Source organism: Panicum virgatum, chromosome 2N, assembly GCF_016808335.1.
Source record: "Panicum virgatum strain AP13 chromosome 2N, P.virgatum_v5, whole genome shotgun sequence".
NCBI classification, from domain to species: Eukaryota; Viridiplantae; Streptophyta; class Magnoliopsida; order Poales; family Poaceae; genus Panicum; species Panicum virgatum.
In genome coordinates, this window is record NC_053146.1 from 41,598,652 (window position 1) to 41,707,321 (window position 108,670).

At 46.4% G+C, this 108,670-nt stretch overlaps 9 protein-coding genes across 15 annotated transcripts; 5 read left to right on the forward strand and 4 right to left on the reverse strand.

Annotated features, from left to right (window-relative positions):
* Nucleotides 1-21,675: 21,675 nt before the first annotated feature.
* On the forward strand, nt 21,676-24,884 carry LOC120660517 (ASC1-like protein 1). The gene is made up of 6 exons (XM_039939068.1): nt 21,676-22,160; nt 23,264-23,490; nt 23,582-23,737; nt 23,839-24,024; nt 24,171-24,355; nt 24,450-24,884. The coding sequence occupies exons 1-6, from the start codon at nt 22,005-22,007 to the stop codon at nt 24,479-24,481; spliced, it is 942 nt and encodes a 313-aa protein (XP_039795002.1). The 5' UTR covers nt 21,676-22,004; the 3' UTR covers nt 24,482-24,884.
* A 1,191-nt stretch (nt 24,885-26,075) lies between these two features.
* LOC120662637 (60S ribosomal protein L13-2-like) lies at nt 26,076-30,552 on the forward strand. Its single transcript, XM_039941743.1, has 5 exons — nt 26,076-26,081; nt 26,430-26,544; nt 29,531-29,664; nt 30,067-30,225; nt 30,328-30,552. The coding sequence occupies exons 1-5, from the start codon at nt 26,076-26,078 to the stop codon at nt 30,550-30,552; spliced, it is 639 nt and encodes a 212-aa protein (XP_039797677.1).
* A 7,962-nt stretch (nt 30,553-38,514) lies between these two features.
* On the forward strand, nt 38,515-40,789 carry LOC120660518 (60S ribosomal protein L13-2-like). The gene is made up of 5 exons (XM_039939069.1): nt 38,515-38,553; nt 38,685-38,818; nt 39,601-39,734; nt 40,131-40,289; nt 40,378-40,789. Exons 2-5 carry the CDS (start codon nt 38,710-38,712, stop codon nt 40,600-40,602), a joined length of 627 nt encoding a protein of 208 aa, XP_039795003.1. The 5' UTR covers nt 38,515-38,553; nt 38,685-38,709; the 3' UTR covers nt 40,603-40,789.
* A 4,361-nt stretch (nt 40,790-45,150) lies between these two features.
* On the reverse strand, nt 45,151-48,785 carry LOC120660519 (probable serine/threonine-protein kinase DDB_G0291350). The gene is made up of 6 exons (XM_039939070.1): nt 48,475-48,785; nt 48,046-48,188; nt 47,379-47,519; nt 46,688-46,873; nt 46,198-46,322; nt 45,151-45,620 (listed from the first exon to the last, which is right to left on the reverse strand). Exons 1-6 carry the CDS (start codon nt 48,668-48,670, stop codon nt 45,395-45,397), a joined length of 1,017 nt encoding a protein of 338 aa, XP_039795004.1. The 5' UTR covers nt 48,671-48,785; the 3' UTR covers nt 45,151-45,394.
* Nucleotides 48,786-52,054: 3,269 nt separating this feature from the next.
* LOC120660521 (26S proteasome non-ATPase regulatory subunit 12 homolog A-like) lies at nt 52,055-57,347 on the forward strand. The gene is made up of 11 exons (XM_039939071.1): nt 52,055-52,217; nt 52,403-52,600; nt 54,960-55,067; nt 55,157-55,261; nt 55,381-55,437; nt 55,518-55,711; nt 55,935-56,034; nt 56,108-56,220; nt 56,314-56,464; nt 56,544-56,621; nt 56,782-57,347. The coding sequence occupies exons 1-11, from the start codon at nt 52,215-52,217 to the stop codon at nt 56,998-57,000; spliced, it is 1,326 nt and encodes a 441-aa protein (XP_039795005.1). The 5' UTR covers nt 52,055-52,214; the 3' UTR covers nt 57,001-57,347.
* Nucleotides 57,348-58,725: 1,378 nt separating this feature from the next.
* On the reverse strand, nt 58,726-62,305 carry LOC120660522 (probable serine/threonine-protein kinase DDB_G0291350). Of its 2 annotated transcripts, none has more exons than XM_039939073.1 (6): nt 61,915-62,305; nt 61,499-61,641; nt 61,002-61,133; nt 60,313-60,498; nt 59,824-59,948; nt 58,726-59,199 (listed from the first exon to the last, which is right to left on the reverse strand). In XM_039939073.1, exons 1-6 carry the CDS (start codon nt 62,114-62,116, stop codon nt 58,974-58,976), a joined length of 1,014 nt encoding a protein of 337 aa, XP_039795007.1. In that variant the 5' UTR covers nt 62,117-62,305; the 3' UTR covers nt 58,726-58,973. The 2 variants fall into 2 exon arrangements, with proteins under 2 accessions (XP_039795007.1, XP_039795006.1); XM_039939072.1 differs by having other exon boundaries at nt 61,002-61,142.
* Nucleotides 62,306-75,299: 12,994 nt separating this feature from the next.
* Nucleotides 75,300-77,814, reverse strand: LOC120660523 (putative F-box protein At2g02030). 3 transcript variants are annotated; one of them, XM_039939077.1, is made up of 3 exons: nt 77,311-77,814; nt 75,998-77,202; nt 75,300-75,363 (listed from the first exon to the last, which is right to left on the reverse strand). In XM_039939077.1, the coding sequence occupies exon 2, from the start codon at nt 77,134-77,136 to the stop codon at nt 76,027-76,029; it is 1,110 nt and encodes a 369-aa protein (XP_039795011.1). In that variant the 5' UTR covers nt 77,137-77,202; nt 77,311-77,814; the 3' UTR covers nt 75,300-75,363; nt 75,998-76,026. The 3 variants fall into 3 exon arrangements, with proteins under 3 accessions (XP_039795011.1, XP_039795009.1, XP_039795010.1); XM_039939075.1 differs by lacking the exon at nt 75,300-75,363 and having other exon boundaries at nt 75,650-77,202; nt 77,311-77,493; nt 77,653-77,814; XM_039939076.1 differs by lacking the exon at nt 75,300-75,363 and having other exon boundaries at nt 75,650-77,202; nt 77,311-77,493; nt 77,649-77,813.
* A 5,938-nt stretch (nt 77,815-83,752) lies between these two features.
* Nucleotides 83,753-87,224, reverse strand: LOC120660524 (mitochondrial pyruvate carrier 1-like). 4 transcript variants are annotated; one of them, XR_005669633.1, is made up of 5 exons: nt 86,825-87,068; nt 86,599-86,725; nt 84,445-84,499; nt 84,148-84,349; nt 83,753-84,056 (listed from the first exon to the last, which is right to left on the reverse strand). XR_005669633.1 is itself a non-coding variant. In XM_039939079.1 (5 exons), exons 2-5 carry the CDS (start codon nt 86,692-86,694, stop codon nt 84,020-84,022), a joined length of 324 nt encoding a protein of 107 aa, XP_039795013.1. In that variant the 5' UTR covers nt 86,695-86,725; nt 87,093-87,224; the 3' UTR covers nt 83,753-84,019. The 4 variants fall into 4 exon arrangements, 3 of the variants coding, with proteins under 3 accessions (XP_039795013.1, XP_039795012.1, XP_039795014.1); XM_039939079.1 differs by lacking the exon at nt 86,825-87,068 and adding an exon at nt 87,093-87,224 and having other exon boundaries at nt 84,214-84,349; XM_039939078.1 differs by having other exon boundaries at nt 84,214-84,349; nt 86,825-87,108.
* Nucleotides 87,225-99,169: 11,945 nt separating this feature from the next.
* On the forward strand, nt 99,170-99,556 carry LOC120662638 (uncharacterized protein K02A2.6-like). Its single transcript, XM_039941744.1, has one exon. It carries the CDS (start codon nt 99,170-99,172, stop codon nt 99,554-99,556), a length of 387 nt encoding a protein of 128 aa, XP_039797678.1.
* Nucleotides 99,557-108,670: the final 9,114 nt, after the last annotated feature.

Genomic DNA, 108,670 nt, shown 5'->3' on the forward strand with positions numbered 1-108,670 from the left:
CTCGCCTTCTTCGCAGCATCCTTATCAGGGGCGGAGGCAGAAAGTTGATTTTTTCATTATTAGGGAGGGCCAACCATACAAATTTATATAAAAATTTAATCAAAATTTAAATTTCTAATGTAAATTTGGGGACCATGGGGCCAGGCCCCTCTCCGCCCCTGATCCTTATGGGCACGCTCCTCCTGGTCGCGCGCTCAGCTGCCTCCTCCGCGACCCTCTCACAGGCCCGCGTATGGTCATAGCCTATTCATGGGGATAGTTGCTCCGTGGAGCGAACCTGCAACTATCCACCGACCCGTCCAGTCCATGTGCTGGAATACACTAGATTAGGAGCTCCAATGGATCGTGTGGTTCGACCGACCTAAGCATGAAAGCGGGCTTGCAGGATCGTGCTAGCACTTTGTACGACCCGCCGCATCCTGCTGACTTAGCTTTGGCTATATTGCCTGCGGAGGAACATCCAAACATTAAACCAAGAGATCATCAGGGCCCTACACCAGAAGAAAAATGTTGATATCAACACAGAGGATAACAATGTGAATGATCATAAGCCAATATTTAGTTCATCTCCAACAGCAAGTGCTAATCTTGATGATGAACCAATTTTTACTGAGGATTTCTATGATCCAAACGGAATTAGGCTTTTAGAGGATCAAACGAGCAACTTTACAATGACCAGAATGGTAATTTCTTAGCTTGTGTTGAGATGATTGGAGAATTTGATTTGGTAATGCAAGACCACCTTAGACATATTGGAAATAATGACATCCATTATCATTATCTCAGTCATAAAATTCAGAATGAGTTGATTTCTCTTTTGGCTTCTAAGATTATGAGTTCAATCATAGAGATTGTTAAAGAAGACAAATATTTTTATGTTATTCTTGATTGTGCCCCAGATGTCAGTCATCAAGAACAAATGAGTTTATTGGTTCGATGTGTTAATATGTCTACAGGCAAAAGTGAGGAGTATTTTTTGGGTTTCTTGAAGGTAGATGACACATCTGGTAAGGGGCTTTTCGATTCAATGGTCAATTCCATTAAGTTCTTTGGTCTCAATGTTGATGAAATCAGGGGTCAAAGTTATGATAATGGCTCCAACATAAAAGGACCACATAAGGGAGTGCAAAGATGATTGCTTGATATAAATCTAAGAGCTCTGTACATGCCATGTGCTTGCCATAGTCTTAATTTGACTCTTTGTGATATGGCTAAATCTTGTGGTAAGCTATTTCATTTTCTGGAATTGTTCAACGGATATATGTACTATTTTCCAGTTCTACCAAGAGATGGAATGTTTTGCTTGGCTTTGTTGAAAGTTTAACTGTGAAATCATTATGCAATACTCGTTGGGAGAGTCGGATCAAAAGTGTCAAAGCAATTAGATTTCAAGCACCTCAGCTAAGGTCTGCTTTGCTTCACTTGGGTAAAGATAAGGATGTTGAATCAAAGGATAGGAGTGATGCAAAAAATTTATTTTATGTGCTTGGTACTTTTGAGTTCATACTTGGTATGGTTATTTGGCATGACATTTTATTCATGGTGAACAGTGTAAGCAAGAAGTTGCAGTCACCATCCATGTGCATTGATGCTACCTTACAACACATAGAAGGTACATTGAATTTCTTTACAAACTATAGAAATGAAGGTTTTGCTTCTAGTTTTGTCACTGCCAAAGAGATTGCATCAGAAATGGGGTGTGCATCCATCCAATAAAGCAACGTTCTTCTAGAAAGAAACAATATGATGAAACTGATTGTGAGGAAGCAAACCTAGAAGCTGAGAAAGCTTTTGAAGTCAATTACTTTTTAATTATGGTTGATATGGCAATTAGGTCACTGGAATCTAGATTTGAAGAACTTCAATCATTTAAAAGTATATTTGGGTTTTTGATGAGTACAACTAACTTGAAGTCATTGGATAGTATTAAGCTAAGAGAGTGTTGCACTATCTTAGCAAGCACTTTCTCTGCTGATGGTTCATCTGATGTTGATTTAAATGATCTTATTTCAGAGTTACATGTTCTTCAGCTGACTTTAACAGATAAACCAATGACTGCCATGGAGATTTTTGAGTATGTTAGAGAAGTGGATTGCTATCCTAATGTTTCTACTTCTTATCGGATCTTATTTACTGTGTCAGTCACTGTAGCATCAGCTGAAAGAATATTTTCAAAGTTAAAGCTATTGAGGAATTATATGAGGTCTACAATGTCTCAAGAAAGGTTAAATGGTTTGGCAATTTTATATATCGAGAAGAAATTATTGGATGAAACCAATATTGATACTATGGTCACCGACTTTGCATCCAAAAATGTTAGAAGAGATTTTTTAGGTAATATATATGGATTGCTTGATATTAATGTTTTGTGATACTATTTATTCATATATTCTTTATTTATTTACTTAATTATTTATTATTGAAGGGCCTCTGGTATAAATCTCGCCCCAAGCTTGACCGCCACTTGGCCTGCTACGATGCTCCGTCTTCCAATGCCACATGACGGCGCCATCGTCAAGCAGGCGTTCATGGTCACACTTTGGGGCCTCAACCGCGGAGTGCCGCCGGCGGAGGTCGCCTTGGCGGCCATCTGCCACCTCGACATCGCCGGCTGGAACCCGGAGCACCCGGCCTTCGAGGTTCTGCGCACCAAGCCCGGTGGTGCGCCCACTACTACAGAATAGGCCTTTGTTCCAGGCCATTTGTCCCGGTAGCCTTTGGGCCCGGGACAATAGGTGGCTTTTGTCCCGGGTCCAATGGCTAGCCGGGCCAGCGAGGGGGACAGGGGCCTTTTGTCCCGGTTGGAGCCACCAACCGGGATAAAAGGCCACCCTTTTGTCCTGGTTGGTGCCTCCAACCGGGACAAAAGGCCTTGGCCCCCTTATCCCCTTCCCTCTCCCCCCGCCCGAGCCATTCAGCTCACTTGTTTCTTGCTGTTCTTGGCTCGGGAGAGAGGAGTTCTTACTCATTTCTACACCACATTTGTGAAGATCTTTGATTCCCCGTCCATCCATCGGCGCTAAAGGTTTGGGGCTTGTTTTTCTCTTCTTCCTTGGCTTGTATAGCTCATTTCATGCTTTAGAAATAGAAAAAATGTGTAGCTAGCTCATTTCTTGGACATTTAGCTAGATTGCATATGTAAGTGTGATTTTCTTTTAGATTTAGATGAGTATGTGGATAGTAGAAATTTTTAGAATGAGTGTTGACACTTCATGTGATGTACATGTATATATGACCATATTGTGGATAGTTGATTTTTGTATTCATGAATGAATTAATGAAATGAGTATATTAGAATTTTTTGTATTATGAATGTATTATTTTGACACTCTAGTGATGTATTTATTCAGGCTCACATTGAAACCATCTAGAAGCTAAAAAAATCTTTATTTTGAAACAAGTATACGTCGTTAATCTCCATCCAACGGTGATGGCACTACCTTTCGGGGATATACGATGCGCTATAAGGACGTCGCGAATCGGTTGGTCGCATCACCAGCACTTCCGATTGATAAGACAACATTTGACGCAGTCAGCATGGCCGTTGTTGTACTGAGAGCATATCAACGAGCACGCTGCCTGTGCCAAGTGCTGTGCCTATTAATCGTAAATGTTGGTGCTGCGACTGCCCGATTGGTGACATCCTTGTACCGCACCGTGTCCCCCCGAAAGGCAGTGTCATCACCGCAGGGTTGAGGTTACTGACATATACATTTTCAGAAATAAATGTTTATTTTTCTTCTAGAGGGTTTCTAGATATTGAAAAGAGTGTACTCCTGGAACTAAAGAGTGTCAAAGTAGTTAGAAGTTATAGAGATTTCTTTCAATTAATTAGAGATTTCTTGAGGATTAATGATACATTTTGTCTTTTTTATATGATTTCATTGTTATTTGCAAGAGTTATTAATCTGATCATTGTAATTATAATAGTAAATAATTTTTGAATTGTAATGGTAAGAATTTATAATTTTGTGGAAAATAAAGGTATTTTCAGTAAAATATGGCTTCAGCAGCTGGAGGGAGTGGCGCCGGTGGGGGTGATCATTGTCCTTCTGGAGAGAAGGGCACAACTCGAGTAGGTCGTTGGTCCAAAAAACCTAGTACTTTTCATAGGGCAGTGCTCCGTTATTTGGAAAAAGAATATAGAGAATGCATGGCAAGGGCGCGAGGAACCTCCGTTTGATCTTGAGGATTTATTGCGGCGTTACGGTTCGTCACCACCAAACTCGGAGGTTTCAGCTCCGCCATCTTCTTCTGCGCCAGTAAGAAATCCGTTAGAGCATTCTGCATTCCAACGCAAGGACGGTTGAAAACCTATGTGTTGTTGTCCGAATTTTTACGTTTCATGTATAGTACTCCTTTGTTAAGTTCTGTAATGGATTAAGTACTCCTTTTAATTAATCAAGATGTATGATGGATATTGCATATCTTTTAATTATTCATGTTATGTTACATTTAGTATAATTTAGGTTTGATATATTTTATTTATTCGATACGTATAAAGAATTCAAATCGATTTATTTAAAATGCAGATGGACCGGCAATGGATGTACAATGCTGACCGACGTTCGAAAGAATTCATTGATGGCCTACATTATTTTTTGTATGTGGCTGAGGCAAACAAGCAGAATGGTTTTATGTGCTGCCCGTGTGTTCATTGCAACAATAACAAGGATTACTCATCTTCAAGAATCCTACACAGCCACATTTTCGCAAATGGTTTCATGGAGAAGTATGTTTGTTGGACGAAGCACGGAGAACAGGGGGTTACCATGGAAGATAACGAAGAAGAAGATTTTGACGACCACTTTCCCGGGAATGCTGGAATCGGTGCATTCGATGACGATATTCCCATTGAAGAGCCCGAAGTAGATGTAGCAGAAAATGATCCCAGCGACGATCTGGGGCAGGCATTGCACAATGTGTAGGCAGACTGTGAGAGTGAAACGGAGAGGTTGAAGTTCCAGAAGTTGTTAGAGGACCACCATAAGTTGTTATACCCAGATTGTCAAAATGGATTGAAGAAACTTGGCACCACCTTGGAGTTGCTGCAATGGAAGGCGACAAATGGTGTATCCGACAAGGAATTTGGTGAATTACTCAAACTTGTTAAAAAAATGCTTCCTAAGGACAACGAATTGCCTGCCACAACGTATGATGCTAAACAACTTGTTTGCCCTTTAGGATTGGAAGTGCAAAAGATACATGCATGCCCCAACGACTGCATCCTCTACCGAGGCGAGTACGAGAATTTGGATGCATGTCCCGTATGCAGTGCATTGCGTTACAAGATTATTAAAGATGATCCTAGAGATGTCGAGGGGGAGCCTCCCCGGAAGAGAGTTCCTGCGAAGGTCATGTGGTATTCGCCTATAATACCACGTTTGAAGTGTCTGTTTAGAAATAAAGATAATGCTAAGTTGATGCGATGGCACAAAGAGGAATGCAAGAAAGACTCGATGTTGAGACACCCCGCTGATGGGTCGCAGTGGAGAAAAATAGATAGAACGTACCCTGAATTTGATTTGGATGCGAGAAACATAAGGTTCGGTTTGAGTACGGATGGCATGAATCCTTTTGATGAGATGAGCAGTGGTCATAGCACTTGGTCTGTGACTCTTTTTATGTATAATCTTCCACCATGGCTCTGCATGAAACGAAAGTTCATCATGGTGCCAGTGCTTATCCCGAGTCCAAAGCAGCCCGGAAATGACATTGATGTGTACCTAAGACCATTGGTCGAAGAAATCTTATTGCTCTGGGGCGATGAAGGTGTATGGATGTGGGATGAATACAAACAGGAAAACTTCAACCTACGAGCATTGCTGTTCGTAACGATCAATGACTGGCCTGCTCTTAGTAACCTGTCAGGACATTCGAACAAGGGATACAAAGCATGCACACACTGTTTAGATGATACCGATAATATATGGTTGACTCACTGTAAGAAGGTTGTATACATGGGTCATCGTCGGTTTCTTCCCATCAGGCATGCGGTACGAAAGAAGGGCAAGCATTTCAAAGGCCAAGCGGACCACCGAACAAAACCGATGCACCGTAGTGGTAAAGACGTCTTCAACATGGCAAAAGATCTAGAAGTTATTTTTGGAAAGGGATCAGGTAGCCAACATGTTCCGAACGAAAACAGAATGGCGCCCATGTGGAAGAAGAAATCTATATTTTGGGAGCTACTATATTGGGAAGTCTTAGATGTTCGTCATGCAATTGATGTGATGCACCTCATGAAGAATTTTTGCGTCAACCTGATAGCATTCTTGGGAGTGTACGGAAAGACAAAAGATATAGTAGAAGCACGTCAAGAATTGCAATGTATGGAAGAACGAGATGTCTTACATCCACAACAGTGAGATAATGGACGACAATACTTAAGTCCTGCCAGCTATACTCTTAGCAAGGAAGAGAAAGAAACCATGTTTGACTGCTTGAGCAGTATAAAGGTTCCATCTGGATACTCATCCAATATAAAAGGAATCTTAAATTTGGCAGATAAGAAATTTACAAATCTCAAGTTCCATGACTGCCATGTGCTTATGACCGAACTTCTTCCGGTTGTGCTGCGGGGGATTCTGCCTGATAACGTCCGGTTAACCATTGTGAAGATATGTTCCTTCCTCAACGCAGTTTCTCAGAAGATAATTGACCCGGAGAATTTGATAAAGCTGCAAAACGATGTGGTGCAATGCCTTGTTGGCTTTGAGCTGATATTTCCACCATCTTTCTTCAACATCATGACACATCTTCTAGTGCACCTTGTCAAAGAGATTGATATCCTCGGACCAGTATTTCTACACAACATGTTCCCATTCGAAAGGTTCATGGGGGTACTCAAGAAATGTGTTCGTAATCGAGCTCATCCAGAAGGAAGCATCGCCAGTGACTACGGAACTGAAGAGGTCATTGACTTTTGTGTTGACTTTATTGATGACCTTAAACCAATTGGAGTCCCTGAATCGTGATATGAGGGGAGACTAACTGGAAATGGTACATTAGGAAAGAAATCTTATGTCTGCACAGATGATTTCTCATTCAAGAAAGCACATTATACGGTTCTTCAACAATCATCCTTGGTTGACCCATATACCGAGGAACACAAGAAAATTCTGCTCTCCAATTTCCCGGAAAAGTCTAAGGCATGGATTACACGTGAGCACATGAACACTTTTTGCAGCTGGTTGCGGAAGCATCTAATGCATAACATGGATATAAGTGAACAACTGTTCTTATTGGCTAGGGGACCATCTTGGAATATCTTAACATACCAAGGGTACGAGATAAATAGAAAAACATTTTATACGATAGCCCAAGATAAAAAGAGTACCAACCAAAACAGCGGTGTTCGTATGGATGCCACGGACAATAATGGAAAAAAGGACGCATATTACGGCTACATTGAAGAGATATGAGAGCTGGATTACGGTCCCAATTTCAAGGTGCCTCTATTTTGTTGCCAATGGGTTAACCTATCTGGAGGAGGGGTAACAAAAGATAAGTATGGGATGACAATAGTTGATCTCAACAATCTTGGGTATAGAGACGAGCCATTTGTCCTAGCCCAGGATGTCGCTCAGGTTTTCTACATTAAGGACATGTCCAGCAAGCCAAAGAAGGGGATAAACAAGCAAAAGGATGAGCCTAAGCGACACATAGTTCTATAAGGAAAGTGAAACATCATTGGAGTGGAGGACAAGACAGACTTGTCAGAAAAATATAATAATTTTGTTGTCATTCCACCTTTCGAAGTAAATGCTGATCCATGCATCCTGCTAGCTAATGATGATGCTCCATACTTGCGCCGTGATCATAATCAAGGTACATTTGTGAAGAGAAATTATGTTACCGCTAATCCTTCATGTACTTGAATCATTTTATATTATTATATACAAACGTAATCGCAATTCGAATACTTTTATTATATATGTATTGTACAATTATACTTTATGTGTTATATATATTATTTTTTATATTTTTCACTTAATTACCAGACTCAATTATAATTTTCATTCAATAATGAATTAATCAACTAATTTTATTTATTTCATGAAATTACATTCACATTAACACACTATACTCTCTAACTAACACACACAATCTCACTAACACACACTATATCTCAAACTCACACACTACTCATTAATATCATGAAATTGCTTAATTTTATCTAAAATTCACTTTTTAAACGTTAATATCGTGATAGAATCCACTTTCTGTCGAAAAGCAACAGTTTGAAAAAATTTGTTCACCTAATATATTTTTGCATGGTCAAAATAACAAATATGATTTCAAAAAAGTTAGATATTTCATTGACCCAATCACTTGAATGAAAATTAATTATTTTTGTTGCATGTATCAAGTTTATATAGAGATAAGAAATTTTGTTCCATAATTTTTGGAATCATAATTTTATTAACTAAATTAACAAATGAAAGCCAATTTTAAAAGAGAAGTAAAAAGAAACAAAAACAAACATAAGATTTGGCGGGACCAAGGGAAAACGGGTCCCTTTTGTCCCGGGTGGTAGATCCACCCGGGACTAAAGGTGGGCCGCGGGCTGGGAATTTTCCCGGCCCGCCCAAAATCATCTTTTGTCCCGAGTGAAGCCACCACCCGGGACAAAAGGCCCCCACCCTATATATCTCCCATTCCTCCACCTTCCTCCAGCACTTGGCCAGTTCTTGATCTCCGCCTCGCTCGTGCCGCCGCCGTCCCCTACACCCACCGCCTCCTGCTCGCCGCCGTTGTTGTCTCGGAGCGCCGCCGTCCCCCGCCACCAGAGGACGCGCCGACCGAGCTCCGCCGCCGCACTGCGCCGCCAGTCCCGAGGTCCGCCATCCCCGAGCGCCGCCCTGAGCTCCGCCATCCCCGAGCGCCGCCCAGAGCTCCGCCTCCCCACAGCGCCGTCGTCCCCGATCTCCGCCGCCCCGAGCCCCCACCCCGAGCGCCGACATCGTCCCTCCTCCCCGCTCGCGCCTGTCGTCAATCGCCGCGCCGCTTGCGCCGTCGTCGTCCTCGACCTCCGCCTCGCCCGTGCACCGCCCCGAGCTCATCGTCCCGACCTCGCCCCGAGCTGCATTAGGTGAAAACGGCACCGACCGTGGGTCGTTGCCGCCCCGGCCCCCAAACCCTAAATTTTGTGCAAATTTTAGTGAATTAGGTGTTAATTTTATTTATAATATATTAAGTAGAATTCAATTATTAGAATTAGGTGCAAAATGTTGTGCAAATATTATTAGAATTCAATTTTGGATATATTATTAGAATTCAATTATAGATATATTAGTAGAATTCAATTATGGAAATATTATTAGAATTCAATTTTGAATATATTATTAGAATTTAATTATGGAAATATTATTAGAATTCAATTTTGGATATATTATTAGAATTCAATTTTGGATATATTATTAGCGACAAATTATGGATATATTATTAGAGAGAATTTAGAGAGAAATAGAGAAGGAAATATAGAATTAGAGAGAATTTCTATTATGATGTATTCATTATTTAATTATGTCATTCAAAGACTTTAATTTATCATGTATTTATTATTTTTTTATGTCATTCAAAGAGTTCAATTTATCATGTATTTATTATTTAATTATGTCATTCAAATATTTTAATGTATTATGTATTTATTATTTAATTATGTCATTTATATTACTTCTCGAGCTCGCAAACTGGCGTTAACACACAAACATTTCCGATAGTTTTCGATCGTTTCCGATCCCGACCGAATCGTTTCCGATAGTTTCCGATCGTTACCGATCCCGACCGAATCGTTTCCGATAGTTTTCGATCGTTACCGATCCCGACCGAATCATTTCCGATAGTTTCCGATTGTTACCGATACCGACTGAATCATTTCCGATCGTTACCGATACCGACCGAATCGTTTCCGATCGTTACCGATTTAAATATGTGGATTATTTAGAGAATTTTTTAAGGGTTTTATTTGTATTCATATTTTAGTTACGATGGACCCGCGACACACAGACGCGGAAGACAGACAGTTCCTGTTGAATATGATTAGCGAAGGTCAAGGAGATGTCGCTGAACAAGCTGATGATGGCAGCAATACCGACATATATTTGAATATGTCCGGTGATGGAATTGAGCCACCATCTATTCAGGATGACGCTGCTGCTGAACAAAGTGCTAATGTACATATCACAACTATACTTATTTGTAGTGACAATCATATTTTCATCTGAATCTATATGAATACTATGAATGTTTTTTTATAGCCATCTGGATCGTCGTCGCAGCAGGATAAGATGAAGCGAGGCCCAACAAAAAAACTGGAAGGGCAGTTCATTATAACGGAAGTTGGTCCATATAGCGAACCGATCGCTCCAAAAGCTGCCGCCAAAAAATTCATAAGACAATCCGGATGTATTGTCAGGGACCACATCCCGATCAGCTTCAGGCTCTGGAAAGCTTCCAATCCAAGCGAGGAACGGGATGCGGTACCCGAAAGAGAAAAAGAATGGTGCTGGCGGGAGCTTAAGAAAAACTTCACGGTTCCAGCTGAATCCGAAGAGATATGCAAGCGCTGGATCCTAAGTAAGATGGCCGAACAGCTGCAATCATTCAAGAAAATTTTGACGAAGAAATATATCAAGACCGGGACCACACCCGTATTTACCGGCGAGCTCGAAAAGCTCAGGGGTCACTGGGATGCATTTGTGGAATAAAAGTCTTCAGAGCTTGGGCTTCAGAAGGTGCAGAAGGCCAAAGACAACGCCTCGAAGAAAGTGTACCATCACACTCTAGGCCAAGGAGGCTACAAGCTTGCAATACCCAAATGGGAGAAGATGGAGCAGGATCTGTTTGACAGAGGCATCCAACATGCGACCATGAACTGGCCTAAAAGGTCAAGGACCTAGTTTTATGGTCACGGGGGAAGCTTGGACCCATTGACTAGTGACTGCATCTATGGGCCAAACATCTAGCGAGTAGCCCAGAGACTACAGGAGGCCATACAAGCAGCGGCCGAGGGAATATTCCAGCCGGATAGAGAGAGGGATGAGCTGACTTACGCCCTTGGGAATCCAGAGCATCCGGGCCGCACAAGAGGCAAAGGCGTGGTTCCGTGGAAGTATGGGTTCAGGGATTACATTGAATCATATAGAAGCCGGCAAAGAAGAAAGAATGATGAGCGGGAGCACTTGCGAAGGCTAGAGGAACGGCTCATGTCACACGATCAAAGACTGGAGGAAGAGGTTCAACGCCAAGTGGCCATAGCAATGAGCCAGCAACAACAAGCGCAAACGGTGCCTCCAGAGCCTAATGTCGCAGCCGATCATCTGTCTCAGCGGAAAAGCAGCTGCGCTTCCATAGACGTCGCCGTCGCCGAGCCAACGGGGATCCAGGCCGCAGTTGAAGCGACGGCCCCGCAGCGATTTCCAGTGGATGAGATCACCCAGCGAACACCTTGTGACCAGCAGACTGCCGTTAAGAACTTAATGTTCACTGTTACGTACGGTACCGCCATGCCAACCCAACCAGGCGACGTGTACCACGGGCAGCAAATTTCGCCAGGATACACAAGAGTTTGCGTGGAGCAGGTGTGCCAGGGTTGGGAGATGCTCGAGTTTGATATTCCTGGAGGCGATAGGGAGAGGACACTAGCAGAAGCCATTCATGCCTACATCCTATGGGATAAGCGCTACATTGTCCTAAAGTCGGATGATCAAACACCAAGACCGGCATCTCAGCATGCCTCTCCAAGGCCGGCATCTCCGCAAAACTCCCCAAGGGCAGCACTGTCTCAGGAAGGTTCACCGGCACATTCTCCATCACCATCATCTCATGCGCCGATGAATACTCAAGCGTCACCGTCGCCTCCATGGTCACCCCCTTCGCCGCCGGCAAAGAAGATAGCTGCACCGGCTAAGGAGCCTCCAAAGAAGAAGGAAAAGGAGAAGAAAACCAAGGAGGCTCCTATAAAACCCTGGGACATGAGCCTTGAAGAATGCGATCGGGTAACTCAAGAAAGAGTTAAAGAGCACTTCAAGCCGAAGCCGGAGCCCGAGAAAGTGATAAATCCGATAGATTTGAAATTTTTTAAGGGAATGTGCGAAGCAAATAAGAGAAAATTCATTCCGAGAGACCCCCCTTCAGACTACGAATGCACAATTATCAAAACTACTGAGAAAAAGAAGAGACAATCAAAGTCGTCGTCGTCCGACGTTCCATAGCTCGGAGCCCAAAAGAAACAATCAATAGAGCCTCTCGTAGTGGGACAGACGACGCAAGAACAAGACTTTGTTACATTTTTGAAAGAATCAAACCTGACGGCGGCTCAGATTGCAGGGGGAGAAGATATTCCAAAGGCCGATGTGGTCGTCAAATGGACGTATGAGATCGGCAAAACTCTTGTACCCCCCGAAGTAGTGTCCGTGCTTCCAACGCAAATGTATAAGCTGCACCAGCACTACATGCGTGTGATGGCCGATTGCATCTTCATGCAGGGCGCAAAGATTAAAGATGATGATTTCTTACGGGGGGGAGGCCATTATATGGATAAACTGGGAAGAAATTTACCAACTATTCCATCAGGAGGCCCTCGACATCTCTATGGTCGGTTTGTGGGTTCTGTAAGTATTTTACTCTCCTTACGTATTGTTTTGCATGATCTCAACATACTGATCCCTTGATTTATTCGGTATCATGTAGAATGGAGATACAAACTTGCAGGAGGAAGGGATACTCTCACCTCGGCTTCATCAACCCAATTACTTGTAATTGGAGGATTCTACGCGACACTGCCGATGAGCTATACCAAAACTTGTTCAAGTACATAAGCGTTCATCACAACAAGCAAATGATATTGTTTCCTTACAACTTTGCGTGAGTGATTCCTTTCGTCTAACTCTTTCTATTCTGTAATCGAATTGTTTAAATCTTAACTATCAATAACTGCCTCCGTATAATCTTGCAGTGAACACTGGGTCCTAATTGTCATAATTCCCGAGAAGAGCCTACTCGTGGTTATGGACTCATTGAGGAGACCTCCAGAACAATACGAAAATCTTCTTAACATGATGAAAAAGTAATTCTACCACTACTCCGTCGATGACCGATAATTTGAATCACTTTGTTACTTAACTATAATTGTTCTAATCATGCACAGGATTTGGAAAGAATTCGCTAAAAATCATCCAGGCAAATTTGACAAGGAATTGAAGATCAAGACAGATTTTGCGGTACGCACTTGGATGATTTGTTGCACGATTCATTAGTTTTATTATATATTCAGGTAAATACCTGATAATTTCTTCTCTCTTAAAGTGTATGAGACAGAAACAAGGCACTGTATTATGCGCATACTATGTATGCGAGAACATCCATGGTCTGGTAAGTCCTCCAAAGAGCTGGATAGATTGGGAGGAGGAAGTAAGTAAAAAACTTGTTAATATTTGAACTCGTATTTTAATTAGTCGAAATTAATTATTCCCTTTTTCCATAGGTCGCGGAGATGCGCGATAAACTCATACCGGAGGAAAAGATTATGGCGATTCAAGAACAATTGTCCGGATTTATTGTTGAGCAAGTCCTCGATCCAAAAGGCGAATTCTACTATGATGGACTATCTAATATTGACAATCGCAGCAAATATGATAATATACGCGTATATATGTAATTAAGAACGAATATACCTATGTAAATATATATGTGTGTATGTATTAAATTTCTATTTATGAGTATGTATGTATTATATATATAAGCACTCCAATAATATATATGTGTGTATATATATATATATTTATATAATATTGGTCCTAGACATTTTCATATGTAAAGGAATTCACATGTATAGATATTTGTATATATATATATAAGTGAATTAATTTATATATGAAAACTATCTAGGACAAATATTATATAAGTAACTATATATATATATATTAGTGGAAATCATACACACTAAATTTCAATACATAAGTTTAGTTGAAATGCAAAAGTATAATTGAAATAGAAAAAGAATTGAGAAAAGAAAAACAGGAAAAAAAAGACCTTTTGTCCCGGTTGGTAGGTAGCCTTTTGTCCCGGTTGCCAGACCCGGGACAAAAATACCCCCTTTTGTCCTGGCCTGGCGTTCCCGGTTGGGAAACCGGGACAACAAAAGTTTCCCAACTCAGACAAATTAGCTTTTCTGTAGCTGGCCGGTGTGCCACTTCATGCCGTACGCCCACCTGTTGTTTGGGGAGAAGAAGGCAGCGCAACCATAAAACCTGCTGGGGATACACAGCGACCACCGTAACCGATAGCAATACACCATCGACGTCGTCTACTCTTGAAACGATCGATCGATACTCGGGTGGGTCCCTCTAGCAGGTTTGGTTTGATAACAATAAGGTGGCAAGCTAGCTAGCTAGCTTTGCTCTGGTGTGTTTGCAAATCCAGTTTTGTTTGTGTGTTGTTGTACTACGTGTTGTGGTGAGCCAATCATGTATTCGTGTCCTACATATGAACCTGTTTGAAGATATATTGTGCCTTATCGTCTTTCGAATCCATCTACAGTCGATTTCATTTGTTAGCATTGGCGGCTTCTCCGGCCAGCCGGCCACCCCCGAGCCCTTGCTTTTTCCTCTTAACAATTTGAACCATGGCTTCCGTCATACCATGGCCCTGGGCTTTTATGCCTTCGAATAACATAACAGGAAAGTGTTAACTGAAACCTGCAATGCATACTGTTCCACAGATGCATTGCACATCGAGCTAGAATTACTGAACCTGATGGAGTGGTGATGTTGCATGCCAATCTCTCGACTCAAGCAGAAATACAAATCTGTCAACCCAAATATTTTGCAAGTTTTATGGTCAAATTTCTCTGAAAGTAAAGTTCTCGATCGGTGTTAATCCAACATGGTGTAGAGAAAAGCAAATAATAAGCAACAAGTTATTTATTTATTTGAGAATATGTGGACGTTTGAATGCCTAAGAATACACTGTTTAGCCGAACATTAATTTAGCACGTCGGCATCAAGACCATAGCAGAACAGCGATCAGCAAGACAGGAACCAGGATTTCGCAAAGCCGTAGTCCCACGTTCCATGTCGTAAACATAGAGTGCTTTGTCATTGGGCATGCAGTAGTAGATTTTCTATATTTGTCCCCTCTCAAGCCGTAATCCCCTCTCAAGCGGAAAAAACTGGCGTCAGCCCAGTAAGGTTGAAAACGGACGGGAAAAATCCCGTTTCCGTCCGTCCGTTTTTTTATATTTGTCCCGTATTTTGGCTTATACGGAAACGGGACGGAAAAGTCCGGGAAACAGGATGGGTGCATCCGTGGGCGGGACGGAAAACGAGAGAAGAGGTATCCCATCCGTATTTGCGGGATCCCGTTTTTCAACCAGGATATTTCGTTTTTTATCCTGTTTTTAACAAATACGGAATAGGCCCAATCAATGAAGCCCGCAGATTATTTCTCCAGATCAGTCCAACAACATGACATATAAAGTCAGCCACTTCACTCTCCAACCCTAATTTCTCCAAATCCCCAAATCCCTGGCAGCAGGCAGCAGGCAGCAGCCGCCGGCCCGCCCCGTCGCGTGCGGCGCCTCCTTCGCCGCGGCCTGCAGCCTGCCCCGACCTGCGCCACCGGCCGCCCATGCCTGCGCCGCTGGCCGGCCCGGCCTGTGCCGCCGGCCAGCCCCTGCGGACTTGCCTGCGCTGCCGCCGGCTGCGTGTGCTCAGTCGCGGCCTGATCTGCGGGCATCTGTGCAAGAGCCAAGGAGGATTAAAGACTAGCAGTAGCAATAAAAGGTAGCTAATTTGTTGATTCTTTGACAGGATCTAAGAGGAAAGCTTGTGAAGGTGTTGCTACTGTTGGGCCTCATGTTGTGTCACCGGCATCTTCTTCTGTGCCAAGTGAGGAACCAAATAAAGTGGTTATCAGAGTAGCACTCGGACAGAACAAGGTGGTGGACAGACTCAGTTTGGACGTGTGGTCTCTCCATCTGTGTGTTGACTCAAATATATTGGGAGTTGGGACGGATTGTTGTTGCTTAATACTTATAATCTTCTTTTGCACTTGTGTCGTTGTATATTCATGTGTATGTCCCGGTTAAAGTTCCGGTTCTCGTCCTATTTCCGTAGTATTCCCACCCATATTTGTCCGTTTCCGTGATCCCATATATCCCGCTCCCGTTTCCGGCTATTCCGGTCCTGCTCCCGTTCCCGGTCAAAAAATATGGCAACGGAAATGGGAGAGGGGTTTTCCCGCCCGTACCCTGGGTGCGCCCCTCCTGTTGATTTGCGCCACGTGTCCCGGGAGTCCATCAGACGAGTCAGCTCACGTCACTCGTTGTTTAGCCGTCCTCTCCTTGTTTTCCCAGCCGGCTCGTTTTTTCCCGTGCGGACTCGATGGCTCGGTTTCGCGTCCTAGTACTGCTTGACAGTACGCAGCCGCCATCGCTTCCATCGTTCGCGACGAATCAACTCCCAGGCGGAAGGGCAGAAAGGCGGCCATGACAGAAGTGCAGCGCGGAGAACCCTAACCCAACGACGATGGAGGTCAACGAGATGATGGCCACGACAATGGCCACACCCACGACGACGGCCACGCCCACGGTGACATCGCCGCTGCCAGGGCGGTAGTCGACACGGCGAAACCCTACCCGGCGCCATCGTTGGACCCTTGTTGGATCGCAGCCACACTGCTCCGTTCCACGATGACGACCATGCCCACCGCCACACTGCTCCATCGCAATCGGTCATCAGGTAACTGATCCTCACTTCTCCTTGCTTAATTATGATCATCGGTCCTGTTTCTTAGTAGACCTCGTGATCGCTTCCTCACATCTTTGAATGATGCTGTCGGTGGTGATCGTGGAGAAGAGTAACAACAAATAACACATGTTGGATTAGTGGAGAATGAACTACATAATGAGGTAAAAAAATAAAACTAACAAAAATTAACAGACTATATATTTTTTCTTTTCATGATAATAGACCTTTAATTTACAATTCATATGTACAGGGTACATAAATCTAGACGACATTTGATCACACCTAAAGCTGAAATGACTTTTGAATCTGACAAAGAAGCTTATGAGATGTACAACACCTATGCTGGAAAGGTTGGGTTGCTAGTCATGCTATCGCATAACCCCAATGGGATTTGGAAAACACTCATGATATAAGTGGGGAGTGCCTGTGCCACAGATTTAATGAGCACTTCTTTAGCCCCTAAAGACATATTTTTCTCCATGTAATCTCTTGCTCAGTCTTTCTTCTAGAGATTGAAATCTATCCTTTTTCATTCTACCAGATGGTGTGGGGAGCCCCGAATATTTTGGCTCGAAAGAGGACAGTTCAACTCCCAGAATATATTTGACCTGGTTCTGAGCGTCCTCGACTCCCTTCTTATTAAACATTATCAAACATTTGGACGGGTTCAGCAACTGACCCGTGCATCTCGCATGTGTGCCCAGGATTTCCTTCACAAGTAGTGCCTGTTCAGGATCAGCCTTGAAAAAGAGCAAAGTATCATCAGCGAAGAGGAGGTGGGAGATTCCCGGCACCCTCCTGCATATTTTCAGCTATAACAGGGTATTGTCCTGCACTTTCCTGTGAATCGACTGCGACAGACCATCAATTATAAATAAAAATAGGTATGGCGATAAAGGATCACCTTGGGGTAGACCACATGTCGGGGAAAAGGACGGCGACGCCGACCCATTGAAGTGAACTGAATATCGTACATATGTCACACAAACCATGACATGTTGTACCCGGTCACTATGAAAGCCCAACTTCAGAAGAACATTGTTCAAGAAATCCCAGTCGACTCGGTCATATGCCTTAGATAGATCCAGTTTATATGCACAGAAATTACCACGATCATCTCTGCTAGAATTGATGGTGTGAATGCATTCAAAGACGATGAGGGCATTGTCTGTGATCATTCTCCCAGGGATGATGGCGCTCTGATTAGGCGAGATAATATCATCCAACAAAGGCCGAAGTCTATTAACCAAGAATTTAGAGACCACTTTATAAATAACATTGCACAGACTTATAGGCCGAAAGTCCTTTAAATGCTTAGGGAACTGGACCTTGGGGATGAGGACAATGCATGTGTCATTGACCCTGTCAGGCAAGACTCCCGTTTCAAAGAAATAAATTCTGCACAGCTGGATAATGTTTGCCTTCATGAGCCCCCAGTTTCTTTGGAAGAAACGTGTCGGGAAGCCATCCGGCCCTGGAGCTTTAAAAGGTCCAATCTGAAACAAGACATTACTGATTTCTTCCTCGCTATACGGTTTGCATAGGTCTCGGTTCATCTCCTGTGTGATTTTTGCATCAAACAAATTGGTTAGATCATCAGGGTTTATAGACGTATCATCAGGCACACCGCCGCCGCTACCTGCTTCCTCCACCGCCCTGTCGAGGCGCACCACCACCACCGCTGTCCTTGCTCGGGTAGATCTGCCGCCGACGGTGGCGATCTCAACTTGTCCAGACCGCCTAGAAGAAAGGAGGAAGCGGCGAGTGGCGGTGGCACCAACATGAAGATGAGGAGCAGGCAGCAGATGAGGAAGATAGGATTTTCTATTTTAATTTCAATTTTCATTAGGAACTTGAAAAGAAAAATTGGGTCGGGGCTAAAATATGGGAGTTCTTGTTGGACTTGGATGTATTATTTGGAAGCTGTAAGATCGGGGCTAGGCCCCAAAGTCTATATAAGGCCTGTGATTTGGGGGTTATTACTGGAGATGCTCTTAGCACTCTATTAGCAATCATACCCCTGCTGAAGTTTTTTAAGTTGTTTTGGCTAAAGTTTTAACCCACCGTAGTGATAAAGTTTAGCACTTGAGGTTGAGGGCATTGGCACTTGGATCCAAACATCCCTTTAATTTAGTTTTGATCTATTTCAAACTTTTGTTTTTCAACTTTGGTCAATTTATAGAAAAGATACCAACATTTATAACATCAAATTGGTATAAGTTAAATCCACTATCAAATGTGTATCCATAGTGTATTTATTTGATATCGTCGAAATTCACGTATCTCTTATAATATATTATTTGACTTAGAACAAAACTAGACTAACAAGTAATTTGAAGCGGATAAAGTACTAGACAATAAAACATATTATGCAGAGGTCGGGAGGATGATTATATCAGAATTACACAATCATCACGACCAACATAGTAAGGCAATAAAAACACAACACAAATACACGACGCATAGCTCGCTGAATTCATTAAGGACATATATGACTGTGGCAGCGGTCTCGCTGCAGCCTGCATAGCTTTGTCATCTTGTTTCGGAAGAGATCATAAAAATTATAAACTTAATAGCAAGATAATCTATTTTTATTAAAAGATTTATTAGATAATCGAAAATAGAGGATCTTATACACCTCTGGACCTGCACGACACACCCATGTCAAACATCTAGCCTATAAAGTTTTTTTTTAACAATCTAGCCTATAAAGTTGTGGATGTTTTTGGTGAAGGTGGTAGAAGTTATAGGAAGCAATATGAAGTACAGAGACCTTGCAACGAGCACAATGCTTCCGTTGCACCGCTTTGGCGTCTGTCAAGCCATCATGACATGCTTGTCGTGCACTAAGAATGGGAAATGATCTTAAAATTTAAATAATCTCTAAATTTAAAAGGGCTGAACTCTAATTTTATATATTTTTAAACTAAAAACTAGAGTCATGATCCATTACCACCTCTACTAGGACTGTGTGACCACACAGGGTCCTCAAATTTGAAGGACCCTGAAGTATGGAGTACATCTTATGTGTAGCAATATAAGAGGCTTCACTTTCATTAATTTGCAGCCCAATTTATAACCAAACGAGGTCCAAATTGTACCCAGAAGTCACACATCTTATTCCCAAATTTACTTTTGAAGCATTGAATTTACTGGATACAAGAGGCAGCTCTTACAAGACATGGAAATTCTGATATTGCTGCTAGTGAACTGTATGTGGGGTTGAGGTTCCTTCAAGATTTCATTCCTAAAGATTTCATTCCTTCAAGATTTCTAGATTATAGCATTTGAGTGCGACATGTATCCTATTTATATGTATTACATTATATGTATATCATATATGTTCTAATATTACTTATAACTATTGTTAAATTTTCCTAGGCTACTACTCCCTCCTTCCCTGTTTATAAGGCATACACGTATATCAAGATTCAAACCTTGTCATCTTTGACCAATAATTTGACTATTAAATTTTTATTTTTATAATGCAAATTTCATATGATTGGATTCATAATCAAATATATTTTACAATGATTATAAGTTTATAATCAAAAGTGATATAATATATGATAAATAAATGGTCAAAGTGTTGTTTAGAAGACCGTGTCATATTCCACCATGCCTTATAAACGGGGAAGGAGGGAGTAGGATCCAATCTTAATATTTCGCACTAGACCCCCAGTTTGGCCGATCTTAATATTTGGCACTGGACTCCTGATTTGGCTGCAACACCCTAGCAGGGTGTCCTTGGGTTCGTGCGGGCTGTGCGACCGAACAGGGCTCCCAAAATTGAAGGACCCTAAAAAATAAAGTATACCTTATGTATGGTAATATAAAAGGTTTCAGTTTCTTTAATTTGCAACTCAATCCGTAGCAAAAAAAAAAAAGAGACTCAAATTACATCTAGAAGTCAAAAAATATATTTCCGATTGTCGATCGCCCAACACCCAAGCTTTCCGCTCGGCGGCTGCGGCGACGCTCGACTCCCGAAGGCAAGACCGACATTCTTTTTAAAAAAAAGGCAAGACCTTCCCCACCTCATCTCCTGTCGTGTACTAACAATCGTGCCTCGCGGAGACAGGTGGCCGCGGTGTCGACTCGCTGACGCTGATCGCAAGACACGAGTCGTGAGATGACCACGGATCACGAGCACTTCTAGATCACCACGACACTTGTCAGCCTAGATAGATGCTGATACCACTAGAACCACTAAGATCCATTTTAATATTTTGCATTGGGCCTGGGCCTCCTGTTTGATCAGGACGTCCCTGGGACAACCCGGCAGCGCTGTAGCTACAGTGTTATGTGAGAGTGCCGAACAGGCCGAATCTCGAACGCCAATCTAGCCCAAACGGCCTAACGTGAGTCCGTGGTACGAGTGCATGACTTGTACTTTTATATATATTTCAAATTTATCATGTTTCTAGAGTTGACATATAAAAAGTCATTCGTGTAAAATGAAACTGTATAGATTTTCAGATAAAAATTTTGTTTCTAAGCTGTTGTTTTGCCGTTCCGGATTTCTAATCTGTGTAGTTCTTAAATTGTATAGGAAGTGTACTCCCAGTTTTGCTTGCAGTTTTTAAATTATTACTCACAGAAAGTTTTGTAAGCTGCTCTACTACTCACTACTACTTTTTCCGTATGTAAAAAGAATAAAATTATAAAATCCGATCAAGCTAGTTTGAATTTGATCAAATTTATAATAAATATAGTATGAGTTTTACATCTTCAAATAAATTTATTATAAAATATATTTATAACTGATGTAGTTGTACTTATTTTATGTCATGAACGATGTTACTTTTATATTATTTTAGTTAAATTTTAAACTGTATGGTTTATTGAAAAGTGAGAAATGCGTCTTTTTATGGAGAAATGCGCGCAGATCTTATCTCGCGCAGTCCCATCCCATGTCCCATCGAGATCCTCCTCCCATTTCTTGCGTTGTTTGCCGCCCCCACAGAAAAAGGCGCCAGTTCGTCCGCTTCCGTTGCTTGTTCTCACTTCTCAGCACCGTGAGGTCGACCTCCCCGTTCCCTCCTCCACTTCCAAATCTCACCTCCATCCAGCTCATAGTCGCTCGCGTTGACTCGCCTCTACCTCCAATCAGCGGCTGCTTGGATCGGCTTAGGGACGCCGGCGGGCCGTGCCGGCGCCGAATCTCGCGCCCATTTCGCGTTCCTGTTGGTTGCCGGAGTGGTTTGGATCCGAGGACTGGTCTCGAATTCTTGGATCTCCTCCCCCTCGATGGCGGCGCTCGTGGAGCTGTTCCTGGGCTCCACGTCGGCGCCGGTGGACTGGGAGGCGGAGGCCTACCCGACCTATGGGGACTTCGCCGTGCTCCCCTTGCTCGTCGCCTTCTTCCCCGCCGTCCGGTTCCTCCTCGACCGACTCGTCTTCGAGGTAATCAGCTGCTTGGTGCAGGTTTCTTGGATCCGAAATGCCCGTGCTAAGTTACGCCATTTCAATGTCCCGGGTCGTGGTCCGAAATGGAACGGCGTTCGATTTCGTTTCGATTGGTAGTCTGGCGATTCTGGAGCTGGTCATTGTTCAGTCGGATTCAACCAGATCATAAAAGCAGTTTCCTTTTGCATTCATTTTCTGCAATCGTGTAGGTCTTGACATTTTTTAGATAAAGGAAGAATCCCGGCCTTGAAAGGTCTTGACATGCAACAACCATCATACCAAATTCTCGATGAATGAATTAGTACGTAGAAACTGTAAACTACATCATGGTCCATCTTTTGATATAGTTGGTGCTGTGTGTTTGGGAAAGGTTTGCGTACAACGTTTTAGTCCTGTTCTACTTGCCTTTGTTTGGTTGGTTGTAACGAGGCCTGTTTTTAGATGCCATTTACATCTTCTTTTCCTTAAGGTTACACGCCTAAGCACTTTAGAGAAAAAAAATGTCTAAGCCATCTTTATTCTGTTAGTCTAGAGTCTACACATCATGTTTGTACTTTTTTAGAAACTTTTTGGTTACTGGTTATAGCTAACCAAATGCAGGGTGACTAAAGTAGTTGGCTTGCAAGTGGCAATGGATCTATTGTCTGGTGTTAAATGTTAGTATACAATGTAATTTACACAAAAAAAAAGAAAATAAAACAGAAAGGAACAGTAGAACGATCTTTGACTTATCAGAATGATAGTTACCATAAAACAATCTTTGACTAGTTTTGCATGCCAAAGACTTCACAGCAAACGGATTTTGTTATACAGGGTATCTAAGCATCCCCTTAATTTTACATTATTTACTGCAAAATCAATGTTATTGTCGTGGTAAATAAGAACAAAACCGAATTAATTTCTGCCCTTATGTACTTGTCTTGTTTGTTGTCATACATGTGTCACATTTATTGCGATATCAGATTGCAACCATACAATCTGAGCAAAATGATTTCAAATTAGGTAGATGCAATCATGACTACATGGTGGTGTGCAATACCTGTGTTATGCCAGTATTTCCTTGCATGAAGATTTCTTAGTCCTTCTCATAATATCTGCAGATATTAGCACGAAGACTTATATTTGGAAAGGGATATGACAAGCTTTCTGAAACAGATGATAGTCGAAAGAAAATCAATAAATTTAAGGAATCAGCGTGGAAGTTTATTTATTTTCTTTCTGGAGAGGTGCTTTCGTTATCTGTAACATACAATGAGCCATGGTTTAAGAACACCAGATACTTTTGGGTAGGGCCTGGTGATCAGATCTGGCCTGATCAAAAGATGAAGTAAGTAGAAAACAGGCCTTTTCTTCCTCTGTCCAATTTTGTTTTTGCCCAACAAGATCCATGCTTCAACATTGAATTTTCCCTCTTCCAGATTGAAGCTCAAAGCTGTCTACATGTATGCTGCTGGATTTTACACATATTCAATCTTTGCTCTTCTGTTCTGGGAAACAAGACGTTCAGATTTTGGAGTTTCAATGTCTCACCATGTAGCAACTGTTGTTCTGATTGTTCTATCCTATATTTTCAGGTATGTTTCTAGAAGTTTTCATAGGGGTGTGTGACTGCCATTCTGTTACAAACTGACGCCAGCATCATGACCTATGTGTTGTTATTGTGCCTATTAAACAGATTTGCTCGTGTCGGCTCTGTTGTTTTAGCCCTTCATGATGCAAGCGATATATTCCTGGAGATTGGGAAGATGGCCAAGTACAGTAGCTGCGAGTGGCTAGCTGTTGTGGCATTTCTTCTTTTTGTTGCATCGTGGATACTTCTTCGCCTCATTATTTTCCCTTTTTGGATTCTAAGAAGCACAAGGTAAACAACAACTCAGCTTTTAGGTTCTCTGGCATGTAGTGCTACATCTGTCGTTCATCAGTGTACTTTAAAGAAGCATTAATCCACAAAAATCGCTGTAGCATATTTTGTTTATTAATGGTCTGATCTCATATCTGTTTTCCCAGCTATGAAGTCCTGCTGACCCTGGACAAGAATAAGCATCGATTTTACGGCCCCATATACTACTATGTTTTCAATTGTCTTCTGTTCTCACTCCTAGTTCTTCACATATATTGGTGGATACTAATATGGCGGATGCTAGTTAAACAAATTCAATCAAAAGGACGTGTTGGTGATGATGTTCGATCCGGTCAGTGATCTTTCTCTCCTTTTCCTTCACGGTTAGATCTCTCTTCGGCAGCATCTTCTTATCGATTTACTAAAAAGAACTTAATCTTGCACAGATTCTGAAGGCGAAGATGAGCATGAAGATTAACTTTTTAGGTTGAATGCTTAACTGAAGAACTATGTCTGGTGTTCCCTGCTGCATGGCACACCATCTGAAAGCCGTTTTCCCCCCTTTTACAGAAGACATGCAGATATTAGATCTCATTAGACAATCATTCTTTCAGCATCAAAGATGGAAACCTTCGTCTGTGAATTTCCACTGAAACCACCTGCACACTCATGTCCTTGTATGAAAGAAAAGTGCTTTGTGTTTTTCAGTCGATCGATCAGCATTTGTAAAAGATACAGAATAATCTCCTGTTCATTCATTTTGTAACTATACAGTTGATTTTGATTTCAAATCATGTAATTTGCTTGTGATGGAGGTACTGGGAAGAACTTGCCAAGAAGAATGTAAGTATGTCACGCTATTCACTCTTGTTTCTGCACTATTCTGTTTTGCTGCCACAATTGTCCACACAAATATATTATTATTCCTTGCTCCACACTTTTCTTATTTAGACCAAGTTTATAAAAATGCACTAACATCTACAACAACAAATTAGTTTTATTAAACCAGCAAAAAAAAATATTTTCACATGGTGCATTTATTTTGTATTGTAAAGATCAATATTATTATTTTATAAACTAGATCATTTTGATTTAGGACAAAGCAAAAATGTCACACGTATGGCAACAAAGCGTTTAATTATTTTTTCTCTAAAAAAACTAGAGAACCTGACATATTTGTCCATAGTCATAGGCTTTTGGTGCTATTACATATATCATATAGCAACTTTTGATGTTAAACTGACATTACATGATAACTGAGTAAAACATAAACATTATATCGATGTCGATAACAATATGAAAGTTCTACAAGGAATCAATATTGCGCATATCCAAGAATCCAATAATGTCAAGCATTGACCCATTTTCTTACACCATATTCATTTCATGTAACAAAGAAATAAGACAAATGGAGACTACAAGCTTTAGGACAAGTATTTTGTGAAGAGCTTGTCAACGTGAAGTACATCACCAATGTGATGGCTCATTGCAGGTTGAGGCTGAAGCATCCTGATAACAAACTGGCCACGTTCATTAGGATAAGGAGGGTTAGGTCCTGCTAGCCACTTCAACTGCCCATTGACAATGGCAAGTTGCAGACTTCGTTTCAGATTCACCAAGAGCATCCTCGAATAGTGAAACATTAAAACAAAGAGTCAATGTTATATCAGCCATTTATCAAGCGCTTAAAGCTTTATTTCATTTGTGGACATGCTATATGAATTATCTGAGTCTGTTTACTGCATAACAAGTTCAGCAAAATGGTCACGTTAACTTAAGCAGAGAATCTAGCTACTGCAAAATGTTAGAAGTGTTCATTTGCGCACAGAAACATAATTAGACTTAAAAACGTATCTTGTAAAACTTCAACCACACAAAGGGTATCGCAAAGGTACATGATAAATTGTTGTCCAGAAGTGTTCATTTTCACTTTTTGATCGGATAGTCATTCTTCCAGTACTAAATTGAACATGTTTATTAGTGTTCCTGAAAAAAAATGAAAGCCAAATAGGATGCTAGGAACCTGAAGAAGTGGCACGAGGAGGAGAAGAGGCCCAGAACCGAACGGGGCCATGGGGGTATCTTCATCATCCAACCGTATATGGGCCTTCCAAATATTTTCTTTCTCGTGTCCAAGGAGGCCCGTTAGGCCCACTGTGGCCCATCATTCCTGTGCTAGTCGAGGTTAGATCTCAGCCGTCTACCCAACCCTATAGCCCAAAACCCTCCCTCCCCCCGCAGTCTCTTCTGCCGTCATCGCGTCTCCTCGCTAGGTACGATCGATCGCTCGCTCGCCGCCGCCGCCCTCCTACCCCTACGTTCTGTGGTGCTGAGAATCAGTGCTCGTGCGGATCTTGCTGCGCCGGCGGCTACTTGTTCTTAGATCGGTTGTTGCGTTGATTTGCAGGTAGGTAGGAGAGGAATAGGGCGAAAAGGTGAAGCACAACAACGTTATCCCCAATGGGCACTTCAAGAAGCACTGGCAGAACTATGTCAAGACATGGTTCAATCGGCCCGCTCGCAAGCAGAGGCGCCGCATCGGTGAGCTCATCTCTTCTCCCCTCCGTTTTAAACTCCAATTTGTCACGTTTTGAGTCCCCCCCCCCCCTTTGCTGTCGTGAGAACTGAATCGAAGTCTTATCGGGGTCCCGTGTCATGTATGCAATCTATGCGATCAACTGATGATAAGCTATGCTCTAGATGCAGTTCAGAAGTAGTGGTCTAGCAATAAATAGTTCGTCTTGTCCTTGTACAATGCAATAGTCTCATTGTAATTGATAGACAATCTGTGCTACCTTTATTTGTTTGCAATTTATTACATTTGGTCTTGTATTGGTTGGTAAAGGTACAGTTAAAAGATACAGTTTGGTATGCATATTGACGCACTAGAAATCCTTGAATGTGTAGTTTGTCATCTTGAAAACAGTAGCAACCAGTTAGCTGTTCCTTGCCCCTACATAACTAATGCACCCCGCAGCAAGGTGGGTCATAGCTACTTATTTGTGTTTCTATGTTATGTCTGTTATGTTAAATAATTAATTAGTTTGTTAGTTCAGGCATATATCTAGCACCAATCATGATGCTGTGAGATTTCTAGTACACTGATTATGTGATTATGCGATTTGTAGTACACCGATTTACTTACAACAACAACAACATAGTATTTTTTCTCAAGCAAGTTGGGGTAGGCTAGAGATGAAACTCAAAAGAAATAAAGATCATGGTTCAGGCACATTGATAGCCAGTCTCCAAGCGCTCCTATCCAAAGCTATCTCTTTAGAGATATTCCAATTCTTAAGATCTCTCTTAACCGACTCATCCCAAGTCAGTTTAGGTCTACCTCTACCCCTTTTTACATTATCGACCCGCTCAAGAACCCCACTATGCACCGGCGCCTCAGGAGGCCTCCGTTGGACATGTCCAAACCATCTCAGCTGATGTTGGGTAAGTTTCTCCTCAATTGGTGCCACCTCGACCCTATCCCGAATAGCTTCGTTTCGGACTCTATCCCTCTTTGTGTGCCCGCAAAACCACCGCAACATCCGCATCTCTGCTACACTCAGTTGCTGGACATGTCGAGTTTTTGTAGGCCAACATTCAGCATCGTATAACATCGCCAGGCGAATTGCTGTCCTATAGAACTTGCCTTTTAGCTTTTGTGGCACCCTTTTGTCACAAAGGATGCTAGAAGCTTGACGCCATTTCAACCAGACAGCTAAAATTCTATGCTTAACATCTTCATCAATATCGCCATCCTTTTGTAGCACCGATCCTAAATACCGAAAAGTATCCTTCTGGCCCACCACTTGCCCATTTAGACTAACGTCTCCCCCCTCATGCGTAGTCGCGCTGAAATCACACATCATGTACTCGGTCTTGGTCCTACTAAGTCTAAACCCTTTCGACTCTAACGTGCGTCTTCACAGCTCTAACTTCCTATTAACCCCTGTCCTACTCTCGTCAACTAGCACCACATCATCAGCAAAGAGCATACACCAAGGGATCTCACCTTGTATATCCCTTGTGATCTCATCCAGCACTAAAGCAAATAAATAAGGGCTCAAGTCAGTGGTGTCGCCATCACATGTCCGGACAAACATCGTCGCATCCTTGTATATATCCTTGATGAGGGTAATGTACTTAGTTGGGACTTTGTGCTTCTCCAAGGCCCACCACATGACATTTCTCGGTACTTTGTCATATGCCTTCTCGAGGTCAATAAAGACCATGTGCAAGTCTTTCTTCTGCTCCCTATATCTCTCCATCAATTGTCGTATTAAGAAAATCGCCTCCATGGTTGACCTTCCAGGCATGAACCCAAACTGGTTTTGGGTCACACTTGTCACTCTTCTTAGGCGATGCTCGATAACCCTCTCTCAGAGCTTCATCGTATGGCTCATCAGCTTAATCTCACGGTAATTACAACTTTGAACATCGCCCTTGTTTTTGAAGATAGGTACTAATATATTTCTCCTCCATTTTTCCGACACCTTGTTTGACCGAAAAATGAGGTTAAAAAGCTTAGTCAACCATACTATTGCTCTGTCACCTAGGCATCTCCACACCTCAATGAGGATACCATCAGGGCCAATCGCTTTACCTCCCTTCATCCTCTTCAAAGCCTCCCCGATCTCTACTTCCTGAATTCTCCTCACAAAGCGTCTGTTGGTATCGTCAAAAGAGTCATCTAACTCAAGGGTAGGGCCCTTACTGTCCCCATTAAACAACTTGTCGAAGTACTCTCTCCATCTATCCCTGATCTCCTCATCCTTCACTAGCAGTCGATCTGTCCCATCCTTGATGCATTTGATTTGGTTGATGTCCCTTATCTTCCGCTCGCGGATCCTAGCCATCCTATAAATGTCCTTCTCCCCTTCTTTCGTGCCTAGCCGATGATACAGGTCATCATACGTCTTACCCTTTGCTACACTCACAGCTCGCTTTGCAACCCTCTTCGCTAATTTATAGCCCTCGATGTTGGCTGCACTCTTGTCAAGGTAGAGGCGCTTGAAACACTCCTCCTTAATAGCCCTTTGCACCTCGTCGTTCCACCACCAGGTGTCTTTCCCCTCCTGTTTGCCTCCCTACTCACGCCAAACACCTCTGAGGCCACCTTCCGAACACATGTTGCCATCTTTAGCCACATGTCATCTGCATTTTCTCCTTCTTCCCAAGGCCCCTCACCTAGCATCCTCTCCTTAACGCTTGTGCCGCTTCTCCTCTAAGCTTCCACCACTTTGTTCTCGCAATATTGGCATGTTTGTCCCAGTGGACACGTACCCGAAGACGAAAGTCCGCCACCACAAGCTTGTGTTGAGGGACAACACACTCCCCAGTACACCGATTTACTTGCTATGCTAATATGCTACCAATGAACGGATCAAATAAAAATTCCCTTGTTTTACTAGATAACTGCACCCATGATGCATCTTTACCAGCAGCTTATTATCATGTCTTAATTTTTTGTTTATATTTCTCATACTAACTGACAGCTTTCTATTTCAACCCTGCTATCTTGTGTACACAGCTCGTCAAAAGAAGGCTGCGAAGATATTCCCACGCCCAACTGCTGGACCTCTTCGCCCCATTGTTCAATGCCAGACTCTGAAGTATAACATGAAGTCAAGGGCTGGGAGAGGCTTTACTCTTGAGGAGCTGAAGGTGCTACATTTGTTCATTGTTCTTCCCTCCATCTGAGTTGCTTTTGAGCCATTTTTCCCTTGAATCTCCTTGTTTGTTTTAATGGTTCTACTTTCAAATAATTTGCTGCTGTTTGTAGACCTTATGCGCAGCATGAGTTATTTTTGTGTCAACTTCTGTTTTCATGCTTGCTCTCTAAGGTAGATATGTGTTCTTTTGCATGCCAGGTCTGCTAATGTTTGCAAATTTTAGTAGTCATTAGCGTGGAATTATCTCCTTCCATGTCAGTTTTATTTCAGCTGTGGTGCTACAGGCTTTTTTTCTCAGTTATTATCCTCTCCATCATTTAGTTTATCGCTTATGGGCCACTCTTTTCATCTGTTACTCTCCTTGTTGCTTAAAGTTATTATGTTGTGATTGCAGGCTGCGGGCATTCCGAAGAAGCTTGCTCCAACCATTGGCATTTCTGTGGATCACTGCCGCAAGAACAAATCACTTGAGGGGCTTCAGGCTTATGTCCAGAGGCTGAAGACATACAAGGCCAAGCTGGTTATCTTCCCAAGGCGTGCTCGCAAGGTCAAGGTATGGCTAGAATCCGTTTCCTGAATGTATCTTCTCTTGAAGACATTGTCCTTACAGCTTATGAGTTATGACATGATCTCTGATCATCTACATCCATTGCAGGCTGGTGACTCTACTCCTGAGGAGCTTGCCAGCGCCACCCAGGTACAGGGTGACTACATGCCTATTACTCGTGGTGAGAAGCGCTCGGTTGAGGTTGTGAAGGTCAGCGATGAGATGAAGTCGTTTGCAGCCTATGGCAAGCTCCGCCTCGAGAGGATGAACAAGAAGCACCTTGGTGCCCGCCAGAAGAAGGCTGCTGAGGCTGAGAAGGAAGAGAAGAAGTAAACCGGACGGGATATTGGATATAGTATCTTCTAGTTAATGCTACAGCCAAGGGCTTGTTCTAAGTTTTGTTTTGTTCCTGAAAATAGAGACCAGCGGATTGTTTTGCTGTCCTTGTATTGTTTGATACCTGGCACTCATTTGCGTACTCAACTATCTAGTGGTTCATCGGATTCCTGCCCTCTTGCGCTTCTGAATTGCTTAACCTGTCATGAAGTTTGCCTCTCTGAAAATTCATTATAGCTGGTGAAGTTTGCCTGCATAAGATTTGTGATGTTGATTTTGGGATTGCCTTGTTGCCTCAAATCATCATATTCCCAAATCGATGTGCATGTGGATTCATCACTTGTGCCACCCTCATATTCATGCCCTTCTGGCAGGAAAACTCGATTTATCTTTGGGCTCCCGGTCGGATGACTAGACAAGGAACCTAGTTTTCGGCTGACTTGTTTGAGTTCAAACATTTAGTAGTAATTTATGCACAAATCCTGATCATGATTGACAAACTAACTAGTATTTGTGTAGAAGCTGTAGCCAGTAATTTCTGCTGCTGGGACTCGTACTAGTAGGTCCATGTTCGTCCGTCACTGGCTTGGTTATTATTTATTACTACATATAAGCAGCAGAAAACGTTTTTGACGCCCGTCGTCCTGGCATCAGCATGCTCACGCGCACCAGAGGACTCACATTCACTGAACTGATATGGCAATATGAGCACTGCAAATTTGAGGAAGAAGAATGAGGGAAGGAGAGGTTGGAGGAAGAAGAGGAGGAGAGCCCCTCCCTCCTCGACTCAATCCTGCCTCCGCCACGGCATTCACTGAACTGACATGGCAATACGAGCACTGCAAGGAACTGCCTCTTGATCTCTCTGACTAGGAACTGTTTATTAAATCGCAATGTTTTTCTTTTCGAAAGCAAGTTAAATCGTAATGTTACATGGCAATACATCGTGGTAATGCGTGAGCTCTACTGACTCACCTATTGTCAGAGCATCTCTAAGAGTACCTAATATATTCAATCCTAATAATTCCGGATTGGAAGTTCTCTAAAAAGTTTTAGGCACAGAACATACTACCTTCTCCAACAGCAGCTCTATATTTGGTTCCAAAAATTTTGAAACATGCCACCTCATTTATCGCAGGTGGGTCATCCTAAACTCGATTTTTTTAAGGAACAGGAGGAGTAATCCCCTACTAATTATATAAACTAAAAGAAGAAAAAAAAATTACGTCACATATTCCACCAATCGAATTTACCCTACCTCTCGGAAGATCGGGTCTAGTCTATATCAAGTGGTAACAGGATTTCAGATTGTCCGTGAGGTATTATCGTATTTTTTTCCCTCTTTAGATTAGTTTTGTTTCAGACCTAAAGTCCACAAAAATCCCTCATCGTCCTTCTCAGATCGCTCCCACATCGTGTTGCCGTGTCTGGTCGAGTCTTGTTTAGTTTGAGTCGTGTTCAGTCCGTGTGTTGGCAGATCACCCCATCGTGTTGCTGTAGGAACCCTTTAATTCCTATTTAGATTTTTGTGTTCAAGTCCCAAGGTGCTTTTCCTGTGCACACGCATACCTCATTATATTTTCAGATCAGTTTGCTAGTTGTCACAGGAAGCCTCGCCTGATCAGTTTGGTGCGTGTCTTTTTGAGCCAAGTGTTTTGGTTGCCGCGCAGCTATACCTTCCTTTGTGGATTTTTTTTTTGAGTTGGCTAAAGAAAAAAAAGAGATACAGGAAAAAGGCAAACGGTGCAAATAAAAGAAAATAAAGAAAAGCCGCACCTAGAAAAGAAAGACATCAAAAAGAAAGAGAAAGAGAAGGAAAGAAGCAAACGGAAAAGGAAAAGAAGAGAGAATTTCAGAAGTGCTTGCATCCTTTTGGGTCCTTGTGCCGAGTGTATAGTTGTTTGCTTGAACTAGGTCAAAGACGAGATTAGGCCGGCAAAATAGACTAGCTTGGGACTACTTTTCAGTCTTGCAATTCTGATTTGAATTATTGATATTCCTTGCTACCATATTATGCCTACCCAAAGCTCCACATACATACTTCTGTCAGCACAGGTTCACCTTGCAACTGTTACACCCAAGCTTGACAATTGATTGTGCCATCTGTTGGCTTTGGTAAGAACACTTGCAAGATGGTGATAAGCCGCTTGAGATATTGCATTCCAGTTTCACCACTACCTAGTAGTTGTTAGTTGACAGGGATAATACTTTTGTGTTGTCTGTTGCTATCTTCTAACAATGATAGGTTCTTCATATCCACCAACTTATGATGGTATTGGTGCTGACGAGTACATTGAGTGGGAAATTGCAATAGACAACATATTTGCTACTCGCTTTATGTGTCCAAGGAAAAAGGTAAACAATGCCGCTAGTATTTTGCGACTGTCTGCTTTAACTTGGTGGAAGAGCTTAGGTCCATTAGATAAACCGCAAATTTGGGATGACATGAAATAGTTATGAGAGAAAATTTTGTTAACCCATCTCTGGTAACTAATTCAAATGACGAGGTGCATCAACTAGATAAGTCTCTTGTTATTCCTCCTATTGTGCCTAACCTTTTGCAGGATCACTTACAAAAGAGTGAGGATGACGTGATAGAATGTGAGGTGCTCACAACCTCATGTGAAAAACCAGAACCATCACCTAATATAGCCGATGCACAAGAGAGCAACAATGATGCTAAACTCATAGAAGGTGAGAGTTCTCTTGACGTGCTAAATTTTTCCAGCACTCATGCTATGATACAACCAATATTTGTTGAACCATCGCTTGATTTTCAATTATCACAAAATGTTCGGTTTGATGTTCTTTGTGATAAAGATGATTTGCATGCTGATATACCCATGCCACCAATGATGAATGGTAATACTATATGTGCGTTGAAGTCGAACACTTATGCTGAAAATAAATATGTTATTCATAATGCTAGTGATATTGATGAGCTGCAACTATTATCTTTTTTGAATACTTTGGGTTACTTGAATTTGATGTTCTATGCAATCTTAGTTATTTGGAGAAGAAACTTTATGCATATTCTCATTTGTCATGGTTTTCTAGACACACATATCATGTTTTTGGTAAAGACAACAACAAAGGTCATTATATGATACAACGAGTTTATATTTGTACAAATCTGAATTTTCCTTCTGTTGAGCAACATCATGATCAATTCGGAGATTATAAAATCAATATGCCAACTTCCTCTGGCTTTGCTTTACAGAAACAAGTTGAACCTAAAGAAGGGGAGCATATGTTTCTTGTTAGTACTAATCTTTTGCAGGCTGGTATTGACAAAGATCATGTGCATTCCGATCGAGGTGATTACGTGTTTGTAGGCCAAGATGGGCTGCAACTTCGAATATGTGGTCATAATATATCTCATAATATTGTACATTCCTATTATTTTGGCAACCTCGCTTTCCTTCATGTTGTGCAGGATCACCTTCAAGCACAATCGACGCCGAGGACGGCTTTTCGTCAAGAAGGGGAGGATGATGAGAACATGACATCCATGGATATGGACATGGGTGGAGAATGGCATGGAGTCCTACAAGACCATCTAGGGTGTTCAAATCAAGAAGGAGGCCCGAGGTTGATTCGGTTCGAATCTCCAAGGTGGAGGCCCAGAGAAACTCAAGTTCGAGTCCATCTCGGAGTCCAGGAGCAGTCCACACCAAAATCGACGCTCAGGCCGTATACGGAGTCCGTTTTGGATGCTCTTTATATTGATGGAAATATAATTTCAAGGAGCTTCCAATGTCACCAGTTTGAGGCTCAAATTCATTCGGAGCCAACGGGAGTCGTCGAAACAAGGGGACGTCCAGAATCTGTCATAGTGTCGCGACACCATCTTTTGGTTTGTTGGCCCGTGTATCGTGTTGGAGTCCACGATGGACGTGGCTAGGGGGTTATGCACGCCCCAACACTCATATAATCAGTAGCCGCCACCACATTAGGGTTTGGGTTTTGTTTAGTTCTAGTTTTTCTTGTGAAACTGAGATTGATTCGTTGTAACTGTGGCGACAAGTCCTTTTACAGTGATCCAGGGCCCCCGTTCTTGATCTCCTCCACTGTGTCAATTAGTCCTTTTGTAATAAGAGCTTGAACCCCATATTTATCATTGCTTCATTTATATTTACAATTTCAGATTGCGTGTTTATACTTTCTTGCTTGTGTTCTTTGATTCGCTTGCAGGAAAAGCCTTCTTGGCAAGGTCAATCAAGTTGTGCTTGGTTGATAACCAACGGAGCAGTGGTGTAACGGTTGCGGGACTTTGAATCATGTCTTATTAGAAGCCGGATCGCCAACGTCACATACTCCACCAATCGAATTTACCCTACCTCTCGGAAGATTGGGCCTAGTCTACATCAGGAAACACAGAGGATTGCTACCACTCTACCCAGCTGTCAGAGAGGATTGGGAGGAGAACCATGTATTGGAAAAACCTGAGCTCACAGGAATCGGGAAGGAAGGCAAGCTGCTTGACAAGTGCAAACTCGGGAATCGAGGCAAAAATCTACAGTGAAGAGCACCATGTTCCAATCTGAAGCAAGAGGTGCACCGTACACAGTTTCTACACATGGGCCAGCCATTGGGCTTAAAGGATTACGGGCGAAAACTAGGGAGAGGCCCATTGGAATTAACTGAAGGAGCCGTATTCAAATTCAAATCAAGATTGACGCTAGATTTCCGCTTCTATGTGTTCTTCACGTTGAAACAAAATTGATCAGATTGTAGAACCTTTCTACACAAATCATCAGAATTTAGGCGACTAAAAATTGATGGTCTCCGGATTTGTGATGTACCCAGAGGAATATGATTTGCACCGGAAAGAGGTGGAGATGAACAAACGGCATCAGCAAAGGTGCGCTTCTTTGATCGAACTTCAATCCAGTGAAAATTGGTTCCAAGGGAAGCAGACACAACCGCACTCATTCCAGATATCGAACTGAGTAAGCCACTTTGAGGAAACTGTGAATTTAAAAATCCAATCTTTCACCTCAACCACAGCAAAATCAGTGGCAAATCCCCCAAGAACCGATTGGAGAATGAGACCAACATTTGTCTCATCCAATTTAAGCTTTGAACGGGCAAAAAAGGCGATAAGCCAGAAACCACGAGCATCATCTGGAGAGGATGAAGTCACAGGGAGACCGTGCAGAGATCGTACCATTTTGGAAAAATCAACACCAGGAGAAGGATCAAGTTTATAAAAATGCACTAACATCTACAACAACAAATTAGTTTCATTAAACCAGCTACAAAATATAGTTTCACATGGTGCTTTTATTTGGTATTGTAAAGATCAATATTATTATTTTATAAACTAGGTCATTTTGACTTAGGATAAAGAAAAATTGGCACACGTATCGGAATGGAGCATTTAATTATTAAAAAAACTAGAGAACCTGACATATTTGTCCATAGTCGTAGGCTTTTCATGCTGTTACATATATCATATAGCAACTTTTGATGTTCACTTGACATTACATGATAACTGAGTAAAACATAAACATTAGATTGATGTCGATAGCAATCTGAAAGTTCTACAAGGAATCAATTTTGCGCATATGCAATAATCCAATGATGTCAAGCATTGGCCTATTTTCTTACACCATATTCATTTCGTGTAACAAAGAAATAAGACAAATGGAGACTAGAAGCTTTAGGACAAGTATTTTGTGATGAGCTTGTCAACATGAAGAACAACATCACCAATGTGATGGATCATTGCAGATTGAGGCTGAAGCATCCTGATGACAAACTAGCGAAGCTCATCAGGATAAGGAGGGTTAGGTCCTGCTGGCCACTTCAGCTGCCCATTGACAATGGCAAGTTGCAGACTTCCTTCAGATTTACCAAGAGCGTCCTCAAATAGTGAAACATTAAACCTACAAGCGCATCCTCAAATGTGATATCAGCCATTTATCAAGCGCATAAAGGCTAAAGCTCTGTTTCATTTGTGGACATGATACATGAATTGTCAGAGTCTGTTGACTACCTAACAAGTTCAGCAAAATGGCCACGTTAACTTAAGCAGAGAATCTAGCTACTGCAAAATGCTAGAGCTGTGCACAGAAACATAATTAGACTTAAAAACGTATCCTGTAAAACTTCAACCACACAAAGGGCGCAAAGTTACATGATAAATTGTTGTCCATAAGTGTTCATTTTCAGTTTTTGATCGGATAGTCATTCTTTCAGTACTAAATTGAACATATTTGTTAGGGCCTGTTTGGAAGCACTCCACTCCAAAAAAATTAGCTCCACTCCACCATCCAGGTCCACTCCATCATTTTTTTCCATCCTGTTTGGCTGCACTCTACTCCCACCAACCCTTGTGGGCCCATATTGTCATAGAGTGGCAGGCCCTTTATCCTCTCCACTCACGTGCTGACCTTATCCTCTCTTCTCTCCCAAGCTCTGTTCACTCTCTCTCGATCTCCACTCTCAAAAGCTGACAAGCAGCCAGGCCCGTCGAAGGCCATGTGCGAGGTGGGCGATCACACAGGGCCTCCAGAATTAGAGGGCCCCTAAATTGTTCTGTCAAGGTCCATAGCAGATGGCAGTTTAGAGCAGCAACGGCTCATATCTGCTGGGACTAGAGGAAAATTAAGCAACAGTGGCCCATTGCCGATTCCTTCCATGCGAAGATACCGTCGTCGTCGCCAATGACTTCGTTCAACCGATCGACGTGAATATTGACACCATAACCGCATCGCTCATCGCTCGACGGCTAACGCCCATCTGTGCGGAGGTCGAGGTGACGTCTTCGGTCGCCGCGCCGCCGGCCGCACCGTCGCCGGCTTGCCGCGCCGCGCCGTGACGCACCATCGCTGGCTCGCCGTGTCGCGCCATCGCCGCTCTGTCGCCAGCTCGCCACGCCACGTCATCGCCGCCGGCCTCTTATTGTGTTTCGCACACGGGCCTCCAAATCCTAGAGACGGAAGCAGCAGCGAGCGGCGGCGTGGAGCTGGGTACGAGGCCCGGTGCGGAGCTGCGGCGGCACCGAGCAGTGGCGCTGAGCTGAGGCTCGCGGATGCGTCCACGGCCATGCTGCAGCGGCATGGGAGGACACCGAGGGTGGCGGCGATAGCGGCGGTGGCCCGGGCACCCATGGCAGCAGCTGCAGCGTCCCCCGTGCCCCCTTCCTGAGCCCCGCCGGAGCAGCTCCCCGTGCCTGCCCGGAGGAACTCTCGAGCGCACTGGAGCAGCTCCCTACGCGCCGGCACCAGAGCAGCTCCTGCGCTGGCGCAGGAGGCGGTGGCGCTCGGCGCCGTGTGCTTCGTCGGGAAGGGGACGACGACGGGCCAGTGCGCTGGGCCACGGAGAAGCGTCCCTCGGCGGCGGCCGGGTGGTCGAGAGGCGGTCCGCGGCAGCAGCGGGGTCAGGGCCGGCGCGCTCGGCGGCCGAGAGGCGGCGGCGCCATGGGATGCAGGGGGCGACGGGGACCGAAGGAGAAAGACCGAGAGTTGACCGAGAGAATAAACCGTTTTCTTGTGTAACCAGTGGTATGGTGGGTAATTTTAGCCAACTTCACCAGCTCCAAGAATTAGTGGAGCACCTCTTGGTGAGCTTCATAAAAAAGATGGAGTGGAGCTAGTTTTTGGTGGAGTGGAGTGGAGCTGGGTGAGGTGTTTGAGTATTTATTGTGAAGTAGAGCCAGATTTGGTGAAGGAGAGTGCTCCTGGACCTGAAAAAAAATTGAAAGCCAAGTAGGATGCTAGGAACCTGAAGAAGTGGCGCGAGGAGGAGAAGAGGCCCAGAACTGAATGGGCCCATGGGGGCATCTTCATCATCCAACAGTATATGGGCCTTTCAAATATTTTCTTTCTCGTGTCCAAGGAGGCCCGTTAAGCCCATTTTGGCCCATCATTCCTATGCTAGTAGAGGTGAGATCTCAGCCGTCCAACCTTGGACTCGAATAAGTACCCAACCCTAGCGCAAAACCCTCCCTCCACCACAGACCCTTCCGCCGTCGTCGCATCTCCTCGCTAGGTACGCTCGCTCGCTCGCTCGCCGCCGCCCTCCTACCCCTACGTTCCGTGGTGCTGCGAATCAGTGCGCGCGCGGATCTTGCTTCGCCGGCAGCTACTTGTTCTTAGATCGGTTGTTGCGTTGATGTTCAGGTAGGTTGGAGAGGAACAGGGCGAAATGGTGAAGCACAACAACGTTCTCCCCAACGGGCACTTCAAGAAGCACTGGCAGAACTATGTCAAGACATGGTTCAACCAGCCCGCCCGCAAGCAGAGGCGCCGCATCGGTGAGCTCATGACTTCTTCCCTCCGTTTTAATCTCCACTTTGTCACGTTTTGAGTGCAATCTCTCCCTTTTTTTTGCTGTTGGGAGAACTGAATCGAGGTCTTATCAGGGACCGTGTTATGTTTGCAGTCTATGCGATCAACTGATGATAAGCTAGGCTAGATGTAGTATAGAAGTAGTGGCCTAGCAATAAATAGTTCGCCTTGTCCTGTACAATGCAATAATTGATAGACGATCTGCGCTACCTTTAGCTGGTTGCAATTTGTTGCATTTGGTCTTATATTGGTTGGTAAAGGTACAGTTAAAAGATACAGTTTGGTATGCGCTACCTTTACCTTGACTGTATAGTTTGTCATCCTGAAAATAGTAGCATCCAGTTAGCTGTTCCTTGCCCCTACATAACACATTAACACCTGCACTTCGCAGCAAGGAGGATCATAGCTACTTATTTGTGTTTCCATGTTATGTCTGTTATGTTACTTAATTAATAATAAATTTGTTTGTTAGTTCAGGCATATCTCTAGCACCAATCATGATGCTGTGAGATTTTAAGATGTTAAGCTTTGCATGTATGTGATTATGTGTTTTGGAGTACACCTATTTACTTGCTATACTACTCTTATGTTACCAGTGAATGAATCAAAATAAAAATCCCTTGTTTTACTAGATGATTGCTCCTGTGATGCATCTTTACTGGCAGCTTATCATATATTAATTTTTTGTTTATATTTCTCATACTAACTGACAGCTTTCTAATTCAACCCTTCTATGTTCTGTACACAGCCCGTCAAAAGAAGGCTGCGAAGATATTCCCACGCCCAACTGCTGGACCCCTTCGCCCCATTGTCCAATGCCAGACTCTCAAGTATAACATGAAGTCAAGGGCTGGGAGAGGCTTTACTCTTGAGGAGCTGAAGGTGATACATTTGTTCATTGTTCTTCCCTCCATCTATGTTGCTCTTGAGCCATTTTTTTCTGTTAATCTCCTTGTTTGTTTTAATGGTACTTACAATAATTTGCTGCTGTTTGTATACCTCATATATAGCATGAGTTATTTTTGTGTCAACTTATCGTTTTCATTCTTGCTCTGTAAGGTACATATGTTTTCTTTTGCATCATGGCAGGTCTACTAATGTTTGCAAATTTTTGTAGTCATTAGAGTGGAATTATTTCTTTCCATGTCAGTTTTATTTCATCTGTGATGCTGCAGGCTAATTTTCTCAGCTATTATCCTCTCCATCATCTGATGGACCACGCTTTTCATCTTTTACTGTCCTTGTTGTTGCTGAAAGTTATTAATGTTGTGATTGCAGGCTGCAGGCATTCCGAAGAAGCTTGCTCCAACCATTGGCATTTCTGTGGATCACCGCCGCAAGAACAAATCACTTGAGGGGCTTCAGGCTAATATCCAGAGGTTGAAGACATACAAGGCCAAGCTGGTTATCTTCCCAAGGCGTGCTCGCAAGGTCAAGGTATGGCTAGAATCCGTTTCTCTTGAAGACATTGTCCTAACCGCTTATGAGTTATGACATGATCTCTGATCATCTACATCCATTGCAGGCTGGTGACTCTACTCCTGAGGAGCTTGCCAGCGCCACCCAGGTCCAGGGTGACTACATGCCTATTACTTGTGGTGAGAAGCGCTCGGTTGAGGTTGTGAAGGTCAGCGATGAGATGAAATCGTTTGCAGCCTATGGCAAGCTCCGCCTCGAGAGGATGAACAAGAAGCACCTTGGTGCCCGCCAGAAGAAGGCTGCTGAGGCTGAGAAGGAAGAGAAGAAGTAAACCGGCCGGGATATTGGGTATAGTATCTTCTAGTTGATGCTACAGCCAAGGGCTTGTTCTAAGTTTTGTTTTGTTCCTGAAAATAGAGACCAGCGGATTGTTTTGGTGTCCTTGTACTGTTTGATACCTGGTACTCATTTGCGTACTCTATTATCTAGTGGTTCATCGGATTCCTGCCCTCTTGCGCTTCTGAATTGCTTAACCTCTCAAGTTTGCCTACATGAGATTTGTGATGTTAATTTTGGGGATTGCCCTGTTGCCTCAAATCATCATATTCTCGAATAAATGTGCATGTGGATTCATCACTTGTGCCACCCTCCTATTCATGCCCTTCTGGCAGGAAAACTCGATTTATCTTTGGGCTCCCGGTCGGATGACTAGCCAAAGAACCTAGTTTTCGGCTGACTTGTTTGAGTTCAAACATTTAGTGCTTGAATAGAGTAGTAATTTATGCGCAAATCCTGAATGATTGACAAACTAACTAATATTTGTGTAGAAGTTGTAGCCAGTAATTTCTGCTGCTGGAACTCGTGCTACTAGGTCCATGTTGTTCGTCCGTCACTGGCTTGGTTATTATTTATTACTACGTATATAAGCAGCAGAAAACGTTTTTGACGCCCGTCGTCCTGGGACCAGCATGCTCACGCGCACCAGAGGACTTACATTCACCGAACTGACATGGCAATACGAGCACTCGAAGGAACTGCCTTTCGATCCTCCTCTCTGACGCAGGAACTGTTTATTAAATCGCAATAATGTTTTTCTTTTTGAAAGCAAGTTAAATCGTAATGTTACATGGCAATACGTCGTGGTATTGCGTGAGCTCTACTGACTCACCTATTGTCAGAGCATCTCAAAGAATACCCAATATTTTCAATCCTAACAATTTTCGGATTGGGATTTCTCTCAAAAGTTTTAGGCACAGAACATACTACCTTCTCCAACAGCAGCTCTATATTTGGTTCCAAAAGTTTTGAAATATGCCACCTCATTCATCGCAGGTGTGGGTCATCCTAAACTCGAATTCGCTTGGTACATGCCGCAGCCATTGCCACTGGGAGCACAGTGGATAATCCAGATGGTTCCCACTCGGCGGTAATATAGCACCCATCCATCGCTTAGCATGTTGTCAATCCTAATACAGCTCAGCCTGCGCCATCACGGGAATAGAACATCACGAGCAGGCGCAGGGATTGTTGCCGGCAATGGGCGCTTGTTGTCGACGGCGTGCGCTGCGGTGTGCGGCTGCCAGTTTCAGAGCATAGAGAAGCGTTGCGCGGCCGAGATAGAGATGAAGGTGTGTGGGACCAGCAGAGCGTAGGGAAGGATGAAGCGCATCTAGGCCCATAGATGCAATCAGTAAGTTTCGGTAATTAATGACGACCGTATGCGACTAACGTGTGTTTTGAAAGAAATATTCTTTACAAGTTAAGTCTCATATGAAATATGAAAAGAGACTCTCAAAATTCATGATCAAACGTTTCACGGACTCAATTTTCAAGGAAAAGTACCATTCTAGATTCAAGCGTCACAAGTAGATGAAGGACACTTGTTTTAGTTTGAGTTTTATATGTTTTAGTTTGTGATCGTACTATTAAGAGGTATTCTCGGGTTAGTAACTTGACTCAAATTGATTTGGCCTTAGAAATGATGCACATTTGCTCAATTCAGTCCAAAACAACTCAAAAGAACTCAAAAAAGTAATTGGAAAAACAAAAGGTCGAAGAAAGAATCAATCCCAAATCAACTCAGCTCAAATCAGAAAAATACAGTAGCACCGGTTACACCGGTGGTAGAGCACCGGTGCTTCCGAAGGCGACCGGTTACACCGGTGCCTTATCTCTGGTCGAACCTGTCTCTGCAGCAAGGATCAAAGTGGAAAATATCAGTATCACCGGTTACACTGGTGTGCAACAAATGAGCACCGGTCTATTCACAGTGTCATCCTTAAGAGAGCATGTATTTGGGGTGATAAGTGTCTCTTCAGCACCAGTTACACCGGTGGCTTGATTTTGGACCACCGGTGCATTCACAGTGGTATTGATCAGAGACTATGCAATGGCCAGTGAAGGAAATTCTTCAACACCAGTTGCACCGGTGCCACACCTTAGCAAGCACCGGTGCAATTCTGTCAAACTATCACAATGTTAGATTATCAACGGTTACTATTTGGTTTTAGTGTGACCGGTTACACCGGTGCTACCTCATCGGTCTAACCGGTGCCTACGACTTTCTGGCCAGTTTGTTCCCAACGGCTAGAGGTGCCTCTCCACTCTATATAAGTCGACCTCCTGACTCATTTATGATGCCTTTTGACGCATTGAATACCGAGGCCACCCTAGAGAAGAGAAGAGAAGTGTTTGGAGCCATTGAATGAAGATCTAGTGATTGCAAGTGATTCAAACAAGAAGAATTCAACCATTCTTTGAGTAGTAAGTGTGCTAGTGATTAGGGCCATCTCAGTGAGGGTCAAGTGAAGCCTTGAGAGCTTATTACTCTTGGTGTTTGACGGCACCTAGACGATCTTGGTGATCGAGTGATTCTTGGTGAGCTCTTGGAGATTGTGGGAGCCCCAAGAGAAGGAGATTGCACGTGGATTAGAGGGGAGCGTCAACTCCTCGATACCACGGGAAAAAATCCGGTTGTTCCGTGTCCCTCTCACTTACATTTCTAGTATTTCATATATCTTGTTCTTGCTTAAACTCTTGTTTGGTTGTTTTTATCTAGGAGTTTATCATGCTAGTTTGTTTATTTTGACTAGTTTGCATATTTGTTAGTGTGATCAACTCTAAGGAAGATGAACATATTAGTGTGTTATCCTACCTAAAATGGTGATGCTAGTGTGCTCTAGTTGATAGGATCAATCTTTGTAAATTGGACAACACTAGTCTAGGTTAAAGACTCGATAGAAATTTAAAAAAATCTCAATTCAACTTTTTTCTTGCCCCTCGATCCTTTCAAAGGATTGGGAGCTCATCGCAGCGGTGGAACTATGGCTCCAGATGCAGTAGGTTTTGGGCGTGCAGAATATTGGGAGCTAGGATAGGCATCTGTCGGAGCTAGGATTTCCACGTTTCTTCTCAAAACGAAATTTCTGGCACTTATATTGGGTATTGTTGGAAATGCTCTTACCACTGAAACTAAGATCACTACTAGTTAACTGTAAAGTCTGCACGTGTCAAAAGATATCTCACGGCATGTGCACGATGACAGGAAACACACGGTCGTAATGGAGAGTGATACGGCCCTTCAATGAAAAAAAATGGAGAGTTAAGATATCTCAATATCTCCCGCGGCCTCTGCTCTGCAGCCTCCTATAGTCTCAACAGTCGTAATGTGCTCATGTACAGCAAGCTGAACCACCAGAACAGCAGAAGTGATATATCTCTCTTCCGCAGCATCTTCCTATCCATGCCTTTGTTTAGATGCAAAATTCCAAATCTATCACATCGAAAGAGAATCTTACATGCATGGAGTATTAAATCTAGACAAAATAAAAAATAAATTGCATAGTTTGCTTGTAAATTGCGAGCCGAATCTAATGAGCCTAATTAGAATATGATTAGACACTAATCTGCTACTGTAATTGCTACAGTACACATGCTCTAATGATGGATTAATTAGACTTATTAGATTCGTCTCGCAGTTTACAGACGAGTTCTGTAATTATTTTTGTGATTAGTCTATTTTTAATATTTCAAATGTGTAAAGATTCTATTTCAAAAACTTTACGGACGCAACTAAACAAGGCCCATATACTAAAAGGACCTTAATCTTGCACAGATTCCGAAGGCGAAGATGAGCATGAAGATGAACTTTTTAGGTTGAATGCTTAAAGAACTATGTCTGGTGTCCCTGCAGCATGGCACACCATCTGAAAGCCGTTTTCCCCCATTTTACAGAAGACATGCAGATATTAGATCTCATTAGACCGTATCATTCTTTCAGCATCGAAGATGGCAACCATCATCCGTGAATTTCCACTGACCATCTGCGCACTCATGTCCTTGTATGAAAGAAAAGTGCTTTGTGTTTTTCAGTCGATCAGCATTTGTAAAAGATATAGAATAATCTCCTGTTCATTCATTTTTGTAACTATATAGTTGATTTTGATTTCAAATCGTGTAATTTGCTACAGCAACTCAGCGATATCTTGTGTATCATCCATTATGATGGAAGTACTGGGAAGAACTCGCCAAGAAGAATGTAACGCTATTCACTCTTATTTCTGCACGTTTTGCTGCCACAATTGTCCACACAGATATACTATTTTTCCTCGTTCCACACTTTTCTTATTTATACCAAGTTTATAAAAATACACTAACATCTACAACAACAAATTAGTTCCATTAAAACCAAACTAAATATATTTTTACATGTTGCATTTTTTGGTATTGTAAAAACTGATATTTTTTATAAACTAGGTCATTTTGATATAGAACAAAGCAAAAATGGCACAAGTATAGGAACACTGTTTCTATATGTGTGCCATTTTTTTTAAAAAAATGATTAATTATTTTTTGAGAGAAAACTAGAGAACCTGACATATTTGTCCACAATCGAAGGCTTTGATGCTATTACATATATTATATAGGAACACTTTTGATGTTCACTTGACATTACATGATAACTGAGTAAAACATTAGATTGATGTCGATAACAATCTGAAAGTTCTACAAGGAATCAATATTGAGCATATCCAAGAATCGAATGATGTCAAGCATGAACCCATTTTACACCATATTCATTTCGTGTAACAAAGAAATAAGACAAATGGAGACTACAAGCTGGTTTAGGACAAGTATTTTGCGATGAGCTTGTCAACATGAAGAACTACATCACCAATGTGAGGGCGCATTGCAGGTTGTGGCTGAAGCATCCAGATAACAAACTTGCGAAGTTCATCAGGATAAGGAGGGTTAGGTCCTGCTGGCCACTTCAGCTGCCCATTGACAATGGCAAGTTGCAGACTTTCTTCAGATTCATCAAGAGCATCCTCAAATGGTGAAACATTAAACCTACAAAGAGTCAATGTGATATCAGCCATTTATCAAGCACTTAAAGTTCTATTTCATTTGTGGACATGCTACATGAATTATCTAAGTCTGTTTACTGCATAACAAGTTCAGCAAAATGGTCACTTTAACTTAAGCAGAGAATCTACTGCAAAATGCTAGAGCTGCGCACAGAACATATCCTGTAAAACTTCAACCAGACAACCACCCAAAGGGTATCACAAAGGCACATGATAAATTGTTGTCCAGAAGTGTTCATTTTAAGTTTTGATCGGATAGTCATTCTTCCAGTACTAAATTGAACATTTTTATCAGTGTTCTTGAAAAAATTTGAAAGCCAAATGGAATGCTAGGAACCTCATAGGATCATCGCAAAAAGTCAAATATATAATTATAAGATTATAATTATGTGCCCAAGAAGTTTTAGACAAATTCGTTAAAAATTAGAATAACACTTAAACCAATAAGGGATCTGGATCTGGGGTTGTCATATTTGCTCATGCAAACAACAGCTGGCAATAAGGGATCTGGATCTGGGGTTGTCATATTTGCTCATGCAAACAACAGCTGGTAGACTTACATGATTGCATAAAGGGTGCATCCTAGAGACCAGATGTCCGTCCTCTCATCAATATCAGCATGGCTTGGGCAGTCCCATAATTCAGGGGCACGATAAGGTGCGGAGCAATGCTCAGCAGCCCATTCCTATACAAAACAAGATACGGGTCAGTAATAATCCTTAGACACCGATAGTTTTCAATGCACCAAGATTTCAAATTCTTCTAGCTGTAACAGGAATATTCTAAACTCTGAAGATCAACTGTCTACAAGATCACTCAGCCTTGCAATTTCACTAACTTATTGAAAGAATATAACTTGTAATAAGCTTTTCCTTCTTATTTTTTGGTTTGTGCAGAATCACGTAAACTTGTTTGTATATTTGAGAAGGAAAAAAATGGATTTCTAGACTATGGAGACACATATTTGAGATTATATGAAAAATGAGAACACAGTTTATCAAGAGTTGTCTTATGTGAAAAAAAAAATACTAGAAGCTCATGCTGACAAACCTGCAACTGTAACGCCTCTGAGTGCGAACGGATTTGTTTTCTTGCAGGCCTTGCACTTCCAAAATCCATTAAATTTACAACAGGTGCTTGTCCTTTACGATGGGTTATAAGAACATTACCAGGCTTCACATCGTTATGGGCATATGGAGGATCAAAGCTGTGCATGTGCTTCAGTCCTTCACACAACTGTCAGTAGCCTTCTGTCAGCATACACTATAGCGAAGTACATACAGGATGAAAAAGAACAATGGTAACCATTTCCCATGCAAGTTATGATATCCCATTGTACCAATACAGGAAAGTAATTTTGATGCTGCAAAGTTTATTCTGACATGAGAAGCCTATAAGATACCAATAAGATTAGAGTTCTACATATCTTACAGCTTCCTCTTCCAGAGCTTTCCCAATTTAATATTGCTTGAGGCATACATGATACATGAAGCAGAAAGCATGTTGTTACAAATGAGCTATAATTCTACTCAAATAAAAATAAACAATGCAAGCTAACAAACAAAATAATGTCAGCAGTCCTTTTATTTCAGAAAGATTAGGAAGGACTTACGATAACTTATTTCAGATTGAACAATAATCTCAACCAATTGTGATTATAATTCCATGAAAATAATATCAAAAGTAGTAATTGCAACATCATTATTTGAATATAGTGATCTAATCTAATCAATGGACTGACCTGAAGGAATATTTGCAGAACGTCAGATGTTGAATAGAATTCCTTTCTGGACAGCATGATGTTAGCGTTGTCCAATAAAGTACCATCCAAATGGACTGGAAAGAGCAGGTAGGCTTCATGGCTCAAATCTCCCTGTGGACTCTAAACATAGCAAGACAACAAGCCTTGTCAACATAAGTAAAACTTTTTGAGAGAAAAAAATAATTCAGTAAAACATCAAGTCCCCTAACCAACAAAACATTTTTATTTGACAGTACATCACTACAGCAGACTATATACAATATGTACTCCATTTTTTTTTTTTTGCTACATCTCTCACAGATACTCCCTCTGTTCCAAATTGTAGTCCGTTTTGGCAAATCTAGATACATAGTTTTTGCTATGTATCTAGACATAGTGTATATCTAAGTGCATAGCAAAATCTATGTATCTAGATGTGCCAAAACTACCTAAAATTTGGAAAGGAGGGAGTATAAAAGATGAGAAAAGAATATCTTAGAACATTTTTTTGGAAAAAAAATGTGATTATATAATGCCTACCAATCACGATGAAATTAGTTGAACTCAACATACTAATAAAACCTTCATCATAGTTTGACATCTCAATGTCCAGTTGATTATAGCATCACTAAGCACATGCAAAGAAAAAAAAGGCAAAATAGATTACCTTGACGGTTATTATGGCATGATCAAGAAGCGGGAACAGGTTGGGGTGATTGAACAATGACGACACGCGGATCTCCTCCTTCACCAGATCCAGCTGCTCCTTGCTCTGTATCAGCACCTTCTTCATGGCATACGTTCCATCCTCTGAGATTGACACGCAAAGCAGAACATATTTAGCTGTGTTTGGGTACTGTAAGACGCGGAATTGAAGAACGGCGGCTCATTTGATCACAGCATCTCGGAATCGAAGAGGGAGAAGGACCGAGATACGCTAGTGCAATCCAGAATGGAGAAATCACAAGCTAGAACCACGCACGAATCCTAGTAATATTCATTTTGTCCCAATTTCACGAACTGATCCAGCACACTGAGACGGAATCACGAGCTCACAAAGGGGGGGGGGGGGGGTGAGGTGGGGACTGCGGGGGACCTGAGACATGGGCGTCGTGGCGCTTGGCGGGCGCGGCATCGGAGGCGGGCTGTTTCTCCTTGACGAGGTAGACGACGGCGACGCCGCCGTCGCCGATCTGGCGGATGACGCGGAAGCAGCGCTCGTTGATCCAGACGTCGCCGCCGCCCGTCGCGGCGCCGTAGATGGTGTTGAGCCCAGAGAAGGAGCAGCCCATCCTCTGGATCTCGGCTCCTCGGCGCCGGCGATCTCCCGCGCCGCGCGTCCTGCGATGCGGTTGGTCCGGTGGTTTCGCTGGTCAGCCTCAGCCACGTCCACGCGGACAGTGACTTCAGGATCTGCTCTCTTATATAATCTTTCTTATGCGACGGACAGGGGGAGCATGCCTTTTTCGTTCTTTCAAAAATGAACTAAATTCTTTTTTTGCAATTAAATTGACTTGGTTAAAGATAAAGAAACAACATAAAAATACTTTGAAATGTAATGGTATTGTATTACAAGTGGTTTTAGATGTTCAATTTCAGCGTCTCCCTTGTAAATATTTTCTCGAGACGAGACGCTTTGCTAATTTGCTTAATGTCCAAGCTTGCAAGCAGGTCATTTACGCGAATCTAGAGACGTTATTTTGCTTCAAGTCTAAGCATGTACTATGCGATTCGTTACTTCAATTAATTAAAAACCTAGAGATGCAAATTCAATTAAGGTGCCGAATTGATTGATAGCTTCTTGACCTCAGTTTCGCCTTGGCACATGCAAAACCTAGATTCACAAGGTGGCAAATTGGCAATACAGTTCGTATAGATGCTGCAACCATTGTGCGCAATCTTAGAAGCATTTTGGTTTCATTCTTGGTAAGTAATCTGAGTCAATGCTGCTAGGAGAAAAAAAAATCATTCGACAGTCGATGAGCTGCCGTAAAGATTCAAGGTGAGAAAGTGGATGTGAGCAGTGAGCCTTGCAACTGAAGCTAGTAATGTGCGTAACGTGCTTGTACCTGCTTATATCTTATTCCTGCGGCATTGCAATATCTGTTTGCTAAATTGTAGATCGTTTTGACAAAGCTAAGTATATATTTTTATTATATATCTAGATATAATATTTATCTAGATGCATTATATATATAAATTTAAATTTGTCAAAAATAATCTACAATTTGAAACAGCATATGCGAAGTTAAAACTGTCCTGAGCCTCCTAGCTAATGGCCACTACTTTTTTTTGAGCTTGCTAATGGCCACTACTACTCAATACTCATTAGGCAGGCATGTACAAAGACTTATTTGTCTGTTGTAAAGATTTACAAAGACTTGATTGAGATAATCCTGAGCTCCTTTGGTCATCGAATTCACATTTAGTCACGGGAATATAGATACATTTTTTTTAAAACGAAGTTTTATTGATCTTAAATAATTACATCAAGATGATACAATCATACTAAGATCCAACCCGACCTCTGCATAACTAGGATGCACACAGCATATAGAGTAAAAAAACAAAAGAGCGACATGACAAAAAGTCATGCCGGATCAAACTACAACATACAACTTTATCTTCAGCTCATTGTCTCCTTCATTACCATAGCAACACCTGGACTTCGAATAAGGCTCCCAAGACAACGCCACCAACGTGGAAACGACACACGCACGCACCGTCATTGCAGTGACCCAACCAATTAAGGTCGGATCATAGGTTTTCACCATAGAGAGCAATTCTTCGGAATCCAAACAATGCCTTCAGCAAGGCCATTGTCATGTACAATCAGTTAAGGTCAGATCTTGGAATTTCTTCCTGGCACCGAAGAATCAGTATCGAACAAGTACCACATAGACAAAGTCACCTAATGCTCCCCCTTCTTGCCAAGCTAATGCTACCAAACAGATCAGATTTGGCCCACTTCAAACAGCCACGAACTCCAAATCTAGCAAACCAACTGTAGCCTCGTCTGCCGCGAATACCATGCTACAAAGTGTCCAATATAGATACGTGCATAGTCCACCGGAATGAAGTGCAGATGGAATCTGTCTTCGGAGTAAGATACATGGAACACAAATTCCAACTATATCACCAGAAATAAGTTGATCTCGAGCGATTTGCTGGTAAAAAGGAGTAACATAGGAAACTATAAGTGGTGGGTCTGTCAGCAGTTTACCATACTAATCTAATCGTTCAAGCACACAAATTGCTGAGCTGGCACTACTACAAAAACTGATTAACCGCGATCTTTGAATACCACTTGGAGGCGGGCGTGATTTTTAACCGCATCGGTTAATGCATCAGATTAACCGAGGCGGTCATTTTTTATTAACCGAAGCAGTGACAAAAAAACAGACTCACAAAATATATTAACCAAAGCATACACTCTTAAAATACCGGCCACAATTAATATATAGTAACCGAGCCGGTCATTCTAACTAACCGCCTAGGTTAATAGTTAACCCAAGCGGGGCGACGTCTACAGAGGGCGAGCCCCCCCTCCTCGCCCCCGCGCTGTCCGGAGGCGGAGACAGCGGCAGCCAGGCTGGCGGGTCCAGCGGCGGGCGAGACGAGGCCGGCAGATCCAACGGCGGCGGGCCGGGTGCTGGCGAGGAGGTAGTGATGGTGGGGTCTAATGGATGGACTCGCCGAGCTTGTGATGGACTTGACGGGCTTTTTCTTTTATTTTTAAAATTTTCTATTTGATTTACCGAGGCGGGCAACCAACTACCTCGGAAAATACCATATTTACTATGACCTTAGTTCCGAGGAGGTTGGTCTGCCCGCCTCGGTAAAACCATTTTGTCCGCCTCCATTAATTTTTCAGTAGTAGTACGGTGACGGTAAATTTAGGTAAGAAAATGAACGGAGAAAGAAGATCTAGTTTCAGATGGACATCAACGCAAGGAGAGTGAGTTTTAACGCATGCTAGTTCTTTAGCAACAGAAATAAAAAAGTAGATGGAAATAGATGTGTTAATTAATGATCCTTAGGTGCATCAACCTTCTTTTTAGTTCAAAGTTTGGTACTGCTTTTCCAAAATAAGACTTTATTTTGAAGAAGTAGTACAAAATTTTGAACTAAAGAGGGTTGGGGGTGCATTAAAAGGTCATCAATAACAACCCTAGATGAAAATGGTAATCCATACATGTCTTCTAATTAGAGGCAAAGGGACGTAATGCTTTCCATACTACACTTAGGCTAGCTAATTGCGCTCACGAAACAAACGAATAATGGAAGGCAAAAAGTATAATCAAACCACTGAACTGAACTCGTCTACTTGAAGAAGGAAATTAATGAGCATAAAATGATTCCTAACTGGCAATTTGTATAACCTAATGCTAATCTTAATAGGAGTTTCATAGCACAGTTATCTTGCCAAATCAGTAAAATTGATGATGTGATATAGAAATTAATGCTTATGAAATTCTTTATAAAACTTCCATTAAGATAAATCGAATACCAACACCAAAACGAGTACAAAATGGGAAATCTGAATGGCCAATCGCCATGTTCTGGTCCCTCGCAAAGAAAAAAAAAATGCAGAGACGGCAGAATAAAAGAGGAGGAATAGAAAAAAACGAAGACGTGTGTTGAATATGGGCCCGTTCTTCTAATGGGCTTTGAAACAGAACGACAGCACAACCATGGAAGGTTCCAGCGACACGACGCCGCGCAGCCGCGCGCGCGATGAATAGAATCCGCCTCTTCCCCTGTCGCAAGTAAAGCCACTGACGAATCCGGCCGCCTCGCCCCGTCCTCCGCCGCCGCATCCCCGCGATTCCGACCATGGTGAGCGCCCCGTCGGTCTCATCCCTCACCTTGCTCTCCATCCCCATCTCATCTCTCCACGCTTCGGCCCTTTTCCTGCTCTCTGGGCCAGCCGGCATGCCGCGCCCCCTTCCTTAGGGTTTGGATCCCGTTGATTACCTGCGATGTCGCAGTCTCTAACCTCTGCTGTTGATGGATGGGTGCAGGAGGGCGACAGTACCAACCTCGATGCGGCGATAGAGTCGCTCCTGAATGTCGAGAAGCAGATGAGACTGGCCGGCGATGTCGCTGGCACGCGGAAGGCCGTCATCGACATCATCGAGCTTTGCTACAAGGCCGGTGCGTGGAAGACACTGAATGACCAGATCGTTCTCCTCTCGAAGAGGAGAGGCCAGCTCAAGCAGGTTGGGCTTAGCGAGAATTCACCTCCCTTGTCTCACGTCTTCTATTGTATCATATGTCTACTAGACCTTTTAGATGTGGCTTAGCAGTTAGTTTACTTCTGCAAGGTCGATTCTTGTTTAAACATCAAATTTTCTCGGTTTTTTTTTGGATCCATGCCACCGTTATTTTTGAGTTTTGAGATATGCCATTACTATTCACGATATTGGAACCATGCCATTACTATTCTGAAAAACTTTGATCCATGCCATTATGTACGCTTCTGGAGCGTTTGGACCCACATGCAGGCCACCGTTTTCGGTCTTGCCCTTGGAGCAGCCGGTCAATGGCATTCGCCATGGACGCCGACGACTCCTGCTCCCCGCCACCATCGTGCTCCTCGGCTCCTCCCCCTTCTCCATGGCCCGCGCCGCCGCCCCTGCTCCCCGCCTGCCCGCGCCGCCGTGCCCCTACTCCCCCTCCACCGCTGTGCCCCCGCGCCACCGCCCCTGCTCCCCGCCCGCGCGCGCCGCCGTGCCCCTGCTCCCCCCTCCGCCGCCGTGCCCCCGCTCCATGCTCGCGCCGTGTGCCCTTGCTCCACGCCCGCGCCGCCGTGCCACGCTTGCGTTCTGCCTGCACGGCTGAGAGGAGGGGAGGTGGCGCCACGAAGCAGGGGAGGCGGCGGTGCGCTCACCCCCCGCGCGCGGCCGCCCGCCCGCCGTCGCTCGCGGCCCCCACCGCCGTGCCACACGTGCGCCGCGCCTCTACGCCGCCCCTGCTCCGCGCGTGCCAAACCTATTTGCTCCCAGCTCGCTCGCCCGAGCGCCATCACCACCAGCCATGGCCGCCGCCGCCTAGCTCGCCCTCGCGCCACTACTTCCGGCCATCCCCCGCCCAAGACAAGCACACAAACATCACACCCACGACCTCCTGAAGCTCACCGACCCCCTCCACACACCTCCCTTGCCGCCGGCCGGCGCGGAGCAGGGGAGGCACGCGCGGAGCATGGGCGGCGTGGAGGCGCGGCGCACGCGCGGCACGGCGGCGGGGGCCGCGAGCGACAGCGGGTGGACGGGTGCGTTCGGGGGCGCGAGCGGCATAGGACCGCGGGCGACGGCGGGCGGGCGGCCGCGCACCGGGGGTGAGCGGCGGGGTGCGGCCGGGCGCGTGGAACGGGCGGAGCAGTATAGAGCCCGGGGCATTTCTGTCCATACTAAAATACGGTACCTGAAAAAGCCACCCAATACATGCATAATGGCATGGATCTAAGATTTTTAGAATAGTAATGGCATGGTTCTAATATCGCGAATAGTAATGGCATATTTCAAAACTCGGAAAATAACGGTGGCATGGATCCAAAAAACCCAATTTTCTCTGAAATACATGCGATTGAAGTGACTAAAGAAGTATGTTACTTCTGTAAATTTGTTGCCATGCTCTTCGCACTGTAGCTATTAGTTCAGGTATTGATCCGATGTTGAACTAATTCTCTGTTAAAATAAGCTGGAATCGAGATAGATTTCTGAATCAAAGTCGCCCGTATAAACTGTCTATGGTTAAAGGGAGTATGGTTTATTCATCTAATAACATTTGCTGCGTCTATAAGGATTGCAAGCAACAGGAACACATTATATCATACTTTATATAAATTGTTACTCCTTGCAGCAATCATTTTACAACATAATATTGGCTTTTGATGTGGTTCTACCTAACAATACTGGGTTTTCCTGTGTACGCAATACATCAAGCTTGCGCACGCCAGGCTCGTCATAGTATATTTGCAGTACATTCCTTAGGATTGCACTCCGTAGCCTGAAAGCTATCGTCCATTTCCATGGTGATGTTTAGATATATGCTGATGTGATTCTATTGAACTGTTTTCATTTGATTGTTTGTCAGGGTAATTATTTTCCTAAGACCAATGAAGAATTACACTTAGTGGAGTATCTGTATTGGCCCTATTCATTGTTGAACAACCACAATGCTATTTTTATCTGCAAGAATTTTGCTTTAATCTTTCTTTGTGTCCAAATTCAGTGGATTCTTTAGATACTTGGACATATTACTGGCAATCACCTCTGGATAATTTTTTCCCATGACCAGAATGCTTTATTAGATAACTACAAGTATGTAGTTCTTTACTTCCTTCGGTTGACTCAAAAAGAATAAAAGTCTGTTTATGGCGTATACTGTACCAAAGCTGTACAACTTGCTTCACTCTACTATCTTGTTTTATGGGATTCATGTGCCATCATTGTTTATTTGTTTTCTTATAAAAATTGATAAATGTATGTAAAGCAAGCCAATCTATGTATTCCAATTGCTAGTATTTTATGTTAGTTTACTATAAACATATCTCACTGTCTCTGTTATTTATCGCAGGCCATTACCGCTATGGTTCAGAAAGCAATGGAGTACATTGATTTGATGCCAGACATGGACACACGCATTGAATTAATCAAAACATTGAGCAGCGTCTCTGCTGGCAAAGTGAGAACTTTTCCATCTTGATAATTTTTTATTTCTTTCAAATTCATTGTCTTCGTGTGTGTAATCTCACAATTGTGCATGTATTGTAGATATATGTTGAGATAGAGCGAGCAAGATTGATCAAAAGACTTGCGAAAATCAAAGAGGAGCAGGGAAAGATTGATGAGGCTGCTGATTTGATGCAAGAAATTGCTGTAAGTTCGCACTGCACTAAAATTGAGGATATGTACTATTGTTTTCAGTGGCCATGTTTCGTTACTCTTTAGGTTGTTTCTCAGTTCTCACCATCTATGACTAACGAGCTGTTTATCAGGTCGAAACATTTGGTTCTATGGCAAAGACAGAAAAAATTGCTTTCATTCTCGAGCAGGTACTATGCCAATCCACTAAGAACTTTGGATTGTTAACAAATGCTGGCTCATGCGAAACTTACTGCTATTGTTGTCACAGGTCCGCCTATGTCTGGATCATCAAGATTTTGTCCGGGCACAAATTTTATCCAGGAAAATCAGTACTAGAGTATTTGACGTAGATCCATCAAAGGAAAAAAAGAAACCAAAAGGTGACAGTATTGTTCAGGATGCTCCTGCAGAAATACCTTCCCTCCTAGAATTGAAACGCATCTACTATGAACTGATGATTCGGTATGTGATGCTTCTGCTCAATCAGATTGATGCACCACTGGCCTGTTATTCAATTTTTTATTGTTAGCTCTGTCACCTGTGGAAATTTCTTTTCACCACCCCCCCCCCCCCCCCCCCCACACACACACAATTATCTGCCCAGTTTATTTGTTCTGTTTAATGTTATGGTTCACAATTAAGCTTTGTATGGAGCCTATCATAATCCTTGATTGTCTCTTCCCAGATATTACTCGCACAACAATGATTACCTGGAGATCTGCCGCTGTTACAAGGCAATTTATGATATTCCAGCTATCAAAGAGGATCCAGCAAAGTGGATACCGGTACTCTCTCTTTCTGTCTACACACACGCGTGCACGCACTTCCCCTTAGTTATCTGACTGAATTCCTATGCAGGTTCTTAGGAAGATTTGTTGGTACTTAGTGCTGGCACCTCATGATCCTATGCAATCGAGCCTTCTCAACGCTACTCTAGAGGATAAAAACCTTTCTGAGATCCCAAATTTCAGGTGCACTTTTATGTTTTCACAATTGCAATCTTGTAATTCCTGGCAGGCTTATATCTTAATAATCATTTTTTCCTGTTGCAATGAAAAAAATAGATTATTGCTGAAGCAGCTGGTTACTATGGAGGTCATTCAGTGGACAAGTTTGTGGGAATTCTACAGAAATGAATATGAGAATGAGAAGCTTCTTGGAGGAGCTTTGGGTGCCAAAACTGAAGAAGATTTGAAGCTGAGGATCATAGAACATGTATTGCTTAGTTTGGTCAATGTTTACTTAATCATTTTGCTTTATACTTGTCTATTGAATCTGAATTCTTGCTCTTTAGAATATCTTGGTTGTCTCCAAGTACTATTCAAGGATTAGCCTCAAGAGGATTGCGGACCTTCTCTGCCTGAGTTTGCAGGTTTGCATTTCTTCACCTTTGTGCGATATTGTATTTGGTCGCGTTACCAAGTGTGGCGTCTTGTCTTCATTAATGTTCCAATGCATGACAGTTAACCTATGTTGTGACTCGAGGGATTTTGTAACTGTAGTCTAACTTGCACTATGCATTACTCTTTCAGGAGGCAGAGAAACATCTTTCAGACATGGTGAACTCAAAATCTCTGATTGCAAAGATCGACAGGCCAATGGGTGTAGTGAGCTTCCGTACAGCTCAAGACAGCAACGGAGTACTCAACTCATGGGCCACAAACCTCGAGAAGCTTCTTGACCTTGTTGAGAAGAGCTGCCATCAAATACACAAGGAGACCATGATCCACAAGGCAATGTTGAAAGCTTAGTTTTGGCTCGTGGCTTTAGGTTCAGTTTGTGGCCTCCCGTCATCAAATTTCACAAATTACAGGACATGAAGCGGTCCCTTGTTTGCTTTGGCAAGAAGTTTTAGCCTTTTTATCGAACATTTGTGCACAATGAAGATTGCCGAATCAGTTAGTGCATTGCTTTCTTAAGATTTGGCTAAGTCATGTTGAGTATTTACAATCAGCCAAATATTGCCAAAGCTTATGAGATCAAGCTTAAGTTTTTGCCTCCTCGCTGACAGTATTAGGCTTGCTGTTGTATGGCATTTCCAAACTTGAACTTGGGAAGTCAATCTTTTTCAAGTAAGAGTAGCCTTCTGATTCTTGCATCTGGTTTTCTATTTGCAAGGTATTAGATGTCAAATCTTCATTTTGGCATAGGAAATGATCATTATCAGATTAACAACCTCAATGCCCACTTTGAAGATTTTGGTTCTTGACTCCTGAGGTCCTAATCTGGACTCATTTTTTGACTAAATCAAATGTTTCCCCCGCTTGCAAAAGCTTGTCAGTCATTGTCTTTGGTTGCTTTTAAATATAATCTGGTTAAAGTGATTACAAATTATTTCGTCTTTCTCTATACAGTCTCACACACTATGAAAAAACAGTGGTCCTCGAGGACTATGATAGCAAGAGGAATGATGTCTACTTCGCCAATAGAGCTTAAATGACAACAGAGCTCCTTGGGGGGTGCTCAATTGAAATTCCAAAGTGGGTGTGGGAGAAATTCAACGAGAAATAGGCGTGAGGATTCCTATGACAGCTCACAGCTCATTATGTAAAAGCTGAATGAGGATTTGCCTACTGTGGTTGTAATAATGTTTCTCCCTTCAGATTTGTCGGGATACTGAAGTGTTTTTGAGATACCTTTTGATCTGCAGTCAAAATAGCAGACGTAGATGACAGGCATGCATCTCCATACTGTCTTGGCTAAGCTAATTTACTCATAGGGCAAACAAAACAAGATAGGGAGTACTAAGGCACTAATGAAAAACTCTTGTTTTTTTTGAATACCTAGATTTCAATAAAAGCATGTGAAAATTTCCCCTGATCACTCATGATATTTTGGAGCCTCTTAATGCTCACTAGTCACTGCAGAGCCAATGCAACACGATTATAGCCACAAGGAAACACTGGACAGGCCCTGGATGACGCGGCGAGTTCTAGTGGTCTTCCTAATAATATTTGCAGGTATGAGCACGAAGAACATGACATGCTTGCTGGAACAGGTGGTATTGGTACTGTTGTAGTAGAAAGAAAATCAATAAGGAATCAGCGTGGAAGTTTGTTTATTTGCTTCCTAGAGAGCTGCTTTCATTATCTGTAACATAATACAACGAGCCATGGTTTAAGAACACCAGATACTTTTGGGTGGGGCCTGGTGATCAGATCTGGCTGATCAAAAGTAAGTAAACAGGACTTCCTCTTTCCAATTTTGATTCCCCCCAAGATCCATGCCTCAACATTGAATTTTCCCTCTTCCAGATTGAAGCTCAAAGCTGTCTACATGTATGCTGCTGGATTTTACACATATTCAATATTTGCTCTTCCGTTCTGGGAAAAACGACGTTCAGAATTTGGAGTTTTAATGTCTCACCATGTAGCAACTATTGTTCTGATTGTTCTATCCTATACTTTCATATACGTTTCTAGAAATTTTCACAGGGGAGCGTGACTGCCATTCTATTCACAGGGGAGAACTTGACATATTTGTCCACAATCAGACTTTTGATGCTATTACATATATTATATAGCAACTTCTGATGTTCACTTGACATATTTGTACATGACTGAGTAAAACATTTGATGGATGTCAATAACAATCTGAAAGTTCTACAAAGAATATCAATATTGCACTTATCTAACGATTGAATGATGTCAATCATGAACCCATTTTACACTATGTTCACTTTGTGTAACAAAGAAATGAGACAGAATGGCAAGTACGAGCTGGTTTAGGACAAGTATTTTGCGATGAGCTTGTCAACATGAAGAACTACATCGCCAATGTGAGGGCGCATCGCAGGTTGAGGCTGAAGCATCCAGATAACAAACTGACGAAGTTCATCAGGATAAGGAGGGTTAGGTCCTGCTGGCCACTTCAACTGCCCATTGACAATAGCAAGTTGCAAACTTCCTCCAGATTCACCAAGAGCATACTCAAACGGTGAAACATTAAACCTACAAAGAGTCAATGTGATATCAACCATTTATCGAGCACTTAAAGCTCTATTTCATTTATGGACATGATACATTAACTATCTGATTCTGTTGACTGCATAATAAGTTCAGGAAATTTGTCACTTTAACTTCAGCACAGAATCTACTGCAAAATGCTAGAGTTGCCCCAGGAACATTATTAGACTTAAAACTTATCCTGGAAAACTTCAACCAGACAACCACACAAAAAGTGTCACAGATGCACAAGACTGATTGTTGTTCAATTTCAGTTTTGATGGGATAGCCATTCTTCCAGTACTAAATTGAACATGATATCACTATTGTTGGAAAAAAAAATGAAACTATGCCAAATGGGATGCTGGGAACCTGATAGGATCATCATAAAAAGTCAAATATATAATTTTAACTATGTACCCAAGAAGTTCAGACAAATTAGTTAAGAATTAGACTGACAAATCAATAAAGGAACTGAATCTGGAATTATCGGATTTGCTCATGCAAACCACGAGTAGACTTATGTACCCAAGAAGTTCAGACAAATTAGTTAAGAATTACTGACAAATCAATAAAGAAACTGAATCTGGAGTTATCGGATTTGCTCATGCAAACCACGAGTAGACTTACATGATTGCGTAAAGGGTGCATCCTAAAGACCAGATGTCTGTCCTCTCATCAATATCAGCATGGCTTGGGCAGTCCCATAATTCAGGGGCACGATAAGGTGCAGAGCAATGCTCAGCAGCCCACTCCTACACAGAACAAGATATGGGTCAGTAATACTTAGACAGTGATAGCTTTCAATGTACAAAGATTTCAAATTCTTTGAGCTAGAACCTGAATATTAAAAAAATAAAAAGTAAGATCAACTGTCTACAAGATTACACAGCCTTGCAATTTCACAACTTATGGAAAGAACAGACTTACAGTCAGCATTTCCTTCTTATTTTTTGGTTTGTGCAGAGTCACTGAAACTTATTTGTACGTTTGAGTAGCAAACAAAAATGGATATCTAGACTATGGGGACAAATATTTAAGATTATATGAAAAATGAAAACACAGTTTACCAAGAGTTATCTTATGTGCAAAAAAACCCAGAAGCTAATGCTGACAAACCTGCAGCTGTAACGCCTCAGAACGAGAACGGATTTGCTTTCTTGCAGGCCTTGCACTTCCAAAATCCATCAAAGTTGCAACAGGTGCTTGTCCTTTACGACGGGTTATAAGAACATTACCAGGCTTCACATCATTATGAGCATATGGAGGATCAAAGCTGTGCATGTGCTTCAGTCCTTCACACATCTGTCAGTAACCTTCCATCAGCATACACTATACAGAAGTACATACAGGATGAAAAAGAACAAGGGTAACCATTTCGCATGCAAGTTATGATATCCCATTCTACTAATACAGGAAGGTAATTTTGATGCAGCAACATGAGAAGAGTATAAGAAACCAATAGGATTAGAGTTACTTTATACATACAACTTCCTCTTCCAGAGCTTTCCCAATTTAATATGACATGAGGCATACATGGTACATGAAGTAGAAAGCATGTTTCTTACCAATGAGCTATAATTCTACTTGAGTATAAACAAACCATGCAAGCTAACAAAAAAGTAATGCCAGCAGTCCTTTTATTTCAGAAAGACTATGAAGGACTTACATGATAACTTATTTCATATTGAACATTGGTCTCGACTCTCGACCAATTGTGATTATAATTGCATGTAAGCAATGTTAAAAGTAGTAATGGCAACATCAAGAAATTTGAATATAGTGATCTAATCTCATCAATGGCTGACCTGATGGAATATTTGCAGAACGTCAGCTGTTGAATAGAATTCCTTTTTGGACAGCATGATGTTAGCGTTGTCAAATAATGTACCATCCAAATGGACTGGAAAGAGCAGGTACGCTTCATGGCTCCAATCTCCCTGTGTACTCTAAAATATCAAGACCACAAGCCTTCTCAAAATGAGGTAACTTTTTGAAAAAAAAAGTTAAGTAAAACATTAAGTCCCCTAACCAACAAAACATTTTTACTTGACAGTTCATCATTACAGCAGACTATACACACATTTGTAATCCATTTTTTTTATACATCTCAGATGAGAAAAGAAAGGGCTAAGAATTTTCTTTAAAGATAGTGTGCTTTTATAATGCCTACCAATCACGGTGAAATTAGTCAAACTCAACATGTTTCCCTAAATCTTGCACATAGTTTGTCATATCAATGTCCAGCTAATTATAGCATCCCTAGGCGCATACAAAGAAAAGAACATAAGGCAAAACAGATTACCTTGACAGCTATTATAGCATGATCAAGAAGTGGCAACAGGTTGGGGTGATTGAACAATGACGACACACGGATCTCCTCCCTCACCAGATCCAACTGCTCCTTACTCTGTACCAGCACCTTCTTCATGGCATATGTTCCATCCTCTGAGATCGATACAGGAAGCAAAACAAATTAGTTGTGTTTGCGTACTGTAACAAGTGGAATTGAACAACCCCCACTCATTTGGTCACAGCATCTCGTAGTCGCAGTGGGAGGAGAACCAAGATACGTTTAGTGAAATCAAACTGGAGAAAATCACAAACTAAAACCAAGCACGAATCCTAGTGCTATTCATTTTGGACAATTTCACTAACTGATTCAGCACACCAAGGACGATCTCTGAGACGAAATTATGAACTCGCGGGGGAGCGGGGCACCTGAGACGTGGGAAGCGTGGTCGTGGTGCCTTGCGGGCGCGGCGTCGGAGGCGGGCTGCTGCTCCCTGACGAGGTAGACGAAGGCGAAGCCGCCCTCGCCGATCTGGCGGAGGACGCGGAAGCGGCGCTCGTTGATCCAGACGTCGCCGCCGCCCGTGGCGGACTCGTAGAGGGCGTTGAGCCCAGATATGGAGCAGCCCATCCTCCGGATCCGGCCTTCTCCTCGGCTCCTCGCCGCCGGCGAACTCCAACGCCGCGCGTCCCCCCAAGTCCTGAACTCCTGATGCGGTTGCCGGTTGGTCCGGTGGCTTCGCAGGTCAGCCACGTCCACGCGGACAGTGACACTTCAGGTTCCGGCTGCCTAGGTTCTTTCAAAAATGGGCAAAAGATTTTTTGCGATTGAAGTAACTCAAAATTAGTTAAAGAAAAGAAACATAGACGGAAGCACCACATTTTTTATTTGAACTTTAATCGGATTTAATTTGGCCATATAAAAAAAAGTTACATACATCGACAACATAATCTATATCTTCACTAGATTCTTTATGGAAAAAGTACTTTAAAATGTAATGATTTGGATAATTATATTTTTAAAATGTTCTACTTTTGTAGGAACTATAGCTTAAATTTTTTAACATGTTAGTGTCCTAAAACAGCATGTACTTTGAACCTGAGCAAGAATTGATTAACCCTCAGAATTTCAACCCCTCCCTTCCCAACATCCTCGGGATAAAACGCTATGCTAGTTTGGCCATTTATGCGAATCGAAAGAGACTATTTTGCTTCAAGCCTAAGCATGTGCGTGATTCATTACTTCCAAAGCGTAGAGATGCAATTGATTGAAGAGCTGGCCAGTGGTCACCAGCTGATTAATTAAGTTTTCGAAATTTCGGTTGGAGTTCGCTGACCTGTGCGACTGCGATGCACTTTCGCCTTCGCTCGTACGGCTAGCACTAGCAACAACACAGTTCGCACTGCTCATATAAGACGATCACAACGAGTCAAGTCAAACTTAGGCACACTACCTAACCTTGTTTTACAAGATGGCAATACAGATATACAGTCTTTGTAAAAGCAGCAACCGTAAGGCGCAATCCTAGAAGTATTTTGACATCACATTTTGGTTAGTAATCCAGAGTCAATGTTGCTAGAAAAAAAAACGCATTAACGTGGATGCAAGTTGACCAGACAAATCTTCACGTTCAAGCACACAGTTGCTGACAGCGACGGGTAAGAAAATTTCAGCATCGGCGTAAGTCATCTGTGTGGTTGCAAAAAAAGAATAAACGGGCAAAGAAGATAATCTAAGAGGGGTTTTCGTCTAATAGGTTACAAAATAGGAGGAAAAGAAAGAAAGCACACATAAATTGTACAGACTAAGCGTATCAAATCTCTGTAAAACTATTCCCATAGACTGGCGGCAGTGCCCCTCAACCATATGCGAAAATTTGACGAACAACTATATCTAAAGTGCCCATTGTTGGTGGAGAGTCTCCGGAACGGACGGACACTACAACAGTAAGGGACAAGCACGCGATTCAAGTAGTAAATATTCTCTCTCTCCATTCCATGTCCCATCAATGAACATTACAGGGGGTATTTATAGGTGGTATTATACCTCCCACATACATTTACTCTTCTATACTCTTACAACAGCCATATTTCTGGAATATTCCTGGACGTACACGTAATTTCCCTAATACAAGCTTAGTGCGCTACAGCTCAGACGGGCCCACCACTACAGATAATCCTCTTCGGCCTTCTCCACGAAGACTACGCGGCGTCGCTTACTTCTCGCTGATGCTCGCATCGTTCGGTCTTCGCAGGTCTTCGGCTTCCGACCCGAAGACAAGCGAAGGCTTCGTGGCCCGTTATTTACTCCTCGCCGTGACGCTCCCATCGACCGGTTCTCGCGAGTCTTCGTCTTCCAACCCGAAGACAAGCGAAGGCGGGAATCTTCTATGTTCACTTCCATTGGCTTCAATGTTTTTACTGCCCTGTCTTCGCGCACCTTCGGCGACCGGACCGAATGTGGTGTCCCCAACAGTAGCCCCTCGGAGCCTCGGTCTTAACCTCGAGAGGGGTGCGGCTTCGACCCCGTGGACGCGGTCGGCATCCCGAAGCACCACCCTTTGGGCTGGGCGCCGCGATAGTAGTTGGCGAAGCACAGTCCGTGTCAACCTGCAAAAACTGTACTGTCGTCGAGGAAGGAAAATTTTCAGGGTTAAACCATTAGTTCACGCCAAAACTGTCTGTTTTTTTTAAATTGGGCGGGAATTCTTGTGGTGGTTCGAAGACTTTGAAAGGACAGAGTTACCCCCCGGTCTTTTAATCTCATACGTGCAGCCGCGGGGCGCGGTTGTCTTTCCACCTCGCGGCGCCGCCGGTGCTGGGCTTCTCTCGGTCGCCCCCCCCCCCCCCTTTAAATAGCGGTGCCGCGAGCTGTGTGTATTACATTTTGTCGCATTTTGCTTTACAGCCTCCTCGCTTCTCCCTTCGCGAAGGTTCTCTCTGAGCTCGTTCTTTGTCGAACTCCTTTCGCGCAACACTTCAAGAGTGGCGACCTCAGAACAAGCTGCATATTCGGATATGGCTCCGAAGAAGGATCAGTCCAAAGGGCCTACGACCACCGTACTCGGTCTGTCGAAGATGACGCCCTCCCTGCTTGACGACCTGGCTCGTCGTGGCTTCGTCTCCGCGGACGACGTTCGTTCGCCTCCGACGGGCGAAACTGTCGCTCATCCCTGCGCTGACGAAGTGGTTGTCTTCCGTGATCTATTCACTGCCGGCCTTCGGATGCCACTCGACCCCGTGGTGGTTGACATCTTTCGGCTGTTCAATGTATTTTTGCATCAAATGACTCCCACTTCGATCGTGCGGCTCAACCTGTACATGTGGCTGGCGAAGACTTGCTGCCTTTCTCCAAGCGCCGAAGGCTTCGCTCGTGTCTTCAGGGTGCACTACCAACCAAAGAAGATTTCTGTACAGACGACGGGAGGCGCGGAGATATCGGCCATTCCTCAGTATGGCTGCTTTACCTTCGCCTTCCACAAGAACCTGCCAAGTCTAGTCACTGCAAGCAAGAACAAGTGGGCCAATGATTGGTCGTCCCACTGGTTCTATCACAAAGTGGCGTTGGATCCAGAGACAAAGACCCATCCCCTTGTCATTGACCACATCGCCGCTCTTGGCGATGTGTCGAAAGTAGCTTCCCACGCCCGAGCCGAAGATGAGGCGCTATTCGCACTGCTCCAGAAGCTGTCGAAAACCTTTGGCACCCGAGATCTCATCGAGGAGTTCGTCGCGTGCAGCTGCTTCCCAGTCAGGGCTGGCTGGACGATCTCCAGTTGGTTAACCGAAGATCAATGGAAGAGGGTATTTCCCTACCTGATTTTGCGTCCTCCTTCAACCTTCGGGCCGATCGTGAGTTTTCGTTCCTCGCTTCCTTCTCTGCAGAACCTACCTCCCCACTTTGTTGCTTATATCTATATGCTTCTTCGACCTTGCAGGAGTTGACCCTATTATGATTGAGAGCCGGGCCGACGAAATGGTCGGACCTGTCTCGAAGGACGAGTACAAAACTTTGGTGAGTCACCTCAGTGGAGTTCGACGGAACCGGGTGTTCCACGCTTTGGGCCTCTCCGCCCCTCAACGACTGGCTGAGGTGAAACTCACTGAGGGCCAGGGCGCCGCCTCTGCACATGGCTCGGAAAAAGCGAAGGCTCTGGAAAAAGCAAAACGGAAACAAGCGTCTTCGTCCGCAGCGCCGAAGAAACGGGGCCGGCTCATTGATGTCATCTTACACCAGTCTCCCCTGCAAAGCAAAGGGGACTCTGAAGATGGCGGAAGTGAAAGCAGCAACCGCCCCTCTGCCGAAGAGCCCCCCTTCGCCACTCCTAAGGAGGCGACACCCCTGAAGGCGGTCCCCCCAAACCTAGACCTTGAGTTCAGCACCGCTGTGGAGAGCGATGACGAAGTAGGCGACGATGAGGTGAACATTGTCGTCGACTCCCCCCGTCGCTCGCTTGCACCGTGCGAAGCCTCGGCCTCCGGCAAAGATGATGAGAAGAAGAACACGGCGTCCAGCTCTAGGAGGAAGGGGAGTGGTGGCGAAGAATCGAGCAGCACGTCGGACAGCAGCAGCTTCTTCGTCCGCAACACTGACCCCGAAGCTGCTGCCGCAGAGCTTGGAGTGAATCCCACGGCTGTGCGTCTTGGCGGCAACATCATCAAGTCCCTTCGTTTTGAGAGCTGGGACCGTGAGCGTGAACTGCTGTCGGAGGCGGGTGGCTCGTTTTGTTTCCCACTAATGGAAAAAGACTTGATGGCGTGTGGGCTGACAAACATGCTGGAGAGTGCCAGGATTTGTCACTAAAGGCCTTCGTGGCTGCGCGCTGTGCCGCTCGGCAGTTGGCGACCGAAGAGAGCTCAAAGGCTGCCGTCGCAGATCTGGAGGCGAAGGTGGCCGCTCTGGAGAAAGAAAAAGAGGCCCTACAATGACGCCTCGACAAATCTTGCGAAGAAAAGGTGACCCTCACCACGGAGCTGCTGGCGACAGCTGATCGGGCGGTGAAGGCGGAGGATTCGGCGAAGGCTGCTAAGTTGCTCGCCGAAGACGCCGAAAATCGGCGGGCTCTTATGTACAAACATTTCCACTCGTTCAAGGAGTCGGTGAGGGCTGGGGCGACCAAGCTTCAGAAAGAGCTCCCAGATTTCCTGAAGAAATACGGGCTTGATGCTCCTGACGTCTCTTCGGAGGACACCGTCGGGGTGGACGACTTCTTCAAGTGGCTCCGTGCGTGTATTGCTATGCTAGACGCAGGGGCTCATTTCAACGAAGATATAAGCGCTGTTGTTGCCGTTCGCACACTCAGTGCTGCGGTGTACAGCTTGTTCCCTTTCGAAGCTGTCGGCGCTAGCACTGTGATGAAGGCCCAGCTCCGTTGCCTCCGCGACGAGGGTTTTCCTTGGCCCGGAGAAGATGTTGTTCACCCGGAGGCGCTGCCCGCTCTGGCGAAGAACATTGCTAAAAATTTTATGGACCATTTCTTCAAGGGCGAAGGCCGTGCAATCGTTCGTCGCGAGGTTGAACGGATGAAGGCTCAGGTGGTTTTCTTGTCTTCTTTTTTGATGCTCCTTTTCTTCGCCCTGAAATGTATCTTAACGTCTTTGATATTTCGTGTTTTTTAGCTCCAAGCCAAAGCCGAAGCTGTTGCGGAGTCCATCCTTGCTGAAGCGCCACCTACTACTACTGAAGGTGGTGGCGACCGCGCCGGCGGAGCCGCTACGCCGCCCTCCGGCGAGGATGACGGCGAAGGAGCGGGCTGCGAGGGAGGAAATGTGGGATGTGGAGCCACGGCGCCCGAAGACCGAACCATGGGGGGCTCTTCCCATCCTGCAGCTAGTGAGGTGTGAGGGCCGTGGTCGTGTGATCGTCCACTTTTGTATTGTAATAATTATTTTAGGAGACTAACACCTTCGGTGTCTGTGCAGGACCCTGCGTTGGCCCCTGCGCAGGTGACCGAAGGTGTGCTTCCTCGCACTCTGCAACGAAGGAATTTTTATGTCTCTGGTGCGTCTTGGGCGAAGTTTCATGCTCGTTACCCTCCCGTTTCGTTTGACGAATTTTGGGCGGATAGGGTGCGCGTTTATGAGCTCCGGAACGCCGATACGAAGCGTTTTTTGCCGAGTTTCAGCGTGATCCAGCGAAACATGCGAAGATCCTTGCTGACCGCGCGCTTCGTCGCGAAATAAAATAGATTCTCGATGCTGATAGGCTGTATAGTGCTCACGTCGGTCTCCGTGAGCCGAAGCCGGAGCCCGTAGACGAAGAGCCCCTGTCGCCTCATGAATTTATGTACCGACGCAAAGGCATCTTCGACGAGAGCTCTAGTTAATTTGCGTTGCCCTCGATTTCAGGGGACGACTTCGAAGCGTTCCTTCGACGGACAGCCGAAGAAATAATAGATGTGGCGGTCCGGGAAATCATACCTGAGGTGGACCGCCTAGTCTTCGAGGGAAGAGGCCTCGGATGTAACTATGTAATTTATTTCTTCGTGCCTTCGCGCGAAGTGTATCTTCGCGGTGTAATAAACCTATACTTTGTGTGTAATAAATTATGTAATTTTTTGGCGTTTATCCTTCGACTGTGCACAAATGTATTCTGCGAAGCACCATCCCCCCCTTTGCGCGGGCGAGGTTACAAACGCCTTTTGGTTCGTTCATCTTCACCGGCGTCGTGTGTGTATCTATTTTGCGAAGCGCCACCCCCCCTTCGCTCGACTGGCGGGGATGATGACTGTGAAGCGGGTTTTAGCCCCTCCGTCCTCTTGTTTTAATTATGCACGACTTTGCCTTCGGCTTTGCTCGTGAGGACTTTCACAGGGTTCTTCATTTCTTTTGCCGGGGAGGTCGCGCCGTGCCTTCGGCTATCGCGCGACAGGACTTTCCGCCTTAGGCTTTCGCACGTAAGGTCTTTGTTAGGGGACCTTCGACTCTTTAGCCGGAGAGGTTCGCGCCTAGTCTTTGGCTTTCGCGCGACAGGACTTTACGCCTTAGGCTTTCGCGCGTAAGGACTTTGTTAGGGGACCTTCGGCTCTTTAGCCGGAGAGGTTCGCGCCTAGCCTTCGGCTTTCGCACGACATGACTTTCCACCCTTCGCTTTCATGTGACGTGATTCTTGTTAATTTCTTTGGAAGTGAAGCTAAGAGGAGTGAAGCCCCTAATCGGGATTGCGCCTCGTGCTTACTTCTTTCAAGCGTTATGGCTTGTACTTCACGCCGATGACTCCCCTCTTTGCTTTGACGAAGAGGGATAGACGCTTCGGCGCCTTTACAGCGTGCCTGTTCCTTCGAGACTCTTTTGTGGGGGCCTTGTTTATATTTCACAAGGGGTTACATAGGATTCCGCCTTGTTAAAAACCTCATACCTTCAGCGCCCGAGTGGAAACTCGAAAGCTTCCCCCGTGAGGAAAAGAGTACAAGCCCTTCGGTACATTGTGCGGATTTACACATGAGAAAAAGGAAAGATGCAAAAAGAAAAAATTTGCCCTACAAGCCCCTTCGGTTATTTCCCTCCGGTGGCTTTTACACATTTCCTACACATAGTACTTCTGTAGCATGTCCTTGTTACATGAATAAGGGTCTTCGGTGCCTTCTAGCGTGCGGAGCCTGCAGGCCTCTGGCCTTGCCATAGATGCGACGATAAATGGTCCTTCCCACTTGATGTGCATCTTGCCCTTTTGCTTGGCTTTCGGTATTCTTCGAAGCACCAAGTCGCCCTCTTTGATGTCTCTGGGCTTCACTTTCTTATTCTTCCATCTTCGTGTTTCTTCTTGATATTTTCCCAAGTTGATTGCTGCTTGTATCTTGCCAACTTCGATTGTGTCAATTGAGGGCTTGATGTCTTCTTCGATGTTTTCTGCCCCTTTGGCTGTTCTCCAGGATTTGAGTTTGATTTCCTCGGGTGTTACGGCTTCTTCACCATATAGAAGCTTGAAGGGGGTGAACTTCGTGGTCCTGGACTCTATTGTGTTATGAGACCATATGACCCTCGGCAGCTCATCCGCCCATTTCCCCTTCGGCAGCTCAGTGATGTTTTTCTTGATGCCTGCGAAGATGATGTCGTTGGCCCTTTCCACTGCGCCATTGGACTGCGGGTGATAGACCGATGCGAAGCATAAGTTGGTGCCAAGTTGAGTGGTGAACTCCCTGAAGGTTGCGCAGTCAATCTACTTGCCATTGTCCACTGTAACCTCCTTCAGGACCCCGAAGCGGCAGACGATGTTCTGCCAAAAGAATTTTTGCAGGGCTCCTGCTGTGATGTCCCTGAGTGCTTTGGCCTCGACCCATTTGGAGAAGTACTCTACCGCCACAGTGGCATACTTGTAGTTTTCTGGAGCTGTAGGCAATGGTCCAATAATATCAATGCCCCATCGCGCAAGGGGCCATACCGGAGGCAGTAGCTGCACCTCGTCGGGTGGGAATTTGCTATATGGCGCATGCCTTTGGCAATTTGGACATGTGCGAACCACATCGTGAGCGTCCGCCATAGCTGAGGGACAATAAAATCCTTCGCGGAAAGCTTTGCCGACCAAGGCCCTCGTTGCGATGTGCGAACACATCCCTGCATGTATCTCTTCAAGCAGCTATTTGCCCTCTTCGCGTGAGATGCACTTTAGGAGTGGTGCGCAGACTCCCCCTTGGTATAACTCTTCGCCTATGATTCTGTAATTCCTGGCCCGAAGTGCCATTCTCTTTTCTTCCTTCTCATCCTCCGGGACGAAGTGTCCGCGAAGGTAGGCCATTATGGTGGCCCTCCAGTCTTCGCTGGTTATGGCGTTGACGAATTTGGCTGGTTCTTCGGCACAATTGACGGAGGCCTGCTTTAAAGTTTCAAAGAACACATCTGGCGGTAATGGATCGAACTGTGCTGCTGCCTTCGCCAGTTGATCGGCTTGCTTATTCTTCGTTCTGGAGAAACTGCGGATACTAAACCCGAGGAAGTATTTCTCCATGCTTCGCACTACTGCCAGGTACTTCGCCAATTCTGGCTTGAGAGCCCTGTTTGACTTGTTTATTTGGCCTGTGATCAACTCTGAATCAGACCTGATCGTTAATCTTCGCGCGCCCAGCGCTCTTGCTTTGCGAAGACCCAAGAGAAGGCCTTCGTACTCTGCGACATTGTTGGTGCACCATTGAAGTCAAGTCTGACTGCGTACTTCAGTTGCGTACCCGAAGGTGCTGTCAAGACTGCTGGAGCTCTTGCTCCGTTTCTCTGGTAAGCCCCATCACACTCGAGTTGCCATATTGCTTCTATCTTCGGTTGTTCTTGCGAAGGTGCAACTGGGGTCCAGTCTGCGATGAAGTCTGCCAAGACCTGTGACTTGATTGCTAATCTGGAGATGAAGTCAATGGTGTGCTCGGCTAACTGCGTAGCCCATTTGCCTATCCTGCCGGAGGCTTCTTTGTTTTCAAACATGTCCCGAAGTGGGAAAGAGGTTGGAACCTTGATTTTGTGGCTCTGGAAGTAGTAACGAAGCTTGTGTGCTGCCATGACCACCACATATGCCATCTTCTCCATTTCTGAGTATAGTAATTTCGACCCGTTCAATGCTTCGGAGACGAAGTATATGGGCACCTATGTCAATGCCCCTTCGATCGTGTGCTCTTCGACGAGAGCCGCACTTACGGCTGCACCTGATGTGAAGATGTATAATAGCAACTCCGCTTTCTCTGATGGACTAGACATGACTGCCAATTTTTCAATATATTACTTTAGGTCTTCGAAAGCCTTTGCCTGCTCTTCGCCCCATTCCAAGTTGCCTGAGCCTTTCAGCGCCTTGAAAAATGGAAGGCACTTCTCCGCAGACTTTGATATGAATCGGTTAAGCGAAGCCAACCTGCCTGTTAACTTTTGCACCCCCTTTCTTGTAGTTGGCGGCATCATCTGCTTGATGGCTTCTATCTTCTCCGGATTTGCCTCAATTCCTCTTTCGGTGATCATGCATCCCAATAATTTGCCTCTTCGGACCCCGAAGACGCATTTCTCCGTGTTCAGCTTCAGACCGTGACGGCGAAGGTTTGCGAATGTTTCGCGAAGGTCCTGGATATGATCATCTTTCTTCTTGCTTCAGACAACAACGTCGTCGACATATGCGGAGATGTTCCTTCCCAGTTGGTCTCCCAGTACTTTCTTGATCATTCTGTTAAAAGTGCATCCGGCGTTGCGGAGGCCCTCTGGCATTCTCACGTAGCAATATGTCCCGAAGGGGGTGGTAAAACTAGTCTTCTCTTCGTCTGCCTTGTTCATGAATATCTGGTGGTAACCTGAGAAACAATCCAACATACTGAGCATCTCCGAGCAAGCTGCTGCATCGACCAGGGTGTCAATTCGTGGTAGTGGGTATTCGTCCTTCGGGCACGCCTTGTTCAAGATTGTGAAGTCAATGCACATTCGCCACTTCCCATTCTTCTTCGGTACCATGACAACATTTGCTAGCCACTCCGGGTATTGGACTTCACGGATAACGCCCGCGTCCAGCAATTTTTGTACTTCGGCCTGAGCCGCCTTCTGCCTTTCTTCGGACATTGTCCTTTGGTCCTGCTTTACTAGTTTCGCCTTCGGGTTCACCCTGAGCTCATGCTAGATGACCTCTCGACTGACCCCTCGTAGATCCAAGGAGGACCAAGCAAACACATCTTGATTGTTGTGGAGAAACTGTATAAGTCTGGCCTCCTCGGACTCTTCAAGCCCTTTTCCGATGATCACCATTCGGTCGGGCACATCTTCGCACAATGGAACCTTCTTCGTGTGCTCCGCCGGGGATACTCCCCCTGATTTCTCTGGCTCTTCGCTGTTTGCAGCCTCATTGTCCTCATCTGGTGTTTCAATGACATGGACATTCTTGTTTGCGGTTGATGCATTGTCTTCGCATCTTCTTGCTTCTTCCTGGTTGCCAAAGACTGTGACAATTCCTCCGGCTGTAGGCAACTTCATGCATAGATACGACTGATGGATTACTGCTGCGAATTTGACCAAGGTGTTGCGGCCCAAGATGGCATTGTAGGGGTAGTTTATGTCGACCACATCGAAGGTTATCGCTTCGGTTCTCTGTGCTGCACCTTCGCCGAACGTGACATTGAGCTCTATCTTTCCCAGAGCTTCGATTCTCTTGCCTCCAAAGCCAATGAGCGGATACTGCGACTTCTTCAACACTATTTCTGTGAAACCCATTTTGACGAAGCACTGCCACACGAGGATATCTGCAGAGCTCCCATTGTCAACCAAGATTCTCCCTACATCATTTCCTGCGAAGTGCACTGAATTCTTGCCGATGTTTGCCCTTATGACGAGGGGGTCATTATGTGGGTAGTGCTGCAGCCGAAGGTCTGCCTGCATGAAAGATATTGGGACATGCGACCAAGTTGTTCGGAAGCATCTGCCTTTACTCACATGAGAGACAGTTCTAAAGTATTCTTTGAGTTGCCTCTTCGTCTCCAACACTGATTCGTTTGACCCTCCGGAGATGGCGTTGATGATGTTAACCCTACTGCCGGAGGGCGCGTCGCTTGCTTGCTCTGGTATCTGCCCCGGCTCGAGCTTCGGAGGTGGGGGTAAACTTGTCGAGTCGTAAGACTGTGGCGTGGAGCTCCTCGACAATGTCTGACTATACTGCGAAGGTGGTAGCATCGGTACTGATTGTTGCGAAGGTGGCGCATACGGTAGCGGATTGTAGTTGAAGACCGGGTATGACACCGGCCAATTTGGCGTAGGAGCCCAAGTGGTTGCCGTCGCCGAAGACTGTGGTGGTAACTGCGAGGTATGATTTACTGGCTTCGTTGGCTGGGAATTCCGCCGATCAAACTCTTCTTTTCTTTCAATGGCAAAGGGGCATTCATTTGTCCAATGGCCTTTGTCTTTGCCATGGAAAAAACAGAACGGAATTTTCTCCCTTCGACCGCCGCTGTCTCTTCGGCTTTTGTTGTGTCGTTCCTCGCGATGGTGACGATCATCGCGGTTGGGCCTTCCTTCGTGGCGGTCCCTCTCGTCTTTCGCCCGGTGAAGGTGTCTGTGCTCTCGGGGTTCTTCTTCGGAGACATTGTTCACCGTTCTTTTGTGCTTCAGCTCATCTGCGTGCCACGGTTTTGAGTGGGACCTGTCGCCGCTTCGTGACTTCTTTTGCTCTCTCTTCTCCTCGAGCCTTCTTCTCTTCGCACGGTCGGATATGCAATGTTCTTGCATTATCTCGAACAGCTTCGTTACTGTCTTCGGCTTGCGCCGGGATATGTATTCTCCGCATGGTCCTAGGTTGATCCCCTTTACCACCGAATCGATGATGCTTTGGTCGGCGACATTTGGTGCTCTTGCGCGAAGTTTCATGACACTCTGAAGATATTCTTGCAAGGTCATGCTTCCTTGCCTGAGATCGTGAAAATCGCAGGATGTGACTTCGTCGGGCCTCACGGCGCGGAAAGTTTCACATAACTCGAAGCGAAGCTGCTTCCAAGACAGAATGGTTCCTAGTGCAATGTTTGCATACCACCACTGCGACAAGCCCTTCAATGCGAGGACGAGCGCCTTCGCTTTACACGCGGTACCTTCTCCTGATGCTTCTATGGTGGCTTCGTATTTGAGGAGGAACTCTTCGGGATCTGACTCCCCATCGAACTGCGGCAATACTGCTGGGTTGAGGCGATGAGGCCACTGCACCTCCTCCAGCTCTTCGGATAATGGTGATATTCTTTGATGCCTTCTACGGTAGTGCTCTTCGCCGTCTGACTCAGAATGGTCAGAGATCTCTTCGACTGGCACGAACTTTGGGCGGAGCCTTGGTGGTTCATGGTGACGCGGGTTGACCGCAATCATCTCCTTCTGCGGTGGTGGTAGTGGTGGCGGTGCCTGCAATTTCTCGAGCTGCAGCCGCTGTGCACGGAACTTCTCCTGCAGCGCCTTGCAGCGAAGCTCCTCCTCCCTCAACTTGTTGTACTACTCTTGACGCTCTGCTTCTGTGAGCATGGTCTCCTTCCCCTTCGCTCTTGTTATCATTTGTCTCTCCGAAGGCTCTGCTTTCAAGGCCTGCTGCTGAGCTCTTCGTGCCTCTTCGATGCGGGCGTCAATGCGACGCATCGCCGCAATGTCTTCGGCTGAGACGCCGATGCCCAGAAGGTTGACTTCAAGCTGGCCGTCTGCGAGGGCATCGACGGAGACGCCGTCGCTGCTGGTCTCGTTCGCCTGTGTTGCCGCTGCTTCGCCCTGCGAAGGTGTTGCCATGGCCGTCGTCGTCGTGTCCTCCGAAGTGGCTCCGTTGGTTCCCTTCTTCTTCGTCACCGTCATGTGGTGTATCGAACCGACGGGTGGGCACCAAACTGTTGGTGGAGAGTGTCTCCGGAACGGACGGACACTACAACAGTAAGGGACAAACACGCGATTCAAGTAGTAAATATTCTCTCTCTCTATTTCATGTCCCATCAATGAACATTACAGGGGGTATTTATAGGTGGCGTTACACCTCCCACGTACATTTACTCTTCTATACTCTTACAACGGCCATATTCATGGAATATTCCTGGACGTACACGTAATTTCCCTAATACAAGCTCAGTGCGCTACAGCTCAGACGGGCCCACCATTGCAGATAATCCTCTTCGGCCTTCTCCACAAAGACTACGCGGCCTGTCGCTTACTTCTCGCTGATGCTCGCATCGTTCGGTCTTCGCGGGTCTTCAGCTTCCGACCCGAAGACAAGCGAAGGCTTCGTGGCCCGTTATTTACTCCTCGCCGTGACGCTCCCGTCGACCGGTCCTCGCGAGTCTTCGTCTTCCGACCCGAAGACAAGCGAAGGCGGGAATCTTCTATGTTCACTCCCATTGGCTTCAATGTTTTTGCTGCCCTGTCTTCACGCACCTTCGGCGACCGGACCGAAGTTGGTATCCCCAACACCCATCTCTCCTAGAGACATAAAAACACATCAGTTCCCCATCCTTGCACGTCCAGATTGCATTCGGAAAGCAGAAACTTCTGCTGCATACCCACAACTAAGCACACGGCTCAAAACTGTTTACCAGAAATCCTGGATTAACATTAGGAAATAGCAGAAAAAACTAAATAAACTCATTTTCAACCTAATTCACAGGTTATATTCTCTGCTTTATTCAGGTGAGAAATTTCTATTTGTAAGCAATCGTGAGAAATCTGCAGTCGGAGACGCATATAAAGCTTCAAGAAACCAGGAATGTCCACAGCACAGGTAGCTCTACAATTAGAAGTTCCATACAGAGGCCCAGATATAGGCAAACCAAGGTATAAATGCCTAAACAATTCTGATCTTCATCATCATACTGAGTAAAATATGAGCTGATGGAGGGCTCTTCTCTCTTATCCACTTCTCAGCACAAAGAGGAATGAACAGATCGATTAGAAGCCAGAAGAGCACGAGTGCTCAGAAATGTTTAGAGATTGCATCTATCATCACTAAATAGAATCCAGAGTAGCACATCACCTTAAGCTGACTAACAGCTTGGTTCATAAAAGAAGAAAAAAAATAAACAACTAAGACACTGTAATGCTGTAAACTGAAAACCACCTTGGAAAACAAGGGGCAGAACACCACTATCACTGTATGTGCTTGATGTAGTCTTTACGCAAAGGAACTATGCTCTCAATGTAGGTATGTGTGCTAAACGGAAAGTCAAGCTCTGGCCACGCTATTGTCAATTCTTCAGAATTTGACCTTGGATCAAAACAATAGAGATTTGTAGCCAACAATTGCACCCAAATTTTCCCGTCATGGAAGAGTGTGTGTTTCGGAGTAAAATAACAGGAAGGCATCAACCAAGGCAAAGAGAAGTGGTATCTGGGAGTCCAGCTCTGCTTATCATCACTATTGAGCATCAATATGTCCATCGTACGAGGCGGACCTTCAAGTACACCATCCACAACTAACAAGCATAGCCTTCCTTCAAGCTCCGTCAAAGAACAATGCCCTCCATGAGACTTGCGTGGAGGAAGCATCATTGCATCAAATTTTTCGCTCTCAAGATTCAAGCAATTGATACGCGATGAAGCAATGTAGCGGAACTTTGTCAGATAGTACACTGCTCCATTCACATGCACCCCTCTATCTATCGGAGCACCACGGAAGCTCCCAACTTGTCTCCAGACACCAGCTCCAAGTGTGTATATCTCACAGCGCACCTTGAACGAATCAATATGTGTTCCAGGATAGAAATGCACAACCTTGTGCTCCCTCGTCTTCGGACAAAACCCCAAGCAGTGCCAATTGCAGGATGAGAATTGGCTGCTCCCTGCTGTGTGCATTGGCGTTGGCAACATTAGAGATTCACCGGTCGTCGGGTTCAGCACCTCCACGGCTCCTGTACTGTCACCCAGGCACAGCAGCCCATTGCATGAGTTGTGAACAAACACGCTCCGAGACGCCGCAGGCCTCGACAACTGGTACATGGACTTGTTATCATCCGCAAGCACCATGGCGAGCAACCTATCGCTCACCCGGTCGTTCGCAAAGAGCAGCAGCTTCTGCTGGCCGCGGCTAAGGTGCTCGTGGATGAAGTGTGGATCCGTGAGCACCAACATCCAGGACTTGCACACCAGCCTGCAAGCGGCGAGCGCACGGGCAGGCAGCCTGCGGAAGACCTCCGTTAGCGCATCATCACACATCAACCTGGCAGGCTCCTCCGCTGTCCTTGCTTTCTTCTGTTCCATCAATTCCAGGCTAGGCCGAGAGAAGCCCCTTGAAATCCCTGGCCAATCGAGCTATCGCCAACGCACCTACGAAATAATAGCAGCACTTCAGCATAACAAAACAAAATTTTGATTTTTCATACGGAAGCAGTTGCAATCTGTATAAGGAACTAAGCAATCAAAAGCATCATGTACCTATCATACAGCCCAGAGAACCACAGCCACGGCGCAGGCAGGGTCGGCCCTGCAGTCTCGTCCTCGAATCCAAGAAACAACCGCACAATTTCACAGACGAATCGAACCCCTAAAACCGCGCCGCTAGATGCAAGCCCGTGCTGCAATGCAGCCTCAAGGAGACAAGGACCCCTCCCCCCGCGTCTGGAATCCGCCATGGAACATGCCAGGACCAGCCAAATGAGGAGCGGCTCCGGACGGACCCCAACGAACTCACCGCCAGCACATGGTAGGTGAAGGCGACTCGGAGTCCAGCCCTTTGAAAACAAAAGAAAAAGAAGAGAAGAGAGCCAACCAACCTACCGGCCGGCCAAACCGAAGCGGTCCCCGGCTCGGGCCTCGGCGAGGGCGGAGATTAACGCGGCGGAATACGCTGCCGGCCAAGCGGGGGACGGCGGCGCATCGGCCTCACCGATCAATCGGTGGTGACGACGGAGGCGGGCGGCGGTTTCGCCCCCCCCCCCCCCCCCCCCCCCCCCCCCTCCCGTTTCCGCTTCCTCGGTCGCGTTCGTCGGCTTTGTTTCGGACGGGGAATTTACATATTTACCATTATAATTATAAGAAAGGTCACTCACTGGATTAGCACTCTTAAACGTGCTCCTACAGATTTAGTACTACTGTAGCTGGAAATCTTACGTTTTTACCACTTTTGCCTACGTGGCGGAACACGGCGACAGGCCACGTTGACGCTCGGTCAGCAAGGCGAGGCGAAATGTCCTTTGTGCCCCGCCTTTGTTCATGTGCCCGTGACACCCCGTCCAGCCCGTTGACCGCCCCTTTGTCGAATTCAAGCGAAGATTCAGTAATTTTTAATTCCCAATCTGCTCCACGGAGAAGAAAGCATGGGAGCCCCGCTGCCTTCTCTGCTCCCCTTGTCGCTCTGCTCTGCTCTGTGTAACAGATAATGAACAATCTAGTAACAGATATAGATCTTGATGGTTAACACTAAAACTAGAAATAACGAAAATGACTGAACTGCATCAAAGCAAAACAAGCGGAGAAAAGTTAGAACGTGAGTAGTAGCTCAATTACTAATCTCGAAGTTCAATGATGGTTCAGTAATTCCAATCACCAATTTGCTGGTTCAGTAATTTCAATCACCAATTCTCCACGAGACCAAAATTAGAACAAAATTAGATGGGGGTAGAGAGCTGTGGGAGATCAGAGAACTGAATTACTGAGGCAAAATATCAATTACTTCATAATCAAAACCCTGTGCAGCAGCAGCCTGGCAGGTAGCCTCCGCCGCCGGCATGCTCCTAGCACGCGCCCGCGCCGTGCGGCCACAAACCCTGCGAAGCAGCACCCCCGCCCCGTGCCTGCACCTCGCACGCGCGAGCCTGGCCTGTGCGGCCACCTCCGACGCGGCGCGGTACACGCCGCCTACCTGCTTCTCGCGCGGGACGCCGCCGGCCCATGCGGCTGCCTCCCCTGCTCCGCAGCACCCACGCGCCGCCGCCGTCTCCGGCCCCACGCGACCAAGCCCCGCGCTCTGCCGCCCTTGCCGGCCTTGCGCCCCGCCGCTCTCGCTGCCCTCGCCGACCTTGCGCGCCGCCGCTCTCGCTGCCCCTACACGCCGTCGATCCGAAGAGGTGCGCCCTTGGGGCTTGCTGCGCCGCTGGCCTGCTGGCCCCGTGCGCCGCCTCTGCCGCCGGCCCGCATGCCGTCGATCCGCGGAGGCCTCGCGCGCAGCCGCGGATTCCGCTCCCTTCGGCCCATCACTAGCGCGCCGCCGCGGCCTCCGGCCCCGCGCGCAGCCTCTGGCCCCTGCTCGCTCGCTCAACCCCGGATAGCGATAGCGAGATGGGGTGAGGAGAGTGGGAGCGGTCAACGGGCTGGACGGGGTCACGGGCACATGAACAAAGAGGCAACAAAGAGGGCATAAATGACATTTCGCCTCGCCTTGCGGACCGGGCGCCAACGTGGCCTGCCGCCGTGTCCTGCCACGTAGGCAAAAGTGGTAAAAACGTAAGATTTACGACTACAGTTGTGCTAAATATGTAGGAGCCCGTTTAAGAGTGCTAATTCAGCGAGTGACCTTTTTTATAATGGTAAATATATAAATATCCCGTTTCGGACGGGGTCGGGTCGGGTGGGGGAGAGAACAAGAAGCGGGGAGACGATAGGCGCGGGGGCATATCGCCGTGTCGACGCCGAGGGGGCGAGGGGCACGCGCACGCGACACGAATCGCGAGGCGTCGCGGCGCGGGCGGGGCCGTCGGATGCGTAGCGGGCGGCGGGCCCAGTGCGCCGCTGTCGTCGCCGTAGGGAGGGGCAGCGTCGCGGATCCGGGGCGGCGGTGCCGACGTACTCCGCCCGCGGGAGGCGGCTGACCGGGGGACGATGATAGGGGCGGGGCCCACGCCGTGTCTTTCCTCGTAGGGTGGGGCCGGGGATATATTCCCGTGTATTTCGGCGTGCTGTCACGGTCCGTCGCCGTGCTGCTCTCTGGCCTACTCTAGGACAGTTGAACTCCCACCATCATTTATAACAAAAAAAAACTAATGCTTTTCAACCGGTGAAATGCTACACCAGTCTCACATGTGATGAAACTTCTTTTTATTTCTTCTTATAAGGTCAATCTCAATGAAAGACTAGGAGTATCATAATCATTAAATTTGCTAACATAGGCTTTGTTTAGATTCAAAGTTCAAATTTCTAAAAGATTTGTAAATCGCCTGCATGCATAATGTATTAAATGTAGTCGAAAAAATCGCATTACACAAATAGACTGTAAATCGCGAGACAAATCTAATAAACCTAATTAGGTCGTGATTAGATACTAAATTGCTACAGTTAATCTATAGTAAACATATGCTAATGAAATATTAATTAGGCTTATTAGATTTATCTCGTAGTTTACATACGAGATCTGTAATTAGTCTATGTTTAATACTTCGAATGTGAAAAGATTCCCTTTCAAAATTCCAAAACGGAGGAACTAAACACACCCATAACAAAAGAGAGAAGAGAGAGTGTCATGAGCATTAAATTTATTGGCATAGCAAAAGAGAGAGAAGATGGAGTGCCATGAGACGTGAGAGCAGAGTCATCACGATGACACTTCACCGGCTCGGTTACCTAGTTCACAGCTTTGGTAATTGTGTGACGACACTCCCAATTAAGATAGGTCTAAATACCTTACTAAATCAGCAAAAATGATGATGTGACATAAAAATTAATATTTATGAAACTCTTCATGAAACTTTCACTGAAACATGACCTACTAAATGCAAGCAAGAAATTTTTTTATAAGAAATTCAGCCACTTACATTCAGATTATCGCGCTGCCTTTTTCAACAGGTGAAATGTTACTATATGTCTATATGCAAGCAAGCAACTCTTTTTTTAGGATAGGAAATTCAGCCACTTACATTCAGATTATCGTGCTGCCATCATCTTCTCAAACTCTTAATCCTACATAGGGCATATGTTGAAGCAAATACGTAGGATGAAATCTTTCAAAAAAATACGTAGGATGAGATTGGGAGTAGATAGGTCACTGGCTGATCCTATATGTTGGTATGAATAAAATAGGGATGTAAACGGATCGAATACAGACGGATATTACTGATATAATATTTATTTTTATATTTTTGTTCAAATACGTATCAGATATGGATAATGTTAGTTTTTACCGAATAAGATTGTAATGAATATCGACATTATAAAAATATAATTTTTAAATATGGATCTGTTGTGAATATTAAATATCCGCTAAATTGAATCGAATTTGAATACGATTAAAAAAATATCTGGACCATTTACCTCCTTAGAATAAAGTTTGAAACACCCATTAGTTGCTCCCTTTAAGAGAGACGCCGAGAGAGAGAGAGGCCAGAAACAAATTCAGCTTAACAACCGAGCACGCTGGCGCAAGAGCCAGTAGTACGTTGACAGAATGAGAGGTACGATGAGCAACAGCTGGGGCCAGAGAAAAAATACGCCGGCGTCTCAACTGTCACCTCCCAACTCCCAGTGGCTCGTGCTTGCAAGTTGCAACTTTGCAAGCGACAGCGACGTCCATGTGGGGTGGGGAAGGCGCCCAGAAATATCTACCCTCTAATCTCCAGCTAGCCCAAGCCCACCAGCAGCACCAAACGCCGACACCCCAAGCAACGCCGCACGGCAGCGCCGCGCAACTTGGCTGGGGCACCACGCGCGAATCGGTTCGGCAACCAATCGCGCCGCCGCCACCGCGCCCACGACGCCGGCCGCCGACCGTCCCGTACAGGGTGCGGACGTCCGGTCCCTTCCGTGGGAAACGGTGGAAGCGGTGAATGGCCGCACAGGCCGGAGACGGACAGGGCGCCCAACCAAGAACTACACAGCCCCGCGCCGCGTCGTTGGTCGCGGACCTTTTGGATCGCCCCCATTTCCACCACCAGAATTTAGGGGCAAAATGGAGGGCCTGGCATCCTCACTTTTCTTTCCAGAAATGCTTGATTATATATATATATATATATATATATATATATATATATATATATATATATATATATATATATATATATATAATATGGCAAGGTGTCAACCAGATGTAGGCTTCACCCTAGAGATGGCAGCTGATCGGGTTTGGTGCGGGTATCTGCGGGTTTCGGTTTTTCGGGTTTCGGGTTTGGTGTTGGTTTTTCGCCCACGGTTTTAGGTTCGGGTTTGGGTTTGGTTTCGGGTTCGGTTTCGGGTTTTGGTTTCCACCCGTGGATATCCAATGGATATCCGAAATAAATTATTTGAAATTAAAACTCATGTTTTATAATATGTTAATGATAATTTGTTTACTTAGACTATTAAATTTATTGAAAGTTGAGTCATGAAAATATTTATTATTTGTTGCCTCTTGTTTATACATGTGAATATGTGTATATTTATCCGCGGGTTTCGGGTATCCGCGGATTTGATTTTGGTGATGGATTTCCACCCGAATCGGTTTCGGGTTTCGATTTTGGATTTCGGTTTTGGGTGCACCACCCGATCCGAACCCGACCCGTTGCCATTCTTACTGCACCCAGCAAAACAGGATGACGAACTGACTTTCAGAAACCTGCTTATCACCTGTGGAGACTATGGAGTGACTGGGGGCAGACCACATGTAGGTGTTCTAGGACAGTAGCGCACTCCGCCACGCCCAGTTTGCTTCTTGGTCTCCAACGAGCCGCGCCGCCACAAGCCCAGCGCGTGTGCGAGCGTCCGCACCTTCACCTGCGCGCGCGGCGACCGCGGCCCCTCTCCGCCGGCTCCTCCGACGGGGTCATGGTGGTGGAGGCCACTACCCCCCTCGAGCTCGGCCACGGCCGCCTCGTCGACGGCGGCCATGGCATGCGGGCCGTGGCGGGGTGGCCACGGCAGCAACGCGGCGCTCCGTGCGCGGGCGTCCGGCCGGCCACCCGTCCCGGCCCAGGCGGGCGCGCGCGGGCCGCCGGTGGCCCCTGTCTGTCCCGGCATGTCCCAATGCACGCACGTGGGCGGGCCGCGGCGGCGTGGGGGAGCCGGGCCGGCCGGGCGCGGCGTGCCTCGCGGCGGCATGGCGAGCAGGGGAAGGTGGCGGGGAGGGCGCCGCGGCCACGGCGGAGGCGTGAGGAGCCGCGGCCACGGCGGAGGCGTGAGGAGCCGCGGCGGCGAACGGAGCGGCGACGGGGCGGGTCGGCGTGCGGCGGGCCTCGCTCCACGGTGTGGATGTGCGGCGGCGTCGGGCGTCCCCCTCCTTCCCTCCCTCTCCCTTCCCCTGTGGGCAGAGCTCGGGCGGCACGGCGCAGCCGGCGGTGGAGCAACGGAGGCGCGTCCTCGGCGCGGCTCCTCGGCTCTGCTCTTGCCCCGGCGCGGGCGGAGCTCTCCCTCCCCCCTCTCTCGCTCGCTCTCGCGACGTGGCAGACTGGCGGCGGCTCCTCGCACGACGCAGCGCTCGGCTGGGCGGCGGCACGGCCCATGCGGCAGCGGCCCCGTGAGGCCGTGGCCCATCCCCGGCGCAACGATGCGCCCTCCTCCCCAGTCTCCCTCCACGGCTCGCGCTTCGGGCCGCCACATCCGCCACCCCAAACCGCCGCTCCGACCCCGCAATCCGCCGCGCCGCCACCCCAATCCGCCGCTCCGGCACCCAACCCGGCCCGCGATGGCCCTCATCTACCGCCTCCAGGAGACCGGGAAGGTAAGGGAAGAACCCGCAGCGCGATAGAGCAGCGGGCCGCGGAGGAGAGCCAAGCGAACCCCGGTGGGCCCCACAAGAAGCGAAGGCGGTGCGGCACCGCAGCGCAGGCGGGCCTGGGAATCCACGGCCCCCGTCGGTTTTTCCCCTCCCGTGCACGTGTCGATCGCGAGGGGTGAAGCGCTGAGGAGCCTCCCTCTCCAGGGTGCATAGTAACTAGAGTATTTTGTGCTGCAGGGAAGAGCGATTGTCAAACAGCCATGGAGGGCAAAGGGATTGGGATCACCATTTTCAAACCATGTAATGTGTGTTTTACAGCCATCAGATCCGAAAGAAAATGAGACAAGAACGCGATATTTGGAAACTCGAATTACGAGACAGGAGGGCCATAGAATGGAGGGAAAGGCGCTTGTAAACATATACAGCATAGAATTTATTTTCTGGGATTTGTCAAGCAGATTCAGCATTTCAAACTGCTGCTGCAGGTCACTCTTATTGGGAAGGTAAATGCAGGTTTATACACTGCTTTTACTGCTGAGCCTCTGGTTCTTTCTTCTCCAGATACCTGTCAAATGGAAAGAGGCACTTCTGCGTTAACTTCAGCTTTGCCACGGCCCAAGGAACATAAGGATCCCTCAGTATATAGGCAAGTTCACCAAACATGATGTTGCAATGCGGATGGCTGAAGAAGAAAAATGAACTCAGCGCTGCAGTAAGCTTACCCCTGGGCCCTAGCCCACCGAGACAACTGGTAGAGCTGAACTGACTCATTGGATGCATGGCATGCCAGAAGCAAGTAGTTCCGCGGCTGCACCATCCACGCAAACCTCATAAAGAGTCCTGAATAGACGCACATGGCTGCACCAAATGGAACTGTTTGATCAGTATCCATCGAGTCATAGACAGATGATTGCTGCAGTTAAAAATGTTTAAAGTATTTTTATTTCATTTACCTGCCGTCATATTGCCAGATATCATTTCAGGAGGTTTGTTCATGTCAAGCAAACCCTGCAACAAATATAGCTTATCAGAGGATTGGATGTTGCATGTGTAAAAAAAAACAGGTAAAGCTGCATTGTACTCAGGCAGGGTATTGAGGATAAACATTAGATAGGTATTGGTACAGAACTTGGTGGCAAGAAACTTTAAGGAGCCTCGTGAATGCCAGAACAAATTAAGGCATGGGTACGACTCAAAGACATGCTGTCATGCTGATATGCAAGACACTGTCAGCTCTACACTAAAAAATTATTCCAAGCAAATCTATCTAGTACTGAGTACTGTCATGTAACAAAAATTTACATAACTTCAATTAAAGTGCTCCCTCATTATTTTCCTTCTGAAAATACAACATAAGGAAATTTGTTTCGCCCCATATGCACTATGTACCCAGTTACTGGTTAGGCCTAAAAGACAAAATATCAAGCAACAGCAGTGTGTCAAGATCTGTTCAATACTTCTTTCTCGTATTAAGATAACTCCAAACAGCATTTATTTCTGCCACACCATGCAAAAAAAAAAAAATTATTGCTTCTATGCAAATATGTCCACTTGCTTGATAACCTTATATACTTCACCAAGTAGTGTCCTTGGATAACTCCAAACAGCATTTTATTTCGGCTACATAAGTATTTGAACTATCTATCCGTGTACTTCCTTCAAGCCACACCATGCAAAAGTTTTTTTCTAATAAAATGAGCATATGTACACTTGCTTGATAACCTTATATACTTCACAAAGTGGTGTCCTTGGAGGCTTAGAGGATTCACAGATCATCACCAGGCAAAATGAAAGCTAAAGCATCTGTTTGGACCCCACATTCATTGTGCGCATACAGTTACTACTTATGTCTAAAAGGATGCAAACATGCAGGCAAACACTGTATTTTATTGAGTAAAGAAAACTCTCATGAGCATTCTGACAAATGATCGATCTTGGTCAATGTCCATGTAGTTCTGCTCCATCTAGAGTGCGCACGGTGTCACGGTCCCTAGACTGCTCATGTCATATCTACAAAGTGGTATCTGAATGCTACACAGATAACTGACAAGCCATTGTACAGTTCAGGATGATGATTCTACCACCATTGGTGCAAAGTGATTACCAATGACTGAAAAAGTCCTTAGCAACAGTATATCAGTGAGTAGCCCAATAACGTGAACTTCCCTAGAGAAGTACTCCCTCCATTCTCTATTGATAGTCCTATTTCACCTTGACACAATGACCAAGGGAAAGCAACCTTGCTTATCATCTAATTAATGTAACACAAGGCTTTTTGCTAGAAACTCCTCGTTACTGGTGCTATTTATTGCCATGGTCCTTATCAAGAGCCAATAGAACTATCATTTGTGAATATTTGAGTTTTGGAAATAGGACTATCAAAAGAGAATGGAGGGAGTATGCCACTAGTGCATAGAAGCAATTAACTATAGTACCCACTGGAGGAAGTACCAGATATTTTTGCAGTGGAACACGTCATTTCACTATAATATCTTCTCTGAATACAAGGACTGTATCCATTTTGATCCCAGCAGGCAGCAACCATGGAACAATATCAGAAACGATTTAAACAATTAACAAGAATGTCTTTCAATCAGATATTGCTCTAGTTAAAAAGAGAATATCTCGTGCCTCATTGGTTCAATCCAGGTACCAGTTTAGCAGAGATCTAATATATTCAGCCTTGTGCATCTTGTGATCAGACAAAATTGCTCCGTTTAGAGGACATCGTTGTTTACGAAGTGGCAGAACTGTTTGAAATCCAACTCTCAAGTGGCTAACAGTAATATCATATTCTCATACATATACAGTCGTATCAAAGCTAAATGTTCTAGAAGGCAGAGGGTATCAAAATCAGCAGTTTCAGGCTATCCCAATGACACCTGACTGCCAAACAAGAAACTATTTGCGTTTATCATTAAATTTCATTAAGTGAATAAAACCTTAGTTCGGATAATTTGCTGCAACACTAAAGCAATACTCTGATGCACACTGAGAAATTAAAATGATATTACACCAGAATTGCAGCTACAATGCACGAAAACAGCATGTTCAGAGTATGAAAGAAATGAAATGAAGATGCACGGTGGGATATGACTGTGGCATACCGCAAGGACGAAACCCCAGTTTGCCACAGGACCCCAGAAGTGGGTGGTCTTGGGGCCGACCGGGCTGTTGAGGAAGGCCTTGAGCGCCGTCGACATGGCGAACGATTTCTCCAAGGATTCACCACACCTGATCACACGGCATCTCCATCAATTAATCATTAAAACAATCAATCGACAACTACAGCACTAAATAAAATACAATCACCCCCCGTGCCCTCCAGCTCACCAATTAACGGAGAGCAGCGAGAAAGAAACTAAGGCGCTAGCCTTATCAGAACCTAATATGATCAAAGGTTAAGTGAAACTCAGCCAATCCAGGAAGAACCCTAATCAGACCACCTGTTCCCTAGAGGCAGGCAACCCGCTCCCGCAAGAACAAATTAGGTCCAAGATTAGCGCTCGCGTCCGTCGAGACCCACCCACGGAGACAGATAGAAAACGGAATGCCAATACAAGCCAGGAGATTGGGAAGCACGGGTGGAAAGCGAGGGTACCTCGTCGTCACTCGTCAGTCGTCGTCGTCGTCTCGTCGACGTCTGGCGGCGGCGAGGTGTTGACGAAGACAGGGACGAGACGTGAAGATGGGGGAATCTGGAGTGGTTGTGGTTGGGCTTATTCTGGGGAAGAAATGGAGGTATTTGGGCTGGGCTTTTGAGTGTCTCGGCCTGCTGTACGAGTTTTTTTTTTATATTTTTTTTGGCTTTTAGGTAATGGATCAAGGGGTATCTCAAAATAAAAAAGGTAATGGGCTCAAATGATTCAGCGGTAAAAACAAAAAAAAAAATTGTAGAGATAATACAACTTTTTAACCAGAGATGATACAATTCTATTTTCACTACCACTGTCATGGAAGTTCTATTTCACCGACACGTCAAAATCATTCCCCGCGAACACCGCGTGTGATGAAACAAAGTCAGAATTGCTGCGGGGTGTTTCTTTATCCGGGTTGTGGTGTGTCTGTTTTTTTAGAGTAAATTGCACCCATCATACAACAACTTAGCATGTGAATGCAAATTGGTCCAACAACTTATAAAATGCTCAATTTAGTACAATAACTTGATAGTTGGATGCAGATTGATCAAACAACTTAGAAAATGTTTAATTTAGTACAATAACTTGGTAAATTGGTGCATTCACAGTCTAAACATTGCACGACAATATATTTGCTAACGTCAAATCACAATAAAGAGTATATTCACATTGGAACATACTATTTGATCGTAGATTTTTGTGTTGCAATGGACACCAATAATTTTATTCTTAGAATAAATTAATTATAGTTTTATAAAAAAATAATATATTATCTAACCACTATTACAACAGCAATATATTAAGTAAAGTAAATGAACATCAATAATTCTTAAATTTTATAAATGGATATTATTGATGGTGATCCGGTTGTTGCTTTTCAACTGTACAATTTTTAATAGAGTACATATACTAAAGGGCCAAGAATCGGCGCAACGCCGTGAGTTCTGGCCCCACGTGGGGCCCACACAACACTATTCACAGTGGGCCCACATGTACTGTTTACAGTGGGCCCACATGCACTGTTTAGACTATTCACAAAGTGGCCCCACGCACTGTTTACAAGTGGGCCCCGCACGACACTGTTCAGTACTGTTTGTGATGTTTTTTTTACCCTTTCCTGTATAAGGCTGCCTTCTGTTTTTTTAAAAAAGAAAAAACTTCCCAATATTTGCTTTCTAATATTTAAAACACCAGTTATCTAATATATACTTGAGATTTTCTAATATTTATAGCACCAGTTATCCAATATACACTTGAGACTAAAGTTCTAACAATATTTATTTATATGAACGGTCCAGCGTATAAAGGGGTAGCCTATGTGTTAATTTTACATCAACTGAGAATTTTATATCGTTAAAAATATTTACCATCTAACTAACTGATTGTACTAAACCAAACTTAAAAAAAATATATCATAGCATCTTATCTGTACTATACGATCTCATAAGTCCATGATGTCCATAATAGACAACAATACATATCGTTACACACTACAAGTCTATTGTAAAATAAAAAATATACATTTTTATACAAAAAATTAATTTCGTATTTCACAGTAATATATTTTTTATATAATTTAAAACATCGTATGATCCACTTTCGAGAACAGTAAAAAAATTACTTCGAGTTAGCAATTTCCTATACGGGCGCGCATAACGCGCCTACCAAACTAGTTTAAGATAAAGACAACACAATGTTGCACAACCTTTGAGCTCAACAGGACATTCCGAATGATGCCTAAAAGCCTTCGATGTGTGCTTAAAAAAAATCTACATGCAGTACCACAGTAATGCAGTTTCAGTTAAGTGTATTCAACATCCAAATATGACCTCTGCAGTGGTGTGCTGCTTGAGATCATCCAAGATGATGAAAGCAATATAGCACAAACTTTGAGCTCAATAGGTTTTCCAAATGACACCTAAAAGCCTTCGATATGTGCTCCACAAAAAGTGCACATGCAAAAAGAAATAATTCAATTACCTTCTTTCTCCGATTTTGCCGCTGCCTTCCTGAATCCTTTGGTTTCTGTACTTGCTGAAATAGGCATAAACAAATTATTGCCAAAACTATATACTGAATGTTATTTAAAATAATATATCAGTATCAGTAGGAGGAAAAAGAATTTTATAAATAGTGCATATACCTGAGCGAGAGCTATAGTTCGAGCATGTCGTTCAGCATGTGTCTCTTCCTCTTCCTCCAGCTCGCCATCACTGTTGAGCATCATCTTAAGCCTCCCTTCTCCTAGTTAGTTTAAATGCAAACAAATTTTAGAATTGCACTATTATCATCACTCAAACACTGAAGTCGATAAGAGAGATCTGAAACTTTAGGTTTCTTCTATACTTCTGCTTATGTATTCAACAATGCTCATGTTTGTTTCTGTTTATTTAGCTCATTGTTCCTTTTTAACGAATAACGACGCTTTAAAAATATATGTACCAAGCTCCTAAAAAGTATCAATAGTTGTATCAACGTATTGAATTTTTTAGTTTAACAATGCATATAATCAAACATATCGGGAACAGTGAGGGTGAATTTTTCAATATTGAATATCAAAATAAATAGTTTTAATTAAAATTAAATCAATATACAAAAATAATTAATGTAAAGATATAAAATTAATTCTAAATAGTGAGGTTTTTATCCAGGCCAAATACATTGCCACGTAGGCACAACACAAAAATCAATGGTCAAATAATACTTCATAATTTATCCTAACATGAATATACTCTTTATTAAGACTTTGAGTTAGTTACATTGACGTGTAATGTTTGGACTGTGAATGCACCTATTTGCCAAGTTATTGCAGTAAATTGAGCATTTTACAAGTTCTTGAACCGATCTGCACCCACGTGCCAAGTTATTGCACTAAATTTAGCATTTTACAAGTTATTGGACTAATTTGCACCCATCTGACAAGTTGTTGTATGGTGGGTGCAATTTACCTTTTTTTTATAAAAGGGCTTAAAATCACAACTTTTTATGTAAGTACAAGTGAAAGGACTTTTAGGCGGCTCAAGGTCGCCGAAGAAAAGGACGAGTGGACTACAGTCGACAATAAAGTATATTCCCGTCACCGTCAGTGAGCACGCTCAGGCTGATCGATCGGGATCAGTTGGAGGGTCGGAGGATGACGTCAGATCAACAAATGAACATGATGGTCGTCAAATGCTAATAAACCTTGACTAGCAAAAAAAAAACAAATTTATACCCTCAAATTTAAAATCAAATTTATACCTTCAAATTATAAAAAAAATTGGTTTTCAACATTTAACTACAAAGCTGAATAACAAAAATCATCCAACAACTAAAACCGAACAAGTTTGATCCTCTAAATAGTTTCAAAGGTGATGATTCTTCCCAGCCGAATAGGATATGCCATAATCCTATGTTTCCTTTCGTTACTTCCCGCGGGATAGGATCGGAGATATTCGTGCAGTCGGTAAGAGTAACTCCAAGAGCTTCTCTATCCTAGTGGGTTAGCTAAAAATAAAAATAAAAAACATAAAATGAGCATCCAACAGCCTAGCCAAAGTTCTGTGTTTACTATCTGGTTAGCCAAACTGCTCCGTAGCTCAGCAAATTTGCCAAGGCCCTTCGCTTCGCCATCTCACCCTCCCACCCTCGAATCTCGCTGGTCCCACAACGCCGCCCTACACAGCATCGCGCACCACCGCTCACTGTTGCGCCAAGATCGCCGCCCGCCCGCTCCATCCACCTCGCCTCGGTTCGCCTCTATCTTGCTTGCTCGTGTCGCAGCGCCGCTCACCGCTCTGCTCCACCGAACTCGCCCCAGCCGCCGCTTCGCCCCTTCCTGTGGCTCAGGCCACAGTGCTGCGACCTCCCCACGCTCGTGCCATCAGCAGAGCGCCACCTAGGCAACCACGAGCCCCCCGCCCACCTCGCCGCTCCGGCTGGGCTCCAGCCCGACGCCACCGCGCCCCGGCGCCCCATGGCCACCGCCGGCCGCCCTCTCCGGTCTCTCCGGTCGATCGGTTGAGCCCCAAACCCCAAGAGCTCCCTGTACTCAAGGAGCTAACCCATGGCTCCAGGACCATGTGGAGAAGAAACAGAATACGAGGGTACTTTTTGAAAAGGGGTAGACTCAAGTGAATAGTGTCTTGTGGGTTGCAGGTTGGTTTAGCAAGAGTCCAGGGGCCTCTGTGGAATACTGTCTTTATTAGGCTAGTCTATTGGAGGGAAGTACAATATAGAAACGAGATCTTATAGCTAAATAGATAGCTAAAATGAAATTTGGCTAATGTGATTTGGAGATGCTCTAACCTCCTATTTTCTTGGGGTTTTTTTCTTTTTTCTAGGGAATGAAGGTTGGTTCATCTGTTCTTCATGCGGTTTGCCGAACACATTGCAAGATCTGTTCTTGGCCAGTGCGACTGGCTTATGATCTTGGAGTTCTTTGATGCCGGTGAGGATGATGATTGAGAGGAATTAATTTGATGCCTTCATTTCTTCTGGTAAATGCCTCGCCGTGGCTAATGATACATGTGGTGATGGCAACTGGCAGCATGCCATCAGAAGACATGATGCCGGATCACCGATTCTTCTTCTCTTCTCTTGCGCTCGGTGAGGACCATGCTGATAACATGTTGAAAGTTAAAACTAGAGAGTAAAGAGTGAATGTAATGAACAAATTGCAGGGATTTGTGGAGTATGTGGTCTACCCTTTTTTTTGATGGCTACAGGAAAAAATATATTAAAAATAAAGGAAAGTTACAAACGTTTGTTGTACAAAAGAAAAGGAAAAAAAGGAGAGAAAAGAAAAGACAAAGAAGGAAAAAAATACAAAGCAGAGCAGAGAAATGCAAGGTTCAAAGTTCACTGAAATGACAGCTATAAATTAAGATTAAGAAGCCAGGTTTCATGTCAGAAGCCTTTTGCTCTCCAGTTCTCCAAAAGACCCTTGAAAATTCCACTCCAAAGTTTCTTTTGCAGTTTTGGATTGTGGGGTCTATATTATTAAAAAGCCAATTATTTCTTGCAGTCTAGACTGTCCATGAGAGGATGATGATGATTTCCATAGCAAAGGCTTGGGGTAATTGACTTCTGATTTGCTCTAAGGACTGCAGAGGCGAGGCAGAGAGATCAAAATTGACCCCAATGAAGTTCCAACATCTTCTCGCAAAGTTACAGTGGAGAAAGAGATGAGTGGCAATTTGTTCAACTTGTAAAATGCAGAGTTCACAAGCAACAGATTCAATTTCCATATTTCTCCTTTGAAGAAGATTTCTGGTGCTTAGTGACGGGGGTGTAAACCCGGGGCCCCTGACGGGCCTGACTTGTATGGAGGAAAGCCCAACAAGCTCCCTGGGCTGGGCGCGACGTGGCCTGCCAGCCTGCCTGGGCGGTTGCCTTCGTTCCTAAGCCAACGAAGCCGGGAGCCCGACCCCCCGGGACACGTGGCGACTCCCTGACCTGGCGCCCCGGGTCAGAGCCATGCCGGGCGACCCGGGCTGTGCGCTCCAAGGATGCCGCTCCCCCTGACAGGCGTGCCGGTCAAGACAGACTCCCGTACTGGCTCCATGACACCAGCTCTCCTTATCTTGCGGCATAGACATAGGCTACAGGGCTTCCTGAGAGAGGGACAACGCCGCCCGCGCGGGCCCCGCGACACTACGGGAGAGGGCATCAACGGACGTCCCCTCCCGCGCCGTAACGATGGTTGCCTCTGCGCACCACTCCATTGCGCCAGCGGGTGTGACCGGACACCCCCTGTCTGACCTCGGTAAGGCGCCCCTCTCCAGGCGTGCTGTCCTATGGGCAGGGGCTACGCAAGAGAGACACAAGGTAGCCCAGCAGATAAGGGACGTAGACCCAGGCATATAAGACTGGAGATGATCCCCGAGCGCCCATCCGAGTGACCAGGCCGCCCCGACTGGCCAAGGATGGGACAGCGCCTAGACAACCCATTGCCCAAGAAAACCAACCAGGATCAAGCCACCCCACTCCTGACTGACCGAGTGGGCCCCGACGACTGACAAGGACGAAGGACACCCCGACGGTGCCAAGACATAGCGCTAGATACATGTAAAGGGGGGGGGGGCTCACCTTGGACTATAAAAAGGAAAAGCCCCCAGCGTAGGAAAGGGTTGGACTCCTAGAGGTTCGACACTGCTTGACCAGCTTGTAAGCTCCCCTCTGAACTTTGAGCACCCGGGCTCGAGAGCAATAGGGCAAGAACACCACCCCCCCATATTGGACGTAGGGCACATTCAGCCTGAACCAGTCTAAATCCTTGAGTCTTTGCGTGCTAGACCATATCCGATCAAGCGCACAACAAACGAGCAATTGAGTAGTTTAGTAGTTGCCCATTTCCCGCAGCGATAGTTTGGCGCCGTCCGTGGGGAGCGCTTTGTGCGTTCACTGCTTCGGCGTTCGGATGGTTTCGATCACCCCATTCGCTGCTCCGGCGGCGAGCCGCAGCGAGACGATCCGCTTCGGCTCCCTGGAGTTCCCCGCGGTCCCTCGCGACGGATCGTGGGCGCCTTCACCATTCCCGCCTTCTCAGACCTTCCGGTTCGGAAGTCTGGAGTTCGTCACCAACCAGCTCAGTGCACTGCGCCTCCACGAGGAGGAAGCCGCCCCGGCGGCCGTAGAGGAGCCCGCTCCTCCTCCCAAGCCTCACAAACTGAAGCGTCAGCGATCAGTTCGCTGGCGCATCAGGAGGCGTAGGCCATCACAGCCAACCCGTGTGGTGCTCCGCCGCATCGCGCTCATGATGGCCTCCAACCCCACAGTCAAGGACGTCAACTTGGTCCTCTTCTCTCTGGCCAACGTCTCTCGGTAGCTCGTGGGCGAACTTCCGCTCCCGACACCCCGCTCGTTCTTAGAGCGGCTCCGGTTCGGCCTACGCAACTCCGCGAGCGTCTATGCTCGGGAGCTGAACAAGGCCGCCCAAGGGCGCCAGCCCGCATCGCAGTTCGTGGGCATGACAGAGAGCTACCCCGACTCTGTCCACGACCTCCTGTGCTACGAGGATCCCCTGAGTGATTCCTCCAGCACGGGAGCTACCCCGACTCTGTCCACAACCACCTGGAAGGAACATCCGCGCCGCCGCGGGTGTGCGCCATGGCTGACAACGACCCGCCACCGGAGGTGGTGCCGTCCCAGCAGATGCACACCCCGCCGGACCACCACGAGCAAGCGCTCGCAATGCATGCACAGGCCCATATCGAGGATATCCGCCGTCGCCAACAGACGCCCCCGCCCGTGGAGCAGCTTCCGCGGGCTCCCTCCGGGTTAAAGGGGGTAAACCACACGGGCTCCGCACGTCAGCGCGCGCGCGGAGTCAACCGCAACATCATCAACGACACCCGCATGCAACTCCCGCAAGAGTTCCGAGCAGGCCAGAACATCGCGGCAGCTGCGATCCTCCTGCAGACACTGCCAGAGCCGGAGGAACCGGCCCAAAGGAACCTTCATCGCCAGGTGAGAAACCTAGTGGAACTCGCCGCCGTCCAGCAAGCGGAGAGCTCCTCGCTGCACCGCCAACAGGTCACTGCCTCGTGTCCCGCTGGCGGCGCGAGCCACCATGGGCGGGAACCATCCGAGGTACAGCACCCCCACCGGCGCAGCAGGCCAACGTGGACGGCGCGCCAGCCCCAGCGGAGGCATCCGCTCCTCCTCCGCCGAGGCCACCGATTCATGACCGTGTCAGTCCCAACTACGACGCGTGCAGTGTGATCCAAGGCCGGCAGCAGGCGAGGCACTCGCCGACATCGACCGCACAGCCGGTCGAGCAGAGGACGCGCGGGCATACGCACCAAACCCGGAGCGCTCACCGCTCTGGCGATGGGGACACCCCTGTGACCCTGACGTGGATCGCGACCGGAGTCCGAGCCCGGACCCCACCAGATCAAACGCCTTTTCCAAGCCGATTGGTGCGGCGCCTTTCCCCCAGCGTTTTCGGCTGCCGGCAAACATCGTGAAATATACTGGGGATACGAACCCGGCGTGTGGCTGGAGGACTATCGGCTTGCATGCCGGGTCGGAGGAGCAAACGACGACTATTTTATCATCCAGTATCTCCCAATATGCTTGGGAGAGAACGTCCGTGCCTAGCTGGAGTTCTTGCCCGCCGACTCCATCGGTAGCTGGGAAGACCTCCGGAAGGTGTTCATCGGCAACTTTCAAGGCACGTATGTGCGCCCTGGCAATTCTTGGGATCTCAAGAACTGCCAGCAGGAGCCCGGCGAGTCCTTACGCGACTACATCCGGTGCTTCTCCAAGCAATGCAACTCACTCCCAGGTGTCGTCGACGCCGACGTCATCAGCACATTCCTCAGCGGGACGCACTGCAAGACCCTGGTCCACAAACTGGGGTGCCAGAAGCCGCGCACCATGCACGAGCTCCTGGATATCGCCACCAGCCACGCCTCCGGCGAGGAGACGGTTGGGGCCGTCCTCGAGCGCGACCAGCATGCGGCGAAGGCGAAGCGACATGACCGCGACAGGCCTTCCTCAAGCCGCGAGGATAGGAAGAACAAGAAGAATCGCCGACCTTCCACTGCCGCCGAGGTCGCGGCGACCGAGCGCCAAGATAAGCGCCCTCCCAGAAACGACTACTTCAACCAGCTCCAGGAGAAGCCATGCACCAGCCATGGCTATCCGGTGAACCACAAGTTCAAGGATTGTGATATGATGAAGCGCCTCCTCCGCAGGACAGCCAAGACCGACGGCGACGGCCGTGACAAGCAGTCCGACGCTGACCAGGACAAGGAGAAGCCGGCAGAAGGAGTGTTCCCGGACGTGAACCGGTGCTTGGTCATCATCGGCGGCTTGGAGGACGAATGCTCCCGGCGACAGCAGAAGGTGCGACTTCGCGAGGTATGTGCTGCCGCGAGTTCTATTCCCAGAAAGTTGAAGTGGGCGTCCACGCCCATCATTTTCGATCAGGATGACCATCCGGCCAGCATCCCTCAACTTGGGAGCTACCTTCTCGTCGTCGACCCCGTCTTCAGCAACATACGTCTGTCCAAGGTGCTGATGGACGGGGGCAGCAGCCTCAGCATCCTCTACATCGACACATTGGAAGCCATGGAGATCCCACGAGCTTGCCTGCGGGCCTCTCTCTTTCCCTTCTACGGCATCTTGCCGGGCATGAAGGCGTACCCGGTCGGCAGCATCGACTTGCCGGTCACGTTCGGCAACCGAGCCAACTTCCGCACCGAGACCCTCACGTTCGAGGTGGTGGACTGGAAGGGGGCGAACCACGCCATTCTCGGGCGCCTATGCTAAGTTCATGGCAGTGCCCAACTACACCTACCTCAAGCTCAAGTTGCCAGGCCCGAACAGGGTCATCACAGTGAGCGGCTCCTTCGAGCAGGCCTACGTCAGTAGCCGCGAGTACTTTGACCTCGCTACCACTGCAGTGAACTCGACTGAGCTCGGCCAGCTTCGCGCCACCACTCCCGAGTGCCGCCCTGACCCTGGCAAACCTAGCCAGGCACCGGCCTTCGTCTCAACCGATGAGATCAAGTCGGTCGTAGTCGATGACGCCAATCCGACCAAGATAGTGCGGGTTGGCTCCCCGCTGTTGGCCAAATAGGAACACACGCTCATCGACTTCCTCTGCGCCAACAAGGACACTTTTGCCTGGAAGCCGTCCGACATGCCGGGCATCCCATGGGAGGTCGCCGAGCACGAGCTCTGCATTTTGCTAGGATCCAAGCCCGTCCAGCAACGCCTGCGCTGCTTCGACGATGAGAGGCGTAGAGCCATAGGAGAAGAAATTGCTAAGCTGTTAGCCACTGGCTTCATAAAAGAAGTTTACCACTCCGATTGGCTCTCTAACCCAGTCCTTGTAAAGAAGAAAACTGGTCAATGGAGGATGTGTGTCGATTACACTAGCCTGAACAAGGCTTGCCCCAAAGACCCTTTTCCTTTGCCTAGAATAGATCAGATAATCGACTCCACCTCTGGATGCGAGATCTTATCCTTTCTAGATGCTTACTCGGGCTATCACCAGATAGCGATGAAGGAATCCGATCAGCTCGCGACATCCTTCATCATGCCGTTCGGCTCATACTACTATGTGTCGATGCCGTTCGGTCTCAAGAACGCAGGGGCAACATACCAGCGATGCATGCAAGCCTGCTTCTCCGACCAGATTGACCCACCGATCGACCCCGACTGGCCAGACCCGCCTCGGGCGACGGTCAGGGTCTACGTTGACGACATCGTCGTCAAAATGCCGCGCGTGGACGACCTAGTCGCCACCTTGAGCGCCACATTCACAAATCTCAAGAGGTTCAACATCAAATTGAACCCTAAGAAATGCACGTTTGGTGTGCCTAAGGGCAAACTTCTCGGGTACATGGTGTCCAAGCGTGGCATTGAAGCCAACCGCGACAAGATCACGGCTATCACCAACATGGGACCCATCCGCGACATCAAGGGCATCCAGAGGTTAACCAAGTGCCTAGCAGTGCTCAGTCGGTTCTTCGCCCGTCTGGGAGAGCGAGGCCTGCCGCTGTACAAGCTCCTCAAGTAATCCGACACCTTTATCTGGACGGAGGAGGCACAAGCGGCCCTCGACCGCCTCAAGACCCTCTTATCCTCTCCACCGGTGCTCGTGGCACCAGATCCCTGTGAACCCCTTTTGCTTTACTTGGCAGCCACTAACCATGTAGTCAGCGCCGCTCTGGTAGTTGAAAGGGAAGAATAGGGACACGCCCTCATGGTCCAACGTCCCGTGTACTTTGTAAGCGAAGTACTGAATGACACCAAGTCGCGATACCCGCAAACACAGAAACTTCTTTACGCCGTCATCATGGCGGCCAAGAAGCTACAACACTACTTCACCAAGCACGAGGTGTCGGTCATCACCTCGTTCCCACTCGGTGAAGTTGTTCGCAACCGCGACGCCGTGGGGTGGATTTCTAAATGGGCAGTTGAGCTGATGGGCTATGATGTCAAGTTCGTGCCGCGCACGGCGATAAAGTCTCAGGCTCTGGCCGACTTCTTCGCCGAGTGGACGGAAGTTCAAGCTCTGACCCCAGAAATCTCTCATGAGTACTGGACCCTCTACTTCGACGGGTCGGTCATGGGACCCGGCGCGGGGTCCAGGGTCGTCCTGGTCTACCCAGAGGGAGGCAAGTTCCAGTACGCAGTCCGCCTCCACTTTCCCGCATCTAACAACGTCGTCGAGTATGAGGCGCTCATCAGCGGCCTCCGCATAGCCATCGACATCGGGGAAACCCGCCTGTATGTCTACGGCGACTCCAAGCTGGTAATCGACCAGGTCATGAAGAACTCCAACTACGAGAGCCCTCTCATGGATGCATATTGCCAGGAAGTCTGTAAGCTAGAAGGGTGATTCTGGGGTATGGAGCTACACCACATCCCATGGAAGCAAAACCCCGATGCGGATGCTCTCGCAAATATGGCCGCCGAGTGCAAGCCGGCGCCCAGTGGCGGTTTCGTCAACAACCTGAACACGCCATCAGCGAGAGAGAAGCAGCTGGCCGCAGACAGGACAAAAACAGAGGAAACAGATCGTGCAGGAAAAATAGAGCACGCTCCCTCCGACCCAGCCCCCGACCAGATACCCAGGGGCCCACTCTGCTTAGCTATGGGCCAACCCGATCCAGACCAGGCAGACAGCACAGATTAAAGAGCTGATCTACTGGCTTATCTCCTACACGAAGTCGTCCCAGAGGAATGCAACACAGCCCGCCGGGTAGCCCGACGAGCCAAAACCTTCGCCGTAATCGATGGCGAGCTCTACAAATGCAACCCCTCCAAAACTGGCATTCTGATGAAGTGCATCCCCATTGCCCAGGGCAAGGAGCTTCTTCTCGAGATACACGACGGGATTTGCGGACACCATGCTGTGCCATGTTCCCTGGTCGGAAAAGTTTTTTGACAAGGATTTTACTAGCCAACAGCACTGCGCAACGCGGAAAAAATTGTTCGTGCATGCAAAGGCTGCCAATTCTACGCAAAACAAACCCACCTGCCAGCCCAAGCCCTTCAGACCATTCCCATAACATGGCCATTCGCCGTGTGGGGTCTAGACATGGTCGGGCCACTCAAGAAAGCACCAGGAGGGTTCACCCACCTACTTGTCGCAGTTGACAGGTTCACTAAATGGATAGAGGCCAAGCCGATCACCACAATCGACTCCAAGGAGGCCGTCAAGTTCTTCCTAGACATCATTTATAGATTCGGCGTGCCCAACTCGATCATCACTGACAACGGAACCAACTTCACAGGACACTACTTCCAAGAGTTCGCGGAAGGATACGGAATCCGGATCGACTGGGCATCGGTCAAACACCCACGCACAAACGGGCAAGTTGAGAGAGCCAACGGCCTAATCCTCCAAGGGCTCAAACCACAAATTTTTGACATGCTCAAAAAATTCGCGGGGTGCTGGGTGGAGGAGCTGCCGGCAATGCTCTAGAGCTTGTGAACCACTCCTAACCGGTCAACAGGGCTAACGCCTTTCTTCCTAATGTACGGTTCAGAGGCCATGCTCCCTTCCGACCTAGACTACTGTGCCCCGAGAGTCAAAGCGTTTGACCCAGAAACGGCAGCCAAAGCCCAGAGGGACGCCATGGAAGTCTTAGAGGAAGCAAGGCTGGCAACGCTACACCGATCGACCCGTTACCAACAAACCTTACGCAGGTACCATGAGAGGCGCACGCAGGAGAGGACGCTGCAGGTCGAAGATCTAGTTTCGCGACTAGTCATGTCGACGAAGGACAAGCACAAGCTCTCGCCGCCATGGGAAGGACCCTACAGCATCGCAGACGTGATACGGCCAGGCACCTACAAGCTATGGAGGAAAGCCCAACAAGCTCCCTGGGCCGGGCACGACGTGGCCTGCCAGCCCGCCTGGGCGGTTGCCTTCGTTCCTAAGCCAACGAAGCCGGGAGCCCAACCCCCCGGGACACGTGGCGACTCCCCGACCTGGTGCCCTGAGTCAGAGCCATGTCGGGCGACCCGGGCCGTGCGCTCCAAGGATGCCGCTCCCCCTGACAGCCGTGCCAGTCAAGACAAACTCCCGTTCAGGCTCCACGACACCAGCTCTCCTTATCTTGCGGTGTAGACATAGGCTACAGGGTTTCCTGAGAGAGGGACAGCGCCGCCCGCACGGGGCCGGTGATACTACGGGAGAGGGCGTCAACGGACGTCCCCTCCCGCGCTGTAATGATGGTTGCCTCTGCGCACCACTCCATTGAGCCAGCGGGTGTGACTGGACACCCCCTGTCTGACCTCGGTAAGGCGCCCCTCTCCGGGCGTGCTGTCCTACAGGCAGGGGCTACGCAAGAGAGAAACAAGGTAGCCCTACAGATAAGGGTTGTAGACCCGGGCAGATAAGACTGGAGATGATCCCCAAGTACCCATCCGAGTGACTAGGCCGTCCAGACTGGCCAAGGATGGGACAGCGCCTGGACAACCCATTGCCCAAGAAAACCAACAAGGATCAAGCCACCCCACTCCCGACTGACCGAGTGGGCCCCGACGACTGACAAGGGTGAAGTACACCCCGTCGGTTGTTGGGTATTTTAACGATGCGAAATAAATCCGCAAGCGCACGGATACCGTCGTAGCTTTCACCCGTGAGTATTCAAGGGTATCGTATCCACAGAGAACGTGTGTGCACTAACTCCTAACTTAGTCAGTCCAAGGACACACCAGGATAAGTGGCGAGGATGGAGAGGATTCCCGCGGTAGCACTAAAGATGAGTTAAAGTTCGATCTCTCGGGCAGAAAACTCACTTCGGGCACCGGTTACCCCTGAAATGGTCAGGAGACTCCGGCCAACAGCTCTACGCTATATCTGAACGTGGAGGACTACGAAGGACCGACAAGGCTGTCACCACCTGCGGCCTATCTCACAGACCGTGGGATATAAGGCAAAAGAATGTAACCCTTAGCCCAGACACCACGTCTGTGCTACTGATTACTACTGCAGTCTAACTACATCTGTTAACCCATAGCAAACTACAACGCTCTATATAAATACAAAAGGACGAACCCGCAAGTAAGAGAACTGATCTCATTCAAGTAAAAGTACTATGCAATACAAGAATCATAAATACTAACTTAATCATACCAAAGAAAGCTAGCATCCGTAGAGGTATAAGACCGGAGAAGACCGCTGACAGTCCCGGCGCTTACCCGAACTACTCCTCACTCTCCTCCAACTCTAAGCACTAGCCTAGGCAGGACCTCGCCTTAGCATTAGAGCACTACATCTTCAAGTGAAGGAGGAAGAGGACTTGGTGGTGTGTAGAGCACTTGGTGGTGTGTATGAGAGGGGGTGAGTGAGGCCCCTTATATAGCTTGTGGAGGTCGGTTCCCGCCAAGATTAATATGGAAACATCAGCCACCGACTTCTGGAGGATCAGAGTGATTTTCCCGCCAAAGTGCACCTGGACGGGAGCTAGGGCAGGTTCGGCCGACCCCCCTTTGGTGCCCCTGGCCACCGCCTTTCTTCAAGTGTCTGCCTGGTGGGTCCTGATGTTGATACATCGGTGCCGGGGTCCAGTTGGTCGGTTTGGTCTGTCAGGTGGGCCTCTTTTGCATGTGTTACGCAGGATGCGATCTTCTGTGGTTTCATCTGCGTATTCTTCGTGTTTTCATCTTATTTCTGACTTGTGTCCCTGCAATCAATAATTCACCAACACTCGTGGAATTCGTTAGTAATAACTCCTACCACTACTGTTGATGTTCATTTTTCATGTCTTTATCCAGAACTTGACGGCATATATTTTGGACTTAACAGCCGTCAACAACACCCCCACACTTAGCCCTTTGCTCGTCCTCGAGTAAAGATTGAAGGACTAAGGTGGATGCATCTCCCTTGATAAAACCTGCATATAAGTTATTCCAAGTTCCTTCCAATTCTTGTGAAACTTTTTGAGTGGCTACCATGCTTTCTTGGGTAATTGAAGAATGAAACAATAAAGACTTCGGGTTCCTAACTCTTCCTACTTAGAAACTTGGGTTTAAAATTTTGAAACAAAAGAATAGTCTTGTTCTTCAAATTATTCTCTCAAATCACTCTTTGTATTTTAGATCCTCACCAAGGCAAGTTGCTGCCATCTTTTTCTCCTATAATCTAATCAGGCTTATGTGGAGCTCAGGGTAGGAGTAAAAGAGGCATGTATGCTTTGCTTATGTTGCTAAGTCAAAGACTAGATCCAAGCAGAAACGAGTCATACAATCTGATCAAGATGTGCAAGTGTGTGGATTTTTTTTGCAGAGGGTGGATGAACTCCTTTGCATGATCCATCTCTCTTCTTTATTTTCCTTGGATGTGGACTATCTTTCTTTTTTTTTCTTTTGACATGCCTTCTGGGCATGTGATTCAGTATGCATCTTTTTTTTCTTTTTCTTTGACATGCCTTTTGGGCATGTGGCATACCTTCTTTGGGTATGCATCTTTTATCAATTTTTCTTATTTTCATAGTCCACATCCTCGATTGTCACTTTAGAGAGAAAGAGTCATGGCATGTCATGAAGTTTTATTTTATGGGTGGATGACAATGTTTGCTATCTTTCAGTGTAGAAGTATAGCATGTGAGTGGACGTGATCTTGATCATGAGAGTATGACAAGTCTCTAACAAGGGTAAAAGAATTTGACAAAACTCAAAGCAAAGTCAAACTGCATATGAAGGTTTGAGCATGAAAATCTAACTTTGGCTTTGGTAGGAGTTTTCATTAATTTGAGGAGACAAGCTATTGATGATTTTTTTTTTGAAAAGAAATTCCAAGTACTTTGCAAGGAAGAGCATGGTTCCATTCATCTAATCATATCACATTATTCAATCACTTAGAGAGCATGGGGTCCCTATGAAAATAATTGTTCACAAGAACTAGAAAGAATACAAGGAATAAAGAGTATGCAAGTTTATTCATGAAAGCACATGGAGTGCATAAGGTGGGTTGGCAAGGTTCTTTGAGTTTAGTTTTTGTGATCAACAATGAAATTCATTTAAACTCAAGCACTTAGAGAGTAAGAGGAGTGTGTTTGCACAAACCTTCGTTTGAAGAGGAAGAAGATGGAATTGAGGGAAATCAGAGTTGGTTTGGTTGAACCAGAGGTTCGGCCATCCTTTCCTGGTTCCATCTGTCTTGTTCTTCAGCGTGTTGGGCCGTCGATGTTGTGCAACATATTGGGGGAGAGATCTCAAGTGAGCTTCTAGTTGGTGATTTTTAGAGATCTCCCCCACACTTATTTTTGTACCCGTCTTTATTCAAAACAAGAAAAACAAAGGTGGAAACAAAAAAAGGACTCTGTCGGTTTTGAACACCGGGGAGTCTAAACTTAATTCAATCAAATTATAGTTTTATTTGGAGCACTAATTTGTTTTTATTTATTTATTTGTTATTTGTTTTTTGTTTTTTACATGGCAAGCTGGTATGAAGGGTAACTTAGCAGGCGGAAGCATGAGACAAGATGCACAAGGTGTGTGGGATACTTACCTGAACGAACTTACCGAGCTTTAAACAAAAATGCAATGGTTAGGCTTCATATGGAGTCCTCGTTGCGGTGGAGTCGTTGCGCCTTCTCGTCCTTGCGCCTCATGTCGGCGCGGACCTCGTTGCGGTGGAGTCGTTGCGCCTTCTCCTCGTCGATCTCGTTCTCATGTGTGTCGGAGTCATCGAAGACGACGAAGATCTGGCCATGTTCCATCGCCAAAGAGCGGTTGGGTGGGAGGGTGAACGAGGTGTGTTGGAAGCCAAGTTCCTCTCCCAAAGCCGGGTCATATCGGATCTGACCTTGGGTAGCCTAGTCAGAGAGCCGCACTCGAATATGATCCAAGTATGTTGTAGCAGCACTGCGGAGTCCGAAGGGGACCCGATCCGGGTCATTGTGGTGTCAAAGTGCATCCTCGCCGAGCCTGACGCATCGGCGATGGATCTACCGACTCAATATATTTGAGAGATAAGATCGTCAGCAGATCTGATAGGACGACGGGTCGTCCTGGAAGGAGTAAGCGTCGTGTAGTCCGCCTCGGGTTCGGGAACTCGAGGCGTGGCAGATCTCGGAGTGGCCAGATTGGATCTGGTCCTGGTTGAGACACTGCCAAGTTCTCGGAGAACACGGTCAGGGTCGTCTCGGTGGTGAAGTGCGAGTTCGCCGAGTCGGATGCACTCAGCGATGGATCTGCCAACACGATCTATCTGGAGGATCAGATCATTAGCAGATTCGGCAGGGCGACGGGTCACCTTAGTTGGCGTGGCCGCCACATCGGAGTTCTCAGATTTGGGAATACAAGAAGTGGCGGGTGCTTGGGGGGTTAGATCGGATCTAACCCCAGCAAAGACGTTGCCTCCAGTGGTGGGAGAGCCGGAAGCGGGGTACCTGGGTACCGTGACCTCCTGGAAGCTCCCAAAGGCGAAGGAGAAGCTGACTGTCGCCTCCATCTGGGCGGTGACGCTGGTAGAGAAGACGACGCTGGTGGTGGCTGCCATTGAACTCGACGTATGAGCCCTGAGTCACCTACCTGGCGTGCCAACTATCGGATTGTTATTCCGGCCAGTCCACCAGGGGTGTACCTAGCGGTAGAGTTTCAGGATGGGGATCTCAGGACCAAGAGCTCGATGGTAACACAAAGACGCAGGGACTTAGACATGTTCGGGCCGCAATGAGCGTAATACCCTACGTCCTATGTTCGGGGTTGTATTAGGGTTTGTGGAATGTTGCGAAAAGGAGAGTTTCTCTATGGGTCAGCCTACATCTCCCTTATATAGACCAGGAGACGTAGGGGTACAAGGAATGATATGCTCGGGTTGTTTTACAAAGAAGGAGGTCGGTTAAGATCCCTAGATATCCGGGCCTCTAGTTGGAGCCTCTCATCCTAATCCACTGGGGATCCCATCTGCGCACAGTCGAGTCCTGCACGACGAGTAGTCGTAGCCGAGTCACCGAGCAGAGTAGTCTCCCGGATTCGGGGACCCCACTCGGCAGGGAGGTACATAGATCTACCTCCGTCAAGCCCCCGAGCGCCGGAGGGCCGAGTTGAACCTCATCGCGCTTGAACGAAGTCCTTCGGTGCTCATTAAGAATGTCCGTCATTGTTGCAGATCCAGAACGGGATGCTCCCCTGGGCGCACCCGTTGGGTGTAGCCCCCGAGCCTCGGAAGGTTTCGGAGAAGCTTTTCGAGGGTCAAAGAAATGATCTTTAAACCTTGTCTGTCCGAATGCTTGAGTGTCTAGCCTATGTTCTTGTTACACTGATCCCCTGAAGGTATCAGCCTTTAGGCACCTTGAGATTGCCACGGTGGCTGAACTCGACTCAGTTTCCCCGACCCTAAAGCCCTGGGTTAAGTCATTGAGACTTTCTGAGTAGTTCAAACATCCGGGCCCTGAGGCCTTAGCCGAGTCACGGAGACTCACCGAGTCGTAGGTAGCGCCCAGCCCCCGAGCAGGGTCACTGGCGGGGTCACGGAGACACGCCGAGTAGTCATGGCGTCCGAGCCCTGAGGCTCTGGCTGGGTCACGCAGACACACCGGGTCGTAGATGGCTCCCAGCCCCCGAGCAGGGTTGCTGCCGGAGTCACGGAGACGCGCCGGGTCACCACGGCACCCGGGCCCTAAGGCCCTGGCTGGGTCATGGAGACACGTCGGGTCGTAGATGGTGCCCAGCCCCCGAGCAGGGTTGCTAGCGGAGTCATGGAGATGTGTCGAGTAGTCACGGCGTCCGGGCCCTAAGGCCCTGGCTGGGTCACGGAGACACGCCGGCTCGTACATGGCGCCCAGCCCCCGAGAAGAGTTGCTGGCGGAGTCACGGAGACGCGCCGAGTAATTTCCAGGAATATTCGGAGCATATTCGCATTAAGGTGAAAATCCAACCGTTATTCTCTGCGCGGATCTGTCGCGACTGACAAGGGAGCGGGGTCATCAGAGGCAACGGTAAAAAAGGAAGTTACCATTTATCCCTTCTCATCCGCCGTGAGATCGCTGGCCTGATCTGATCCGGCTGTTGATTTCGGATCTGCCCATTGTGGGGCCTTCAATATTTAAACGGGGGAGGCGGCGCGGAGCGGCCACCCTGTTCCTGAGCGCTCCAGAGCTTTCTGCCGCCTTAGCTAACTCGGCAAGTTTCCAGAGCTCTCAGCCTTTGTCTTCCTTGCGATTTCCTCACCTCGCCTGAGTTTCGCCGCCATCACCATGGCTGCCTCGCCCGCCGCGTCTGCATCTTCGACTTCAGGGAGCTCGGGAGAGGCCCTGCCGCCGTCATCATCCTGGCAGAGGTGCTCGCTCTAGGAGAGCGACATCCAGGACATGGTGGAGTGCAGCATCCTCCCGGAGAAGTAGATCTCCGAGTGGTGGTGCTGCTACGGAGAGGAATTCCCGTTGGAGGACACGAACCAGGCAGTCGTGTTCAAGTCCTTTTACGAGAAGGGCTTCGCACTGCCCGCGGGGCCCTTTTTCCGCGGGCTTCTTCATTTCTACGGGCTAGAGGTAACTCATCTCAAGCCCAACTCCATTGCTCAGATCGCCATCTTCATACACCTCTGCGAGGGGTACTTGGGGATCGCCCCCCCACTTCAATCTGTGGCGGGCTTTGTACCGCCTTAAGGGGCACCCGTCCAACATTCGCCGAAACATTGTGGGCGGGGCTGCCTTCTCACTATGCCAGGGGAGCGTCTACCCCGACTTCGAGCTAAGCGACACCAACAAGGGGTGGGCGCAGGAATGGTTCGTAGTGGCGATCCCGGCGCGCACCAATGCACGCCGGAGTACAAGGCGTGCTGGGAGGAACCGCCGACCACCGAGGAGATGGTGCAGGTGGGGCGCTTCCTCAAGGAGATCGCTGACTTGTTGGCGCAAGGTCTGACGGGGGCCGCAGTGGCCATCTCCTTCTGCAGGCGGCTCACGCAGCCGATCTTGGAGAGGGTCCACCCGACCTTCGAGTACTGGGGTCATCGGGACCCAACCCGGGAGCAGTATCGCAAGGTCCCCCGGGAAGAGATCGCGAACCGGGTCACCCGCATCATGGCGGGGCAGATCCGAGACAAGGGCTGCCCGAAAGCCCACTGCCTAAAGCGGCCGACCGACGCTGTAAGTCTTCTTGAATCTTCCGAGTTGTTCTTTGCATTCCATGTTGTTTCCTCTGTTTTTGCTCTATTTTTTCGAGCGTACCCGTTGGGTTGTGACACAACTCAGATCTTCTGCAGGCTAAGGTCTTGGAGTACTGGTCCCCCACTCCTCTGCCTGAGGGGGACCCTGGGAAGTATGCCGCCACCCCCGCCGAGCTGCGCTAGCTGGCGGAGGAGGAGGCCGAGTTCTCCTCTGACTCCTCCGTGGGGAGTGAGCCAGAGGTGGAGATCACTGGAGCCTCGGGGCCACCGCCATCGGCCGCCCTGAGGAGGAAGACGTGTCGTGCCGTCAAGAAGATCTAGCTGTTGAAGGTTGGGTTGGCGGTGGTGCAACAGACGCTGAGAAGCTCGACCCAGAAGGGAGCGAGCAAAGTCCGGGGGACATCAGCGCCCCCGGCCACTGCTGGAGTAGGGTCGGCGTCGGCCGGCCCCCAAGCCGAGAAGGAGGCGGCCCATGTGCTGGGCCAACTGCGCGGGGAGGTAACACCCCCACGCACCAGCTCTGGGACTCTGCCGGCCGCAACGCTGAAGCTGAAGTTCCCGCTGCGTCGCAGCGGTGGGTAAGTTTCCCATGCTTGATCATGTTCTTTCTTATTTTATGTTCCCTGGAGCTATTCTTAGCGCCCTTGTCGTTGGTGTAGGAGGGCGTCGCTTAGCAGTGCCAAGAGGAAGGCGGAGTAGTCGTCCAACGAGGGTGGCTTCAGTGATGCCGCGAAGCTGGCCTCGCCGCGGGCGGGTCCGGCGAAGAGCCACGCCCGCCGCAAGGAGGAGGAGAAGAAGGAGGAAGAGGTGGCCAGCAATAGGGTCTCCCCCCTCCCCGCAATGTGGAGATACAGGATCCGCCCCGCGATGAAGGGGCGGCGGACATTGAGGTTAGGTCCCTCGAGGTCCCGCCCATCGAGGTGGTCAGGACCACGGAGGTCCCAGCCATCGAGGTAGAGAGGACTCGGGCCGAGCCCACCGAGGGGGTCAGGCCCCCGCAGGCGAAGGAGGAGGCCGAGGAGGGTGAGTTGCTGAGCAGCTACATGGTCGAGTGTGCCAAGCTGACCCATGAATGGGTTGAGCTGAGTCTCCTGCCTCGCTCTGTTTATGAAGCCGACTTGTTCTTGCAGGCTTTGTTTTGTGATGCGTAGTTGTTCTTCAGGCTCTGGTGGAACTATCAGAGCAGGCCGCCCAGGAGCTGGCCGAGGGAGCACCGCCATCAGTCGGGTGGCGGGGCTCGAGGCCAGGGTGGCCGAGCTGGAGGCGCGGGACAACTAGTTGGAGGCCGACAAGGTGAAGGCCGAGGATGCTCTCGCAAGGAGAAGCGCGGTAAGGAGTCGGATCGATGTCTACCGAGTCCTTTTCGCACTGTTGTCTCTGATTTGCTTTTGTTTAGAGCTGGAGGCCTGCACCAAGGCCAACAATGAGCTGCAGAAGCTCTGGGATGTTGCTGAGGCACGGGAGGCCGCCACT

Coding starts and splice junctions, on each gene's coding strand:
- LOC120660524 (XM_039939079.1), bottom strand. CDS start 86,694: ATGTCGACGGCGCTCAAGGCCTTCCTCAACAGCCCGGTCGGCCCCAAG. Junction 84,500..86,598: donor ACTGGGGTTTCGTCCTTGCG/GTATGCCACAGT, acceptor TATTTGTTGCAG/GGTTTGCTTGACATGAACAA. Junction 84,350..84,444: donor ATCTGGCAATATGACGGCAG/GTAAATGAAATA, acceptor CATTTGGTGCAG/CCATGTGCGTCTATTCAGGA.
- LOC120660521 (XM_039939071.1), top strand. Junction 56,035..56,107: donor ATCCAGCAAAGTGGATACCG/GTACTCTCTCTT, acceptor ATTCCTATGCAG/GTTCTTAGGAAGATTTGTTG. Junction 56,622..56,781: donor TTCTCTGCCTGAGTTTGCAG/GTTTGCATTTCT, acceptor TTACTCTTTCAG/GAGGCAGAGAAACATCTTTC.
- LOC120660519 (XM_039939070.1), bottom strand. CDS start 48,670: ATGGGCTGCTCCTTCTCTGGGCTCAACACCATCTACGGCGCCGCGACG. Junction 46,323..46,687: donor CAGAGGCGTTACAGTTGCAG/GTTTGTCAGCAT, acceptor TGTTTTGTATAG/GAATGGGCTGCTGAGCATTG. Junction 45,621..46,197: donor TGCACCCTTTATGCAATCAT/GTAAGTCTACCA, acceptor GACTCTTTGTAG/GTTTAATGTTTCACCATTTG.
- LOC120660522 (XM_039939072.1), bottom strand. CDS start 62,116: ATGGGCTGCTCCATATCTGGGCTCAACGCCCTCTACGAGTCCGCCACG. Junction 61,143..61,498: donor ATGCTATAATAGCTGTCAAG/GTAATCTGTTTT, acceptor TTGATATTTTAG/AGTACACAGGGAGATTGGAG. Junction 60,499..61,001: donor TTCTGCAAATATTCCATCAG/GTCAGCCATTGA, acceptor GGTTACTGACAG/ATGTGTGAAGGACTGAAGCA.
- LOC120660517 (XM_039939068.1), top strand. CDS start 22,005: ATGGCGGCGCTCGTGGAGCTGTTCCTGGGCTCCACGTCGGCGCCGGTG. Junction 22,161..23,263: donor TCGACCGACTCGTCTTCGAG/GTAATCAGCTGC, acceptor TAATATCTGCAG/ATATTAGCACGAAGACTTAT. Junction 23,491..23,581: donor TGGCCTGATCAAAAGATGAA/GTAAGTAGAAAA, acceptor TCCCTCTTCCAG/ATTGAAGCTCAAAGCTGTCT.
- LOC120662637 (XM_039941743.1), top strand. Junction 26,545..29,530: donor CAAGCAGAGGCGCCGCATCG/GTGAGCTCATCT, acceptor TTGTGTACACAG/CTCGTCAAAAGAAGGCTGCG. Junction 29,665..30,066: donor TTACTCTTGAGGAGCTGAAG/GTGCTACATTTG, acceptor TTGTGATTGCAG/GCTGCGGGCATTCCGAAGAA.
- LOC120660523 (XM_039939077.1), bottom strand. CDS start 77,136: ATGGAACAGAAGAAAGCAAGGACAGCGGAGGAGCCTGCCAGGTTGATG.
- LOC120660518 (XM_039939069.1), top strand. CDS start 38,710: ATGGTGAAGCACAACAACGTTCTCCCCAACGGGCACTTCAAGAAGCAC. Junction 38,819..39,600: donor CAAGCAGAGGCGCCGCATCG/GTGAGCTCATGA, acceptor TTCTGTACACAG/CCCGTCAAAAGAAGGCTGCG. Junction 40,290..40,377: donor GGCGTGCTCGCAAGGTCAAG/GTATGGCTAGAA, acceptor CATCCATTGCAG/GCTGGTGACTCTACTCCTGA.
- LOC120662638 (XM_039941744.1), top strand. CDS start 99,170: ATGGTCGGGCCACTCAAGAAAGCACCAGGAGGGTTCACCCACCTACTT.